Source organism: Hevea brasiliensis, chromosome 6 (assembly GCF_030052815.1).
Source record: "Hevea brasiliensis isolate MT/VB/25A 57/8 chromosome 6, ASM3005281v1, whole genome shotgun sequence".
Lineage (NCBI taxonomy): Eukaryota > Viridiplantae > Streptophyta > Magnoliopsida > Malpighiales > Euphorbiaceae > Hevea > Hevea brasiliensis.
Genome location: NC_079498.1, coordinates 98,052,368 through 98,196,546, shown reverse-complemented (window position 1 = coordinate 98,196,546; position 144,179 = coordinate 98,052,368). Strand labels below are relative to the sequence as shown.

The 144,179-nt window shown below is 32.9% G+C and overlaps 6 protein-coding genes across 25 annotated transcripts; 4 read left to right on the top strand and 2 right to left on the bottom strand.

Moving 5' to 3' along the window:
* The first annotated feature begins 42,705 nt into the window (after positions 1-42,705).
* On the top strand, positions 42,706-47,416 carry LOC110644730 (protein SUPPRESSOR OF GENE SILENCING 3). The gene is made up of 5 exons (XM_021797649.2): positions 42,706-43,245; positions 44,903-45,854; positions 45,967-46,267; positions 46,366-46,610; positions 46,824-47,416. The coding sequence occupies exons 1-5, from the start codon at positions 42,752-42,754 to the stop codon at positions 47,199-47,201; spliced, it is 2,370 nt and encodes a 789-aa protein (XP_021653341.2). The 5' UTR covers positions 42,706-42,751; the 3' UTR covers positions 47,202-47,416.
* A 1,294-nt stretch (positions 47,417-48,710) lies between these two features.
* LOC110644714 (4-coumarate--CoA ligase 1) lies at positions 48,711-52,353 on the top strand. The gene is made up of 5 exons (XM_021797631.2): positions 48,711-49,801; positions 50,660-50,858; positions 51,038-51,251; positions 51,690-51,792; positions 51,931-52,353. Exons 1-5 carry the CDS (start codon positions 48,803-48,805, stop codon positions 52,048-52,050), a joined length of 1,635 nt encoding a protein of 544 aa, XP_021653323.2. The 5' UTR covers positions 48,711-48,802; the 3' UTR covers positions 52,051-52,353.
* An 821-nt stretch (positions 52,354-53,174) lies between these two features.
* LOC110644712 (uncharacterized) lies at positions 53,175-58,585 on the bottom strand. Of its 3 annotated transcripts, none has more exons than XM_021797629.2 (4): positions 58,378-58,585; positions 57,996-58,265; positions 53,571-53,650; positions 53,175-53,448 (listed from the first exon to the last, which is right to left on the bottom strand). In XM_021797629.2, exons 1-3 carry the CDS (start codon positions 58,583-58,585, stop codon positions 53,595-53,597), a joined length of 534 nt encoding a protein of 177 aa, XP_021653321.2. In that variant the 3' UTR covers positions 53,175-53,448; positions 53,571-53,594. The 3 variants fall into 3 exon arrangements, with proteins under 3 accessions (XP_021653321.2, XP_021653322.2, XP_021653320.2); XM_021797630.2 differs by having other exon boundaries at positions 53,175-53,443; XM_021797628.2 differs by lacking the exons at positions 53,175-53,448; positions 53,571-53,650 and adding an exon at positions 57,530-57,822.
* Positions 58,586-59,034: 449 nt separating this feature from the next.
* On the top strand, positions 59,035-81,776 carry LOC110644711 (transportin MOS14). 16 transcript variants are annotated; one of them, XM_058148686.1, is made up of 24 exons: positions 59,035-59,273; positions 61,113-61,211; positions 61,429-61,653; positions 61,777-61,896; positions 62,115-62,198; positions 62,287-62,346; positions 66,701-66,829; positions 66,937-66,998; positions 67,148-67,204; positions 72,289-72,412; positions 73,101-73,235; positions 74,705-74,785; positions 75,385-75,498; positions 75,666-75,745; positions 75,996-76,131; positions 76,569-76,718; positions 77,857-77,942; positions 78,308-78,495; positions 78,600-78,692; positions 78,813-79,000; positions 79,135-79,246; positions 79,623-79,780; positions 80,695-80,811; positions 81,033-81,776. In XM_058148686.1, exons 1-24 carry the CDS (start codon positions 59,046-59,048, stop codon positions 81,255-81,257), a joined length of 3,051 nt encoding a protein of 1,016 aa, XP_058004669.1. In that variant the 5' UTR covers positions 59,035-59,045; the 3' UTR covers positions 81,258-81,776. The 16 variants fall into 16 exon arrangements, 8 of the variants coding, with proteins under 8 accessions (XP_058004669.1, XP_058004667.1, XP_058004666.1 ...); XM_058148684.1 differs by having other exon boundaries at positions 78,765-79,000; positions 81,039-81,776; XM_058148683.1 differs by having other exon boundaries at positions 78,765-79,000.
* Positions 81,777-85,052: 3,276 nt separating this feature from the next.
* On the top strand, positions 85,053-94,262 carry LOC110644725 (eukaryotic peptide chain release factor subunit 1-3). Of its 2 annotated transcripts, none has more exons than XM_058148682.1 (2): positions 85,053-85,287; positions 92,590-94,262. In XM_058148682.1, the coding sequence occupies exon 2, from the start codon at positions 92,625-92,627 to the stop codon at positions 93,936-93,938; it is 1,314 nt and encodes a 437-aa protein (XP_058004665.1). In that variant the 5' UTR covers positions 85,053-85,287; positions 92,590-92,624; the 3' UTR covers positions 93,939-94,262. The 2 variants fall into 2 exon arrangements, with proteins under 2 accessions (XP_058004665.1, XP_021653336.2); XM_021797644.2 differs by having other exon boundaries at positions 92,581-94,262.
* Positions 94,263-95,758: 1,496 nt separating this feature from the next.
* LOC110644729 (probable glucan 1,3-beta-glucosidase A) lies at positions 95,759-98,134 on the bottom strand. Of its 2 annotated transcripts, none has more exons than XM_021797648.2 (8): positions 97,886-98,131; positions 97,626-97,745; positions 97,348-97,539; positions 97,077-97,238; positions 96,827-96,996; positions 96,577-96,726; positions 96,140-96,492; positions 95,759-96,040 (listed from the first exon to the last, which is right to left on the bottom strand). In XM_021797648.2, exons 1-8 carry the CDS (start codon positions 98,033-98,035, stop codon positions 95,859-95,861), a joined length of 1,479 nt encoding a protein of 492 aa, XP_021653340.2. In that variant the 5' UTR covers positions 98,036-98,131; the 3' UTR covers positions 95,759-95,858. The 2 variants fall into 2 exon arrangements, with proteins under 2 accessions (XP_021653340.2, XP_058005292.1); XM_058149309.1 differs by having other exon boundaries at positions 95,834-96,040; positions 96,144-96,492; positions 97,886-98,134.
* Between the last annotated feature and the right edge of the window lie 46,045 nt (positions 98,135-144,179).

Below are 144,179 nucleotides of genomic sequence, written 5' to 3'. Positions count from 1 at the left end.
CTTCTGGTGCCCAAATACTTTAAACTCTTATGATCCGTAGATGTAGCACTTCTCCCCATACAAATAATGTCTCCAGATCTTAAGAGCAAACACAATGGCTGCAAGCTCCAAATCATGTGTCGGATAATTCCTCTCATGCGGTTTTAGCTGGCGTGATGCATAGGCAATAACATTTCGATCTTGCATCAACACACAACCTAACCCATTGTGAGAAGCATCGCTATAAACTGTGTACTCTTTACCCGGAGTAGGTAAAGTTAGGACTGGAGCTTCAGTCAAACATCTCTTCAATTCATAAAAACTCAGGCATTTATCCATCCACCGAAATTTTACATCTTTTCTAAGCAATTGGTCAATGGAGATGCCAACATGGAAAATCCCTTCACAAATCTATCAGAGTATCCAATAAACCTAAAACTACGAATCTCTGTGACATTTTTGGGTGGCCTCCAATTAAGGACAGCTTCAATCTTACTTGGATCTACCTTAATGCCCTCTTCTGATACTATATGCCCCAAAAAAGATATTTCTTTCAGCCAAAATTCACACTTCGACAATTTGGCATATAGTCGCTTTCTCTCTCAAAGTCTGCAGATAATCCGCAGATGTCTATCATGCTCTTCTCGCATTCCTCGAATAGACCAATATATCATCTATGAATACCACAACAAACTGGTCGAGGTATGGTCCAAAATAGTGTTCATCGATCCATAAAAGCAAATGAGCATTAGTTAACCCGAATGGCATGACCAAGAACTCATAATGGCCATAGCGGGTTCTCAAGGCGCTTTAGAAATACTTTGCTCTTGTACCTTCATTGATAATAACTCGATCTCAGTCAATTTTGGAGAACATACCGCACTTCAACCGATCAAACAAGTCATCAATGCGGGCAATGGATATCTATTCTTTATTGTCACCTTATTCAATCGCCGATAATCAATGCATAACCGAGAGTGCCATCCTTCTTCTTTACAAACAATACCGGGCGCTCCCTAAGGTGACACACTAGGGCGGATAAAGCCCTTGTCAAGCAACTCTTGCAATCGCACTTTCAACTCTTTCAATTCTGCAGTGCCATTCTATATGGCGTTATGGAGATTGGGTCCACACTGTGCATAACATCAATTTCAAATCGCACCTCTCTTCTCGAGGTAATCCTGCAATTCATCAGAAATACATCCGAAAGTCACATACCGTAGGGATGTCCCTTAGTGCCGACTCCCCACCGGGTGTCTATCACATGTGCCAAGTATGCTTCACACCCTTTTTAATCATCCTTCCGGCTAGTGCAATAAATGATGTTTGATGGCGTGAAATGCCTCTCCCGTATTACCACATCACCGCATAAAGGGAGACCAAAAGTGATCTTTTCGCCTACTGATAATCATAGCATGATGCTCGCTAACCAATCCATGCCCAAGATAATATCATACTCTCAAGGGCATTTCAATCAAGTCTAACATGAAAACATGTCCTTGGATCACCAAAGGACGCCTCTATAGATTCATTGACCGGACCTCTTGTCCTAACGGACTAGTTACTAGCACTTCAAAACCCATTTGCACACATGGAATGCAAAGAAGTGAACAAACTATGCTAGCACTAACATATGAATGGGTTGAACCCGATCAAACAATACAAATACTTCTTAATCGTAGATAGAGAATGTACTACCACTACATCGTAAGTCTCACCTCTTCTCATTGTTTCATTGCGTAGATTCTCGTTGAAGCACTTCCTTGTCCCGATCGACCAATTGTGCCTCGATCACTCAAAGGCTCTACCGCCTCTTCCTCCGCTAACCGATCGTGAACCTCGGGAGCAGGACTCAATAGATCCTCGGCAGAGTAGGAGCCGACCATATCTCTGAGCACTAGTACGCCTCTTACTAAATAACCCTTGCCTCCGCAGCTTAAAACAGCTCCAGTGGCCCAATAACACTCCCCATGAATCTTGCCACAAGTCTCACAAGGCGGTAGACTGTGAACTCCTCGCTGATGGCCGGACCTAGGGGTTTCGTCCGAAAATCTGCCTCTACTAAATCTTTCCACCCCGACCCTCTGGGTCCACTAAACTTCTTTCTCTTTCCAGAGGTAGCACTGTAACTCGCTCAACCGATTTTTCCCCTTGTCTTTTTCTCGATTTCTCTTGTGAACCCTTCCTCACCGCCTCTTCCGATTCTATCCTTTCTAATTCCAAGGCTTGTGAGATCAATTCGTAAAAATTCGATGTCTAAAACCCACAACTTGCATTCTCGCACTGCCTTAGCCCGACTCAAACCTCTTGCATCTGCTCTGGGTGGAGACTAAGCTTCCAAAGATAGTGGCTTAGCCTTGAGAAATCTCTTTCATACTGCTACGCTCGGTTCCCTTGTTTCAAACTCAAAAATTCTTGCGCTTCGATCAACATATGCATCCGATGTATTTCTCAACTCTCGATGAAGTCATCCTGTGTCAAGATCGTGGTTCAATAAGCCGTGGGGATGGTCTTCCACTAATCATACGCATCCTTGCAGAGCGACACGTAATATTCCAACTTCACTCATCTTGGCGATAGCTTTCTTAAACACTGGCCCATTCTTTCAAGCCATTGCTCGCCTCTAAAGGGTCCATCAGTACTTTAAATTCTCGCAGCCCCATACTTTAGCAATTTATCAAACTGTCTAGCCGAGGCGTGGTTGTGCCACAGTGGTTGGGGTGGAGCTTGAGCAGCATACCTCAACCATTTGTTGAAACATCGCAGCCATCTGCAGGCGAATCAGGCAGGAATCGCGGCATTTGTGGGGTCTGCCGACCCACTAACATTCGTAAAGCCGGGCTTCCTTGTGCCTCGGCTTCAACAAATCGCTCAACTGAGCGATCCCCTTCTTCCATTTCAGTGAAGTTAGGTATCTCTGAACAAGTAACACAAGGAGATTTCTCCGTTAGTTCATATTCATGATGTAATGCACTGTATGTAACAAATATGGACATTGAGCAGTTGTACTTAACAAAGAAAAGACACAAATTCACAATTGAAAACATAATTCAAAAATTTGCTCTGATACCACTAAAACATGTCACACCTTACCCCTCTGTAAGGCATAACATGATCCCGTAGAATACCTAATGAACTACCGAACTTCACCTACCGATAACTCATTAAGTACCCTACAAGGGATTTTAAAACAATTTTCTTATCTTTGACAAGTGGTGAGCATTTCAAATAAGTATTTAAAACATTTAGTTGAAATTAAAACTAATTAATATTTTTGGCCATTTTAGTTTTCCGCAAATTTTATAAAAATTTTGACAGAGTTTCCTCTGTATTTTGAGAAAACCGCTCTTCGAATAATTGTAAAAGCACTTCTAAAAGTTTTTCTCAACCACTACTTCAATTTCAAACTCAATCTCAATCAATTTCTCAAATTCATAAGTTCAATAATTTCTTCAAAATACTGTCCATCAATATCATTTATTCATATTCCATTCAAGATAAACAATTTATATATTCATCATACTAAAATTTACATTCAGGAAGTCCAAACTAAAATTTATTACAACTTTTATACAAACTTTGTACAAGCGCTCAAGACCCATGTACATGTCCATACATTTATGTGCAATATATACATCAAAAGAAATATTTACGCTAGGGTATAAATTATACCCAAGACTTCAAGCCGATGACTTCACACACCTCAAGACTCACCTGCCGCTTCCTCTAATTTCAGATTCTGACAAAGAATAAAGCTATCACGAGTACTAAGACTCAAGGTGCACAATATTCTTATATATTCTTTATGCATAACTTATAGAAGATTCATTCAAAAATTTGACTAAACATGAAAATTAAATACAATCATGCATTGTAAGATTTTACATGTAAACCAAGTTTATTTCAAAGTATCAAAACACATTTCATAAAACCCACAGTTAAATCATGCCATTCGAAACAAATAGAATCTCAATAGCCAAAGGCTAAGAGAAATCACATGAATCTCGATAGCCGAGGCTAAAGAGAAATCATGTCACAAGGCTAGCTAGCTCAAATATATGGATATCCATTCACATCCTCTTCTACTGGCACACCTCAACACTTCTCCGGAGAAGGAATCAAAATTGAACTAATTACCCCCTCTCGTCGTGCTAGTGAGGTTTTCAAACATATGGTATTTATTATGTTGTTTTAAAACTTATCTTAACAATTTGCTAAACATTGTCATTTCAAATATACACAATAAATTTCACAATTTGAATCAAAACATCATAAGTAAGGTCACAATACTTTCAACAATTCAAAGCAACAATAAAATGCATATTTCATTCATTTAATCAATGAATTTTTTTAAAGCATAGTAATATTGTGCACAAACCTCAAACGAGTCGCCCCTTTAACCTCGACTCGGTTCCTCGGTTCCTTCCCGATATTCTTTTCAACTGAAACACACAATTTTACAATGTTTCAGTATTAGAACTTAAAATAAATTCAAAATAAACTTAGCTTCACATTTACCTAACTCTAACGTGTTAAATTCGACGTTCTCGAAATTTTTGTGTTTCGGTTACTATTAACTGCACTATTCAAGTCAATTTATTGACTTTCTAAGGCTTAATAGGTATGGGAACTCCAACTTCACCCACATACCACATTTTGGTCACCAAACTTGTTGGTTTTGGTCATTTGTTTAAAGCTTAGGTCATTTTGGCAAAATTGCCAATTTTCGGTTTTGGTTTTCCGAAGTTGCACTATTCCATTGGTCGATCTACTGTTGGAATTTGACAAAACTTCCTTCATAGAAAATGTTCCTTATTGTCTTAAGTGTATTCTCATTTTTGGATCACCTCAATCGGAGTTTTGTAGCTCAAGTTATGGCCAAAATAAGTTTACTGTTCACATGCAATCGCTCATACTGCAATTTAGGTGCTGGCAGATTTTTGGTCCAACTTTGGTCAATTGTTTGATCAAGTTAAGTTCATAATTTGGTCTCACTTTCTTCATATGAAATGTTGTACTATGTCTTAGGTTTCCATCGGTTCAAGAATCGCCTAAATCCGAGTTTTCTAGAGAGAGTTATAGCCCTCCAAACATTGCTGCTCAACTAAAAATCTGCAGAATTTCAGTACAGAAATTTTAACTTTGCTCAATGATTTGAATGAGTTAATGGCCTAATTTGGGTTGGTGTTCTTCATGAAAGTTTTAGGTCTATATCATATCTAATTGCTGGTAAAATTTCAGGTCAATTTGACCTACCTAGCTCGAGTTATGACCAAATGAACAGTTACTGTTCATTTGGTCAGTTTAGTGCAGTGGCAGCCTGCTATCAACTCACTTTGGTCAATTGTTTCACCAAGTTTTGGTCAGTTTTTGGCAATGGTTCCTTAATGAAAATTGTGCTCTTTTATGTCTATTTTCATCTCCAATTGGTGGCATATCCATTAGGCTTGTAAAATTTGAGTTTTGGTCCTTCAAAATAGGTTTGGTCATGCTGCCAGCAGCATGACCATTGACCTACGAATTTAGCTAAATTTTCCACCATTCCCACACAATTCATTTGGTCATTATTGACCATTTTTCAGTCCACAATTGGTCAAAAATATCATTTATGCATTTCTCCAAATTTTTGGTTTACAAACCCTAATATTCAAACCCTAACTACACTAAAATGTTGCATTTACTCCCATTTATGCATTTCCAACTTACTACCATTCTCATGCAAGCTTACTAACACATTTAATTCATTCAAAATACATCAAACTCTCCCACATCCATGGCTGGCTGAAATTCTAGTTTGTCCTTCCCCCATATTTTTATTTCATTTCCTTAATCCTAAGTTCATTTCAACCATTAATCATGCATTTAAGTGAAGAAATAAGAAGTTTAACATACTAACCTTAACTTTAAATGCCAATTCTTCACTTTCTCTCTTCCTTTCCTCTTTCTTTCTTGTTCCTAGGTTGAGATTGCAAGGTCTAATGAAGTTTCTAGGGGAGTGATGTTGATTGGATGAAGAAATTCAAGCTTAAAGTAAGCTTAAATGAAGAACCATTCATGGAGGATTTTGGGGAAAATGGGGTGGCAAAGAGAGAGGTGAAGAAGAAGAAAACCCTAAATTTTTTTCCTTTGTTTTCCTTTTACACGTTTTTTTGCTTATGGAAGACCCCTAAATCCAAATTAATTAATTCAATTTATTAATTTAGTTATGACATCATGCATGATGTCATAACTTTTGACTTTTCCAACCTCTTTCCTTTTCTCTTTTTTTTTATTTTTTTATTTTTCTATTAGTTCTTTAATTTAATTCTCGATTCCGAAATTTTCTTTTCTCCGATTTTATTCGACAGTTAGGTCAGGAGTCAGCTCTCGGGGTCAATTGACCAAATTGCCCCTCGCCGGTTCATCCCGGTTTGCAAATAATCCAATATTTCTTCCGGCTCCCTGACCTAATTATTTGACTGACTTAACAGTTCTTTTTCATGATTTTCTCTTTTCCACTGTGTTCATAAGGGTCCTAAGGACCGCAGCGTCACTTTTTACGGTTCGAAATTTGAGTTTAAAATGACTTCGCAGCTGTTTCAGGAGGTCACTCATCGCTGTGACTCTCGGCTCGTTTAACCTCTTATGTTCTGTTTTTCTTATTTATAGTTAACTAATTAAACATTACTAATTATTTGTGTTTATGGCTTCTCAAGTTGTCTTAAGTGTGGCTCTAATCTCTTTATTTGTCCGGACCGACACCGGTCACCGGAACAGTGAAATATACCAGGCTATACAACGGGGGTGTTACAACTCAGTCCGGAAAAAGCGTCGAAGACTCCACCATGCGCGCAGCCTTTAGCTCCTCGGTCGAAATCCAGAACCGATTGGCAATGTATTGTGTCAAACACCATCTACACCTCGAGAGCTTTCCATAGACACCAAGAACACCAAAATCCATTTAGCTGTTTGCCTAATTTTTGTCCGAAAAATTTTAATCCATTTTGAATTTTCGGCTAGATTTCTCGCAAATCGTGCACCCCAAGAGAAAACCGAGAGTATCAAAGCACTCCACTCGTCGAGAGCTTCGCGGAAATATAAATTTCAAAATTTTCCTACACCGTTTTTCGATGGGTCTCATGAAACTTCATAGTATTTTTTCGAGCATTAAATGAGCTTAGAAAATTTTGTAAAAATTATATACTAACTCCCGTGTTGTGGGCTTCGTATAGGTACCTTCAATTCGTGAAAATTCGACGGTTGCTAAGTCTGTGAAATTCCGGCCAGACAGACCGGCTATCGAAAAAGTCTTAGAATTGGATCGAGATTTTGGCTACCTCACCATTATCAGATGTCCCGAGCGCATCCCCGAAGTCGGAATCGACATAGGTAAACCCGAACCTCACTTTTTCATAATTTTCTAGTGCTTGAATTGGATTAAAAATTCATAAAATATTCATGGTAGCTCAGAAAATTATAATTCCTTTTGCATTAACTTAGTAATATTGCTAAAGACCACCGGGCAAAGTTTTAGAATTTTTAGAGCTTATTTGGGTAGTTTTTGTAGAAAGAGTCAATTATAAGGACTAAACTGTAATTTTATATATAGTGATTGATGATTGTTTGGATGGGCCCAGGAGGGGCTGTGTGATGTGATTGAGTTATGGGTGTATGGTTTGTGGATATAGAAGCATGTTTTAAGCCCTTTTGCAGGTTGGATAGGTCCTAGGTATAGGGGAGACTCTACCAGATTTTCGGCACAACTTATGACATATTTGGTCTTTTTCTTAGTTTGTATTGTGTCAAATTTATTAAATGATTGTAATAAAATATCAGGTGAGCAGGGACAGCCTTCCTCCTCCGCCCATCCGCCACAGTGAGTTTGATTGAGTCTGTGAGTAAAATATTAATTTTAATTGTAATTTCGATATTATTATATGTTCAAGCATGCCCATGCATCACTTATATGTATATATCTATGTAGTTAAACTCTAGGCACGTTTTATGTTGCATTCATAACTGTTAAAGTGCCATGAATGTTGTTGTGGTAATTTATAGTAGTGTGCATGCATTGGCGTGCATGTGAAGTGGTGTTGGCTATGGACAGGATGGGTAGACACGGTTTGAGATCTTCGCTGGGACCCGGTCCTTTGGGGTAGACACGGCTTGAGTTCTTAGTTGGGACCCCGATTTGGTTTATTAAGCGAAAGTCCGAGCTTGAGTTCTTCACTGGCACAGTTTGGATTAAGAGGGCTGTATAGAGGATCATCTCCCATATATGTATTGTTTGACATTATCGGGTGTGTGAGTGCTCCAAATTACCTTTTTGCTATTATGATGTGAAAATATTGACGATGCTGCATTTCACTTCACAGGGTGCATTAGCTTTAAATAGCTATAGAGATTATGGTTAAAATTGATATTTTACTCTCTGAGTTGAACGCTCACTCCTGTTCATTATTTTTCTAGGCTACAGGAGGATATTTGTTGTGGTTAACTTGCTTTTCTTCTTCGCAGGTCGTTTATTATTATTTGTATAATTTTATTAACTCATAAAATTTCTGCATGTGTTAGAAATATTTATTTGATTTGGGTCTGTAATATAATTACCATGTTAGACTGGATGAGGGAGCTGAGCTCCCATTTATTTTTGTGACATTTGAGTAGGTGGAGGGTGAGCTGAGCTCCCCAATTGATTATATATTGTATTTACAGGTCGAGTGAGTCAAAAACTTCCCATTGAAAGATCCATTTTATGGCCGGACTCTGTCCCGTTGAATTCTTGAAATTAGGCCCAAATGGGCCTTAGAGTTGGGTTGAGGGATAGTTAGGCTTACTACGAGCTTCGGGGGCTTTAGGCTAACCCAGGTCCTAGTGCCGGTCCGGCCCATAGGTTGGGTCGTGACATTCTTGGTCTTCCATTATCTTCTTTGCTCGGGACCTTGTTAAGTATACTCTTTTTGGTTGAACTGCTTGCTCGATCGGGTTTGCTTTGCTTAGAGCAATGTTGATTTCCTATAGAAAGTAAGTCACCAGAATAAATTCAGGTAATTTTGAATTATTCTGCTAGCGTGGCAATATCTATACACCTATCAAAGTAGAAAGGTGTTTAGATCATCCTGACAGTATGATTCAAAATTACCCTCATGTTATTTAAAAAAAATTTAAAAATATAAATAGAGTAGGATGAAAGCAAGTATGTCCCTTTTATCCTAAAATAGGGAGAGTCCTAATACCGGGTAAGTACTACCTAATTGGATAGTTCTATCTTAGGAGGCAGTTTGCTACGGCCTTCAGCTAATGTGATAGTTTAGCTCAAGATCTAATTTTCTAAATCCACAGGTTTCCAAATCATCCCTACTATAAACAGTAGAGCCTCATTCAACCACCATGATACTAACGGGAGAATTCTACGGGTACCACAGTAGATGGAAAAAGTTCCGATCTGAGCAGAAGTCTTCACGGATACTAACGGGGTAAAACCCACGGGTACTGCTACATGACTCCCTCCTATTTCCTAAAAAGGTAAGAAAGCCTGGGTATAGGGTTGAAGTGTGTGAGGACATCGTGTAAGTAGTCAGTGTGTGAAGGGACATATTTACCTCTTTCCTGTATGGGGGGAGTTTTAGACGAAAATTGCTGTAACAAATAAGACAATCAAAGTAAGCAAAATGGTTAGAAAGAATAATAACGATCAATATATCAAGACTTTCGAATTTTGTAGGTTAAATCCCCCAATTATGGTTTTAATTTACATGAGCATAAAATTAAATATGCTTTTGGACCTTTAAACTAGGGTTAAGGTGAAAAAAAGTCCCCAGTGGAGTCGTCAAGTTGATTAAAGAAAACCATTTTTTGAAAATTAAAATCCACTTTGAAAACAGAGATTCTAGGTTCGAGGTCCGGATACGGGTGGTGAAAGTGTTAGGCACCCCACCTCGTCCCTCAACGAGGATAAGCAGATTTAATGTTATGTTGTTTATCAATTAAAATTGATAATTAGGGGGTTGGAATGACGATGTTAATCCTTTATATAGATAAAATGAATATTTGATATTTCACTATTTAGGGTTGCCCAAAAATACGAGTACATGAGATGACCCTTCAGTGAATAGGTGTTGTGTAATGGATTTTTGTTGGGGGTTAATTTGAATATTGAAGTTGCGATATTTTAATTTGGATTTAAGCTAAGAGAATTCGGGTAAGAACTCTTATGACACCCCTCACCCGACTACAGTATAGCTGAGTGAGGCGTGCTACATTCGATGCCGGAGCACCCTATCTTATCTTACTTTATTCCTTTAATAATTTGATCTCGTTATATTTTAATATCAATTATTTTTAGACGAAGAAACCAACAGAGTTTCCCCTATTTTATTATCAGTTGGCGTACTTCACTATGCTTGAAATTTGCAATAATATTTTACAATAAAAATCTCATCAATTATTCTCATAACCATCTCATAATTCACATCTTATTCATATATCTCAATTTTATATTCATTTCCATTCATGCATAATTTATATATATAAATTCTCAAGTTTTATTAATTTACATGACTTACAGACTGATTACATAAATTCATAATTGACATGATCTATAAATTAATTACAGTTCCATAATCTATATTTCAACATACAATTCATAGTTTACATTACAAATAATAACTAATTATAATATACAAAATACATAATATAATCTATATGGGCCCTATCTACATGTATTGCTGAGAAGGTGACAACCTTGAACACTCTATAGATCAGAACTCCAAAATCTCTGTTTGGGATTCGCTGGGCTTTAACTTCAGTACCTGCGCAAGGAAACAAATCCATTGGGCTAAGCATTGCTGCCTAGTGGTGAAATAATATAAAAAGAAATAATGTATACAAATAAAAAATAATTGAAGCATATTTTCTATACTCAAGAATTTTACTGGGTTCATATGAAATTTTCTATACAATATATATTTCGTCATTTATGTTGCTTTCTAGAATCACTTCTTTCATAAGTTTACAATAATCATTTATATAATGTACAAATAAATCTAAAATTTATACTTTTATTCTTATGAAAGTCACATTTGTAATATTATTTAAGTTATAATTCTTCTACTAGTCTTCTTATCACTTCCTTGATACTTTTTAAGTTGTTTACAATCATTTCGTAATATTTAAAATTTTTAGAACTACTTTAATTTACTTCAAATCATTCTACTTCAAATCATTCTAAGGAACAAATTTTTGGAGCTAATCTAATTTATTTCAGAACTTCTTCTCATTTATTTACTTTCTAGCATTTTTAATTGCTAATATTCATAACTTATTTTAATAAATTAGACTACTCAAGTAACCTACGACAGGCTGACTAAACCATCATACCATGGGACGCAGAACGTCAACCACGTATGCAGTCAGTATAACTAAAAAGCCATGATAACACATAATCGGGCATAAAAGCCATGAGTGCGGGCATAAAACTATGAATACAGGTATAAAGCCTTTCGCAGTACTACTAAAACAATACCCTATTAGCATGCCAATTTATCCAATCAGATACACATGTCTAGGTTATACAAGAGCACATAATATCATTAAATATTAATATATTATGTTTTATGACTTCATTATTTCATGACAAATTCTATAATTTATACATTCATCATATTATTCATACTAATTACAATTCACATTCAAAACATCTTTCCTTTATCTCTTGATGGGAACCTAAATCCCAAATGACGCTTTTATCACATTTATTCATTCAACAATCTATTCATGTAAAGTACATTTCATACTTCAAGTTGTATTGCTAATATATTATGAACTCCATTGGTGTTGGGAGTATAAGTCTCAACAATTCATCTAGGTAAATTTCATTTCATATTTAAGTGGTATCACTCATGTTTTATTATACCTACTAGTAAAGAAAATATAAATCTTAATTATATATTCACATAACTTAAATGTTCATTAAGTCATTTAGATAAATTACTATTTCTATTCCAAGTAATCCATGAACATTTCATGGATTCTAAATTTTATATCTTAATTTCCTCTACCAATTTAGTTCTTACACTTTGTGTCTTTATACTACTATTCACATTACTATTCACTCAAATTGTTGAATTTTTAATACATAAGAAATTTATTGAACCTAAGTTCTCCAAGATATCACATTTTGCATTTTATTTTTGTTGGTATTGATTTCCAATACCATTTCAAAGCTTATCTTATGTTATTCAAAATTTTCAGATTTCATACCCTAATTTTACTGTTCCATTGGTCATTTGTACAGTAGGAATTTGATAAAATTGTCTTCATGAAAGTTGTTCCTTATTGTGTCTAGTTATTTTTATTTTTTTGAATCACTCCATTTGGACATTTGTAGCTCAAGTTTTGGTCATTTTACCATAACTGGCCGGATTGACCTATACATAAAATTTCTGAGCAATTTGGTTCTACTAGATTTGGTGACCTAAGTTTGGTTGGCAATTTGACTAGGTTATGGTCAGAATTTGGATTTGTGTGCCTCATGAAAGTTGTAGGGCTATATCTCATATTTCTGTTGGTAAAATTTCAGATCAATTGAACTTTTCTACAGTGAGTTATGACCATTTGAACAAATACTGTTCATTTAGTCATTTTCCAGGGACAGCATGTTGGTCACCCGGATTAGGGTAATTTTTAGGTCAACTTGGTTTGGTTTTCTGGGCAGGGTTTTTTCACCAAATTTGTGCCATTATGTGTCTAGTTTCATGTCCAATTGGCCTTGCACCAATTGAACCTATACAACTCTATTTATGGCTGCCCAAACCTACTGGACTCACAACCAGTCCTGCAGGTCACCAAGGGCAGCATGCCTAAACTCAACTCCATTATCCTTACTTACTTCAATTCCTCCTCACACACATTCAAATGGTCACTAATTGACCATTACAAGGTTAATATACCATTTCATAAGCAAAACTATAATTTTTTCACAAACCCTAATTCCCAAGTGTCCATTTCATGCTTTTCATGTTATCTAACATATCCAATACACATAGTTCAACATCTAACTCAAGTTATCTCATGACAAACCACTTCTAAACAATTCAAGACATACAAATCAACAAATCTCATCCTTCTCCTATGGCTGAAAATTTTCATACACACTTCAATATAATTGTTTTGTTCAATTTTTACAATAAATTCTCATTTAATTTGTCTTCCCAACAAAGATTAAAAGATATGGAAGTGAGTATAGGCACTAACCTTGTTGGAGCTACTCCCAAGCTTGCCAAAACTTTTCTTTTTCCTCTTCAAATTGCTATCTAATGCTTGCTCTAGTGATAGGGACAATTTTTCATGAAGAGAAATTAGGGTTTGGAGGTGATTTGGTGGGTTAGCTCAAGCTTGATCAAGCTTCCATGGAGTTTTCTTTCCTCTCTCTCTCTCTCTACATTTTTTTTAGCTGCCTAAAGGTTGAAGATGCAGATTGTTTGTCAATTTTGTCTAATTTATCTCCTTTTAATTGGCTTGTTGAGTTGTGATTGGTGGAGACCTAACTAATGACATCATGTGATGTCATATTTCTTATTTTCTTTTATTTTCTTTTTTACTCATTTTTTATTTAATTTTTAGCAATATTTATTCATATTTTAGATCATAATAATTATTTACTTAACTGGACAAGTCGGCCAAAAATCATTTCTGAAGACGAAATGATCAAAATGCCCTCTATTTGGCTTAACAGACTAAAATTGTCTGTACCGATTGAAAATTCTTTCTAAGCCTTTTCTTGGCATTCTAATGCCATAGAAACCTCAATGACTCTTCTCTGGAGTTTCAAAAATTATTTCATGAATTTTCTCCCGAGTTTAGGGCTTCTAGTTGCGAAGACCGTAACTTTCCACTGGATTACCCATCGCTAGGGCACCGGCTCATTTAACTTTGTTGTATTTTATTTCTAAAATTTTTCCTTAATTTTTCTTACACTTATTTGAGTTATTTATGACTCCTCACTCTAGTCTAAATATTTTTTCAGGCATTCTAGCTGTCCCGCACGCACGCCACGTAAATGCAGAGAGAATGTGCACTGCTATAGTGAGGGTGTTACAATTCTTCCCCTCTAACAAAAATTTCATCCTCGAAATTTACCTGACATAAGCAATCGATGAACTGCTACCTCCTTACTTCTATACCTTTCTGTGTTATCATACTTCACTTTCTCCTTAGTCTCAGTCCCATCCTCAAATAGTTCTGTACTCATCTTTTTTCATCTTAAATACAGTATCCTTCTCATCTCCATTCGCTATCTCATTGTCTCTTCACTCTCTTATTCCATACCTTAACCTAAAATAAGCGAGAAATACAAATCTGCAACAGCATCACCTCGACTCTTATGAATGCAATGCATGATATGCAGTCTATCTAGGTTTAGAAACGCCTAAACCACGCTTTAATACCAATAAATGTAACACCCCTCACCCAACTACAGTGTAGCTGAGCGAGGCGTGCTACATTCGGTGTCGAAGCACTCTATCTTATCTTACTTTATTCCTTTAATAATTTGATCTCGTTATATTTTAATATCAATTATTTTTAGACGGAGAAACCAGTAGAGTTTCCCCAATTTTATTATCAGTTGGTGTACTTCACTATTTACCTGCTTAAAATTTTCAATAATATTTTATAATAAAAATCTCAACAATTATTTTCATAACTATCTCATAATTCACATCTCATTCATATATCTCAATTTCATATTCATTTCCATGCATTTCCATTCATGCATAATTTATATATATAAATTCTCAAGTTTCATTAATTTACATGATTTACAGACTGATTACATAAATTCATAATTTACATGATCTACAAATTAATTACAATTCCATAATCTATATTTCAAAATACGGTTCATAGTTTACATTACAAATAATAACTAATTATAATGTACAAAATTGTAACACCCCTCACCCGACTACAGTGTAGCCGAGCAAGGCGTGCTACAATCGATGCCGGAGCACCCTAACTTATCTTTATTTCTTTAATAATTTTGAATTCATTTAATTTAATATCAATTATTTTTTTTTGTTTGATGGAGAAACTAGTAGAGTTTCCCCTATTTTATTATCGTTTGGCGTATTTCAATATTCACCTGTTTGAAAGTTCAATTCAACAATATTTCTAAAATAAAATCTTATCCATGCTCAAATCACATAAGTAAAATTTTCAAATTTCCTTAATTTACATAATTTACAAAATAATTACAAAATTTCATAATTTACATCATAATACAATATCTAGCATTTTATACAAAATACCAAATAGGATCTATATGGGCCCTATCTACATGCATTGCTGAGGAGGTGACAACCTTGAATACTTCAGACACTTCTGCAGATCTGGACTCCAAAAATCTTAGTCAAAGTACCTGCGCGAGGAAACAAATCCATCGCGCTAAGCATTGCTGCTTAGTGGTGCAATAATATAACAAGAAAATAAAATATACAAATAAAGAAAGAAAGAAGCATAATTTGAATATTTAAGAATCAATTTAATTTAATACAATGTGTCTAATATTAATTATCTTTTGTTCTAATTTATTCCACTTTGGAAGCGTTTAATTCCTAAATTCACAGAGATAATGTACAATATACAGAATTAATAAAAATACTCAGTTTATATTCATATGGCAATAGAAGGTACATTTAAAACATTTAGTTAAGTTATACCTATTTTTGCAACTCCTTTATCATTTTACTTAACAATTTTTATGTGGTTTGGATCATTTCATAATTCTAACTAATTCTTTTGAAGTCTTATTAACTCACTTATTTCATTTCTAATATTTTTAATTACTAATAGTCTTAATTTATTTCAATAAATTACACTGCCCAAGTAACCTACGACAGACTTACTAAACTGGATAACGGGTCGTTGGCACTGGACACCGCGGTGCCTCGGGCCGTCATACCATGGGACGCAGAACGTCAACCACGTATGCAGTCAGTATGGCTAAAAAGCCATGATATCACATAATTAGACATAAAAGCCATGAATGTTGGCATAAAGCCATGAATACGGGCATAAAGCCATGAATACGGGCATAAAGCCTTAAATACGGGCATAAAGCCTTTCGCAGTACTGCTAAAACAATACCCTATTGGCATGCCAATCTATCCAATCTGACACACGTGTCTAGGCAATACAAGGGCACATAATATCATTAAATATTAATATATTGTGTTTTATGAATTCATTATTTCATGAGAAATTTCAATTATAATTCATACATTCATTTGATCATTTATATGATCACAATTCACATCAATTATCCTTTTATACCATTGTACTCAAAATACTTCTCCTTTCTATAATAATGAGAACTAATGTCTCATTCATTCATTAATATAGTTCATTTATTCATTCATTATGTTATTCATATTCATCACAATTCTAAACAATGGTTCACATGTACCATTGTATTCAAAACATTTTTCCTTTCTTATTTATACATTCAAGAATCTACTTATGTAATTACAAATTTTATATTTCAAGTTGAGTTACTAATATTTTATGAATTCCATTTGTGATGGGCATATAAGCCCTAACTATCTATTCACATCAATTAGGTGACTTATTTTTCATGTTTCAAGTAATCCATGAATATTTCATGGATTTCAAATTTATGGCCTTAATTTCTTTTTAACAATTTTGACTAGGATGCATAGTCCACATTTATCATACAATTCTAAGCATTTAAGCTTAGAATTGGTTCTAGGTCTTCATCTTAATTTACTAATTATTTTGATTACTATTCACCTTACTAGTCAACCAAAATGTTGACTTTTTTATACTTAATGGATATATTAATTCTAATTACACCAAGATCCCACATTTTGAGTTTTACATTTGCTAGTATTAATTGCCAATTGCAATTTAAAGTCCCCTAGATGCATTTCTAAATTTTCAGTTTTTTACTACCTAAGTTTACTATTCTATTGGATAATTTTAGAGTGGAAACTGGGCTAACCTTTCTCTCTTGATGGGAACCTAAATCACAAATGACACTTTTATCACATTTATTCATTCTACAATTTATTCATGTAAATACATTTCATATTTTAAGTTTTGGTGTCACTATTCACTTTATTAGTCAACAAAAATGTTGACTTTTAGATAGAAAATAGGTGCATTGGTTTTAACACTCCCAATGTACCACATTTTGCATTTAAAACTTGTTGGAATAAGTCACCAAATCCATTTCCAAGCTTAGCACTAAGGGGCAGAAATTTCAGATTTTGTACCATAAGTTCACTGTTCCATTAGGGACTGTTACATTGAGAATTTGAGGAAATGGTAAACATGAAAGTTGTTCCTCATTTTGTCTAGTTGAATTTCCTTTTTTGAATCACTCCATTTGGAGTTTTGTAGCTCAAGTTATGGCCAAAATAAGTTTACTGTTCACGTGTACTGTTCCTGCTGAAATTTTGGGTTTTGGCAGATTTTGGTCCAACTTTGGTCAGTAATTTGACCAAGTTAAGTTCATAATTTGGTCTAACTTTCTTCATATGAAATGTTCTACCATGCCTTAGGTTTCCATCGGTTCAAGAATCGCCTAAATCCGAGTTTTCTAGAGAGAGTTATAGCCATCCAAACATTACTGCTCAAGTGAAAATCTGCAGAGTTGCAGGTTTGATAACTTAACTTTGCCCAATAATTTGAATGGGTTAATGGCATAATTTGGGGTAATGTTCTTCATGAAAGTTGTTTGTCTATATCATATCTTGTTGCTGTAAAAATTTCAGGTCAATTGACCATTTCTACAGTGAGTTATGGCCAAATGAACAGTTACTGTTCATTTGGTCATTCTGCAGGGGCTGTTTGCAGGGTATCCGGATTGGGGCCAACTTTTGGTCCTCTTGCTTTGGTCTTTTGGGCATGGTTTCTTCAGCAAAAATGTGCCATTATAAGCCTAGTTTCATGTCCAATTGGCCAAACACCAATTGGACTAACACAGCCAAAGTTATGGCTGTGTAATTGGACTGAAATTTCAGTCCATTGCTGCTGTCCCTAGGCAGCATAGTCATTCACTTCACCATGCTATTTTTCAGTCCATATTATGGTCAAATCTCCTCAAATGGTCACTTATTGACCATTAGAGTGTTCTTAAACAGTTCGATAAGCCAAGTCAATTTTTACTTCTAAAACCCTAGCTTCCAATCCATGAATCATGCAACACATCCCAATTAAGGTCATCAATCATTCATATGTCATTATCTAAGCTTGTATTTAGATTTTAGCCCAATAAAACTCATCAATTCCTCATCCTATAAGTGCTGGCCAAAATTTGCTTCTCAATTTCACACATGATTTTCTTCAATTTCTTAATTATTTATTCATATTCAAACTAAATTTCAATAAGTAAACAAGATTAGGAAGTTAATATGCACTAACCTTATTTGATAAAATTCCCAACTTGTTAAACCTTCACTTCTCCTCTTTTTTTTTTTTGCTACTAAACACTTGATCAAGGTCTAAAATCAACTTTTAATGTTGAGAGCTAGGGTTTTTATGGTGAGAATTGTGGGAAATTTAAGCTTGGGAGAAGAAGAAAAAATGAGGAAGAGAGAGTAGAGAGAGATTCGGCCAACTTGGGATAAATGGAAGAAGATGACCAAATTTTGGTCTCTTTCAATTTCTTTTATCCTTTTTAAATGCATTTGTCTAACTCTAATTGGTTAAGGATTTTTAATTTCATCATCTTTAAATGTGCATGATGTCATTATTTGCATTTTATTGATTTTTCTTTTCTTTTCTTTTCTACTAACTTTGAATTAGTTTTTCATCAACATTAATTCATATTTTATGTCATAATAATTATTTACTCAACTGGACAAGTCAGCCAAAAATCATCTCTGAAGGCGAAATGACCAAAATGCCCTCCGTTTGGCTTAACGGGTCAAAATTGACTGTACCGATTGAAAAATTTTTCTAAATATTTTCTTGGCATTCTAATGCCATAGGAACCTCAATGACCCTTCTCTGGAGTCCCAAAAATTATTTTATGAATTTTTTCCCGGGTCTAGGGCTCCTCGTTGCGAGAACCGCAACATACCTCTGGTTACCCATCGCTTGGGCACCGGCTCATTTGACTTAACTGTATTTTATTTCTAAAATTTTTACTAAATTTTTCTCATTAATATTTGAGGTAATTATGGTTCCTCACTTTAGTTTAAATATTTTTCCAGAAGTTCTAGCTGTCCGGACCGACACCGGTCACCGGAACAGTAGAATGTACGGAGTTGCTACAGGGAGGGTGTTACAAAAATACATAATATAATCTATATGGGCTCTATCTATATGCATTGCCTAGGAGGTGACAACTGTCACACCCTACCCCTCTGTAAGGCATAACATGATCCCGTAGTATACCTAATGAATTACCAACTCCGTCTACTGATAACCCATTAAATACACTACAAGGGATTTTCAAAACTTTTCTTACTTCTTTTACAGTGGTGAGCACTATTTATGTGTGTTAAAAACCTTTTTGAATCAAGTGATAAACTGACACATTTGACTTAATTGGAGTTTCAGAAAATTTTGGCAGAGTGCCATCTGTATTTTGGATAAAACAGCTTCTTGTAAAACCTGTAAAAGCACTTCAAAATGAATTTGCAAATCTCAACTCCAATATATTTCTCAACACAACATATTTCTCAATTCAAATCCATAGTGATTTTTCAAAGACTGAGATACAAGAAATATAATACAAAACTATTTAAGTAAATGAAATCTCAGATTTACATTCACGATAATTTACATTTAATTACATACCAAAATATTTTACAAGAGTTTCTATACAATCGCCAAATAATTTACATACATATTATTACATGCTTACATCAAAACCTATGTACATGGGTATATCTATGATATACCCGAGTCGATCTGAATGTATCCTCAAAGCAACTTAATCATCGCTCTATGCTCGCTTACTGCGATAAAGATACAAGCTATCATTGAGTGGTGAACTGTGGTGCACAACTATAATTTAAAACATAGTACAATATACATTGACAAATTTTACAGTAAATAATTTGAGAATCTGAATACTGATCAAATTTCACAACTCAAAATATTCATTGCCAATAATGTAAATCATTTGTATAAATAACTTGGAGCACAAAATTCAATTTATCAAATCTTGACTATCCATTTAAGTAATTCCAACAAAATCAATTACACACAAACCATAATTGAAATCACCATTCCTTACCATTCAAAAGCCATTCTGTATCTCAAAATCATTTTGTATCTCAAAATCATATCAGTATCTCAAAAGTCATTATGCATCTCAAAACCATGTTGTATCTCAAAATCAATCTTTATCTCACTAACTATGCAAGACTAATCCGAAGGGCCATATTCGATGTGATTCTAACTCCCTATGGTCGGGAGGTCGAATCGATTCTAACTCCCTATGGTCGGGAGGTCGAATCATCGTGCAGTACCATCACAATAATGAATCTTCCGTAAGGGCCATAACGATAAAATAAACTTAGATCTAACCTCAAATCGAGGAGAATCTAAGCTCAGCACGTACCATGGTAATCAAAACACAACTCACTCCATTGTCTTCTCAACAAATGAGAGAGACGGGTAATAACCTAGTCAAGCATCTATAGTGAGATATAAAACAATATCACAATCCTTTTAGCGAGCATAAATCACAATATAATTCGATTCAAAGTCAATTCCAATATCCAATAATTTTTATGCTCATCACAATTCAAATAATAAAGTTTTCATTTTTTCCATGAATATTGCCATCACAATTCAAAACATATTCTATCACAATTTTCCAAAACATAATTTACTTAATCCATAACAATGCTTAATACTTATGGAAATACCATTCCACAAAGCCAAATTCATACATACAATAACAATTTTCAATAATCATGGAATTAAATCCAATGCTTGTTAAACATAATTCATAAGAAAAATATATCATTTAATCATATGAAATATTCAAAACAAAATCAAGAAAACTAGTTGTGCACAAACCTCGATGACTGTCTCCGATCCGACTCGTGTTTCCTTCCCTTTCTTTGAGTCCTTGTTAATCGAGAAACACAATTTGAAGTGTTTCATTGCTAATTTAAACTGTCTCTATCGATGGTGTTTGGTAAATAATGCATCAACTCAATTATTCACTTAATCACCTAATATACCGACCCTCGTGCTTTTAGGTAAATTAGGTTTTAGTGTCGTTAATATGTCACATTTGATAGGGTTTTAGGTTTGGTATGTTTTACCAAAGTCATTTCTTGCTTAGTGCATTTTAATGCAAATTGCCGGATTCCGACACCGTTTGACCTAACCGGACGATCTAGTTCCTCGGTTTTGGGTCTCTACGAAACTACAAACTTGTAGATTTAGGTCTTATGGACATGTGCAACATTTTAGGTCAATCCGAGTTAAGTAGACCAAGTTATGGTCATTACACTCTTGCTGGTCAAATGGTACCATTTTAGGTCAATTTTAGGTCAAATTAGTCAATTCTGGTTCGGCCAGTTTTTGGACCCGAACTTGTGCAAGTTGTTTGACTTGCTTATGGTCATTTCTGGGCTTTGGTGTCTTCATAAGACTTGTAGGTATGGGTCTTAACTATTCTTGGTCAAAATTTCAGGTCAATTGGACCTGGTTTGAGTGAGTTATGGCCTTAACACTCACTGCTGCCCAATTGGTCTTTTTTCAGGTCCTAATTGCACATAATACGAATTGTTCATTTTCTTAGGTCACCTTGCAAGCAGAATTTTGGCATGGTTTCTCAATGAAAGTTGGCACATTTTGTGCCTAGTTTCACCTCAAATTGGTCTCATACCAATTGAGGTTACACATTCAAGGTTATAGGCTAAAATATACACTGCCCTCAATATGCATTTCACACCCCAACTTCAAACACACACTTACCTTTGCCATTTGTTTACTTACCTACCAAACTGTTTTGGCACATTACCAAAAGCATTTTCTAAATTACATTAGCATTATTTTGGGCAGATTCCAATCACCCTCAACACACCAAATATCATTCACAATTACAATTTCTAAGTACCATTACAAACACACCTAAACATTACAAACTTTACATACACTTTACAATGTTAATTTACATACATATCATCAATCCTTCTAGGTCAATATTCTGCCCACACTTCCTTCAATATATACCATTCCTCAAGTGTCCACAAGCTGCCACAAACCATTCTTCAACATCACATTGCCGTCCCATATACCAATTCCCATCAAAGTGCATAATTCACCATATAAACATGCAATAATTCACTAAGTTACTCAATCACCATGATTAACATTATTTCTCATCAATTATATGCACAAATACCTCATCAAAAACGTGACTCATGGCTGTCCAAATTGACAACAACAATAACCCTTCAAACTCAAAATTTTCCTTCACCAAACTAACACCCATAACATGAACATAAACTTTAACAAAGAAATTCTCAAAAATGCAAACTTACCTTTGATTGTAACTTGCTAAACCTTCACCAAACTTCTCAAATTGGGTGTCAATATCTTCCTTGTGATGTGTAGACAAAGTTTAATGAAGAACACTAAGAGGTTGGAGTTGAAAATGGAGGATGGATCAAGCTTGCATGCAAAACGTCAATGGTGGTTTCAAGGGTTCTTCAATTCAGCCATTTTGAGAACACTTGAGGAAGATGGGATTTCAGATGGTTAGTGGACCTACATCAGCCATATTTCATGTTTAATTAATCCTATAGTGGTCCACTAACAAAAATTAAATCATATTATAAGTTAACTTTCACTTATTCCACATTTAACCCATGATTTTTGCTATTTAATTTAGGTACCACTAAACTAATTTTTCATTTTATTTTCTAAGTGTAATACTATTTATTTTTAATGGACATTTAGGTCACAAGACACTTCGGAATGTCAAATGACCATAATGCCCCTGTTCGGGTTGCATTCCCGATTTTTCTGCAGAATAATCGTATTTTGTCTGTTTTTCGATTTCTCACTTTTCTTTGTACCAATTATTTAATTTTTCTTTAATCTTTCTAATGAGATTTATACTTCAATAAGGGTCTATTTATGTCCTAAAAATGTTTTCTAGGGTTCCCCGCAGTCCAGGGTTAGTCAACGGTCCACGCCGTGACTTCTGCAAGGCCACCCATCGCTAGGTTTCCTACGCTTAACTTGATCACATTTCTTTGCTATTATTTTTCCTTTGTTTTTCTTGTATTTTCTTTTCTTGTATTTCATTATTTTATGTCTCCTCCCTCGTGTCAAAGTGTAGTTCTAGGCATCCTAGCTGTCCGGACCGACACCGGTCACCGGAACAGTAGAATGTACGGAGTTGCTACAGGGAGGGTGTTACAAAAATACATAATATAATCTATATGGGCTCTATCTATATGCATTGCCTAGGAGGTGACAACCTTGAACACTCTGCAGATCAGAACTCCAAAATCTCTGTTTGGGATTCGCTGGGCTTTAACTTCAGTACTTGCGCGAGAAAACAAATCCATCGCGCTAAGCATTGCTGCTTAGTGGTGCAATAATATAACAAGAAATAATGTATATAAATAAAAAATAATTGGAGCATATTTTCTATACTCAAGAATTTTACTGGGTTCATATGAAATTTTCCATACAATATATATTTCGTCGTTTATGTTGCTCTCTAGAATCACTTCTTTCATAAGTTTACAATAATCATTTATATAATGTACAAATAAATCTAAAATTTATACTTATATTCTCATGAAAGTCACATTTGTAATGTTATTTAAGTTATAATTCTTCTACTAGTCTTCTTATCACCTCCTTGATACTTTCTAAATTGTTTACAATCATTTCGTAATATTTAAAATTTTTAGAACTACTTTAATTTATTTCAAATCATTCTAAGGAACAAATTTTTGGAGCTAATCTAATTTATTTCAGAACTTTTTCTCATTTATTTACTTTTTAGCATTTTTAATTGCTAATATTCATAACTTATTTTAATAAATTAGACTGCCCAAGTAACTTATGACAGGCTGACTAAACTGGATAACGAGTCGTTGGCACTGGACACAGCGGTGCCTCGGGCCGTCATACCATGGGACATAGAACGTCAACCACGTATGCAGTCAGTATGACTAAAAAGCCATGATAACACATAATCGGGCATAAAAGCCATGAGTACGGGCATAAAGCCATGAATACAGGTATAAAGCCTTTCGCAGTACTGCTAAAACAATATCCTATTGGCATGCCAATCTATCCAATCTGACACACATATCTAGGTATATAAGGGCACATAATATCATTAAATATTAATATATTATGTTTTATGACTTCATTATTTCATGACAAATTCCATAATTTATACATTCATCATATTATTCATACTAATTACAATTCACATTCAAAACATCTTTCCTTTCTCTCTTGATGGAAACCTAAATCCCAAATGACACTTTTATCACATTTATTCATTCAACAATTTATTCATATAAAGTACATTTCATACTTCAAGTTGTATTGCTAATATATTATGAACTCTATTGGTGTTGGGAGTATAAGTCTCAACAATCCATCTAGGTAAATTTCATTTCATATTCAAGTGGTATCACTCATGTTTTATTAGACATACTAGTAAAGGGGATACAAATCTTAATTATATATTCACATAACTTAAATGTTCATTAAGTCATTTAGGTAAATTACTATTTCTATTCCGAGTAATCCATGAACATTTCATAGATTCCAAATTTTATACCTTAATTTCCTCTACCAATTTAGTTCTTATACTTTGTATCTTTGTACTACTATTAATATTACTATTCACTTAAATTGTTAACTTTTTAATACATAATAAATTTATTGAACCTAAGTTCTCTAAGATACCACATTTTGCATTTTATTTTTGTTGGTATTGATTTTCAATACCATTTCAAAGCTTATCTTATGTTATTCGAAATTTTCAGATTTTATACTCTAGGTTTACTGTTCCATTGGTCATTTGTACAGTAGGAATTTGATAAAATTGTCTTCATGAAAGTTGTTCCTTATTGTGTCTAGTTACATTTATTTTTTTGAATCACTCCAATTGGACTTTTGTAACTCAAGTTATGGTCATTTTACCATAACTGGCCGGATTGACCTGTACTCAGAATTTCTAGGCAATTTGGTTCTGCCAGATTTGGTGACCTAAGTTTGGTTGGCAATTTGACTTGGTTATGATCAGAATTTGGATTTGTGTTCTTCATGAAAGTTGTAGGGCTATGTCTCAAATTTCTGCTAGTAAAATTTTAGATTAATTGAACTTTTCTACAGTGAGTTATGACTATTTGAATAAATACTGTTTATTTGGTCATTTTTCAGGGACAGCATGTTGGTCACCCGGATTAGGGTAATTTTTAGGTTAACTTGGTTTGGTTTTCTGAGCAGGGTTTCTTCACCAAAGTTGTGCCATTATATGTCTAGTTTCATGTCCAATTGGTCTTGCACGAATTGAACCTATACAACTCCATTTATGGCTACCCAAACCTGCTAAACTCATAACCAGTCTTGCAGGTCGCTAAGGGCAGCATGCCTAAACTCAGCTCCATTATCCTTACTCACTTCAAATCCTCCTCACACACATTCAAATGGTCACTAATTGATCATTACAAGGTTAATATACCATTTCATAAGCAAAACTCTAATTTTTTCACAAACCCTAATTCTCAAGTGTCCATTTCATGCTTTTCATGTCATCTAACACATCCAATACACATAGTTCAACATCTAACTCAAGTTATCTCATGACAAACCACTTCGAAACAATTCAAGTCATACAAATCAACAAATCTCATCCTTCTCCCATGGCTGCAAATTTTCATACACACTTCAATATAATTGTTTTGTTCAATTTTTACAACAAATTCTCATTTAATTTGTCTTCCTAACAAAGATTAAAAGATATGGAAGTGAGTATAGGCACTAACCTTGTTGGAGCTACTCCTAAGCTTGCCAAAACTTTTCTTTTTCCTCTTCAAATTTCTGTCCAATGCTTGATCTAGTGGTAGGGACAATTTTTTGTGAAGAGAAATTAGGGTTTAGAGGTGATTTAGTGGGTTAGCGCAAGCTTGATCAAGCTTCCATGGAGTTTTCTTTCCTCCCTCTCTCTCTCTCCCTCTCTCTCTCTCTCTACGTTTTTTTTGGCTGCCCAAAGGTTGAAGATGCAGATTGTTTGTCAATTTTGTCTAATTTATCTCCTTTTAATTGGCTTGTTGAGTTGTGATTAGTGGAGACCTAACTAATGACATCATGTGATGTCATATTTCTTATTTTTTTCATTTTCTTTTCTATTCATTTTCAATTTAATTTTTAGCAATATTTATTCATATTTTAGATCATAATAATTATTTACTTAATTGGACAAGTCGGCCAAAAATCATCTCTGAAGAAGAAATGACCAAAATGCCCTCCGTTTGGCTTAACAGACTAAAATTGTCTGTACCGATTGAAAAAAAATTTTAAGCCTTTTCTTGGCATTTTAATGAGTAGAATGTGCAGAATTGCTACAGTAAGGGTGTTACAATTGGCCACCAGAACAGTAGAATGTGCGGAATTGCTACAGTGAGGGTGTTGCAATTCTTCCCTCTAATAAAAATTTCGTCTTCAAAATTTACCTAACATAAGCAATCGATGAACTGCTACCTCCTTACTTCTACACCTTTCCGTATTATCATACTTCACTTTCTCCTTAGTCTCATTCCTATCCTCAAACAGTTCTGTACTCATCCTTTTTCATCTTAAATACAGTCTCCTTCTCATTTCCATTCGCTATCTCATTGTCTCTTCACTCTCTTATTCCATACCTTAACCTAAAATAAGCGGGAAATACAGATCTGCAATAGCATCACCTCAACTCTTATGAATACAATGCATGATATGCAGTCTATCTAGGTCTAGAAATGCTAAACCGTGCTCTGATACCAATAAATGTAACACCCCTCACCCAACTACATTGTAGCCGAGCGAAGCGTGCTACATTCGGTGTCGGAGCACTCTATCTTATCTTACTTTATTCTTTTGATAATTTGATCTCGTTATATTTTAATATCAATTATTTTAAACAGAGAAACCAGCAGAGTTTCCCCTATTTTATTATCAGTTGGCGTACTTCACTATTCACCTGCTTGAAATTTTCAATAATATTTTACAATAAAAATCTCATCAATTATTCTCATAACCATCTCATAATTCACATCTCATTCATATATCTCAATTTCATATTCATTTCCATGCATTTTGTCGCACCTTACCCCTCTGTAAGGCATAACATGATCCCGTAGAATACCTAATGAACTACCGAACTTCACCTACCAATAACTCATTAAGTACCCTACAAGGGATTTTAAAACAATTTTCTTACTTTCATAAGTGGTGAGCATTTTCTACTAGGTATTAAAATATTTTATTAGAGTTTGAAGACTAGTTAAAATTTTTGTTCCATTTTATTTTTTCGCAAATTTTATAAAAATTTCGGCAGAGTGCCGTCTGTATTTTGAGAAAACAGTTCTTCAAATACCTGTAAAAAGCACTTCCAAAGATTTATCTCAACAACTTCAACATCATTTCTCAATTTCCAAAATTCAACATCATCAAATAATATAATTCAATTTCATTCAAATTAAAACAAAATATTTCCATTCATATTTCAATAAAGATAAAACAATTTAGATACATCATTCTAAATATTTACATTAGGAAAAATCCAAACCAAAATTTATTACAAGCTTTATACAACTGCTCATGACCATTTCCTACATTTACATACATTACATACATCAAAATAATTTTTACAATCAAGGTATAAAATATACCCGATAAACTTCAGAGTAGGTAGCTCCACAATCTTCAATAGCTCACTCTGCTACTCCTCTAGTCTTTATATCTGCGATAGCAATAACAACCATCGCTGAGTACTAGGACTCAGTGGTGCACAACATACTAAAATAACCTTTATGAAAAATTTAAATCATACTTATTCAAAAATTAAACTGAACATGAAATATAAATTTAAAACATGATTTATAAGGTTTTAATCTAAACAATTTTATTTCAAAAGTTTCAAAACAAATTCCATAAAAACACAAAGTTATATCATGCCATTCGAAACAAATATCATCTCAATAGCCAGAGGCTAAAGAGAAGTCACATCACAAGGCTAGCTAGCTCAAATATATGGGAACCCATTCTTTTCTTCTTCTACTGGCACACACATTAACTCTTCAGCCAAATAAGGAATCAAAATTCGAAATTGATTTCCCCCACTAGTCATGCTAGTAAGGTATTCAAATATATGGTCATGACACTGTGCTTTCAAAACTATCTTAATAATTTATTAAATATTTGATGCCATTTCAAATATATACAATTAAACTTTCAACAATTTAAATTAAAAGCATAATAAACATTTCAAGACAATGATATCACAATTCAATATTTCAATTCATTCAAAACGATGTGCAGAAGAAAATTTACAGAAATTCTATGTTGTGCACAAACCTTATACGAGTCGCCTCTTGGCCTTGACTCGATCCCTCAGGATTCTTTCTTGGTATTCTTTTCAACTGAAACACACAGTTTCACAGTGTTTCAGTATCATAACTTATCATAAATCCAAAAATAAATTCAAATTTACTTTTACCTAGCTTAAATATGCTAAAATTGACGTTCTTTAAAATTTGTGTTTCGGGGTTACTATTCACTATACTATTTAAGTCAATTTGTTGACTTTCTAAGGCTTAATAGGTATGGGCATTCCAATTTCACCCACATACCACATTTTGGTTACTAAATTTATTGGTTTTGGTTGTTTACTCAAATTTTAAGTCTTTTAGGCAAATTTGCAAATTTTCAGTTTTGGTGTCCTATGTTGCACTGTTCCATTGGTCATGTTGCTGTTAGAATTTAGCTAAGTTTTCTTCATATAAATTGTTCCTTATTGTCTTAACTTTATTCTCCTTTTTGAATCACTCCAATTGGAGTTTTGTAGCTCAAGTTATAGCCATTTGAATCATGGCTGCCGGATTGGCCTAACCCAGATTTTCTGGGCACCAAAACTGGTTCTGGCAGTTTTAGGTCACCAACTTTGGGTGGCTAAATGACTTGGTTAAGGGCATAATTTGGGTTTGTATTCTTCATGAAAGTTTTAGGTCTATATTTCAGCTTTCTACTGGTAAAATTTCAAGTCATTTAGACCTGCCAAGCCCAAGTTATAGCCAAATGAACAAACACTATTCATTTTATCATTTTTGTACAAGGCAGAATACCTATTTCTGGGTTTGGTCAATTTGTTCACTAGGTTTTAGTCACTTTTTGGGCATGATTCCTAAATGCAAAATGTGTCATTATATGTCTAGTTTCATTCTTAATTGATCTCACACCAATTGGGTTGGTAAATTTTTAATTTTGGTCCTTGAAAGGGACCTTGGTCATGCTGCCAGAAAACTGACCCCATCCAATCCGAATTTCCATTCAATTCCAACACTTCCAACATACCACAATTGGTCACAAATGACCATTTTTCAGCTCAAACTAGGTCAAACACACCATTTGACCAATTCTCCAATTTTTGTCTTTCAAAACCCTAGGTCCAAACCCTAATTCACATAATTTGTTATATTTAACCAATTCAACACATATACACATACTTCCTCAACTCAATCAAGCTTAGATACACTTTTAATTCAATCAAAACACATGCATACTCATATCAAACCCTAGCTGGCCGAAATTACCCTAGTCCTCCAACACTTGTTTTCATTTCATTTTATGTTAATTTCTAAGTTCATTAAGCTAAAAACACAAGAATTAAACCAAAAGTTTCAAGTTTGGATCACTAACCTTAGTGCAGAATTTTCTTTCCTCTTCAACTTCCTCCTTTCTTCTTTCTTTCTCTTGAATCTTCTTTTCTAATTGCCCAAATAAAAGTTTAGTTATGGTAGGACAATTTTCTATGGTGGGATTTTCTTATCTTCAAGCTCAAAGATGAGCTTTAATAGAGTTTTAGTGAGGGAGAGGGTGAGAGAGAAGTGGGGCGGTAACAAGATGAAGAAGATGACTTTTTATTTGTTTTTTTTCTTTTCTTTCTCTTATGAATTTTTATCCTTATGGAAGATCACAATTATCTAAAATTCATTTTTTTTAATTATAATATTTATTGCATGATGTCATGTATGATGTCATGCATGATGTCATCACTTTTCACTTTATCTTTTTCCTTTTTTTTTTCTATTTACTTTTTCATTAGTTCTTTAATTTAATTCTTGATCTCAAATTTTTCTTTTCTCTGATTTTATTTGACAATAAAGTCAAAAGTCAGCTCCATGGGTCAATTGACCAAATTGTCCCTCGCCAGTTCGAACCGGTTTGTAAATAATTTAATTTTTCTTCCAAATCCCTGACCTAATTATTTGATTGGCTTAACAATTCTTTTTTGTGATTTTCTCTTTTCCACTGTGTTTGCAATAGTCCTAAGGACCGCAGCGTCACATTTTACGGTTCGAAATTTGAGTTTAAATCGACTTCACAGTCCTTCCCGAGAAGGTCACCCATCACTGTGACTCTCAGCTCATTTAACTTCTTGTGTTCTTTTTTTCTTATTTATACTTAACGAATTGACAATTACTAATTATTTGTGTTTAGGGCTTATCTAGTTGTCTTAGATGTGGTTCTAAGCCCCTTAATTTTCCGGTCCGACACCGATTACCAGAATAGTGAAATATACCAGGCTATACAAATAGGGGTCTTACACATTTCCATTCATGTATAATTTACGTTAAAAATTAGGCTGAGTTCGAGTAAAAACTCTCCCCCGAACTCTTAATGTATTTACATTAAAAATTAAACTAAGTTCGGGTAAAAACTCTCCCCCGATCTCTTAGTGTGTTTATTAGAATGGCATTTTGTAAGAACTTGGAACTAAGGATTTTGGTAAAGGGTCCTTCTTGACCCCTTTTTGTGGGAATGAAGTACCAAGGATACAAGAGACTCGTGTACAGCTTTTCCTAGCCTACGAGACTTTATAACTAGATAGTGGATGAAAGACCGAACTCGTTGCCAATCTTCCGCATGATCGCTTTATTAGAACTCTTTGATTAGCGATATCCGATCTCTTTTTAGTTGCTCGTCAGGGATCCAATCTTATCTTGATTCCCGATCTATTATAGCATCACTTGGGCTCATTCCAAGGCTCGACCTCATAACTTATTTGTTAATTTTGCTTCCGATCTATTCGACCTTTGCAACACCTATCTTCCTTTATCATTTTTCATTTATTCAGACCAAAACTCTCATGTTAAAGTACCCCTGCATATATTCTTTAGAGTATTTTCAAGTCACCTATGACTTGAATGTATACTCTCAAAGGAAATGAAAACTAAGTGACGATAAATAGACTTTGCAAGTGAATAGAAAAAAAGAGGCACAGGAAATAACTTCCGGCCTATTTTGAGACTTAATATGACTAGATGTAAAAGAAACTTTAAAAGAAAACTTGAGAAAACAAACCAAGGGTATTTAATAAAACGACAGTGTAGACGCTTACCTGTGGAAAGTTAAGGAGACAGACGAGCTAACTCCGATATCCACAAATCTTGCAGAAGTGAAAGCTGACGGTCGAAGGACTCAAACTTACCTGAAATAATGGGAATAGATCGAAACGAATTTGAACTCGGGAGATAATGCACAGATATTAGAGTGTAGGAATGAGGCGGAATGAAAATGGTTTCAGAGGGTGGTGCACAGGCACTGAAAATAAAAATCTCAGGGTTTAGAGCTCCTTCTAGTGAAATACTTTAGAAAACTAGTTTCTAAAGTTTCTCAATACTTTGAAAGCTCAAAATGGCAAGACTGAATCAAAATCCAGATTCTTTCCACGATAATCACCACCTTCTTTTTTTTTCGTCCCTTCTACAATGTTGCATGTAGGTATTTATAGGGAACGGGTGCCTAAAATGAGGGGTCAAGATCTTATTAGGGGGAGACGGAAGGCTCATATTCAAAAGGATATAATCTGATGTCTGAGAATTAAAGAGAATCAAAATGGAGGGTCGGGATTCCATTCAGAATATCCATCCTTTCTCCTCTTAATCCAATGATCAAGGATCTTACCTTACGAAATGGATCCAAAGGCTAGGAATAAAAAGCGTCGAATCTGTCATTTGCTTTTGATCCGAGGGCTCCAGATCCATCCTTACAATTATAATCAACGGTAGAGATCGGAATGTACGGGGCTGCTTTAACTGTTTTGGCATCTGGCCGCTAGGAGGGCGTCCTTGCAAATGAGATGTGTGGTGAGGATTTGATCATGCCTGCGATGCTTTAACTAACTCGGATCTGACGGTGGGGAAAGCTAATTTAAGGCTATGATTGGTAGTTGTTCAACTCCCTGAGTTCTCCGATCTCACGGGTCGTTCCTGGCTTTTCCGATCTTCCCATTGTGACCATTCCCTTTTAAGGGTTATTATTTCGATTAGATCACCTAACTGATGTAATCTGATCTTTTGGAAATGAAATGAAATTTTTGTTTGAATGTTTTTGTTTTGTTATTGCATTGGTTATTTTTTCGATCTCTGATGAGTGTACCCGATCTGATCCCTAGACGAATCTCTATTCGTCGATCTGTAGGTTTGGAAATTTGTACAATCCGATGACCTTAATTAACCGATCTCATTTATCCAATTTTTATTATGTTTCTGGAACCTTCTTGCGACGTGTCAAGGTGGAAGCCCGATTGACCAACCGATGCATCGCTTGGGACTTCGTGAGCATTTAATGCTCAGACGGGTATAAATAGGGGAAAGGTGAGTCATTTGTTTCCTTATGTCATTTTCAGACCTTCCCCTAGCGATTTCAGCACTTCCTCTCGCTTTCTAAAGTTTTCAGGCACTGATTTACACTCCGGTAAGGGTTTTGATCTTTTCTTGGTTATTTTTCCTTTTTGTTTTCTGAAAATGAGTGGCACCGACGGTCAGAGAGCTGCTAGTCCTCCCTCCGTCCATATCTCATGGACATCGGACAAAGTTGAGGTGGTCAGGCCGAGCAGGCGACCCGAACCTTCTACGACCTCTGTCTCAGCCCACGATCGGGCGGCCCAATCAACAAGCATCTTCTTCAGGGAAAGAAAACTTACCCGTGGATGAGTTGCCATCGGTCCTCCAGGAAACCGATCTTCAGTCCATTAATCAAGAATACAACCTTCAGACTGACTCCTATGAGCTCATCCGATGTCATGGCGATCACCGAGCTGATCATTTCTTTGAAGAAAATGACATGATCATGGTATATGAAAAATAATTGAAGGCCGAGCTTCGGTTCCCCCTGGACGAATTCTTTAAAGCTGTTCTGAAGTTCCATCAAGTATGCGTAGCCCAAGTGCACCCGAACTCTTGGTGGATCCTGGTGGCTTTCAGAGGCTTATGCCGAGCTAAAAAGCTCGAGCCTACAGCAAAGGTCTTTGCTGAGTTGCATAGGCTCACTCGACGAAAGGATGACGAGTATTGGTTTTTCCAAGCCAAGCTGCACTGTGGGCTTTTTACCGATCTCCCTTCTTCATTGAAGAATTGGAAGAATATATTGACGAGTAAGATTCCGAACGGCTTCAAGGGTATCCCACGCAGTTGGCAGTACCTGGTCCCTTCAGTTCCAAAGAAGATCACCTTAAATAGAGACGAGGACGTCATGGTAAAGAAATTGAAGGACCAGGCAGCTATTCACAAGTATTATGTCTAGATGCGGTAATGGCTGAATTTAAGTGGTGGCTAATGCAGATGATCGCCAATGAGGGTCGGCTCTTCTTTCTGAAGGCGGTCCAGGGTGCGGCTTCCGCTAGATCCCAGCTTTTGTCTGCTCAGGACTACATCGCCGAGATTGAGGGTCGGACGAAATCTTATCAGGACAGGATAGCCGAACTAGAGCGTGAACTCGAAGAAGCTCAGGTCTGCCAAACTGTCGATGTCACTCGCCTTACCGAGGAGATCAGAGTGAAAGAAGAAGAGGCCGTGATGAGGGAAGCTGATGCTTATGTGAATGCTCATGGCGATCTTCTGGCCGAGCTTGTAAAGCGCTATCCCGAGGAAGACTTCTCCTGGATGGTGGATCTTGCCCCTAGAGATGAAGAGGAGAGCGAGGAGGAGCCTGAGAGAGAGAGGGAGGATGAAAGAACTGACAATGTACCCGGAGAGCAGGTTGGGGGAGACCCTCCTGTCAAATGACTTGTACATTTTTATTTTGAAATGAATCGAAGTTTTTTGTTCAATTTCTTGATGAGATCGGAAAGCATTCAAACCAAATTGTCTGAGTACTTAATTGATTGAATGTAGTTGAACATTAAACCTGAGTGTGGCTATTAATCAAAAGATAAGAGATTGGAAAAACATTACACGCGAACATGAGATCGGACTGAGTCATGACCAAATACCGGATGGAGCCTTAGAATATTAGAATTGCAAAGATTCGACACTGGCTTGACCTTGTTAAGGTCGGAACCATTATTAGATCGGATAAAAACCTTAACTTCATTTTGAGGAATATCTAGGGCATTCAAACGAGAAGCCCGATCACAACATTAGTCAAATGAAGTTCTGTAATATTTGTACACAGAGAGATCGGAGAACATCAGTAGGCAAGATTGGATGGTCCGGAGACCCGATATTGACTCGAACTCATTTGATAAAGACCAAGAGATCGGAAAACAATCTAACTTGAGTGTGAGATCGATTTGTTCCAGGGACGAGCGATCGGCAAGTTCGGAAAAGCTTCCTTGTGATTGGGATATCGGTCGAAAACGAATAATAAAGTTTCAATTTTAAAAGTTTATTGACTTCGAAGATTGGCCAAAATATGATGTCTACACATATTTCAAATCAAACCTAAAAATTTAAAATATACTAATTAACTTAAAAATTTATAAAAATTATTGTGTACCTTATTTGATAATGGTCTAAGAATTAAAGATTCTCAAAATTATCCACATAAAAGAAAAATGTTATAGAAAATGAAATTTTAAAAATTTCAAATCGAACCTAAAAATTTAAAATATGCTAATTAACTTAAAAAAATTCATAGAAATTATTGTGTATCTATTTTAAGCATAATCCAATAATTAAAAATACTCAAAGTCATCCACGTAATCTAGGAAAAATATTTATTAAAAAATATAATTTTAAAAAATTTAAATCAGGCTGGTTCCGATTTAGGGGAGAGGGAATTGTAATTGGCCCCTTAGATTTATTTCGGTGCAATTTCAATTCAAAAACCGGAATCATTAATCCTATCTAGTCTCGAATTTGATCCAAACCGATCTCGATCCAATTCATAGTCGGAACTTAACTGTGGCCAGGTCTAGGTTAACCTTTTCGGCTTTCAAAACTAAGGGTTCCTTTAACTTCTTTTTTTCATGACTTGACTTTTCTCTTTTTTTTTTTTTTAAAAAAAAAATATTATTAATATACTAAATCAATTAAAATCTAAAAAATTTACACAAGTATAATCTCTAAATCTGCAAGTGTGGAAATCAAATCCTAATCAAAATCAATTATATAAAAAAAATTAAGTTAATATATATACTTTAATGTAGATAAAATATTCTCTTATTAATAACTTAAAAATTACATTTATCCCTTTTGATAATTTAAATATTCTTTAAAAATTATTATTTAGTGTGATGGCTCAGTGGTAAGTTTTGAGAGTTGGAAATGTTCGATCCTTGTTCGACTCCTCACACTGGCATTGATGGCTTAATATTGTTTTCGCTTGCAGTAAAAGAGTGAATCGACCGCGGATAGTCCATTATTCCGACTCTTTAGGGACCCACTATGGTTTGGTGGTAGGTCCCCCTATGAAAAAGTTAATAAGGGATTAAAAGAAATCATTTAATCATAGACATTGACCTAAAGGACAATGACTGTCGCACACAGAAATCATTGGAATGTTGAAAAAAGAAATTGTAGAGACAGAAACATATAACTAGTAGACAAAAAATAAAATTCACACACTTGATATTCATGTAACATTTTATTATAATTATTAATTATAATGAGACCCATTAAATAAATAATTATGATGAAACTAATATATGTAGATATTTTATGGTGTAATTTTGTCTTATGTTAGACTTAAATTTTAATATTCAGATTTCAAAATTTATATGGTTAATATATTAATTTTTAAATATACATAATATTCAAAAAAGTTTTCATTCACTTACCCTATGTATCTAAAGAAATCTCATAATGTATAAAGTAAATGATTCAATAACAGTAATGATTCTCCCTTCACATTTGAAATTATCCAATTTTAGGCAATGATTTTTTACCAAATTGTATTTTGTTGATTTTTAATGATTTTTTAGTGAAAGATAAATGTGAAGAAGTTGTGAAATATATTTTGAATCCTAATTGTGTCACTTTCTCTTGAGGGTAAATTTTGTTTTTCTTAGTTCTTTTAAGTTCTTGAGGGTAAATATTATTTTATGTTAGTATTTGACATGAATTGATAATTTAATAATAATTTTTTTTTAAATTGTAAATCGATTATATATATATATATATATATATATATATATATATATATATATATATATATATATATATATATATATATAAGCAGACTTACTCATGTATATATGTTCATTTACTATTATATTGTTATTTTATATAGAATATCCTATATAGAATAACCGCTTCGTATAATTACTTCAAAAATGGACTCATAGTGGCTTATCATTTCATTTAAAATGTCATATTAAAGATTATCGTTGGACTTAATTTGATAATAATAATGTCATTATAAGATTATCGTTACTAATAAAACAAAATTCCTCACTAATACAACTTTTTAAAAATAATAAAGTTAAAATCTAAATAGTGTCTTAGGTTATTTTTTATATGCATCCAACAAGAAAATATCTTATTTGTTATCTATTATCCATAACATATGTCTATATATTCATTACTAGCATAATGCTCATGAATAATTTATAATTTTTATTTTTTAATTATATTTTATATAAGATAAATTATTATTATTATTAAATTAATTTTAAATTAAAATTTCTTTTTTATTTAATTTAATTTGAATAAATTTTTACTTGTTATAATAATAAATTTTTAATTAATTTATGATATAATTAATTAAAAAATATATTTAATTCTTTTTATATATAAATTAATAGTAGTTCCATGATTACTTATTCAAAAAATAATTTAAATTTTATGAAATTTTAATATTTTATCTCATAATTTATGTAAATCAATATTTAACTTTTATAAATTACAAAAATACATTAAATTAATAAAAAAAATCATATTATTTTAAAAATATATAAATATAATATTTTTTATTATTAATATAATAAAAAATTAAATTACTAATAATGAATTGAATTATTTAATTTTAATAATAATGAAAATATATAACATTATTATTAATTAAAAATATCATTCTATTATATTATTTTTTAAAAATACCATATCTAAGTATAATTTTTTTTTCTATGAATCTGATATATATTTTATAAAATAATTCTTTGATAAAAAAAGTTATCACTTTACATAAATTTATAATATAAAATAAATATATTTCATAAAACTTAAAAATTTAAGATATTTCCTATTAATATAATAAATATTAAAAGTACATACTATTTGTGACACCCCTTACCCGTCTATAGTGTAGCCGAACAAGTTATGCCACTCAGTGTGCCGGAGCACCAATTTATGTTTCTATTATAATTTATCCCTTTATAATTCATTTATTTTCAATTTTGATAAATCTGAATTTATCCGCAAATTTTATAAAAAATCCGGCAGAGAGGTCCCTTAGGCAAATCCTACATCGGCAAAGCACGGAGATGGTCTTGGGCTCAAAAAGTAATGATATATAAGATGAGGAAACTAATTACTAGAGGCGCCTTTTGGTGGAATGGCCTGGAGAGTCGGAAGAACTCCAAGGTTAAGCGTGCTCGCTTGAGAGAAATCCTAGGATGGGTGACTTCTTGGGAAGTTCTCCATTCCACCTATGGGACAAAACTGTGAGGCTTATGGCCAAAGCGGACAATTCCTCTAGTGGTTGGAGCCCCACCGTTACAATTGGTATCAGAGCCGCTCGCGTGTCCTCTTAGGCGATGGTGGGACAAACCTCAGCGAGGACGCTGAGTCCCGAAAGGGGGGGAGAAATGTTCCTTAGGCAAATCCTACATCGGTAAAGCACGGAGATGGTCTTAGGCTCAAAAAGTAATGATATATAAGATGGGAGAACTAATTACTAGAGGCGCCTTTTGGTGGAATGGCCTGGAGAGTCGGAAGAACTCCAAGGTTAAGCGTACTCGCTTGAGAGAAATCCTAGGATGGGTGACCTCCTGGAAAGTTCTCCATTCCACCTATGGGACAAAACCGTGAGGCTTATGGCCAAAGCGGACAATTCCTCTAGTGGTTGGAGCTCGACCGTTACACTATTTTTAAAAAAATAGATTTTATAATTTTGATACTATAATTTTAATTATTTTTAATCATTTTTATTTGTAGTTAAATTTTTTATACAATAATATTTGTAATTTATCTTTGAAATTCTACTTCTATATAAAAATATAGTTAAAAGATAATTTATGTATAAAAATATAGATATTTAATTAAAATTTAAAAATAATTATATTAAAAATTAATGATAATAAAATATGGATAATTAAAATATTAGTTATCATTACATTTGATATATAATTATAATAAAATAAAATATTCAAAGTTTAAGAAATATTAAATAACAAAATTTATAAAAAATTAATAATTAAATAAATATTAGTTAAATATATTTAAATAAATAATTTTTGAGAATGATAACTAATAAATTTTAAAAAATAATAATAAAAAAGTATAAATCAAAAAAAGATTTAAGAGTATTTAGGTAAAATAACAATACTTATGAGAAGAGAGTGTTTGATGTATATTAAATATGTCATATAACATATTATATATAGATAAAAAATGAAAGCCATTTAATTAAAAAATTAATTTATAATTAAATATTATTTAATTGAAAAACAGTAACAAATATTTAAATTTAATTTTTATAACAATAAAATACTTACTTGATTATTTCAATTAAATCGTCATAAGTTGATTATAATGATAATAATAATAATAATAATAATAAGTATTAATTAATCTGGAAAAAAGTGAAATAAAAAGAATATTAAATTATTTACATAAAAAATAATACATACTAATTATAAATAAGTCAGATATCTATATTTTATTTTTATAACTTTTTATGTAAACTACACTTTTTGTCTCTCAAATTTTTTAATAAAGATTTTATAATAAAAATAATAAAAAATATAACAATGTGATAAAAATATTTATTAAATATATAAAATAATTTAATGTTGATCAAATTATAAGATAGTTGATTATAAGATCATAAATTAATGGTTAATTTTTTTTAAACTAATGACCATCAATGACTTATTATTATTATTATTATGAAAGGTCAAATATGGCAAATAATGTTATTGTATAAATGAATTTATAAAAAATAAACAATTTCTAAATATTACATTTAATTATAAAAAGTCTTCATTTTTAAAAAATTAAATTTTAAAGAAAATAATAATTTAAATCATAAATGTTAAGGTAGTATTATAAATAATAATGATAATTAAAAGAGAAATAAAAAATTAAATAATAATTAGAATTTATAAAATAATATAAATAATTTTTAAATATTATATTTAATTACAAAATGTTTTAATTTTAAAAATTAAAATTTAAATAAAATAATAATTTAAATCATAAATATTAAGGTAATATTATAAATAATAATGATAATTAAAAGAGAAATAAAATAATAATTAGTATAAATAAGAATATTTATGATTGATTATGAGATCACAAATTAATGGTCAATTTTTTTTTAAATTAATGATCTTCAATGACTTTTTATTTTTATTATTATTATTAAAATAGTAACAAGTAGCAAATAATATTTTTGTATAAATAAATTTATAAAAAAATAATACAAATAATTTTTAAATATTACATTTAATTATAATAGATTTTAATTTTTTTAAAAATTAAAATTTTTAAAAAATAATAATTTAATTTACAAATATTAAGATACTATTATAAATAATAATGATAATTAAAAGAAAAATAAAAAATTAAATAATAATTGGTATTTATAAAATAATATAAATAATTTTTAAATATTATATTTAATTATAAAAAATTTTAATTTTTAAAAATTAAATTTTAACAATAAATATTAAGATAATGTTATAAATAATAATGATAATTAAAAGATAAATAAAAAAATTAAATAATAATTAATATAAAAAAGTATTTATTAAAGGTAAAACGTGATCAATTTTTCAAATAAAATAAAATGTTACATATCTTTTTTTAGAAATATCTCTTTGGTTAAGACCAGTGTAATGAAGGGCTTTGTGCTATTCTTAAGATACAAATTTGCAAAATGAATTCATGGGTAAATAATTTTATTTAAAAAAAAAAATTAAATTCAATATGATATATTATTAAATTTTTTTAATTAATTTTGTAGATAGATAATGTTGATTTATTGCAAAATTATCTATATAAAGAGATGGAAAAGTTTATATAATAAAAATTCATTTATGTGAGTTTTGATAAAAAAAAAATTAAAATAAAATAATAAGTCAAAATACTTGGTTCCATTTATTTGCTTTAAAAAATGTATATAATTATTTTAACACAACAAAATTTAAAACAAATTAAATGTATCCTTAAAATTATATAAAAATAGTTTTTATGCACGCTTAAATCGGGTAAAATAGGTGTGACAATTATTTTTAAACTCGATTCAACCTATATTTATCAATTTTTCTTAATTTTATTCTAATTTTAATATTATTAGGGGTGGAGATGGGGAAAATTTCCTAATCTTGAATTCCCATAATCCACCAGATGATCATATATTATTATTATTATTATTATTATTATTATTATTATTATTTAAAGAGATAAACTTATGCTATATTATAATAAATTAAAACAAAAAAGAAAAAGAAAAATTTTCGCAGGAAAATCTGCTCCACATCTGATCTGGCCTGTTGCTGTTCCTAGAATAAAAGCGTAGTTGTTCACCTAGTTTTCCTTCCAGGAAAGACAGCCACAAAAAGCTTAACCGCGTACCCTACACGACGTTGCTTGCTCGATTGTCGAAAAGCGGAACCCATGCTGGAAAAAACAATTCTTTGCTTATTATTTTTTTTATTTTTTTAAATTTATTTTTATCTACTTATTAATAATAAAAATATAAAAAATATATTTACTTATTAACAATAAAACTATATTTTTAAAATAATTATTCAGTTTAAGTTATATAAAATAATATAATTTTTTGTAATAAAAATGGCATCATTTTTTAATTAAAAAATAAATAAATTAAGAGATTAAAGTGAAATTAACCGTCCAATCATAAAACTTTGGAAAGAGACGAAAGGTGAATCCAGAACGCGTAATGGAGTCCACGACCCTACGCTGCACCGCTTGCTTGACTTGTGGAAAAGCAAGGTCTATGCGCTTTTCACTTGAAGAAGGGAGATTATGAAATTGTTAGTGACGGAATCAAAAATTAATATTAAGGTGTGAATATTTTATATATATATATATTTTATAATTAATTAGAGTTAAAAAAATTAATTTTTAAATTTTAAAAATATTTTTTATAAAATATATATTGATAAATTTATTTTTAATTATGATATTAATTATTCAATTTGATTTATAAATAAATTATAATATAATTTTTGTTAAAAATGACATTATTTTTTATTAAACCATAATTGAAAGCCAAAACTTTAGTAAAATGTAATTTAAAATTATTTTCTAAATTTAAAAAAAAAAAATTTCAATTCACCCTTTAAAAATTGACATTGTAAACGAAAAAATTATATTTTTTTAGTTTTCTTATAAATTTTTTCTATAAATTATCCTAATTTTTTTCGTAGTGAACAAGTCTTAGCCCAAAACGCTTAACCCCTCAATGAAGTCGTCCAAAGAAGAGAGGAGGCAATTGCCATGATAATAAGACGAGAGAGAGTTGATCTCTAATAAGTGTCCAGGTGTGTCAATTCTTATAAATCTTTTTTTTTTTTTTAAAGTAAAAATGAATACACGTTAATGGACCATACTTTAAAATTATGATATTTTTAAAGGAATTTTTTTGATCATATAAGTTTAAAGACAAACATTTTATTAAAATTATGAAAATTTTATTTATATGCACTAGCACTTATGAGCCACATACGCATTTATCCACAAGTAATATGGGTCATCTTAGTGATTGTTCACGTAGATTCCAGAATTTTCCTTATTGTTTCGAGTAGATTCCAGAATTTTTCCTGATTAACATAAAATAAAATATAGGAAAGAGACAAAACGCTAACCACCTAACAGAAGGAACCTGACCCTACAGGTCTACACAACACTGGTTGACTGGAAAAGCAGAACCTGTAAGTACAAAAGAAATAACTCCTCAACGAAGTTGTCCAATTAGAGACAACTGAGATGGCAACTTCCATGATGAGAGGAAGAAGAGAGAACTGATATGAGAGGGCAACTTCCATGACAAGTTCTTGGTTAGTCTTTAAATACAGGTTAAATGGACTAGTGTCTTTACTCAGAAAAGAGATCAGACTAAAACAACCCACAAAGATTGATTTTGAAAAATGGAAATAGCCCAAGCCTTTGATCTTTTTCCTCTAAATGATGCCCACTTCCGACCTTTCTTGGGCAAAAATGAAGAAGATGAGACTATGCTACTCTTAGATGCTGCATTTGCAGAAGAATTGCAGTTCCAGGAGGCTTTGAAGGCCTCTCTGATCACTTGTCAAATGCCAACTTCTGGGACAAGTGCCAAGCCATCGGTTCATGTGGAAGTAAGAGGAGAATCCTCTATGGGTTTCTGCGAAAATTGCCTGGGGAAAAAAGAAAATGATCAGCTGATCAAGAATGGGAACTGTCGTCACCCAATTTGCTTGGAATGTATAAGCAAGCATGTGGAGGCAAAGATCAAATTGGGCATGAAGACTTTTACATGTCCAGGCTTAAACTGTGAATGTGTCTTACAATTGGAGACATTTAAGAATGTTCTCTCGAAGGATGTGCTCAACCTGTGGGAAAAGGCACTGTCTAGGCAGCTGGTTCCAAAACTTACTTGCAGGTCAGTGCATTTTATAGTTGAAAATGCAGCATTTACTTGGGTTGGTTTTTGGTGTTGGTAGTGATGTTAATTAGTATCGTTTTATTCGGATGAGCTAGATCTTGTTGATGATGATTCTTAATTAAGTTGTTCTAACTTCATTAGCCACTAAAATGATAATGCTTCAACTTTTACTAACAATTTGAAACATTAGATGAATATGTTGGATTTTTGTGACGTGAAATTGTTTGTAAATATGTGAAAGAGAAAATGAAGTGAAAGAAATTCTCAATGATGGAGAGAATGCATCGAAACCATATTTGACGTATGGCATTTTGCTTGGTCAATATTGGTGGCATTATTTTGCTGGCAGCCACTGGCTGCCAACATGTATTCACATCAAATAACAGTCTGTTCTTTTAATTGTATATCTTGGCTATAAGTAGATATTCACTTCATGGCATGGAGGAAATGGAGTGATTTTAGTAGAGCCATTAGGCTCTCCCTTCCATGTTTGAGTGAAAGCGTTTTTTTTTTGTATTCCCTTTGTGGGTGGATAGACTTAGGGAACTCCTGCTGAACATTGGGTTAAGGGTAGGTAACTATGAGTGTGATCTCTTAAACTCTTACCCTTAGTATCTTGGTGTTGAGAATAGTTATTTAGTGCCTGTTTGACATTGAGTTTAGAGAGTCAAAATTATATTTCTGAATAAAAGCACCGTTTTAAATGTTGTAGAAAAAAATAATTTAAAAAAAAACTGTTTTGTAATTTTAGTATTTCTATAGATAAAACTTATCAAATTTAATTTTAAATTATTTTTAATACTCTTTAACTAATATTTTTAAAAAAGTAATTTTCTCAACAGCAATTTTAAAAGCAATGCCAATAGGCCCTTAGGATTTTCTACTCTCAATTGGGGTGGACGCAAGTGTGGGAAAAATATCTTGTACCCTGTAATCTCCATGTTTATAGTGATATACTATCGTCTTAACCTCGTGAACATCGACTAAATGTATGAAGCAAGTAAAAATCTGTTTTCATAAGAGATTCCACCACAACTATTACAAATTTATGCTTCTTTTGTTACAAGAAAGTAGTGCTAGAAGGGCGACTTTGTCATAACAAATTGAAATTTAAATAACTTGCTTCAAGTAATTTTGGAAGTGATCAAATAAATTCTGTTGTTAGGTGTTCAAATGTAAATATTTTCTTGTGTTTGGAACTGAATAGATGTGGAATTCATTCCAGTTTGCAAATGAATTTTATGTAGAATTCATTTATAAATAAATTCTCATGTTTGCTGTGTTATATATTATTACAGAGGATTTATTTCAAAGTAGATAGAACATACATCTAGCTTAGAAATCAATTGCAAAATTAGCAAAATTTAGTTTAAATGAAATCATTTTCAAAAAATTGAAGATATAGCATCCAACAACATTATCAAATATGGATTTACGAATGTATTTCATAAAGTTTATAATAACTCATTCATTCCTAAACATCAAGAGTAAAGAAAATCTAGTACCACTCATAGTTCTTGAACCAACAAGTTCATATTATTTCTTTTGCTTTCACAATGTTAAGTTGAACAGATTGTTCTGCATTCTTTTGTTCTGTTTCATTGGCTATTATATATCTAAATTTGACTCAATTTCATTCTAAACAATGGTACAGAAAAGGATTGTATGCGAAGACAGGTTCAGAAAATGGCAATGGAAAGCATTTCACTGCTGGAACCAGTAAAATCCTATCACCACCAGAGGTGAAAAAAATTGTGCAGTTTAGTCACCACATAGCAGGTACTAATGATTCTGCAGAGGCTGATAACGAGCAGATAGTTCCTAAAAGGAAGTATGAGGAGACAACTTCAAGCAATGTGCCAAATAAATTTCTTTTGCCGCTCAGAGAGGTTCGACCAGTGCTTCACCACAAATATAATTCTCATTCTGTATTATCAGTCAGCAGAGAAAACGAAGGGACCAAATCAGCTTCTAGCAGTCTCAAGGACATGCCTGCAATATTTGATGATATCCCTCCTATGGGACAAAGATTGAATAGGCAACATAGTAATGGTTCTAGTCCATGGAAGGGTTCAGGAGAAGGCCAAGAAAAAGTTGCAGACGATGTAGAGAAATTTGAAACTGCTTTTTCTGGTGCTGCTACTGCTGCAGACACTGATCATGGTAGTGACTCTGATACATTGCCTGATACTGATGACTATGATTCCGAAGCAAGTCCAAGGAGCCCTGAGAGTTGCAAGAAGAGCAAGTGGTTCAAGAAATTTCTTGAGGGATTGGAATATTTGAGTGTAGAGGAGACCAATGACCCAGCTAGACAGTGGCACTGTCCAGCATGTCAATATGGTGCAGGTGCCATCAAACAGTACTTAGGCCTGCAGAACCTGATCAAGCATGCCAAAACCAAAGGGTCGACAAGAGTGAGGCTCCACCAAGAGCTTGCACAACTGTTGGAAGAGAAGCTGCATCAGGCAACTTCTGCTGCTCTAGGAGGTGAAGCATGTGGTAAATGGAAAGGTCTGAAAGAAGAAAAGAAGGATCATGAGATAGTTTGGCCTCCTATGGTTATCATTACAAATACATCGCACAAAAAGAACGAGTACAATAAGGTGAGATTTGTACTTTTCTCATTCACAAGTAGATATTTAAGTTCTTTGTGAAGATATAATGATCCAGTTACTAATTAGCTGTTGGTTGAATCGATGGAATCGTGAATTTCAGTGGATTGGTATGACAACTCAACAGCTGCTGGACATGTTCAGCACAGACGATGCTGTTGTCAAGGTTCAACACTTCTACAATTCAAATGGACATTGTGGGAGGAGTATTTTGATTTTTGAGAGCTCACTGAGGGGTTATTTAGAAGCAGAGTTGCTGCATATGTATTTTGCAGAGGAAGGAACAGGTAGAAATGCTTGGAATAGTCGGCCAGTCTACTTCCTACCCAGTGGGGAGCGCCAACTTTATGGTTACATGGCAGTGAAAGAAGATGTGGACACCTTCAACCAGTACTATTCGAAAGGTATATATTGATATATGCTCGAATGGATATTAATCAATATTATTTTAGAGGACAAAGAACATGTAAGAGAGATATAATTCTGCTGCAAAATTAATCAGGAAAGCCTAAGCTAAAATATGAGATGAGATCCTACCAAGAAATGGTGGTGAACAGAATCAGGCAAATGAGTAAAGACAACCTTCAGCTTCCCTGGTTGCAGAACAGAGTCGTTGAGCAACAAAATCATGCAAAAGACCTTGAAGAATCCAATGGCATGTTGAAGGTGAAGCTAAACAACGTAACCAGGGATATGGAGATCTTGAGACGAAAAGCCAAACAGCAGCATGAGCAGGACACGGAAGAGGTAACTCTTTCCAAATGCAAATGAACTTATGCCTTTCTAATTAAGAAAGCTAAAGCTGAACTCTAAGCCTTTTTAAAAAAAAAAAAACTCCTTATATTGCTTCTAATTTTGCTCTATTACAGTCTACCAAAAGTATTGTTTCTTGAAGTGATATTTGCTATTTTATCATGAATCATCTCTATTTTGACTGAACATAACAATCCATTTGCTTAGATGGAATCTCTAGAGCAATTTTACAAGGACCAAATCAAAACCATTCTTGAAGCAAGAAAAGAGAACGATGGGGACTTTGAGAATACACAGCAGAAGGAAGTGCAAGAAAATGCAGAGCAATCAAATGCAAATTCTTCAAACAGAAATGATTTCATAAAGAACCCGGAGAAAGAAAAAGGAGGGGTGGCAGAGAGCCATAAGCCAATAATACCAGAAGAGGTCGGTAGAGCTCCCATTGCAAGGGAGGAGACAATGTTCCCGGCAGTGATGAGAAGGAGACTCCAACCCATGCCAGTTCCTAGAGATGAAAAACGCCTAGCGCACTTGGCAAAGGCAAGAGCCTCAATTTTAAGGAGAGAGCTCATCATGGCAGACTAATAATGTCAAGTCTTAAACCATTAGGTGTTCAACTGATGATTTGTGTAGTTTGCAAATTGTATTTGCGGTCGTGTTCTTATTTAAAACCAAAAGATAATATTAATCTCTATATAATTATATGTATATGTGAATTTGTATTGTGCTGCACCTGCAGTTGTATCTCCCAAGTTTTGGAGTCCCTTCCCCCTTTTAAAGAAGCATTGGATTTGTTTTAATGTGTCCTAGTTTATTCATGTTTTATCCTTTTTTATTTAATTTGAGAAGATCCATAAATTGTTACTGAAATCTCAATAAGTTTATCGCAGGGTGGTTTAAGACTTTGTAAAATATACTTGGAAAGAAAGGCCATATGTGTTTCCTTCTAAAAAGATATGACATGTAATGATTGATTGTTCGGTACGCCTGTGCTCGGTATACATGAATTCTCACTCTACATTTACGTGGAGTTTATTCTTCTTAATTCATAAAGAGCTCATATTTTTATGAGTAATAAAGCATTACACTCAATGTATGCAATAATCTTTCAATTCTCATTCCTCATTCTTTCAACATGGCATCTTGCTTCTACTCAACGTGCAAATTATAATGAGATTCTTTAAAAGGATAACTTTGGAAAAAGAAGATTAAACTCCTGACTCTAAAGTTTGGAGGCACATGTTTATAGGAATCACATATATTTATAATTCATACACATTTGGACTAGGCCAGTTGATTCTCTTTTTTTATTTATTATTTTTTCTTTTATTGAATTTTCATACTTGGTGTGTTTGAAAGTGCAGCCGCCCACTAGATCAAATCATATACAATTAGAAACTCATAAAGAATTCAACTATATTTATCCAAGAAACAGATTCATGCAGGCCAAACACTAAGTTCACCAACCACAGGTCCACAGCCCCATCTATAGTGTAGTTTAGTGTCGTACCCACATGGATACAGCTATTTCCTCCATTAAGAAAAGCCGATCTTCCCATCCCAAGAATCAAAATTTGGTAAATTTTGTAAATTTCCAATCCATTCCATCTCTAATGACTTGGGCTGGGCTCTATGCTGAATCTATCAAGTATCAAGAATTGGGATAAACAGGAAAAGAAAAACCCAGATTGCCGTTGGTGCAGTAGTAGGTGAAGGGCAATAGTCCAAAATGGCTGACAAATTTTGCCCAACAAAAAATGGACTGATGTTTGGCGGTAGGTAAAATAAAAAGACAAATTTCAGAAAAATAAAAGAAAAATAGAGGCCATTAAGCCACCTCACTCTGTCTTTCAGGTCAACCTCCCAATCTTCTCTCAACCAAAACTATGGACCCCACCAATAATAATCCTTTCTCACCAACCCAGCTCCACAATATTGTCTTCCTCATTCACCAAACCCAACCTTTTCTTTTTTTTAATCTCTTTTTCTTTTTCCAATTTACTCTACAACATTTCCATAATCCCCATCTTCTCCTTTCACCAACCCTCCTCAACATCTTTGCCCACCAAGCGTCTCTCTATATCAGCATCAGCAATTTCCCCCTTCTTTCTCAGGGGGAACTCCAGCCTTCCAAAACAGAGTCAGAGCTCCCTCATTCCTTTCATCATCTCTTGCAACTTCTCACAATGGAAACCAAAGTCACAAAGCAACAAGAGGAGACCATATTTCGCTCCAAGCTTCCTGACATCTACATCCCCAAGCACCTTCCTTTACATTCCTACATATTTGAGAATATTTCTAATCACTCTTCGCGGCCCTGTTTGATTAATGGCGTCACTGGTGATGTCTACACCTACGCTGAGGTCGAGCTCACCGCACGCAGAGTCGCCTCCGGGCTAAACAAGCTCGGGGTTAAACAAGGCGAAGTTATAATGCTTTTGTTACATAACTCTCCGCAGTTTGTTCTTTCCTTTCTTGGAGCTTCCTATCGTGGAGCCATTGCCACCGCTGCCAATCCTTTCTTTACTCCTGCTGAGATAGCCAAGCAAGCTAAGGCCTCTAACTCGAAACTCATAATCACACAGGCTGCTTATGCTGATAAAGTCAAGGATTTAGCCAGTGATCATGGTATTAAAATCTTGTGTATAGACTCTGCTCCTGACGGTTGCTTGCACTTCTCGGGGCTGTCAGAGGCCAATGAGATAGACATGCCTGACGTCGACATCAGTCCTGAGGACGTGGTGGCGCTGCCTTATTCATCGGGGACGACCGGATTGCCAAAAGGAGTGATGTTAACCCACAAGGGACTGGTCACCAGCGTGGCTCAACAAGTTGATGGAGATAATCCCAACTTGTATTTTCGTAGCGAAGATGTGATCTTATGTGTGCTTCCCATGTTCCATATCTATGCTCTGAACTCGATCATGCTTTGCGGGTTGCGAGTTGGGGCGGCCATTTTGATTATGCCAAAGTTTGATATTGGTGCCCTGTTGCAGCTGATACAGAAGTATAAGATTACAATTGCTCCGATTGTGCCACCCATAGTTTTGTCCATCGCTAAGTCCCCGGATACCGATAAGTATGATTTGTCGTCGATAAGGATGCTCAAGTCAGGAGCAGCACCGCTAGGGAAGGAGCTTGAAGATTCTGTAAGAGCAAAGTTTCCTCAAGCTACACTTGGTCAGGTATGTCCCCTCTTCATTTTTGCTTACCATTGGAGAATTTATTCATTACAAACCTTATATATATATATATATATATATATATATATATATATATATATATATATATATATATATATTATTATTATTATTATTATTATAGTAACATTTATATATGATGGATTATAAATTTAAGACATAAATAATAATAATATAGTATAAGGATTATATATATATATATATATATATATATATATATATATATATATATATATATATATATATATATATATCAAATCGAGACAATCAGAGAATTTCTACCATAACTTTGTCTTCTAGAAAGTAAAATTTACTTTGTTAATTACTAACATGAAATGAATTGATAAATTCTAATGTAACGGTGAAAAAAATAAAGCACACAAAGTAATCATAGAAAACATTAATAAAAAAAAATATTGTAGAAAATGGAGCATTTATATGAATCCTTAATTAATTAATTAATAATTATTGTATGCGAAAATATTTAGGTGAAGATCCAGATCCACCTAAGTAATATAGCATTTATCTTTTAATTATATCCTTAGCTTGGTCCCCTATCATGATGCCTAGCTACCCATTTGTGCCTTTGAAGAGAAAAAAAAATTATTTTAATTTTACCTTGTACTCCGTTTATTTCACAATATTTTCTAATATTTTTTTTAATAAAAATAATAATGAAACAATTAATTAATATAATAGTATTAATAGAATATCAACAAAAATATTAATAGACGGTCTTAAATATTCGTACAAAATTATTTTTTTATTATGGTTTAATTTGAAATGGTTAATATAATGATGTGATCAGTGGGAAATTAATAATTAATTGTTTAATTTACACAGGGATATGGGATGACAGAGGCAGGGCCTGTGCTAGCCATGTGCTTGGCGTTTGCCAAGGAGCCCTTCGATATAAAACCAGGGGCTTGCGGGACTGTGGTCAGGAATGCTGAAATGAAGATCGTTGACCCTGAAACCGGAGAGTCCCTGCCAAGGAATCAGCCTGGAGAGATTTGCATTAGAGGAGATCAAATCATGAAAGGTATAATAATTAATATCTTAATTATGAACTTGAACCTGATCAACAAATTGAAAAGAAAATTCACTTACCAATAGAACTAATCCTGGAATTATTGCAGAAATTAATGTAATAGACAAAAGATAATTTTGAAAATTAATGATGAAATGAACTAAAATGGATACTTTTGTCTATGTTTTCAGGATATCTTAATGATCCCGAGGCCACAGCAAGAACCATAGACAAACAAGGATGGTTGCACACAGGCGATATTGGATTTATTGATGATGATGATGAGCTCTTTATTGTGGATAGATTGAAGGAAATAATCAAGTACAAAGGATTTCAAGTCGCCCCTGCCGAAATCGAAGCCTTGCTGCTAGCCCATCCTGAAATATCTGATGCTGCTGTTGTTGGGTATGTGCAAAACTCCCTATAATATTAATTTTATTATCAATAGTCGCGTAGTGGACTGCATAATTTGTAATATTAGAAATCAGGGGTTCTAGCCAAGGATTCGTTCGGTTCCTGAATTGGACCAGGTCAAACTTGAAATTATATCCGCATTTCAGTCCATTTCATATCATTTAAATAAATTTGGCAGCTTTAGATAGTGTTATATGAATCAAATCATTTTCAAATCGAAATTGAATCGAATCAAAACTGAACTGAAATCAATTAGAAATTGAAATTGATTGGAACGGTGACCAACTGGTCCAATTCCAGTTCATCCCTTTTTCATACTTTAAACCACTGGTTCCGGATTAGAATCGGCCTAGACTGAGTTCAACCCATCATGTTCTGATTTACAGAAAAAATTGATATGATCCCAATTTCTTTTTTTTCGATTTTCAGAACGAAAGATGAGGGTGCTGGAGAAGTCCCAGTTGCATTTGTAGTAAGATCAGACAAGTCCCAGATCACTGAAGATGATGTTAAGCAGTACATATACAAACAGGTAAATTTTACTTCTCTCTCGTGGGTCCATTGAATTATTATATCAATGACCATTTTTTTCAGGGACACTTTATTTTTTATTATTTTTTTAATCATGTTTGCTAATTGGTGACGGATGGATTGCTACATGATGATGCAGGTGGTGTTTTACAAAAGAATAAGTCGTGTATTCTTCGTAGAAGCCATTCCAAAGGCACCATCAGGCAAGATCTTAAGGAAAATCCTGAGGGAAAAATTGGCAACTGATTTTCCAAAATAAACTTGCAGACAATGCTTGAGAACGTCCCTCTGTTTTAAAATTGGAAGGGAACGTCTACGGATGATGCCTGGGTGAAAACAAGATAGTGAAACATATAGATTTGTTCTAAACAGAAATGTTTATGTAATCAAATACAAGATGTCAAGCTCTTCCATGTATGTTCATTTATATCTTGTAAAAAAATAAAAAAAAGACTCTCTTGCTAACTACCTCATGATGTTATATTGTTTTCTTTCTTTTATTAAAAGCTTTGTTTAAATTGTTGAATGAGAAAATTTTAAGTTCCATGACTCAGTTTGCTTCTCTTGCTTTTTGCTACTGACAAAAGGAAAATCTAAGCCAGATAACCTCACAATGCTTTACTTGAAGAAGGCAATACTTAAGCAACTTTGCTCAACCATTGCTCTGGTGTTGGCCCTATACATGCTGCTTTTAAGTGATTATTTGGCATTGAGATTTTAAGGTTAAAATTGTTTTTTTGAAAAAAAAAAATTACTATTAAAAAAAATTATTTTACTATTTTAATATTTTAATTATTAGAACTTATTAAAATTTAATTTTAAATATTTTTAATTAATATATTAAAAAATATATTTTTTTAATAATAATTTCAATAATAATACCAAATAGACCCCCAAAACGTGCTCTTGTGTTTTATCCTCAAGCCTAGCGCTAGCTCGGCTTACTTCAACTGGTTGGGCTTTAGTGCTAAGTTTGGCTCAAGCCCACTTCAGTTTTCTACATTTATTTTAAATTTTTCCCATAAAAAATTATACAAAATTACAGGAATTGCACAAAAAATTCCTTAAAATTCACAATTTTATTTTCATAGAAATTTAAAATTTTTAGAATATTACAGAGACTTTCATTTTCAAGTCATGTATGCCCTGAAACATAAAATTTATACCACATCAATCCCTTCTTAACACAATATGAGTTCGACGATTCTTATTTGACGTCCACATTATAATACTAACTAAAATTCACGATTCAAACTCATAAAATTTAAAGAAAAAAAAGTCAATGCAATTACATAAATTGTAAAATGCATGAAGACTTGTGATTTTCTTTTGTCATGCCAAGAAAGAACTTGTGTACTAAATATCTTCACACTGCGACGCAAGTGATAATACTAGCAAATATAAAAATTAAGTTGATTCTCATTCACATGCAGATATAATTTCAAAGAGATGTACCAAAGTGTTAATTGTTTTATTAATGTACCTTTGAAATGAAATTTTAAGCGCCTTTGGATAGAGTTCCCCCTTGCACATTAAGAGCCATTTGTTTCAGCATATTATTTTGGGGGATTCTCAGCAGTAGGCAAGGCAAACCCCTATAACACAGGCAGTTGAAGTCCGCTGCTACAAATGCAAATCCAACTATAAACCAGCTATCCTGAAAATGTGGTGAATAATTTAGGTTCCATAGTCAATATGAACATGCTTAAGTTGACATACAACAAATTATCCCATCACAACCAAATTATCAAGCAAGTCAATGAGTAGAACAACGGCTACCTTCCAATCTTCCACAACTGAGATTCACGGGCACTTAGCTTTCTCCAATAATTCTTGCAATTCTCCACTCTTGTATGCATCTAGAGGGGGAAAAAAAAAAACACTTTAGTGAAAAGTCAAATTTTGATATTAAATACAAATAATTGTAAATATAGTAACATTTGTGTACGCAGATCAAGCAGGCATACTATGCCAATTATTTTCAATGTAAACTGTAATAAACTGTAAGATTGTAGTAAAAACACAATTCAAACTCAATTAAATAAGCTTCCAAAGATTGTCATCAAGCAATAATTATATGAAGACAAACAAAGATAGGATGGCATGTGAGTCAGCACCTTTATCCTAGACACCATGTAAATAAATAGCATAAACTTCTCAGAATATAACCAACTTAATAAATGTTGAAAATTTGATTTTAAATAATTAGAACTTAATAAATTAGATCTATTTATTTATTTATTTATATTTATAGGTTTTAATTTAATTAATCTATATATATATTTAATTAATTTTTTAATTGTCCACTAGTTGAATCATTAACTCAGTGGTGGGACTATTGACCTATTAAACTAGTCCTTCTACAGGATCAACATTCGGACTAGGTTTAATAACACTAAAAGTTAGCATTGTTCACACTTCACATGATATGCCACCATTGACTTCAATCTTAGATTTAATGCCATGAGATGCTTCATACCAACAATACAAAGCCCCACTTCTATAAATGAGGAGAAACATTATTGAGATGTGACGGATATTTTATATCCCCTGAGAAATGAAAAGGCCAGGCAAAACTCTGCTAAATTCCTTACATGGAACAATTTGCCTTCATCCCACAAACTTAATAGCCATGAGGCTACGAATAAAACAGTATTTCCCAATATCAAAATTCAAAAGGTTTCAACATGTGATGAATAGGAATGTTTATCAAATTAGGTTCTTAAGATGAGGTAGTAGTTATGGTATTACAGCAAGACAGAGGATTATATACATGTTTTAGGTCATGCATTCAGGTATCTTGTATGGTAAGGAATGAACAAGCTAAGTCCATATTTTGTGTATCCTCTCAACTCCCAAAAGATTTCAGGAGCTGGGCTTAATTATAAGACCTCTCTAATTTCATGCCACAGATATTTTCACATTAGGTACAAGTTCATAAGCATACTGAGGGAACAGGGGTTACTGTATGCTCTCCCTCTCTACACACGCACACATGCACATGTACTTGCATACAAATTATTTACACATTTTTAATACCTTAAAGGCAGATACAAATACACATGTAGCGGATATAACCAACATAATTTAATTTGTTTAAATCTTGAAACTTGGATTACGGCATAGATTGATTTCATCATACAAAGGAGACATTAAAAAGAACACAATTACTTATTAGATATGAATAAAACAGGGGAACAATATTCAATATAAGGCATTATCAGGTGTAATATGTATCTTGCCTCTTTAACGGCAGTTAGACTCATCAGGAACCTGTAGGGGAAGTACCTAGCTGATTGGGCGAAATTACAATCACAGACATCACTGTCCACATTTCTTCTTCAGGTTCTTTCCTTTGGAAGCCACTTTGATACACCCAGAGTATTGCAACAAATGAATGAATGACAGCCACGTACCATGAGTGTTTTATGCTTGACTAACGAATGAATGACACATATCCCTAAATGTTTTACACTTGTGGTATGTGGCAGTCATTTATTTGTTTGGTGCAATGCTCTGGGCGTAGTAAAGAATTTTCCCTTTCCTGAACCATCATTCTAAATAGGATATGTAAAATTTCACATGCCACTCAAATTTTTTAACACAGCATCTTGAATTCACTTAATATTCAATTATTCATTGTACACCTAAACAAATTGATTCTGCTGTCTAAGATTATGTCAGGATTACAGTTTGTACCTCAAATACAACAACAACAACAATAATTAAGTTTTAATTAACTAGAGGGTCAATTTCAGTTTTGTTGGGCACCAAATGCACATCAATATTCAGGAAATAATGTGAAGTCAAAGATGAAGGAGTGGAAGCGTGATTATTAGACATTAGAACCTTGAATTTCAAAAATTATTTCTAAGGTTACATGCACCATACCAAGTTTCTTATGAACCTAATAAATTTTCAATGCCCAATTGCATACCAAAACATATTTTAGCATGCATTAAAATTTCATTTATCATTAAAGATTATGAATTAACATTTAATTCAATTAAACCCTAACTAAAAGAGGGATTTTTAGGTACTAACCTCTTGATGCACAATTGATGCAATCTTAGGATGTTCTTAGGACCTCAAATGTTGTCCCTCTAGTTTGTCCACCACAAGCACACACCAAAGTAGCAATGACAGCCCCTAGATTGGCTTCTCAAGCCTTGTCAACCAATTATAAGATGGGGTTTATGCTTTGTGAAGGTTGTATGAATGTATTGGGTGTTATAAACACTTTCTAATAATTTAATTCAAGAGGAAATCTAAGTTTTTCCCTTTGAATCAATTGAGAAATAGAAGAAGAGATGAAGACACCATGTTGCCGTCCCATATGAGAGAAAAGAGAGAGTGTGGCTGATTTTTCTTTATAACCTCTCTTTATATACTTAGGTCAAACCCTAACTCCCTTGCCACATGTCATCTCAAGTTCCATTTAAATCATAATATGTGGTCTTCCATCATAGGAAGACAAGTGGCAAGATCATATAGTGCCACGTGTCACCATCTCATGGTGCCACGTGTCACCATGTGAAAAGACCAATTTGCCATTACTTTTTAATTTGAGTTCTCAACTCAAAATTATAATTTCTTCTCTTTCAATTAATTTATATCAAATATAAATTAATTAATTAATTAATCTCTATTAATTAATTTCTCATAATTAAATTCATATTTAATCAATTTAAATATAAATTTAATTTATACTATACATCCAATAATCTAGATTTGATTTCAAGTCATGCTAGAGACTTTGCAATCTTATTGCAAGGCAAACCTCTTTAATTAATTAATTAAACTCTTTAATTAATCAATTAAATCACATTTTATTTGTGTAGATGTGTGACTTACTAGGCTCATTACTTATTAGCAATGAGAAATGATATTAACTCTTAATATCATTAAAACTCTTTCTTACAGTAAATGATTTCTCTAAATCATTTCAGGCATCTCATAGACCATGGTTGACATCTAGTATAGTATGCCATGGCCACCCAATCAGTAATAAGAAATACCTTAAATGAACCTTCAATCATATGTTACCATGCACTAGAATCTCTCCATTACAAAATCCCAATTCGAGCTGGAGTCATGGTCAATGTCAAACTCCATTTGCTATGATCATTATGTTCTCTTTTAATTCCAGTTCTTGATTAATTAGATTTTCTTGTCAGAAACTTTTTCTAACTAAATCTGTCTGTCCTGAACATCAAGAATAATTAAATGAATATAGGATTTTATTCCTATTTATTTAGAGTAACGGATTCCATCTTGATCAACAGCTATAACTAGTAGGAGCCAACACATGCCCATATACCCATACACAGTACAAGTATGAAAACAGTATCAAACTCAAATCACCTATATACAAGATAACTGTGTTATCTCAGGTCTAAAGATTATATGCACTGATATAATATATGACAATGCATTGACAAGAGTAAACTCCATGTGCTTGTCATAAGCGTCACTGGTTCGACCTACTTATCATGTATAAGTACCTATCATGTTTGTTATGTGGCAGAGACTCACTACTCCATCTTATTTATATCTCATATAAATACCTTGAGAACAAACATGATTACAATCTTTCTGGATAAGTCATGTATTTTGTGAAGTATCATCGATTGTGAACCAATTTATGATACTTTGTGCTAGAAATAATTTCACTCATATTCTTAACAACTTAAGAATAGAATTTCTAACAAAATATTAATAGAACTTTTCTATTACTATTTATGTAAATGGAGAAGTGAAATTGCCTTTTATTAATAAGATATGTACAATATACATACAAAATGATATGCTCTAGTGCATACTACTAACAAAAGAATGAACAAAAAATAATGCATCTCTCAGTGCAGGCTATTCTACACTGAACAACCATATAATAGATTCAAAATAGTCCCTATTGACATGTCAGTAACACACACTGAAATTCTCCATGAACGCACAAACTTCTGTGCAAGAATGGAGTCTTTGTTGGCCAAAAAGTAGCAATTGACTCTTTTTGATGGCCAGCAATGATCTAAATAGCCAAAAAAATTAACAGCAATTAAAATCTACTCATATAAAACCTTCAAGTATTTTGACTGCATAAAGGAAGCAAACCACATTAACACAAAACTCACAAGCAACATTCCAAATGGGGCAGTAACCATTTTCCAGCATGATTAAAATTGCAACTAAATCTGAACTTACCAACAGTGATATCACAGCCACCGAAAAACTCTCCATCTATATAAAGTTGAGGAAAGGTTGGCCAATTAGAGTACTCCTTCAATCCTTGACGCAGAACTTCATTCTCCAGAATGTTAATTGTTTCATAAGGGACACTCAACGAATTCAATATTTGCACTACAGTGTTTGAAAATCCACACTGAGGAAAATCCTTAGTACCCTTCATAAAAAGAACAACTTTCTGCGACGTAACAACTTTATCCAGCGTAGTCTTCAGCTCAGGAGACAACGCTGCAGCCACAAATCGTCAAATCAAGAAGCAGAAAATAAAAATCCAGAAAGGAACCTACTATACTCTATAGCTGAGGGAAGAAGAAAAACTAGAAGAGATGTAGAGGAATACCGCAGCGGACGGAGGCTATCCTAGAGGGGCTGGAGTTGAATCTGAAAGCCAGGTTACCAGGTACAGTGGAGCGGCGAGGGAAGGAGAGAGAGAGGGAGTGAGAGCAAGAGTTCAGAAGTGGAGGAGCAGCCGATGTGATTTTGGTCGGCGAGGAAGAATATGGTGTTGTGATTCTCGGTGATAGCGAGAACAGAGATTGCGGCGCCATGGTAGCTGAGCTCACCAGTCACCACACAGCTTCCGCCATCCCTACTCTCTCTTCAGATTTGTTTTTGGGCCTTGAGACCCAAAGCACAATGGTCCGTAAGTGGAGGGATTTTTAGGCCCAGTTTACTAGCTGAACAGAAACACCACCAGTAGCGAAACAGCAACTGGGGAGTGGAGCGAAAATCCGAAAAAGGATATCCACCGGCTGATCTCATTCATGTTTCATCCAAAGCCTAAGGCCACACTCACACTACCCACTGCCCACTCAAGAATGGTCATCCGTCGGAACCATGTCTCTCTAACGGCTGTTTGATGAAAGCTCAATCAGCATCGTCAGGCCCAAGCTTCGCTGGGGGAATTACAGGGCTCCGTCTCTGGATGATTGTTATTATTATTATTATTATTATTATTATTATTATTCCTTTTTAAAAGGAAGTGAAAAAAAAATAAAATTGAAAATTATGGACTTGCAAATCAAGGTAGCCCAAGCCGTTCATGTCCTCAATCACGATACTCAGTCGTGTAACCGCGTGGCTGCCAATCAATGGCTGGTTCAGTTCCAGCAAACCGACGCTGCTTGGGAGGTCGCCACTTCTATTCTTACCTCCGATCAGCTTCATCTCCATATCCAGCCTTTCTTATCCCATTTTGAAATCGAGTTCTTTGCTGCCCAGATTCTCAAGCGAAAGGTTCTTCTTCTATCCTTTTTCAATTGCTGTGCACTGTAATTTTTTTTCTTTATTTAGATACCATTTCTGTTCCTAAGTAATGAGAGAGGGTTTAAGGGTTGGAAATAGCCCAAGTGACTAATGATTCTCATTTCAATTAGATGCTTCACTTTATTCTGTTATGATCTTTTGACACTACTTATATACTGTAGTTTTGTTCTGGTAAATTATCTTGGTAATAGGTTAGTAATTGCTTCCATTGGTATCAATTGGCTATTGTAAAATTTGTAATGAATAAATGAAATTTTGGTCTGGAGATCACTTTTTGACTGTCTGTCTTTTGGAAAGATCAATCCATATTTTGCCCTTTTTGAATTTGAGATTTTCATGGATAAACTCACAAAATGGGGATGGATGGGGCAATGCAACTGTTATGCCAAGTTACTTGTCTGAAACTCAGAGGTCAGCACCTAGGTCCCGTTTGAGGTTGAGGTTGGAAGGCCTTTTTTTTTTTTGGGAAAGCAAAATTTTAGGTGGCGTTGAGAAAAGCTTTTTGGGAAAAAGTTATTTAGTTGTTATGGAGTTCCCATGATTAAAATATGTTAAATTTAATTTTATACTAACTTTTAATATTCTCAAGCTAACATACGTAAGCAAGTGTAAGTGTGTGTGTGTGTGTTGGGGGGGGGGGGGGGGGGGGGGGGGGGGGGGGGTGGGGGGGGTGGGAGGGGGGAAACACTAGATTGCGTTTGGCTATATGAATCAATTTTTGCATTCAGCTTTATTTGAGGCCAGTTTTGCATCAATATTTAAAAATTGTAAATTTTTTAATACTACTTCTCTCGATGTGTTTTCATCCCTTTAGTTTTGTTAGAATAAAAACGGATGGCATGGTGTGCTCAGTTTGGTTAGAATTCAAAGGTAAACTGATGGTTTGCATAAAATAGATGCTTGGTGTGTGATAGATGCAAAGGATGAATAACTTAAATCAATGTGGATAACTTGGATAGATAAGAGGTGGGATGGTTTGTTGATTAGAGCTTGGTTTTCACTGATGGGAGGAAGAGGGATGATGTAGCTAGCTAACCCTAACCCTAAACAGGATGTAGATAAATTAGAGAATGTTAGGGAAGAGATAACAAAATGGTCTATAAACGAGCCAAATAGACTGAATTTCTGGTTACACAACCAGGAAAATAGATACCAATAAATTGGTTCTATTAATTTATGAGCTTTGCCTTTAAATTGAGTATTCCAATCCTGTTTATAGCATAAAATCCTAATTGAAATAGGTCTTGAGCATAAAATCCTAATAAAATTGTGACTTAACTAAAATAACATAACAAAAGATTACGAAAAGGCATAAATAACCCTAATTTGAGAATCACCATAGTAGCATGAATAGTAACGTTAACAATAACTTTAAAATTTCTAAAATCTATTCCTTCGGTGTGGAAAGAACATGGTTTTGATGAGAAACTTGGATATGTTGGTCATAATGCTTGAGAAATCCAATTGCTTTTGTTTTGGTTTCCATTCTGCTAATATGGAATATATTTAGTTGATTCTCAACAAATGTTAATGGCCAATACGAACAACTGAAGTGAAGCTGAATTCTTTGGTCCACCGCTTAGGTGCTCATCTTAACTCTGATGTTGGGCTTGTATGGGAAGTGCCAGGATGGGAATAGAAGATGCTTTGCTTGGATTTTGTATTTTATATGTGCTTGAATCAGCATGACCATTTATTTGTTCAGAAGTTTCATATTCAACTCTCGCCAAGTCTTTTTGCTTCCTCATTCAACTTCCTTCATATTTAAACTACTGCATTATGATTTTTGTATATTGTTTCACACTGCAGATCCAGAGTGAAGGATATTACTTGAAGTTAGGAGTTAAAGATGCTTTGTTAAATGCTCTTCTTGTGGCTGCCAAAAGATTTAGTTCGGGCCCTCCCCAGGTGCTTCAATTTTGTTCCTTCCAAATAGGTCACTGCTGGTGCTCCATAAATTGGAACAAATGCTGCAGGGCTATAAGAATAATTGGACTGGGTGTTAGAAATCCAATGTTTTTTTTTTCCCTCTCATTAGTGCCGCTTTTATGAAGTGAATCGGAGTTCCTTTTTCTTTTTTTCCCCTTTCTTTGCTTTCTGAGTTCTTGTGCTATCTTAATGACAGCTTTTGACACAAATATGTCTTGCACTTGCTGCGCTTATACTTCGTGCTGTTGAGCATGGAAAACCTATTGAGCAGCTCTTTTACAGCCTTCAGACTCTGCAGAACCAGGATGATGGTAATGTTGCTGTTCTAGAGATGCTTACTGTTCTCCCAGAAGAAGTTGTTGACACTCAAAATACTGATAGTCATATTAGTCCAGCCCATAGAAGCCAGTACGGCCAAGAGGTTTACTTTCGTTCTTTTTTACATTAGCACATATGTATCATTCTACCATCCACTGTTTTATTTTTGTTTTGCTTTGAAGCTTTGTATCTCCCTACTCATTTGTCCTTTGGTAACTTAATGCAGCTTCTCTCACATACTCCTACGGTGCTTGAATTCCTGCTGGAGCAATCTCAAAAAACATATGATGGTGGTGTTCAACTGCATGAAAATAATAGAAAAGTTCTCCGCTGCTTACTCAGTTGGGTAAGACGATGGTTGAAAATTGTGTCAAATTGCCATTTTCATAGATGCAGTGTTGTAGGTGCTATTTTTAATGTCATGAAATGATTGATTATTGCTGTCCATTGTAGTGAATTTTTACTAAAATAATTTCAATTTGCATAAAAGCAAGGATTTCTGAAGAATTTGTCTTTCACCTCAATAGTTCATTATAATTCTTATTTTCTTGTTCTTGAATGCAGGTACGAGCTGGGTGCTTCTCAGAAATTCCACGAGGCTCACTGCCAACACATCCACTTCTAAATTTTGTATTCAACTCTTTGCAGGTATACATAATTGCCTCTTGAGTTAACTTAAATTGTTTGAGATTGATAGCGTTCATGCAGGAAAACTTTTTGGCCATGGCGGTTATAGGTTTTAGCTTCATTTGACCTGGCAATTGAAGTGCTTGTTGAACTTGCAAGTCGACATGAGGTATGTTTATGCCATATAATAGATCATCATCCATACATTTTATCATTCAAAAGAAGACATTTATGTTATTGTTTGTTTATGTGCTTAGTATAATGATCAGTTGGCATTTGAAGAGGGCTTTATATTTTAAATATTTTAGGTTAAGTAGGACTAGAGTATATCACTATATGTTATGACATGCAATACCATTAAATCTGGAGATGTGGATAATGGTAGTCAAATTTGAAGGTCAAGAAATATCCAAGTAAATCTGGGTACCGTGTATCCATTATCAATAGAGAAAAGAGGTTTGGTATGATCTTGTCTATATAACTAGAGTGGGATAGAAAAAATTTAGTGATGGCACTGGTATTTTGTGTGATCATCATAATAGAACAGAAAGGTGGCTGCAAGATTTAAGGTTTGTTTTAGTTAATATGAATCTTATGAAGTAATGGTCTATTGGTATAGGCAGCAAGCAACTCAAGAAAAATCAGTTTCAAATATTTTCTAGCTTTTGGAGTACCTTGGAAAAAAAGAATTTTCTTTCAATAAAGAAACTATTAAAGTGTTTGCACTTATAAGAATGTCATATGTTGTTCATTTGTAGTTGAATATAACTAAAAATTATACAAAAAAGAGTAAATTTGGACTTTCATTGGTTGGTGGAGGTGGCCACCGATGCTATTGATGATTGGAGATGATTGGCAGTGGTTGGTGTACTAATTAGTATGTGGCTATTGAAAAATGACTGTGTTTCACTCGTTTGAAAACATGGAATCATTTTCTTTAAAAATGCCTTAGCTTTTCTTTTGGTAACCAAAACAATTTCCTAAATGCTCCAAAAGTAGGAATTTGTTTTCCTTAAAATATTTTCTATGAAACAAAAGGAGCCTTAGTTTTTAATGGAGTCCAAACTCCGAATTCTTAAAGGCTTTGGGGTAAGCTTTTTATACTTTAAAGTTTAGCACACTACTTTAAGTCTATAAATAACTTTTCTTGTAATGCTTATTAATTGGTTTTCTGTTGAATATAACTGTAGCAACTGCACTTTGTTGGATTTTGTGATGCCAACAGGAAAATTAGATGCAACGCCTAATTTAGTTTAGGCGTGTTTCAAGTCTAAACTCTTCTATTTTACTGTTCACAATGTTTTGCACTTTAGACTGCGCCACAATCTTCTATTTCTTGTTTAATTTGCTACTCAATATCCCAATCCTATCTATTTCTTGTTTAATTTGCTAATCAATGTCTCAATCCTAACCGGATATGAATCTCACCTTATATAGGTTGATTGTTAAATAGGGAGAATTGCCTTCGTTTTGTTGATAGCTTTTGGATAAAAAAAGAAAAAAAATCAATTGTGTTAATGTGAAGATCATTTTTATTAGTTTTCTGAAGTTAGCTTGTTGAATAATATTTGATTGAAGCGATATATTGTATGCTTGCATGTTCATACTGCGTTTTCAATCTGATATTGATTTCTAATTTACTAATTGTTGGTAAAAACATTTAGCATAGTTGGAAATTGTTAAGGACTTTGAGAATTATGATTTATTTAGTAGTTATGGCTTGATATATCATGCATGCAAGTAGGGTGTGCGCGTTTCCTAATTCTCCCTAGCCGGACTGAAAAGAATCAAAACCAAAAAAGAACCAACTCTGTAGGAACTGAACCAAACTGTACCATCCCAAAATGAACTTATTTTACTATTTTGGTACAATTCTTTTTCTTTATCAATACCGAAAGGAGAATCGTATCGAACCTGTACCGAACCATATTGAACCGAAGAACTGAAATCATAACCAATTTTGTACATATGTTTGTCAATATAATTAATTATATATTTATATGCAATTAAAAATCTAATATGTAATATATATATAATTACACTTATATTTGTATGTAATCTATAATAAATCTATTCAAACCTTATACCATTTGTTATGCTCTTCAATTTTCTTAATTATAATTATAATTATAAATGTATTAAATCAAATAAATTGAAATTATCTTTAGTTATGCTTCATTCATAGTTAAATATTCTAATTATTTTATCATGATAAGATACAGAACATTATGAAACAATAATTGTAAATCTTGAACACATATTAAATTACATAATTAAATGATTTATTAAAATTAATTAAGTGATTAAATCCATCATGTGATAAAATTTAGTAAATTACCATTGAGAATAAAACAATAAATTGAATGAATATATTTTATAAGTTTTATTATAATTTAATGAAAAATATGGAAAATATTGCATTACTACAATTAGTAATTAGATATATTTTATAAATGATTATTAAAATAAATCCAGTTAAATTTCAATATATAAAATTATTTTGTAAAAAAACAAATTTTAAATTTTAATTGGAATTTTAGATTTTAAACAATAATATTTTTTAATAAAAAATAATTAAAATAAAATTTTCATAATAATAAATTTATGGACTATTGGATAAAAAAATCCAAAACTTTTAGGGTATTCACAATTGTAAAAAAAAAAAAAAAAAAATTGTGTGTATTATAGTTGAATCTTGGTTAGTTATCACAATTGTAGCTAAAGAGACTAAATTGAATTTGAGAAATTTAATGGTGAATTGCAATATAGTGCTTAAAATTTTATTTGATTAATAAAATAGTCCATTGATTTAAGTTGTACATTTAAATATTTTTTATTTGTTATATAAAATATATTTATAATATAAAATATATTTATATATTTATTTTTAATTGAAATTTTATGCTAAAAATTTATTTTTATTAGTTAAAATATATTTTAATATAATAAACATTTAAAAAATAACACAATAATAAAGTTATCACAAAATAATTATACTGTAAGATTTTTTTTCCAGTTATTAATTACGTAAAGTAATCACATTATAATAAAACAACCATTAAAGTTACAGACTATACATATGTCATACAATCAATCATCCAAATAGTCTGTAATTTTGCAAATTAAAATAGCAATTAATTTTTCTAAAATTATATTAATTGCTCATCAGTTTAAAAAGATTAATATACCTGACAATAAACGAATGATACAAAAAAAATTTGCGTAATTACTTTGTGTAATTGACAACTGGAAAAAAATTTACAGTTTAAATCAATGGACTTTAGTATTATGTAAAAAGTTGTTGTTTTATTACAATATGATTACTTTGCTTAATCGACAAATGAAAAAAAATTTTACATTGATTATTTTGTTATTACTTTATTATTATGTAATTTTTAAATTGTTTATTACATTAAAATATATTTAAATCAATAACAATAATTTTTTAGTGTGAAATTTCAATTAAAATTAATATTAAATTTATTTTATATTATAAATATATTTTATATAATAAATAAAAAAATATTTAAATATAAATTTTAAATCAATATACTATTTTGTTAGTCAAATAGAACTTTAGGGACTATGTTGTAATTTGTTGTTAATTTTCTCAAAATTCAATTTAGTCCCTTTGGCTACAATTGTTACAACTAACTAAGATTCGACTATTATACGCAAAATTTAAAGTTTTGGCTACAATTGTGAATACTCCTAAAGTTTTGAATTTTTTTGCCCGATGAGCCTAAATTTATTTATATCAACAAAAAAAAAATTTGATATATTAAAATTTTATAGCACAATAAATAGAGAAAATTTTATATACTTTTTGCAACATAAAAGATAATAAGATCAGAAATAATTAAACAGTGCAAGTTAACAAACTCATAATATAAATTATTGGCACTATTTGTTACTCAAATTACGAGTTAGGGAAGTGGGGAAACATTCATCTTTCTTTGCAATTGTCACAGGTTTGACTCTCAGTGCAAAGTCAAGTTCCCAGCTAATAGTTATTAATTATTTTATATTTAAAATATAATTTATATTTTTTACATAATAATATGATAAATGTAATTCAGTTTAGTGGAAGAAAAATATGTAAAATTCTGGTATAGTTCGCATGGCAGGTAGCTTTGAAGCCTGCCATCTGCCGTGCTGATGCAGTTTCGACTCTATAAAAATTTTCAGGAACTGAGGCTCGAACTGGAACCGAAGTTTTGGTTCAATTCTAATTAGCTTTCATTTAGTTCTAAGTACCTTTGGTTCTGGTTTTGAGGGGGAGGAAAAAAAAAAGAACCAAGGTTTGGTTCGGTTCTGGGGTTTCCCAAACCCCTAACCAAACCAAGCCCACTCCTATATGTAAGTCCTTGAGTAGGCATGTGTTTAAATATGTATAAGGTATGCCATCATAAAAGAAAAATAATCATGGCCTCTGTTATTTGTAGGGTTTAAGTTATCTAGGGATTTTTCACTGATTTTTATTAATCATTTTAATCTACTTTTAATTGTGCAATCTTTTGTAGGGGCTACCTCAGGTTTTGTTATGCAGAGTGCATTTTCTTAAAGACACACTCCTTCTACCAGCTCTCAGTAATGGAGATGAGAAAGTAATCAGTGGTCTTGCATGCTTGATGTCAGAAATTGGGCAGGCCGTAGGTTTTTTTTTTAATATATTATTATTAGTTTTTGTTTCCTGACATCTTTACCGTATGCTTTTCCTTATTAGCTTTATGACTTTTTTCTTTTTAATTTACACTAGGCACCGTCTCTGTTTGTGGAGGCAAGTGTTGAGGCACTTGCATTGGCAGATGCACTGTTGAGGTGATATTTTAATCTTTAAAATTTTTTCATTTAAGCTTCTGAGGTGCATAGGATTAAGCTCCACAAAAATTTTTGGTTGCGACTACATCAGTGGCTCTCTTTGCCATGTACTTTTTCTGTGTATGCCTAATTAGTTCCCATTGTAGCAGCTGTGTGGCATTTCCAAGTGAGGATTGGGACATTGCAGACTCAACATTGCAATTTTGGTATTGTTATTCATTTATTTATCTATTAGTTTATGTCAATATAGCAAGCAAACAACACACCAATACAAGTAATTAGCAAGCAAACAATACAAGTAATTAGTGATATTACATTTATTCTCATGTATGTTGCTGTGTGAAGTCATTTAGTTAAAATATCTAAAGGTCATTAGGATGCATTATAATTTCAGAATCAATTAAGCTTGTTTTAGGGGCTGCTCAAGAATTATAGAACCAGTTTAATTCAGCATTGGACCAACTTTGAATTGTGCCCATAATCAATTCATTGACTGATAATTAATTATGGTCCAATTGTACATGCATTAAAATATTAATCTGTTGGATCAATCTGTTGATTTTGATCTGATTTGTAAAGAAATACAAATTATAGTAGTCTTGGGCCCATGATTGCAAATTTTTTATAAGGATCATAAACAAATTGTATTAGATTGGTGAAGCCTATAGGCCAAGGATTTGGATAATTCTTGTAATTTCTGGATGAAGAATGGTTCAAGCTTGTCTTTATTAGGCATCAATTGTGGACCTCACACGAGAATTATCTAAATTATTAGAATAAGAATAGCTCCGAAAGTTCTTTCTCACAGTAACACATATACATACACACATGAAGAGAGAAAAATGAATAACAAATAGTTTTCTATGGTTAGGCAAGTGTGCTTACATCCATGGACAATTGGCTGTTTTTCTACTATATATATATATACTCAACTCAACTCAACTAAGCCTTTATCCCAAAAATTTGGGGTCGGCTATATGGATTCGTTTTTTCCACTCTGAACGATTTTGGGTTAAATCCTCAGAAATGTGTAATGCTTCTAAATCATGTTGTACTACTCTCCTCCAAGTCAATTTAGGTCTACCCCTTTTTTTCTTTCTATCCTCTAACCTAATGTGCTCTACTTGTCTACATGACCAAACCACCTCAATCTCCCTTTTCTCAACTTATCTTCAATTGGCACCACTCCTACCTTTTCTCTAATACTCTCATTACGGACTTTATCTAGTCTAGTATGGCCACTCATCCACCTTAACATTATCATCTCTGCAACTCTTATCTTAGATGCATACACTCACTACCATATAACATAAAATTTCCTTTTAATTTATTGGGAATCTTACGATCACATAAAACACTTCAACCATCTTAATCCTATGACTAACGTCCTCCTCACATTCCCCATCTACTTGAAGGACTGAGCCTAGATATTTAAAGTGATTACATTGGAAAAGTACCACTCCATTCAAACTAACTCCTTCCCTATTACCAGTTTGGCCTTCATTGAACTTGCAATGCATGTATTCTGTTTTCGTTCTACTTAACTTAAAACTTTTTGACTCTAGAGTACTTCTTCAAAGTTCTAGCTTCCTATTAACTCCTTCTCGTGTCTCATCTATCAGAACAATATCATCCGCAAACATCATGCACCAAAGAATACTCTCTTGTATATGTTTCGTCAGTTCATCTAAACTAATGTAAAAAGGTAAGAGCTTATGGTATCCTTGGTGTAATCCAATTGAGATCGGAAAATCTAGTAGTTGCTCCTTCATACATATCTTTCAATACTTGTATGTACCTAATAGATACCCTCTTTTGTTCTAACACATTCCATAAGACCTTTCTTGGAACACTATCATAAGCCTTCTCCAAATCAATAAAAACCATGTGTAGATCTTTCTTCACATCTCTATATTTCTCCATCAAGCTTCTAATGAGAAAGATCGCTTCCATAGTTGACATGAAACCAAATTGATTGAGAGAGATAGAAGTATCATGGCGTGTCGATGCTCCACAACTCTCTCCCACAACTTCATAGTATGGCTCATGAGTTTAATTCCCTATAGTTTGAACAACTCATGTCTCCTTATTTTTAAAAATAGATACTAAAATACTCTTCCTACATTCATCAGGCATTTTCTTTGAGTTTAGAATCTTATTAAATAATTTAGTTAACCATGCCACTCCCACATCTCCCAAATACTTCCACACTTCAATTGGTATTTCATTTTACCACTTTCATTCTCTTAAGTGCTTCCTTTACTTCTAAAGATCGAATCCTTCTAGTATAATTTACATTTTTTTCTATTGTTCTATAATCTATATTCACGCTATTATCATTTTGACTATTATTAAAGAGATTACTAAAATAATTTCTCCATCTTTCTTTAATATCCTCATCTTTCACCAACATTTTTCCTTCTTTATCCCTAATGCACCTAACTTGATTGAGATCTTGACATTTCCTTTCTCTACTCCTTGCTAATCTATAAATATCTTTCTCCCCTTCTTTAGTTCCAAGTTTCTCATATAACTTTTCAAAGGCTTTTGCCTCTTTCTTTGCTATCTTGTACTGTTCATATGCCTCATTATTATCACATTTAGGTAATTTCTTATATCATTCCCTTTTTCTCTTCACTGTCTTTTGTACTTCCTCATTTCACCACCATCTCTCTTTTGAGGGTTGTCCATGTCCTTTAGACTCTCCAAGTATTTTTCTAGCTACTTCTCTAATCTTTGATGCCATCTGTATCCACATATCATTGGCCTCCATATCTAGCTTCCATACTTGCTCATTTTGAACTTCACTTGCTTTAATCCTTTGAACTCCGCCACTTTGTTACTATTTCTTGACCTTACTTGAATTGTTCCTAAACTTGACATCCAAGACCACCACTCTATGTTGACTTGTTAAAGCCTCTCCTGGAATGACCTTGCAATCCTTGCATAGAGCTCTATTTGTCTTCCTGGTTAAGAGGAAGTCGATTTGGCTTCTATGTTGCCCACTTTTGAAAGTCACTAAATGTGACTCTTTTTTATAAAGTAAGTATTTGTTAGTATTAGGTCGTATGCCATAGCAAAATCCAGGATGTTTTTTTCCTCCTCATTTTGGCCACAAAAACCAAAACCTCCATGAACATTATCATAACCTTGCCTATCACTTCTTACATGTCCATTAAAATCTCCACCGATGAAAATATTCTCTTCATTCGGTATGCTTTGCATTAAATCATCCATATCTTCCCAAAACCTTTGTTTACTCTCAGTCCTATTTGTGGGGCATAAGCACTAACTATATTTATTGTTTCTCCTTCTAGTACTAGCTTTACTAGTATAATTCTATCTCCTACTCTTTTCCTTGTTTCTCTCCATTATCCACTTCCTTACTTTTCTCTCCTACCCAGTTAGTCTCCTGAATGCAAGCAATATTCACCAGTCTCCTTTCCAAGGTATCCACCAGCGCTAGAAGTGATCCAACATTCCAAGTACCAAATCCTCCTCCTATCCTTCCTAATTGGTCTCCTTCTATGATATCTTCTATTGTTTTCTATGTCTATCTTGTGCTATTTGTTCTACTATGCATATTTATCACTTATATCATTTGAATCCATATCATCCTCCTCCTTTATCAGTTACTATATATATATATATATATATATATATATATATATATATACTCTGGAGTTGTCTCTATATACAACTAGGATTAGGAAAACTCGTAATTACAAATAAGCCCCCATGATAAAACTGCTTTTGACTTCGAGTGGAAAATGCATTCAATTTCGCCTCCTATTTGAGTAAGGCTGGAAAGGGCAGGTTTATTTCATAGGATGTAAAAAGTGAAGGTCTCTCCAGTCTTGCTCTTCCTCTTGCTAGGCGAGGCGCCAGTCTTCTTCATCTAGCTGCATTGCATCAATATGGATCAAATAATCCATTGGGTGTACATTCAGAGATGGATAAAATTGCTTTTTACCCATCTAGGTTTTTTTCTCAGTTGGTTAGCTGGTTCAATTTGTTATGTAATTTTGCTAGTCATGGGTTAGCCCACTGGTGGATTGAGCTTGACGCTTCCATTCCTTCAATTCATGCCGATTGATGTTCCCATAGTAATCTAATCAATTCTTAAAAAATATATTATATTACCTTCATAATAATAACTAGGTTACGGTTAGACCTTGAAAAATTCATTACATTGATATATATCAAACTTAATAAACCACTTTTTACCTATATTCACAAGTTTAGCCTTTCCTCACTGGGGCATGAGGCAACTCTCTCTAAGGAACTCAGCAAAATAGCTCTGTAACTTCGGGAGAAGGGGTGCCTCCTCACAAAGGGGACCCTATAGCTTACTTAAGGTGGAATTGGCGAGTGAAGCGGAAGATTAAGGCTAGGAAAGAACTCTTCCAAAAGATATTCTAAACTGCTTTCTGGTCAATCCATGAGATCAAGCATGTAGGGATTTTAGGAAAGAGCAAGCCTTTCTACAGTGAAGGCAAGCAAATGATCTGACTTTTGCTGATTAGGATAGGATTTAATGGCAGGGATTGGTCCTAAAGGTGGGGCAATTTGGATGAAAGTTCACAAGTTTGTGCAATAAATAAAAATGAGGCTTAGGGAGAATTAGTCTCATCCAAGTGTTAAGTGCAGGAGTTGTGATAGGCAGCACTATTATTCTTTTTATTCGTCTTTGGAGACCACCTTCATTAGATGGAAAACTAACAGAAAGTAGGAACTTTTAGCAAAATATGTATTTGGTTGGGAGAGGAAATACTTTTTAAATATGCAACAATAATAATACCAAAAACTTCTTATTGTTGATCTCCAGCACCATGATTTGCCTTTTCCAGCACTAGTGATGGGTAGTGGAATACTTTGAACTTTTTGGTATGTTGGATTTGACTTTTTTGGGAAGGGCAAGAAGTTGTATATATTTGTGGCTTAAAAAGACCACAATGGAGGATGATACTTGCTTTCTTGAAAGAAATAAAACAAATACAAATATAAATACAAATACAAATAAAACCTTCATCAAAATGAAAGGATCTACAATCTCATTTTGTATGTGGTAAAAGATCCAAAAATAAAGCACAACAAAGAAGCCATGAACACTATTCTACCTGGAGGAAGCATGCTGCCAGTGGTCTTTAAAAGTTCTAGCATCATGGCATTCTTGTGTTAGAGTTAGTACTGATTTGGTTTGGAGGCTTCCATATGTGTTTATTACCGATTGTGCATTTGGCTCTTGATGAAAGCATGATAACAACAGATTCTTGAATGTCTTTTCCAGGTCTACTCTTGCAAGCTATATACTTGGTCCTGATTCAGAGACTGCAAAAAATGGGAAACATGCAGAAGACATGTTGTTTTCTGTTTTTTCAGCATTACTTGATGCTCTTTTATTGCGTGCTCAGGTTTTCTCCACTTTATCCATTATTTTCATTTTATCTTTTCTCCTGGGATCTGGATAGGTAGTTTGTGTTATCTATCAATTTAATGTCTCATTTGCTGTCAATGATTGTCTGGTAGATTTGTGACCTCCAAACCAGTAGTTTGATGTGTATGTTCTTTTGGGGGTACGGGGCATAGAAAACAGTATTCTCTTGCTACCATTGATATTGGAGACAATTTTGTAGAGTTTAGTTTCATTAAAGGAATCATGCTTACTAGTTCTGTCTGAACATTTAAAAATCTTAGTTCTGAAATGTTTACTTCAAAGAAACATTGATTATGTGCATCTGCGTTCTCGGGGGTAAAAGAGAGAGAGTTGGAAGTTGCTATTTTACTAGATTTATGTGTCAACGTATCTTAGTTTCATATGCAGTTGTTATATGTTTGATATAATACCTCATTTCCTGTTTTGTATTTTTCAGATAGGTAGCTTGAATTTCAATTAGGGGTTAGAGAGGCATTTAGAAAGAGGGCCTAATATCTTGGCATTTAATCTTTATGATCTAACAATGTGCACAAGCATGTATAGTTGAAGTGAAGGCCAGTGCACTAATGTATAAGATATGATCAGTTGTGTATCATTAGAGATTGCTTTCTATTTTTATATTCTTTCCCACAATCATATCTGTAATGAAACTTTGCTGCTGACAGGTTGATGAATCTATATTGAATGATGACAGTGGAATGCTTGACCTGCCTGATGGTCTTGTTCAATTCAGGATGAATCTTGCTGAACTTTTGGTGGATATTTGTCAGCTATTAAGACCTGTGACATTTGTGCAAAAGGTGCTTGTTTTAGAGAGTGTGCCACACGCAGACACAAATAACAACTTGTTCTGTGATGTGAAAAATGTGCACGTGTAGTTTTTGAGTATTGTAGTTCTTTGCTATGTATGGAATATTGACAATGCATAGTTTTGTTGTGTTCTTGTGGCCATGGATAATGTTGTGGGAAAATACTGCGGCTGACAACTGCTGGTTGAATGATTTTTGTGATTGCTGCATGGATGTTTTGTCGTTCCTGGCACATGGAAATATTTTTTCTTTCATCACTTTTTTGGCATTTATAACTCATGCTTATCATATAATGATCTGGTGAAGCAAGCCCAGCAAATATATTTTGTATTTGGAGACACAATTTTTGTTGGGATCATTTTGCTTATTTAATTTAATTTTTTCTGCCTAAATACTTATTTTCTTTGCCTTTTTGTTAAATAAGTAGCACCCATTTGGCGCCTTTCTCATTATAACTTTCATTTACTCAATAAGGAGAAAAGGTGGTGAGGCCGTGAGTGTCTGTGTGGGTATTCATCAGATACTAAGGGACACTTTAAAAGTTAAGTGCAAATCACTTTTATTTATTTATTTATTTTGATGTAGCTGGGGGTTAATAGGGTGAAGTGTAACTTTATGTCATGGTGGAAGTAGGAGGCAAATGTTAATCCAGAGAAATTGGTTTGGAGTATACAACAAGAATATAAGATGGATTGGTTCACCTTTTTTTCTACTTTCTTGTGTCTCTCTTTTCCCTCTCTTGTAAAGTTTTATTGCTTTTAATTTATTTTTGCACATAACTTGTGAGGTTTTCCAGAGCTTCTTGTTCTATTTTCTCATGACTCTTATTGATACTTGAAACTTTAGGTTTTCATTATTAGGTGCTTCTTTGGTATAATTCTTGTGTACGTAGGATAGTGTTTTCCTTCAATTCTTTTGGCCTTTCCATATTCAATCCAGTCTTCTCTGGTTAATTTAATCCAGTCTTATCTATACACTAGGGGGGGAAATGGAAACTGTGGCATGGATTGCAATCTAATGTTTATCACCTTGACCCAACCTATGTAAAGGATCACCTTTTTTTTAAGTAATATTTCACTGGGGATGCTGTGCTATTATTCTAGGTGTACACAATCCGTAAGTATTAGTGTGGATTAAAGACGAGAGTCATTTTGATGAACATTAATTAAGTACTCAATTCTTTGTATGTGAGTGTGTATTAGCAGAACAAAAGGCTAATCTTGGTTATTTTAGAGGATTGGTGATCCCATTTTAGGTTGTATGCTTTGAAAATCTCTCATTTCTTTCTTTCTACTGCTCCGGAAGAAGTTGCACATGAGATCTAAAAATCAATACAATGATCTAAAATATTAAAGTAGATGTTTCTTATTTGTTTTTCCTTGAATCCTTTTTGATGTTCATAGTTTTAGTTTATAATTGTCTATATGATAGATTATGATGTTTTAACTTTTCTGTTGTAGCTTTTCTTTGGTGACTGGGCATCTGCAAGTGTACCAGTACCTTGGAAGGAGGTGGAAGCCAAATTGTTTGCTCTTAATGTGGTCAGTGCAACACACTGCTATGGTCTTGCTATCATCTTCTTTGCGGTTGTTTTGCATACATCCATATTGATACCTGTCTTCCAAATTTTTTATGTGGGGTCATGTTGCATCCTTTTGATATTTTTCAATTAGGCTTTGTTCTACTTTGTAAACCTGGTTATTTATTTTTGTGGATTTCTTCACTCACACATTTTGGATACTGAAATGTGCCTATATTGATTAATAGATGTTAATATAAATTGATACATGAATGGATTTATTATCAGTCAATAGTAATTTCTAAGGAAGTTTAAATTTAGTGAAAAACTTGAATGAAACTTCATGTAAGTCTTAGGAGACATAATTCGTTTTCTCCAGGCATTCTTAAGACACAAGCTTTACGTATACTTATTTCTCTCATTTTGGATATTGAAATGTGCCCTATCCACTGCCAATTGCTTACCTGTGATGTGATATTGACTTGCAGTTGATTGCTTGCCTTACCCCTTATAAGAGCTTTGTTAGTCATTCAAATGTGTTTTTCTATGAGCTTACTAAATCACTGCATGTTGGCAATTCACAATTGTTCATATCATGATAGTGTACAAGTTGTGTTCCAGGTTTCTGAAATTGTTCTCCGGGAGGGCCAGACCTTTGACTTTTCAGTGATCATGCAGTTGGCAGCTATGTTGTCTAGCGGGCCTTCTGACAAGCTCAAGGGGTTTACGTGCATTGTATGTGAGATATTTCCCTTAAAAAATTTTGTTTTTCAAATTTAGACTTTCAGAGTAAACATCTGTTATACCATACTCCTGCTTTACTTAAAGAAATTTTGTATCCACTGGGAGATCCATTCATATCTAGTTCATTCTTATGTCTAAGAGACTCTTTTTCATTTTAGGTATACAGATCGCTTGCAGATGTTGTTGGCTCCTATTCCAAGTGGATATCTACTTTTCAAACTAATGCTAGGCCCCTACTGTAAGGATACTCTTTCACCGTGATTTATGATGTATGTTTATATTATCACATAAGCATGAATCTATATTTATTCTACTTCCTATCGTACAATTTTAAGCATCAGCTGTATGACATTCCCCTGTGGCACTTTTTTCATTATTTTCGTTTGTGCTTACCTTCTTAAGAAAGAGGTCCTTGTATGCATCGTATGACATCATTATGCCTGACATTCAATTCAAGTTTCCATCTTGTGCTGACTTGCTACTTTCAGATTATTTCTTGCAGCAGGGATTTCAGAGCCTCAGTCTTCAAATGCTTGTGCCTCTGCCCTGCGTAAGTTTTGTGAAGATGCTTCTGCTGTGATTTGTGAACCCTCAAGTCTGGAAATTTTGATGTGGATTGGTGAGGTAAAAGATTTTTTTTTTTAACATGTCACTTTTTTTTCTATCTTCTACATAATTTTTTTGGTGCTGAAAATAGTGAACGCACTACTTCATTAACTTGTTTCTAGTTACCTATTTTCTTTTTTGAAATTGATGTATTTGAGAAATTTATCACTATTGTTTGGAAATATTTTAGTGTTTCTGCTTCCTGATCGGGATATGAAGTTAACCATGATTCATTAACATGAATTAGTAAGACAAAAGTTCTAAGCGCTTGAGATCCTGGGCCTGAAGTGAACATGTCTGCATGCTATCTCTCAATACAATGTGAACACTAATTGTTTCGGGGCCCATATTAAATTTTTTTCATGTCTTTGTTAATGTGAACACTCATCTTTCTCATTGTGAAAAGGAAAAGGAAGAGTAAAGGAATATTATTTTCTTGTCTTCTGATTTCTCAGGCTTTGGAGAAGAGGCATTTGCCTTTGGAAGATGAGGAAGAAGTAGTTAGTGCAATTAGCATCATCCTTGGCTCTGTTCCAAATAAAGAGCTAAAGAACAACTTGTTGGCTAGATTGCTTTCTTCTAGCTATGATGCTATAGGAAAACTTGTAAGAGTTAAAATATTTTTTGTGGCCAATTATTATATTTATGTATCTGTTTTCTTCCAATTTCACACTTGCTGGCCTCTAGTTATTGGCTTTATCAACTGTTCTACTTTGCAAACATTTTCATGCTTACCTGTACATGCGGTGTTTATTCTTATTGAACAAAGCTTTACAAAGAGATATAGGGAAAGCATTTTCTTGTTTTATTCTTTCAAATATAGGCTTTTGAAACGGTAGATATCTAAACTGACTTTTTTTCCCTTTTTGGTTAAGTAACATGAATATTGCAAAATCATGCAAGTGAATTCTTGTATTTTGAAACTTTCTTCAATCATATGGTGTAACTATGTTTACCTTCATTATTAACTTCTTTGTTAATCAGTCAAACCTAACTACTATTGTTGTTCAGAAGTGGAGGTGATTTATGCAGCTTGGCAGGAGATATTTAGAATGAGGCATAAGCTTTCAATCTGTAGATGTGAATGTTTGCTTGGTTACAACAATCCTTTAAACACAAACTGAAATATTTCCTTTAGTATAAAGCCCTAAACAAAGCTGTATGAATAACAATCAATCTGGCTGAACCTAACTTGTTTGGAATTAAGGCTAGTTGAGTAGAGCTGCTTTGTACTCTACTATATGAAGTAATGATAGTTCATTTATTCTAGGAAAGGAAACATAAAAATTTGTTGATACCTCCTACATTTCATGACCTGGAGGGGGAAAATTTGACCATCAGTCATCTCCTATTTATATTGCTTAGTTTCTACTGAAATCTAGTTGATGTTTACCTGCTTGTTTAGCATTAAATTGCTAATAATATTTGTAATATTGGTAGAAGCGTTTGCAAATTGTTGAGGGATGGTAAATTGCGTTGGAAACATGTTGTAAAGACTAAAGAGAGTGATGACTTCTTGAATCCAGTTTGTGGAAGGTTTCTGAGTTAATTTCACCCTGTTATTGGAACACCTGCTTGGGGATTTTTTCCTGTCCTCCTCTTTCCCCTGTATTGTGACAATTAGGGGAGCTGTTTGCTGTTTTGTTGTTGATTTTGACATTGAAAATCTATATGTCCTTCATTTTCATTCATGTGTCACTATTCATTTTTCATACTACCATCAACCACTTGTTGTCTGTCCAGATTGAAGAAGATAATGATCATTCTTTTAGACAAAATCCAGCTACTTACACACAAATTTTGAGCTCTGCAGCAAGAGGATTGTACAGGTATGTGATTGAAACTATTGGGTTGGGTCGCTAGTGTGTATTTGCATAATTTACCACCTGTGCAAGCATGTCCTTTTATCTTATTTCTTCTTTGTGGGAAAAGAATGAAAATTCAATGTTATTGAAACTTGAGTAAAAGTAGTTGTGTTTCCTTTGTAAAGCATTGTGAACTTTCCAAACTATAAAAATAACTAGGAGATTACCACAGGAAAAAGACTTTGAACTGAAAGCACAATGAATTCAGGGATGAATTTTTTTTTATTATTATTAGTTTCAATAGAAACTGATCTTTTCATTGAGTTTGCAGTTGCACTCCATACTTGGTGACATTGTTTTGCTCTAACTCTAATCCTGTTTGGTTACAGGGTAGGAACTGTAATTAGTCATCTTGCTACACCTCTGCCATGTGTGCCTGGTGCAGATGATCCTATATTTGGACTGCTAACGGCTTTTTGGCCCATTTTAGAGAAACTATTTAGGTCTGAACATATGGAGAGTAGCAATTTATCTACTGCAGCTTGCCAGGCTCTTTCACTAGCGATTCAGTCCTCTGGTAATTGGAGTGTACTTTCATGTTTTTCTTAAGCACTCTGAAGTTCCATTAGTCTCCATGCAGTTTATATTGCTTTTATCCATAATTAAAGTTTCTTATTGCAGGGCAGCACTTTGTAATGCTATTGCCTAATGTACTAGATTGCCTATCAAGTAATTTTCTATCATTCCAAAGTCATGATTGTTACATTAGAACAGGTAATATAATCCCCTTTTTTTATTATGTGCTTTTTTGTAGAGCCCAGTTTACCATGTGTTTGTTTACTTTAGATTATTTATTTATTTTGGGGGATGGTGGGGGTGATGCGGGATCATCAGCTTCTGTTGTTATTGAAGAATTCAGCAATAGAGAGGAGTATGGACCCTTATTTGTCAAAATTTTTGAAAGATTTACGCAAGCATCTTCAGTAATGGGTCTTAATTCTTCATACATATGTGACCAAGAGCCAGATTTAGTGGAGGCCTATACAAATCTTGCATCCACATTTGTTCGAAGCTCTCGTAAGGTTTAGTATTCCTTTTTTGTTAGTACTGATAATTGTCTTTCTTCTCTTGCTTTTTAATAGAATTGGATAAATGAGTTTTAATGATACCCAAGGTAACAGATTTAACTAACTTGTCCAGCTATCTGGTATCTCAGGAAGTATTAGCTGCATCTGGTTCCCTTCTTGAAGTTTCCTTTCAAAAGGCTGCTATATGCTGTATGGCGATGCATCGTGGAGCAGCACTGGGAGCAATGTCATATTTGTCATGTAAGTCCAAGGAATTCTGCAAAGGATGCTGTCCTCTAAAATAAATTAGTTGAGCAATAAACCAAATTTGGCATTAATATGAACTGATGTTTTGTGACTTACATTCTCATTGTAATGAGGTTAATTTGGAAAATGTGGGACAAAAAATGCACTCCTGCTCTTGATAGACAATTTTTTGAGGAAGATGAGAATAAAATGAGATACTTTATGCAGGGTGGAAAATATATTTTTATTGTGTACGGCTTTCACAACACATCCTTAAACATGTAGCCTTTGTTGGTTTCGTTTGGAATTTGTGTTGATCTTATTTATATCTAGTTGAGGAATATGAATCTTCTTTGTTATTGACCCTTTTAGATGAATGTACATTTGTTAGGTTTTTTGGAGTTGAGCCTGACATCTTTATTGGAATCCATGAATTCTATTCCTGAAGGATCATATGGTGCCGTAACAATTCAGGTCATATCTCACAGTGGTGAGGGACTAGTATCAAGTGTGGTGTATGCTTTGCTTGGTGTTTCAGCAATGTCACGGGTATGCCTTCCTTCGCTAGTTTGTGTTGGCAATGAGCCTTTTTTTTAAAAAAAAAAAAAAGAAAGAAAGAAAACTCTTTATCTTCTATTTATTCTTGATTAAGGCACTTCATGATGTTATCATGGGCAAAATTACTTCCAGATTAGCCATATTTTACTTTAGGACATATGCAATGCAATAATTGAGTGCAACTCAAGGTGTATTTCTCTGAACTGTGAGAAAATATTTGCATGATTGGCAGTTTTAATAGCAGAAATGCATTGGAGTATAAATTTAACAAGGAGTTGGAACAAGACCGAACTTTCACTCTTGTTTATTTGTCCTGTTGGAAATAAATCCAATTTTAATCGATATGTTTCCACAGTGCACTAAAATATCTTTTTAGCTGTGAAAATATCACAGCATATGTTATCTTATTGCTATTGGTCATATAATCAGCTTTGGCTTGATATTTATTGGCAACTTTTTCTTCTCTAGTTTAATTTGCACAAATAAATATAACTTGTAAGCAAAAGATTTGTCCATTACCAAAGGTTATTGGTCACACCCAGAAATGAAGGTGGTGGCGTGTGATTCTTACAAATACAATCATGATCATAAAGAGAAGTAACCCAGATTTTCTCATGGATTTCATCAAATGTGCTACTGTGAAAATTCAACTTAGTTGGCTCGATATCCTAACTAGGCTACCCATCTTCCTTCGTAAATGAAAAGAGATTAAGCATGTAAAGAAAATATAAAAGAAGATTTTAGGGCTCACAAACATGGATTCGTCTCGTTCCATTTTAAAACACAGTGGATCTTCTATTTTTCTATGGTACATCAGAGGACCCCAATTGATGATTGGCTCTCACGTTGTTGTTTATCTTAAAGAGTACAGCGAATAATTATTATTTGGCCTCTTTTCCTGATAGGTTCACAAGTGTGCAACAATCTTGCAACAATTGGCCGCCATTTGCAGTTTTAGTGAGAGAACAACTTGGAAGACTGTTATCTGTTGGGAATCTTTGCATGGTTGGCTACATGCAGCGGTGTCTCTCTCTCTCTCTCTCTCTCTCTCTCTCTCTAACTTTTAAATCTGTTTGAGCTGGAAAAGTTTTGGAGTTGTCTGAAAGAAATATGCAAAATCCATTACGATCTTGAGCTCTTTTAAATGCATCATTGTCTAGCTGCCTTCAAATCTGTTTTGGGCTAAATTCCTACGTGTTTGTTCTTCAGTCTTCACAACATCTAACTATAGTCGTTACACCAGGTGCAGGCTCTTCCAGTCGAGTATCTAAAGCAAGGGGAAGCCGAAACTCTTGTGCCAATTTGGTTGGATGCTCTTGTTGGTGCTGCCTCAGACTATCTCGAGAGTAAGAGTTGCAATGGAGTAAAAAACAATTATGGGCATATGCAAGGGAAAGGTGGAAGGGTTTGGAAGCGATTAGTTCGAGAATTTGCTGATAGTCACCGTAATGTCCCATCCCAAATTTAACATAACTCGCATCAAACATAAGCTAATCCAGTCCACAGCTTCAAGAGCTGCTGAGCCTGTTGCTGCTAGTACTATCACAGTTGTAATTTGTTGGCTTGCTTTCAAGCTTGGAAAATCCTGGGGTCTATCTTTTGAGCAAAAGTCCCCACATTGTAATTACTCCCGTGGCCATATTTTTGTTTTCTGTACAGTTTTCTCCCAATCCCAATTTTTGTTAAACATCTCAAAAACCATGGTAGGAATATATATATATATATATATATATATATATATATACATTGTATGTTATCATCTCTAGCCGCATCTGTTGCAGATTTATACTTTCAAGTGAGAGTGAGAGTGAGAGTATAATTCTGCAACAACGGCGGCTAGAGATGATGACATTCAGTATACCTGGTAATAAATCAAAACTGTTTGTCATTGCAATCATTCATAGAACATTTTTTTGAGCTCTATGGATATTGGATAGCCACTCTTTGTAGATTATATCTCTATTTAATTAGCGTTGGAGATTATGCATTTGCTTTGTTCTTTATGATTTGATTCAAATGCCATTTATGCCTTGGGGGTAGGCAAATGCTATTGACCTGTTATGCAAAAGCTTGCAATTTAAAAAAAAAAATTGAAAAAAAAAATGAGAAGGGAAGTGAAGGAAGTAATATTAAAAAATTTAGGAATAATTGTAAAAAAAAATTTACTTTTTAAATTTTTACAAATTTACTTTATATTATAAAAATTGACTTTTTAACTCTTAATAATTATATCAATGTTTAGAAAATTGTTATCTTGTTAAGACGCAGTATAAGCACTATGTAAGCATAATTTAATTGCAGTCAATATAGGAGAGTAAGGTATACTTTTGAATGGAAAGAAAAAAAATATGTTTTATTAAATATGAGTGCCTTATATTAATATATATTTGATAAATATGCATTTAATCAATTCTTTAAAATAAAAATATGGATTAGAATATTTGAAGAGACTTAAGAATATATATTTTAAGGTAAAAATATATTATTTTAATATGTTAATATGAAAAGTAATATATATTATTAAAGTTGTATTTTTGTATGACGCTTACATAGCGTATCTGTTTATTGAGATAACAGTTTTCTTATTAGTGAGCTAAAATTGACGAGGGTTTAAAAATTTAAGATTTAATTGTTAATTTTCATAGTATAAGTATAATTGAAAAAATTTGAAAGTATGGAGTTTTTCCAATAATTATTCCAAAAATTTATAATTTTTAGATATTAATATAAAATTATTTAAATAACAAAAAAAATTATATAATCAATCCTAATTAATTTAAAATTAAAATTAAGTTTAACACCTATATGATGTTTAAATCTTTGATTTGGTAATGAAATTAGTATCACCTTTCACTCTCTTGTTCATCTATGCATGATAAGTTCAGTCTGCTTTGAGTTTTACTTTATTTTTAAGTCCAAAATGAAAACTTCGATCATTTATATTAGGGTAAAAATAAATGAATAAACCTTTCTATGAAAATTATACATGACTTGTAGAATATAAATTTATTTGTTGAAAATATAATTTATTATTGAAATAAAGGCTTAAAATGCCTGTATTATTTGACGTGTATATTAAATAAAAAAAAATATTTATACTTTTTTTAAATTATAAAATTAACAATTCAAAAACAAGAAAAAAAATTGATTTAAAACTCAATTATATTCTTGTCTTTATTAGAGAAGTTCAATTTAATCCTTTTAACTTTTTATCTAATTTAATTTAAAATTTTCAATTTAACTAGTCCAAAAATTAAAAAAGTCAAAAAATTAAATTTCTTAGGTTTAAATCAAGAAATTTAATTTTAAAATTAATAAATTGAGCTTCTTGATTTTTTATTTAAATCAATAAATTTAACTCATAAATTTTAATTTTTAAGTTAAATTAAGCTTAAATTAAAACTTTTGGATTAATTTAGACAAAATAAAAAATAAACTAAATTAAACTTTCTCGATAAGTATAAGTGCAAAATTGAACATTTTATAAAAAAAAAATAAATAAATAAAACAGCTAATCCAAATGTTTAGTTTATATCATGATTAATTTTTTTTTTTAATGTGTCATATGTATATAACATAAAATTGTGTCAATTATATCCTTAAAAAAATGGTCAATTATAATATATTTAAATAATATATTGATATAAAAGAAATCTCCGTCACACACACATGTGTGTGTGCGCACACACGCACACACATGTGTGTGTGACGGAGATTTCTTTTATATATATATATATATATATATATTATAGGTGTCTCAGTTTAACAAGATTAATTTTATTTGCATTGAGTTGACTCATTAAAAAGTAAAATGCTCTCAATGAATATAGTTGAATCTTGTTTAAAAAGATAAAAATACCGAGCCACTCATATCAAACACGCCACCATCTCTTGCTTTAAATATATTTATATATCGAATAAATCATATGCTACGACAACACCTTGGGAGTATTGGGATGTAATTTTTTTTAAAGAAAGTAATGAGATGTAATTAATTTTTCAACTTTAACTACCATAATTAACAGTTTGGTAAAAAATAAAATAAAATTATCTTTTAATCATGAATTTAAACATCGATTTAATTTTTTTGATTATTAACTTTTTTTTTTAAAATATAGTTATGATTACTTTTATTATTGACTATTCATTTATTTACTTTCAAGGAATGTTATTTTTGTATAATTATTATAGGAAAGGAGAATGAAAATTTTGAAAAATTTATTTCTCTTACACTTTCTCTTATATAGCGTTTGATTCAATTTTATTTTATAAAATTTTATGTAATTTAATTGAATTTTAATTAAAATTTATTTAAAATAAAATTTATTATTTGATATAATACAATTTAAAATGTATAATTCAATTTTTTTTATCAGAAATACATAATACAATTGAGTTTCATATAATTTATATTTAATATAATTTCATAATTGAAATTCATTTGCTCTCATTTCTTAAAATGCACTGAAGAACACAATTAAAAAATTATGATTTCTACTTTATCAAAAGAAAATTTTATACCTAACAAATTTATAACAATTAACTATATATTAATAATACAAAATAAATTCATGTGTATTATAATATAATAAATTTATTATGAAAGATTTTACGTGAACATTTTCTTTTTACAAGGTAGAAAGCAATTTAGATGGTTTTTTGAAATGTCACGTTGAATGTAAAGTGTGTGTATACGAATTATATAGAAATAAGAACTCTGTTAAAATTATTATGAATTTAATAATAATTCATTATCATAAAAAAGAAGCGTTTGATTAAAAATAAGAGAGTATTAAGTATTTTAGTGTGCCTTATCTCTATGTGAGTTGGGCATGTCAAGGTTGATATCTTGAGATCTCATTTTAAATGTGAAGTATATATATGTGATAATTATATAAGAATAAAAATTTTGTTAAAATTATTATAATTTTAATAATTGTCCATTCTTATTACTAATTTACGAATGAAGTGGTTGGATATGAAAAAATTAATAAGAATAAATCTCTCTTTTTTTAATTAATTAATGATACTTAATAAATTTTTTAATTAATAAATATATTAAAATGAATGATCGAATGAAATTTTTTTATAATGAATTTTTTAAAAGAAATATTATTTATGTTTCGTAATGTTTATTTCAAATTTTATTAAATTTAAAAGAAATTAATTTTATTTACAGTTTATTTTAGAAAATCAAAATTTTAATTTATATTCAGACGAAATATATAAAACATAAAATTCATTTGTGAATCAATTTTTTTTTAGTGTTGAAAAAAAAAAAAGACACATGTAAAAAAAAAAAAATTATGAATGTTTGTGCGGAAAAGGACAGGTGAAGTAGCTGCACAGCAGCGGCAACTGGAAACCCTAAAGATGCTCATTCACTTGTCTGACTGTTTTGTGAGACGAGGGAAAGAGAGGGAGAGCAAACAGGAGTCTTCAATCCAGTCAAATCCAATCCAATCCAATCCATCGTCACCTTCAATCTTATTCTCCAGGTATTACTCTTTAATTTCACTTCTTACTGTTCTTTATTTTTTTGGTGGGTTTTTGTAATTCTTTTCCATCTATTCTTCGCTACTTTGATTCATCATGTCCTTCTTTCGGGTCTTGATTTTTCTCTCTACTTAGCTTGCTTCTTTAGAGGGTTATCTGTCTTTCTTTCTTTCTTTCTGTTCTGCTAGTAGAAACTGATATTTCTAATTTATGCGCTTTGTTAAGTTTCTTAGTGAATTCAATTTGATTAGAAGGATCAAAGTACGATTTGCTTTGAGATCTTATTAGAAATTACTTTATTTGCAGATTTTGAAATGTTCCATGAGAAGGGTATATATAACTAATTTCATTTATGAAAGTCCTGATATATAACTAGATCTCTAGTTAAGTGAGAGTCAGAACTTAGGCTTAATCTAGAGTCTGGAGCTTCCTGATATATAACAAGATCTCTAGTTAAGTGAGAGTCTGAACTTAGGCTGAATCTAGAGTCTGGAGCTTCTAACTTTTGTAATTGTCCTGGATTCCTAGTCCCAATTTATGAATACTACGCTTAGAATCTTCTAACCAACAGATATTTTATATTCAACATTATTACTACTACACTACTTTCAACATTGGGAAGTATACTGATGGGATTTGGGTTTTTTTTAATGTAATAGATGATACCACTTGCCCTTGTGAAATGAAATTTCGCTGAGTTTTAAAATGCTGCAAACTTAGCTGGACTAGAATACAGGTTTTGAGGTATATAACAAGATCTCTAGTTAAGTGAGAGTCAGAACTTAGGCTTAATCTAGAGTCTGGAGCTTCCTGATATATAACAAGATCTCTAGTTAAGTGAGAGTAAGAACTGAATCTAGAGTCTGGAGCTTCTAACTTTTGTAATTGTCCAGGATTCCTAGTCCCAATTTATGAATACTGTTATGGAAAGTCAATCATTATATTATTTCTGTGTATATTCTGTATTCTGTATTCCTATTTAGGATTTCTTATTTAGGATTTCTTCCTAATTAGTATAACACAATTATAGGAATCAATTGTATATAAATACCCATGTACAGATTAATTGAAATCAATGAGAATCATCTCTTTCTACATCTCTTTCTACATGGTATCGAGCAGCCATCTAGGGTGACTATTTGTTCTCACCACCCACCAGAGAGACCTTGGCGACCTACTGCTTCGATTCGATCAACATTGCCGCGTCGCCTCAATCCCCTCATTCCACCACTGTGTCTTTGTTCGATCCAAGACACCATTAAAGGACTTCGAGGTTTGGCTCTCGATCCTATTTCGTATTTACTTGATTTGTGATTTTGGATTATTTTGTTGTCACAAGACTTTGGATTAGCGTTTTGGTTAGTTTCTTTGTCTCAACAAATGGCGGACAATAAGAATGTTATTTACGATGTGATTCGATGATGACTAAGATCACGAACACAAACTTAATGGTTCAAATTACCCGGAGTGGAGTAAGATCGTTAGGGTCTATTTGCGTAGCATTGATAAGGATGATCACCTTACTAAAGATCCACCTCATCGATGATACACAACAAACTTGGCTAAGGGAGGACGCTCGGTTGTTTTTGCGGCTTGAACTCGATTCACGGTGAGGTAATTAGTTTAATTAATCACGTGGAATTTGTTAAAGAATTGATGGATTACTTAGATTTTACAGATTCGTAAAGGGAATATCTCCCGTATTTATGATGTTTGTAAGGCATTCTACCGTCTTTGAGAAAGAGAATAAGTCTCTCACGGCTTATTTTATGGATTTTAAACGGGTATATGAGGAACTTAATGTATTGTTGCCTTTTAGTTACGATGTGAAAGTTCAAGAGCCCAACGGAGCAATCGTTATGAGTTTTCTTGTGCCTTCCTTCGAGTATGAGATCGCTAAATCTCGATTCTTTCCGCTCGAGATTTCCTCTTTGCATGAAACATTCACACGGGTCCTTCGTGCAGAGTACCCAATCTTCACACGCCAAGAGTGCTCTTATTAGCCGTAATCCAAATGGACAACAGGTAATAGAAGAGGAAGTAGAGGAGGAATTACAGCAATGTAAATAATCAGCGTAATGGAGAGGCTAGTTCTAATCAGACTCAAGAGGAGTCATTTGTTATTATTGTCATGAGCACAGCCATACAAAATATAATTGTCCGCAGACTTCAGAGGAAAAATCACGATCACAGATGGCAAATATGGCGTGAGAGGATTCTACGGTATCTTCCTCCGAGAAAACTGCTTTGGTATCTCAGAAGATTTTGCACGCTTTTCCCAAGATCGTGCATCTCTAAAGCCTACCAGTTCCCCTATCATCGCGATCACGAGTCGTAAATCCACTACATGCCTTGTGTCTTCCTCATCCAAATGGGTTATTGATTCTCGTGCAACAGATCACATGACAGTAATTCTAGTCTTCTATCCGCTTTTGTCTAATCCCACTTCCTCATCATACTTTAGCCGATGGTTCTACTTCTTGTGTCATGGGTTACGAATCGAATCCGACTTCGTCAATTTCTTTGTCATCTGCTTTGTGTCTACCAAATTTCTCTTTTAATCTACTTTCATTAGTAAACTTACTCGTACCTTAAATTGTTCTATTTCCTTTTTTCGATCGGTGTTTGTTTGAGGATCTTACGACAAGCGATTATTGGTAGAGGACGCGTGAGTCGTGGTCTCTACATTCGAAAATCATGTACCGCGGTCGCTTGTTTGCTCCGATCAGTAACACCTCTTGAAGCTCATTGTAGATTGGGTCATCCTTCTTTGTCTACCATGAAGAAGTTGTGTCCTCGATTTGATCTTTATCAAGACTAGAATGTGAGTCGTGTCGGTTTGCAAAACATCATCGCTTGCCTTCGTGTCTAGAGTCAATAAACGGGCTTCATCCCCTTTTGAGTTAGTTCATTACGATGTTTGGGGTCCTTGTTCTTACTTCTAAACTGGATTTCGTTATTTTGTTACTTTTGTTGATGATTACTCGTGTTACTTGGTTATATTTAATGAAGAATCGCTCGAGTTGTTTTCTATCTTTTGTGCCTTTTGTAATGAAATCAAAACTCAATTTAATATTTCATGCGCATATTAAGAAGTGACAATGCTAAAGAATATTTTTCAAAGACAATTTAGTCTTACATGACACAAAATGGCATTCTTCATCGATCTTCCGTGTGGATACCCCATCCCAAAATGGCGTGGCGAAAGAAAAATCGGCATCTTCTTGAGGTAACTCGTGCTCTTCTTTTCGGATGAAAGTTCCTAAACACTTTTGGGCGGATGCGCTTTCTACGGCATGTTTTTGATCAATCGTATGCCGTCATCCTTAATGGGGATATTCCTTATACCGCTTTGTTCCCTACAAAATCTTTGTTTCTGTTGAACCCCGTATTTTTGGTTGTACTTGTTTTGTACGTGATGTTCGGTCATGATTACTAAATTGGATCCAAAGTCTCTCAAATGTGTCTTCCTTGGGTACTCCGATTCAAAAAGGGTACATTGCTTTCTCCTACTCTTAATCGTTATCTTGTTTCTGCAGATGTCACATTTTTGAGTCCACTCCATTTTTTTCTCAATCATCCGTGTATGAGAGTCGGGGAGGAGGATGATATCTTAATATATCTTGCCCAATCAATGTCTAGTCCTCTCTCACACTGCTTTCTTACGTCTCTAGACCTACTCGGCCTCCGTTGTTCATGTTTATTCAGAGATTGGAGATTACCGACTCGGATCCTCCACTAGCTACTTCGTTGGGAGATCCTCAGACCTCATACCGATCATGATTCTCGATCTAGATTTACCCATTGCTCTTCGTAAAGGTAAACGCGTTCATGTACTTACCCTATCTCTTCTTTTGTTTCTTATAATCAATTGTCTTCTTGTTCTCGGTGTTTTGTTACTTCTTTAGACTCGCTCCTATCCCTAATATCATTGGTGAGGCCTTTGTCTCATCCCGTGGTGTCTTTGCTATGAAAGAAGAAATGGAGGCTTTAGATGCTAATGGTACATGGGAATCAAGCTTTGCCCACTGGTAAGAAAACTGTTGGTTGAAAATGGGTATTTACAGTAAAGGTAAATCCGGAGGGTTCTGTGGATGGGTTAAAAGCACACATTGTGGCACAAGGATAGGCTCAGGCAGATGGGGTTGATTACTCGACACTTTTTCTCCGTAGCTAAACTTACTGCTCGCTTGTTTATCTCTTTAGCACTACATATGATTGGCCCTGCACCAATTGGATATCAAGAATGCTTTCCTTCATGGTGATCTTCGGAGGAGGTGTAGATGGAGCAACCACCTGGGTTTGTTGCTCAGGGGGAGTTGGATAAAGTTTGTAGGCTTCAGAAGTCTCTTTAGGGCTTGAAACAAAGTCCTAGGTCCTGGTTTGGGAGATTCAGTGAAACAAGACAGAATTTGGTATGCAAAAGAGTAAGTGTGATCACTCAAGATTTTATAAGCAATGAGGTGGTCTAATTCTCCAGTAGTCTATGTGGATGACATTATCATCACCGGGAGTGACTCTGCAGTATTTCATCTCTTAAAACCTTCCTCCAAACCAGTTTGCACCAAAGACTTGGGATTATTAAAGTATTTTTTGGGTATTGAAGTTATGAGAAGTAAGAAGGGTATTTTCTTGTCTCAAAGAAAATATGTCATCGATCTATTGACAGAGACAGGAAAATTAGGTGCTAAGCCTTGTAGTGCACCAATGACTCCAAATTTACAATCAAGTGTGGGATAGTGAGTTGTTTGAAGATCCAGATATATACATGAGATTGGTAGGAAAATTGAACTACCTTACTGTCACTCGTCCTGACATTGCTTATGCCGTTAGTGTGGTAAGTCAGTTTATGTCTTCCCCAACTGTTGCTCATTGGGAAGCCTTGGGACAAATCTTGTGCTATCTGAAGGGAGCTCCAGGAAGAGGTTTGTTATATGGTAATCATGGGCATTTGAATGTTGAATGTTTTTCAGATGCCGACTGGGCTGGATCTAAGGTTGATAGGAGGTCAACTACTGGATATTGCGTTTTTGTTGGAGGAAATTTGGTGTCTTGGAAAAGCAAGAAGCAGAGTGTAGTTTCTCGATCTAGTGCTGAATCCGAATACAGAGCCATGGCACAATCAGTATGTGAGGTAATGTGGATATTTCAATTACTAGATGAGACAGGTTTTAAGACCCCCCAACCTGCGAAATTGTGGTGTGATAATCAAGCTGCTCTCCATATTGCTTCTAATCCGGTATTTCATGAGCGGACCAAACATATTGAGATTGATTGTCACTTTGTTCGTGAAAAGATTCAACAACAGATCATCTCAACAGGACATATCAAAACTGGAGAGCAGTTAGGAGATATTTTCACAAAAGCTCTGAATGGAGCTAGGATTGACTACATTTGTAACAAGTTGGGCATGATTAACATCTATGCTCCAACTTGAGGGGGAGTGTTATGGAAAGTCAATCATTATATTATTTCTGTGTATATTCTGTATTCTGTATTCCTATTTAGGATTTCTTATTTAGGATTTCTTCCTAATTAGTATAACACAATTATAGGAATCAATTGTATATAAATACCCATGTACAGATTAATTGAAATCAATGAGAATCATCTCTTTCTACATCTCTTTCTACAAATACTATGCTTGGAATCTTCTAACCAACAGATATTTTATATTCAACATTATTACTACTACACTACTTTCAACATTGGGAAGTATACTGATGGGATTTGGTTTTTTTTTTTTTTTTTTTTTTGGGGGGGGGGGGCGTGGGGTGGGCGTGGGGGGTGGGGTGGGGTGTGGGGGCAAGCTTTAATGTAATAGATGATACCACTTGCCCTTGTGAAATGGAATTTCACTGAGTTTTAAAATGCTGCAAACTTAGCTGGACTAGAATACAGGTTTTGAGGTATATAACAAGATCTCTAGTTAAGTGAGAGTCAGAACTTAGGCTCAATCTAGAGTCTGGAGCTTCCTGATAGATAACAAGATCTCTAGTTAAGTGAGAGTCAGAACTTAGGCTCAATCTAGAGTCTGGAGCTTCCTGATAGATAACAAGATCTCTAGTTAAGTGAGAGTCAGAACTTAGGCTGAATCTAGAGTCTGGAGCTTCTAACTTTTGTAATTGTCCTGGATTCCTAGTCCCAATTTATGAATACTACGCTTGGAATCTTCTAACCAACAGATATTTTATATTCAACATTATTACTACTACACTACTTTCAACATTGGGAAGTATACTGATGGGATTTGGGTTTTTTTTAATGTAATAGATGATACCACTTGCCCTTGTGAAATGGAATTTCACTGAGTTTTAAAATGCTGCAAACTTAGCTGGACTAGAATACAGGTTTTGAGGCATTGGTGTTACTAATAGTTACCACTTGATTAATATAATTTCTTATCGTAGTCGGGTGGCTAAGGCGTATAATGATGTTAATGATCATAGTGTTGTGATGCCATTTGAATTTAAAATGGTGTTAAAATGCCATCTAGCTTATTTGTGCACAGCTCAAATGATTAAAGATAAGGCCTGTGCTTTCTTGGACAGGTCTTATTTCTATCTTTAGGGATTTGCTACATGCATTGACATCCATGTGAAAGTTTTACATGTCCCTTTGATGTGCTGTCTTAATATTTTGAGAGTTTGACTTTGGCTATTGTATTACTGAAAAATTGCCATAACACGCCTTTTCTAGATATCAGATTAGACTTTGTTCCTTTAATAGATTTATGATCGCTCCACCTGTATTTCTATTTGATATGCTCCTGAGGCAGAATGTTTGTAAGCGATAGCATTGCTAGAATTAGGTAGGTTTCAGCTTTGCCTGTGCCAGGAACAATTTGTTGATTTGTATGATATGCTGATTTTGTTGCCCACTTTTTCTTGTCAAAACTTCTCAAGTACTCGAGGACAAACTTAATGAACATCCTCAATAATCAAAATGTTTTTACACCAATATTTGTCCATAATTTTTTTGTATGAAGTACATATCATTGCAGCATGAGAATATGTAGATTAGATTGGTAAATGAGAATGCCTAGTTCTCCCTATTACTTGCTTGGATTTTTACCTAAATGCAAGTGTACACATTACATTGATTGTAACTTTGTGTGCAAAGTTCTCTCAGTTTTGGAAAAGAAATAATGATTCATAATATGAATTCCAGCAATGATGTTAAAAGTTGTTGTTGTGTACTTTTTATTTTCTACTTAATTGATTATTCAGAAACTCATTTTAATTCCTTTTTCTGTTGGATTGCTTACCGTCCTGACTATTTATTGTTGGCACAAGCCTGTGTAGGGTATATATCTATCTGGTGTCTTTCTTTGCTCAGAATGGCAGATGGTCATGAATCAGATAAGAATATTGAAATATGGAAAATCAAAAAGTTAATCAAGGCATTGGAGTCAGCAAGGGGTAATGGTACAAGCATGATATCTCTTATAATGCCTCCTCGTGATCAGATATCTCGGGTCACAAAGATGCTGGGTGATGAATTTGGAACTGCTTCAAACATTAAAAGTAGGGTCAACCGCCAGTCTGTCTTGGCTGCCATTACATCTGCTCAACAGAGGCTGAAACTTTATAACAAGGTTCCTCCCAATGGGCTGGTGCTTTATACTGGAACAGTTGTTACTGAAGATGGGAAGGAAAAGAAGGTGACAATTGATTTTGAGCCTTTCAAACCTATAAATGCATCACTTTACCTTTGTGACAACAAGTTTCACACAGAAGCACTCAATGAACTCTTAGAATCTGACGACAAGTTTGGTTTTATTGTCATGGATGGGAACGGCACCCTGTTTGGGACATTAAGTGGTAACACACGAGAAGTGCTTCATAAATTTACTGTTGATTTACCAAAGAAGCATGGAAGAGGAGGGCAGTCTGCCCTTCGTTTTGCTCGACTTCGGATGGAAAAACGACACAACTATGTTAGGAAAACTGCCGAGCTTGCCACGCAGTTCTTCATCAATCCTGCCACCAGTCAGCCAAATGTTTCTGGGCTGATACTGGCAGGTTCAGCAGACTTCAAAACTGAGCTGAGCCAGTCAGATATGTTTGATCCTCGTTTGCAAGCCAAGATATTGAATGTGGTTGATGTTTCTTATGGGGGAGAGAACGGTTTCAACCAAGCTATTGAACTTTCAGCTGAGATTCTATCAAATGTAAAGTTCATACAGGAAAAACGGTTGATTGGGAAATACTTTGAGGAGATCAGCCAGGATACTGGAAAGTATGTCTTTGGTGTTGATGATACATTGAAGGCTCTGGAAATGGGTGCTGTTGAAACCCTTATTGTGTGGGAAAATCTAGATATTAATCGATATGTTCTGAAAAACAGTGTTACAGGTGAAATGATTATAAAGCACTTGAACAAGGAGCAAGAGGCTGATCAGAGTAACTTCAGGGATGCAGCTAACTCTGCAGAGTTGGAGGTTCAGGAAAAAATGCCTTTGCTTGAGTGGTTTGCCAATGAATACAAGCGATTTGGTTGCACGCTTGAATTTGTTACAAACAAATCTCAAGAGGGATCACAATTTTGCAGAGGGTTTGGCGGAATTGGGGGTATTCTTCGCTACCAGCTTGACATTAGATCTTTTGACGAGTTGTCTGATGATGGAGAAATTTATGAGGATTCGGATTAAGAATTCAAAGGATGATGCAAAAGCCCATACCAGGTTGATGGACCTTTGTTACTGCTGTTGCCTGGGACTTCACACAAAAAAAAAATTTCTTATTTTGCTGCTTTTCATTTGGATATTTAGAATGTTTCCATGATTCCCCATTTCATTTTCTTATTTTTCCTTTTTGTTTTTCACCCTTTAGTGATTGGGAATTTGTGATTTTGTGCAATATGCCAAACTATCATGGTTTTTTTTTTTTTTTTAACTCCTCATTCCTTAATTGTGGTGGTTGTATTGGGTATTATAAAAATTACTAAATTTTAATTTAAATTCCATTAAAATTTCTATGCAATGTTATTATTCATTTATAAATTAATTTATGACACAAATAATAACAATAGGAAAATGTCAAATTTAGAGATATTGACTCTCCTCCTGTTTAGAAAACCTCCTCCCCTTTTCTTCCTCTGCTCTTTTCTTCTTTTCTTCTGATGTCTTTAAGGTGGTAATTGGTGATTTTTTTTTTTAAATAGTTTTTAGATCTGTATTCTTTTAAAACAAATTTTAAATATATGTTGTTGGATTTATTTCTTGCTTTATTTACTTTTTATATATATATATATATATAGTCAGAATTTATTTTGTTTATCTTTATTTTTATAGAGTTATTTTTCCTAGTTGGTGATTTGTTTTGTCTCTATTTTATAAAGTGGTTGAATGTTTTTTTATTTTTTTTTATTTGAATAGAATTACAGCATGAGGTGTAAATATTTTCTAGAGTAAGAGGTTAATAATTTAAAGGTTGATAGATTTGACTCATAGAAAGACTATAAAATCAAACAGTTATTATAAATCATTATTAAGTGAGATGTGCTTGAAAAGTTAAATGTTTTTTCAACACGATTAGATTCGATAATTTTTTTTTTTCATTGTGAAAAATATAATAGTAAAATGATTTGAACTTTTAAGTTGGTATTTATTTTTATTTAATAAAATATATTTTTCTCTAAAAAAAACTTAATTTTTTTAATTTGGCAACAACAAGAATATTACAAATAAATAACAAAATTATAAATTTTCTCAATAGCATAAACAAAATCAAAATTTTCTTCACTTTCCCATCACCTCATTCCCAATTTCTCTCAAACAAATCATAATGCAAACTCAAACCATACAATTCACCCCGCCTCTAGAAAGGGAAAAAAAAAAAATCTAAAGGCTTTATTTATAGGATTTTAGGTTTTATTAAATTAATAAAACTCAAAATTACATAGCTTTGAGCTATTAAAGTTTATTTTCTTAAATATAAATACTATTTAAATTTTAATATAATGTAATTTAATTATTATAATTTATAATATAATTTAATTATTTTCTACTACATATATAATAAATATAAATTAATTTTAGCAAATCATTTAATTATATAATTTAACATGTATTAAAAAATTAAAATATTTATTTCAAAATATATAATTTAACATGTATTAAGACTTCGTTTATTTCACAGAAAATGACTTATATATTAAAAATATTTTCAAATCCATGAAAATATTTTCCATTATTTGGTTAAAATGTTAAATTAATGATATTTATTTATTTCATGTATATATAATTTTGCTCATATTTTAATAAAATTTTTAAAGTTTAGAAAATAGAAATGATTAAAAAAAAAAATGAAAGTCATTTTTCTTAAAAATAACTTAGTTTTCTTTGAATCAAGAAAATATTTTTCAGTGGATCAATTTTTTTAAATGCCCTTAAACACTAAAAAATATAAAAATATTTTTCAGAAAAATATTTTTTGTGAAACAAACAGAGACTAAGATTTGAAAGTATCAATGATATCCATTTATTGATTAATTGCTTGCATCCAAATCTTAATTAATAGTTATACAGCTACATATAATGTTATAGGCGATAGCATCCCATGTTGGAAAGCTAGAGATGTATAATATTGTTCTCGATATTCCACCTCAGGCTCCAGTGGGGAACTACACACCTATAAGCCCAATATGCCCATCCAAAAGTGGCTCGCCCAAAAACTTCTAGTTGAGCTTTAGCAAAGTTTTGGTAATCTTCCGTTGATGCTCCCTGTACATACCATTCTGCAGTCCATTCCCCTGCAAAAAAATTCCATTACAATCGATCACAAAACTAGCTTAATGGCTTCTTGCTGGAATTTGCTGGGTATAGAAACATATATATGAGTTTGGAGTTACCAACATAACTGAGGGGACCATTTTCAATGGTCACTTTCCTGAGATCATTAGAACGCGAATTATAGATGAAATCAATATTCTGTTGTGCAGTCATTTTCGTGAAACCATCCCAAAACAGGTTGTAGTAATGCACATCAATGACTACACGATTAAGGGTGCTTGCAAATGAGAGCAGTTCCGTTGGATCAGCAGGTCCTAGCCTGTTTGAAAGGATCACATAAGCAGTTTGAGTGTACTTCCTGACAGCTTCATAACCTGCTTGATAATACTTTGTAAGAGTGTCTAGAGTGATGCCTGGGGCCATTGGCTCATTCAACAACGCAATTGCCGTAAAACCTTTCCTGTTTGCATATCTGTTTAATATATAGCAATGGCTTTCTGTGTTAGAATCATCCTGACATAGTTAAATTGAATAAACTAGAAAATAGCGTTAAAACCTTGCTGCTAGGAAGTCTATTACAGCTACTGTATCTGGTGTGTAGGAATCTCCCCATTCCTGAAAGCCATCCCTTGTTGCACTGTGTTCATTCCCATTTTGTGAACCTTGAGCTGCATGCAAATCAACAATTACCTTCATTCCATATTGCCTGTATAAGATAGGAGAATTTATAATCCATGTGTTCTCATTCTTAAACAGAAAGAAAAATAAATAATTGCCATGAAATGAAATGGTGGGCTTGTACGTACTCTGCCCAAGTGAAAGCATTATCTAAGGCTTGCAAGGATCCCCCAACAAAAGGTTTTGGTGGTGTTGGATCATGTACTATCCACCACCCAACTGGAATTCTCACACCGTCTATATTATTTGATGACAGGAATTTGAAATCCTCGCTTGTGATGTAAGTGTTCCAGTGCTCCTGGGAATCATGGATTCTTAATTAGAAGGTTCCTCACTTGAAAAATTCAGATTAATGAGCATATTTTGTTCAATACTTACCCGTAGGACTTGAGGTGCTTTATCTGGGCCATAACCATTTGTGATTTGGTATTCACCTTGTAAAGTTCCGACAATCGTTATTATAAAGACAGATGGATCGCTGTCTTCCCAAACAGTAGCATTGCCTGCATAATCTGCAGTCACCGATGTCTCTGACTGTGCCTGATTACAATTTACAAATACACGCCAATTTATCCTTCACTCTCTAGCATTTGTGTCTCAAATTCTTTGATAACAAATTAAAGATGAAGTGTATATATGTACACACGACCTGAAGGAATAGCCCATTTAATGCTTGAAAGCGAACTCGATTAGGATCATCAGTATTCCTTATAATGTGAAATGTTTCAGGGCCTCCAGCAGCGTTTGAAACTGCTACTAGTTTGTTTCCTTGAGTTTCCAATCCCACAAACTGCTTGTTGAGCACCCTCAAATTGAAATATGTGTCGTTGATCCTCCACAACTGCATATATATAATAAAACAAATACCACAATCAATGGACCTGAGTTTGACGTACTGTATATATATTAATTGCTTAAAGAATTTACTCTGAAAGTTTCCCAGTCAGAAGGAATGGAGCTATCGCCTAGAAGAGAGGTTCCACCTCCATTTTCTGCGCGAAGATACTTCTGCAGCTTCGTAGACTTCAACTGGACACGAGTTCCATCCTACCAAATGGCGAAAAAAATCACACGCCAAATTGAAACTTCAACAGAAAATTTCAGCACTAAGAGATTACAAACATACCCAAAAAAGAAAAAAAATAATAAACATAGTTCAAGGTAAATATAAAACTGGATTTAGATACCAGAAGATCTTTGTTGGTGATTCCATCAAAGCGAGAAGGGTCCATCCAACCTTCTGTGACGAGCCAATTTCCTAAGTTCACAGTTTTAAATGGCTGTGCCAGGGAAACAGTGAAGCAAAAAGCTAGGAGAAGGTAAGGGTAAGAAACCATATTCCCTTTTTTGTTTTATTTATTTATTTTTGGTAGTCAGAAATTGAAAAAGTTTAGGCATGAATTTATAGGAAAATTTATACAGTATGCATAACGTTTACTTGTAAAATGGGTAGGACTTAAATATTTTAGTTTCAGAAACTGAGAAATTTTTTTCTGAATTTACAAGGCAAGTGACAGATTTTCATCGTATTCTCTAAGGACTTTGATATGGTTGAATATGTCAAACACAAGTCAATGCGTATGCACTACGTGTAATTTAAGTGGTTGGATAGGATAGGATGATGTGTTATGTGTTGGAAAAAGAGATAAATTAAGCATTATTTGAGTACAATTTAAGATATAATTATAATTAATAATTTAATCTAAATTAAAATAAAATTGATATAATTTAAAATAAAATTAGAATAAATATGATTATTAATATATAATATAAGAATGTAAAACAGGAAGATAGAATTAAATTAAATATGATAAGGAAGGAAAGGTGAAGAAAAATGTCATAAATTTTATATTTTTAAGTATTTTATAAATATAAAAAAAAATAGGATTAGGGTTATTATAGAATTATAAAATTGAATTTTTTTTGTATAAGTAGAATTATTTTTAAAATAAGATTAAAATTTTAATTTGAATTAATTATATTTGTTAATATTTTTAATATGAATAATATAAATATAAAAGGACATTTCTATCCATTTATAAGTTCACCCACCATTCATAAGTGATGAATATAAAAAAAAAATTCTAAATTATTATGCAATTAACACAATTGATGAAAATAATTAAAATAAAACTTTACCTTGCATAATGTATTGTTGATAGAACTTGATTTTTGATATTATAATTTCTTAAATATAAAAATAAAAATTAATCATAAAAAATAATAAAAGAGCTATTTTTATGGACATATTATTTGAATACAAATTAAAATATGATTATAATTAATAGTTTAATACAAAATAAAATAGAAGTAGAATTAATTTTTTTAATAAACACATTAATAGAATACATAATAAAATAAAATTATAACAAATGTGATAATTAAAATATAATATAAGAATACAACATAAATAGAAAATATGAATAAGAAAGAAAACTTGAAAATACAATAAAATTAAAAATAATAAAAAAAGGAAAAATGAAGAAAACAAAAGTAACAAATTTTATAATTTTAAATATTTTTATAAATATAAAAAAAAGTAATATTGTTGGATTAGAGAATTATAAACTTCTAAAATTTTAATTTATATTAATTATATTACTTGCAAAACTTGTTCATTTGTAAGGCATTATTTTCTGTTTTGACAAACTGCCATTTTCTATTTTTGCAAATGATTTTTTACGACATTAAAGTTCATCTTCTTGTGAGTAAGCAAAACAAATAAATTTTTGTATTCTAGTTCAGTATGATTTTTGGTTATTTTATTTTATTTTATTTTATTCTCAATTTTTTAAATAATTTTACAAATTATTTTTTTAAAAATTATATTTAAATTAATATTTAAATTTAAATTTTAATTATTAATACATTATATATCATATAATATGTCTTTTAGTTATTTTTAAATTACATAATCTTTAACTCTAATTAAGTATATTATATAATAGGATGGTATAAATATATCATATAATATATATTTTAATTATTTATTAATTGTATAATATTTAACAATAAAATATAAATATAATTATGAATTAAGTATATATATAATATAATAGTACACTTATAATTAAAAAAATATAAAGTAATTTAATATATTTATGATAAATTATTAAAAAATTATAAAAAAATAAAATATAATATTGAATTGTATTTAGTTCATAATTATATATATATATATAATTATATTAAAAATATATAATACATCTACAAAATTATAAATATATATATATAAATTTGGTTCTATTTTAGTTCATAATAATTGTGATCCGATTTAGATATTAAAAAACTAAAATTAAATTAAAGTATCAAAATAATTTTGATTTAGCACGATTCTTATGATTAAGTACAATTTTTTAATTCAGCTCGAGACCTGAAAAAGTGCATTAGCCTAATAATAACAATCCAATTTCCTTCAATATTTCACAACCTTCCTCTTTTTTTAATTTATTTATTTAAAATCAAGTTATTGAATTTTGAGAGCATATTTATTCCATACTAGTATATTATAGTACATGCATGATATATTATGACTTTTTTTATAATAAAGAATATATCAATTTTTATATTTTTAATTAACTATAAATATGATAAAATTTTTTCATATAAATTATTATCGAATTTAATAATAACGTAAGTATACTTAAATAATATAATATATTGTAACACCCCTGTTTGTATACCTGGTATATTTCACTGTTTCGGTGACCGGTGTCGATCCGGACAATTAAGGGGATTAGAACCACACTTAAGACAACTAGATAAGCCATAAACACAAATAATTAGTAATTGTCAATTAGTTAAGTATAAATAAGAAAAACAGAACATAAAAATTTAAACGAGCCGAGAGTCACAGCGATGGATGACCGTCTCGGGAAGGACTGCGAAGTCATTTTAAACTCAAATTTCGAATCGTAAAATGTGACGTTGCGGTCCTTAGGACCCTTATGAACACAATGGAAAAGAGAAAATCATGGAAAAAAAAAACTATTAAGTTAGTCAAATAATTAGGTCAGAGAGCCGGAAGAAATATTGAATTATTTACAAACCGAGAAGAACCGGCGATGGGCAATTTGGTCAATTAACCTCGAGAGCTGACTCCTGACCTAACTGTTAAATAAAATCAGAAAAAAAAATTTCGGAATCGAGAATTAAATTAAAGAACTAATAGAAAAATAAATAGAAAAAAAAGGAAAATGAAAAAGTTAAAAAGGTGATGACATCATGCATGATGCCATAAAAATAATAATTAATATATTTAATTAAATTGATTTTTGGTCTTTCATAAGACATAAAAGAAGCATAAAAAAAAAAAAGAAAAAAAAAGGAGAAAACTTATCTCTCAACCCGTCACTCACCTCTCTCTTTCCCTCACCCTCACTTTCCTCCATTAACAAGCTTTTAAAGCTTGAAAATTTTAGTTCTTCCCCCACAAATTTCAACCCTAACTCTTAAAAAGCTTCTAAGTTACCCTAGAAAAGAAGATTGAAGAAGAATAGGAAGGAAGAAAGTGAAGAGTGGGTTAGCTAGGAAATCTCACAAGAAAGGTAAGTTAATTTAATCTTTTTCTTTAGTTTAATTAAGTGAAGTTAAATTTATTTTTGGATTTATGCTAAGTTATGGTATTAAAACACTGTAAAATTATGTGTTTCAGTTGAAAAGAATATCGGGAAAGAACCCGAGGAACCGAGTCAAGGCCAAGAGGCGACTCGCTTGAGGTTTGTGCACAACATCACTATGTTTTAAAATTCATTAATTAAGTGATTGAAATATGCATTTTACTTTTGCTTTGAATTGTTGAAAGTATTATAACCTTATTTATGATGTTTTAATTTAAATTGTGAAAGTTACTGTATATATTTGAAATGACAATGTTTAGCAAATTGTTAAGATAAATTTTGAAACCACAGTGTCATGACCATATATTTGAACACATCACTAGCACGACTAGTGGGGATAATTAGTTTCGAATTTTAATTCCTTCTCTGGAGAAGTGTTGAGGTGTGCCAGTAGAAGAGGATGTGAATGGATATCCATATATTTGAGCTAGCTAGCCTTGTGATGTAATTTCTCTTTAGCCTCTGGCTATTGAGATTCTATTTGTTTCGAATGGCATGATCTAACTGTGGATTTTATGAAATGTGATTTGATACTTCAAAATGAAAGTGTTTGGGATTAAAATCTCATAACGCATGATTTGTATTTAATTTTCATGTTCAGTCAAATTTTTGAATAAATGTGATTTAAGTTCTGCATAAAGATTATTTTAGTATGTTGTGCACCACTGAGTCCTAGTACTCAGCGATGGCTTTTATTGCTGTCGCAGATATAGAGACTAGAGGAGCGTGATCGAGTCCGAGGATTGAGGATCTATCAGCTTGAAGTTATCGGGTATAATTTATACCCTGACTGTAAATATTTCTTTTGATGTATGTATTGTACATAAATATATGGACATGTAAATTCGATCTTGAGCAGCTTATATAAAGCTTGTGTAAAGTTTGTAATAAATTTTAGTTGAATTTCTCTTAATGTAAATTTTGTAAGGATGTTTATAAATTATTTTGTCCTTAATGAATTATGAATGGAACTATTTTATTTAATTTGAATGAACTGGATTGCTGGTATTTTGATGATCATTGGATAGTGGATTTGAAATTTGAAAGTTGATAAATGTGTTGAGAAATTGGTTGGGATTGAGTATGATTTTAAAGCAGTGGTTGAAAAATTATTGGAAGTGCCTTTTTTTTTTAGGTATTTGAAGAACTGTTTTCTCAAAATACAGACGTAACTCTGGCAAAATTTTTATAAAATTTGCAGAGAAATAAAATGGACCAAAAATATTAATTAGTTTTAATTTTAATTAAATGTTTTAAATACTTATTAGAAAATGCTCACCACTTATCAAAAATAAGAAAATTGTTTTAAAATCCCTCGTAGGGTACTTAATGAGTTATCGGTAGGTGAAGTTCGGTAGTTAATTAGGTATTCTACGGGATCATGTTATGCCTTACAGAGGGGTAAGGTGTGACATATATAGCTAGGTCCAATAGAAAAAATACATGAAAACTCTAAGAAATAATTTGATGATAAAAATTTAAAATCTAATTAAAAAATAGTTAGCAATATAATATTCGTTAAATAATTTCTTTATAAATTTTTTAGCTAAGATCGTAGTATAAGACCTCTATAATTAACTTACCTTTTAAATTTAATTTTGTGTTAAGTTTTCTCATTTTTTAAGGGTAAACAAGGAAAAATAAAAATTAAAATAAAAGCTTACAAACCATTTAAGACACTTTCAATATAGTGTATAGAAATTTAGTATAATTAGTTTTTTTTTAAATATGTGACACGTTATTGTTCTCATTGTTATATATATTTGTGAAATTTAATTATTTATATATAATTTTTTCTTAATTTTTATATATGATATTATCATGGTATTATAAATATTATATTTAATTATTTAAATTAAAATATTAATTTTAATGTTATTTTAATTAATTATATAAATAAATATTTATTAATTTAAAATTATTATATTTTTATTGAATCACATTTTTTGTGTTATATATAATAATAACATAATTATAAACTTAAATGTAATATAGTAAAAAATAATATAATAATAAGTTTTAAAAATATAAATGGGTGAAAGTGTTTAAAAATTAAAATAAATTAATAAAAAATACAAGTTAACTCATTGAATTAAATTTATTCAAACTTTATATTTACTTTTTCTTTTAAAGTTTGAATTGCCTATATTATATTTTTTATAATTTAAAATAATATTAATTTACAAAATAAGGCTATATAGCTAGATTAATGTAAAAAAATTATTTATGCAAATAAAAAATAGGATAACTTTTAAATTGTATTTTATAGTTTAATGCATTATCATCATAAAATTTTTATTTTCATTTTGTTGATATCTTGAAATTTTATATTATAATATTGTTTAATACAAATAATTTTAAAATTTATTTAATATATTATTTAAAAAAACAATTATTGTGCTTATAATAGAAAAAAGGATAAAATTGAAATAATTAATTAATGTAGTTTAATTTTCTCATATTGATAAATAATTTTTAAAAAAATAACTTTTAAAAAATGAGAAATAAAAGTGAACAACAAAAGGAATATATATTTTATGAGATGGAGAAAATATAGTTCATGAGTAGTTAAAGGTAAACATAAAAATGGAATTAGGTACCAAAAGATTATTGTTGATGATTCCATCAAAGATAGAAGGATTCATCCAGCCTTCTGTGACAAAGCCAATTTCCTAAATTCATAGCTTTAAATGGCTTGTGCAAGGGAAACAGTGAAGTCAAAAGCAAAGAGAAGGTAAAGGTAAGGAGCTTTTTTTTTTTTTTTTTTGAGAAATGAAAAAGGTTTGGATGAATTTATAAGGCAAGTGAGTACTAATTTATTATAATTCAATTGTTTTCCAAGTATTTTGGCATTGTTGAATGTCACATGGAAGTCAATGCTTAACGACTACGTTTAACATAAGTCCTTGCATGGGACGGCAATTTTTTTTTTTTAATAAATAGGACAGCAAATTAAATAATAATTTTTTTTTGTCAAATAAAAATGACACATGCACTTAAACTAGTGATAAAAATAGATCACACATCAAAATTATAATAATTTTAAGGGATCTTTATTTTTATATAACCCAACACATATTTAGTGACGGAGCCAGAAATTTTATATAATTATGTAAAAATAAATACATATATTTCCTCTTATGAAAATTAAAATTACAATCTTTCTAAAAAATTGATAAATTTTTTTATTTTTTATATTGATAAATTTTTTACCAGCTTTAAAATTTTTGAACATTAACTATTTCTTTCAATTACCTCAACTTTTATATTAGGAAAAAAAATTAAGAAATTATAGAGAATTTTGCATAAAACTAAATATTCATATCTCTAAATTTTTTACTAACTCATTAAATTTTATTATTAAAAAAAATTCACCAAACTCAATAGAATGTTATAATGATTAAATGAGAGAAATAGAAAGGATGTGCTAAAATTAATATTTCGTTATTAATTTATCAAAAAATTTAAGCATTAAATTGAAATTTCTAACTTTGTTATTCTATAACATATTTCGTATTATAACAGCTCTAAAAATCCCCGACATTAGAAATTTTCATTGATTTTTAGCATAGATTTTTTTTTAATTTTTATCTAAAACTCTAAGCACATCGTTTACCTAAAGAGAAATTAGTTGAATTTTCTTCTATTGGATAAATTATTAAATTTATTAATAATTAGTGAAATTTGAACTTATATACTTAATTTTTAAGAATTGAAATAAATTATTCTTATTCTTAAAAAATATATATAAAACTTAATCTTTTTATTACATTTTAATCCCTCATTTATGTTAAATAACTTTTATTGTCTATTTTTTAGATAAAATAACATTTTAGTCTCTTATCTTTGATTTTCTTAGAAATTAAAAATTAATTTTACCTAAAAATTCAAGGACTAAAATGTTATTTAAAGCAAATTCATAAAGATTAATTATATAATATTTTAATTGTATAAGTAGATTGTTATAAAATTAAAAAAATTGAGTACTACATTTCTTAAAAAAAAAAAAAAGATATAAATGTTATTTTTATTAAAAATAAGAGAGTTTAAGGTAATTTAACTTTTATTTTTGTACAAAGCACTATTACACCCCTAATATTTTTTGAAAATCCTAGGGGGTTCCAATGGGCCCCTTGGACCCTTAATGCCTCCATCAGTGAGCACACTCATCCATAATTAATGTGGGATATCAAAAGACGACTCAAAATTTTTTATAAAAATATATGTTAAATTTTGTTTATATTTTATAAAAAAGCTTCCTTAGCATAAAAGACACACTCGGTGGAAAAAAAAAATCTGACTCAAGATGTATGTAAATAATAATTTTTCAAATAGCAAGAGGGAGATTTAAAATTTTATTTTTAAAGATAAAAATATAGAGAATTAAATAAAATATAAAAAATTAAAAAATTAAAATTAAATAATATAAAAAATATAAATAAAATTTACATTGAAAAAAAAATAATTAAAGCGGCAAACAGTAAATTTTTTAAATATACTAAACTTATAAATAAATTTTTAATTTTTAAAGAGGTAAATAGTAACATTCTAGAAAAATATATTTAAATTTATGAATAAAATTTTAATTTTAAAAATTTTGGGGAAGGGTAGTTTCACCCTTGTTGAATAGGACGATGTAAATATATTGTTCTCAGTATGATAGTGGGATATAAAAATTATTGCTCGTTATTCTTTTGATAATTTTTATTTAATCGCTCACTATGTTTAATTTAATTATTTTTTAAATAATTAAAGTTTATCTTTTTAAAAAAATATTTTCGAATTATATAACAATAATTGTAATGCACCGCATGAAATCAATGAAAAAGAATTATCATCATATATTATTAAGATTCCATTTATTTCATAAAAATTAATTTATATATAAAAAATATTTTTTTAGTATTTAATTTTAATGTTAAATTAGTATTATAATATATGTGTAAGTGTTTTTATATCTTCACAAGATTATCAAAATTTAAAAAATAAAAATAATTTATTTTTTAAAAAAAATTATTTCTTTTAAAAATGATTTAATTTTTTCTTTAATCACTAATTTTTCATTGTCTCATTTTTTTAAATATCCTAATATTTTTCAGTATTTAATTTTAATGTTAAATTAGTATTATAATATATGTGTTAGTGTTTTTATATCTTCGTAAGATTATCAAAATTTAAAAAATAAAAATAATTTGTTTTTTTAAAAAAAGTTATTTTCTTTAAAAATGATTTAATTTTTTCTTTAATCACTGATTTTTCATTGCCTATTTTTTTAAATGTCCTAAATACTAAAATATATATATAAAAAAAATTTCATTAAATGAACCGAGTTTAAAATTAGGGATGACAACAGGCAGGGTGCCGCAAAATCAATAGAAAATACCAATCAATTTCACCAACAGCCGCTGTCTCCGCTCAATGGTCTTTCTTTAACTCTGTTTATTAATTAGAAAAAGAGATAAATTAAGGCTCTTATAGTTATTCTTTTAGAAATTAGAAAGCGTGCAAAACGTTTGAAATAAAATTTAAAATTATTTATAAATTATTATAATTAAATTATGTAAAATATTTTAATTATAAATTATTTAATAATGACAACAATATAAAATAAACATTCTCGATCGGTTTATTTCAAAATTTGAAAGTAGCACAAATGAACCACTGATCTCATCTACCCCAAACAACACTCAAAACAATATCTGATTAAATTTTGCAAAAGATTTCTCTAAGTAGATATTAATTTTACGTGCTTTAAAATTAAAGAAATATATAAAGAAATTAAAGGCTTGCTCTGATTGGTTCATTTACCTTGTTTGGCCTTACATTAATGAAAGGAAAATGGCACAATATTTCATACTTTACATATTTTTACAATGATACCCTGAATTTTTTTTTTTAATAATTACATAGTAAATTATTAATAAAAATGTAATTATATCTGTTATTTCAACAGTGCCTTAATTTATTAAAAGTTTCTTAAAATGCTACCATTGAATTATAATTGAGATGACCATTTTGTTAATTTTTAATAGTATGGTTAACGACAGTATTTTATAATTACATTATTATTAATAATTGAGAGTGTAATTATTAAAAAAAAAATTAAGTACAATTATAAAAATTAGTAAAGTTTGAGCCTTTGAGATATCCATTATCCCATTAAACACTACATTCATTTACATTTATCTACCGTTTTGAAAAGATTAAAAAAAAATTAATCATTTTTTTATAAATTTACCCTTATCTCTACTAAATAGGGATGACAACAGGTTAAATTTTTGAAGATATTTGATTCGACCAAATCCTAATGAGATGAATTTGGATAACATATAATTGGGTTCAGGACGGATTCGAATTTGAATTTTAATACCCATGGTGGGTTCGGATCAGAGTCCGATTTTACATATTGGATATTCGTTACCTGAGCATGTTTATATAAATATTTAATTAAATATAAAATATATATTTTTAATAATAATATTTATAAATTTTTACATAAAATTGAAATATTTTATGAAATTATTAAATTTTTAAAATATAAATTATTAATAAAAATTTTTTATATAAATTATTAATTAAAATATATAAAATTAAACAGGTTCGGATATTTACCGAGTAATAATAATCGGGTTTGGAATAGGTTTGAATAATTAAGAATAAATTTTAATCGGATTTATGACGGATTTGGATTTTGAGAATATTAATCAGGTTCGTGTTCGAGTATGGTGATTTTCACGGATACTCTATCCGTTATCATCTCTACTACTAAACACAATCTCTCTCTTAATTATATGAGATAAATGGTAATATAATCAAATTGAAAAGTATTTTATTATATAGTAGTTTATTATTATTATTATTATTATTATGATAAATTTTTTCATATAAATTATTATCAAATTTTAATAATAAAATAATAATAATTTATGTACACATCATTAATATATATATATATACACTAAGTCAAATAAAAAAAAATACATGAAAACTGTAAAAAAATAATTTGATGAGATAAAAAATTAAAAATTCATTTTCACCATTCAATTTATTATTTGGAATTAACTTTAAATTAGTATTTAAATTTGTAAATTTTTTAATATTATTTCCTTGCAAGTGATTTTAAATCTCTTTTTCTAAGGATAAATAAGAGAAGATAAAATCTAAAAGTTTGCAAATCATTTAAGGCACTTTTATTATATTTATGGAAATTTAGAATAATTTTGTTTCCAAAAATTTTCATATTTTATTATAATAGAATGAAATATATTTGCTTCGATGAATAGATATATAATTAATTTAATTTTTTATATTTTTTTATTTAAATTGAGAGTTAAATTAATATTATCATAATAGATTTTAAAGTTATTTTTCATTATATATTCAAATTTAAATTTTATTTATTAATTTATTGTGAATAAAAATATTAAAATTATATATTTTATTAATTTAAATCATATTATATATGTTAACAAAAACATAATTAATAACTATTAATTAGGACTTCTACTTGCACTATAAATCAAATCTGTAATAATTGCAAAAAAAAATATATTTTCATATTAATTTATTATAAAATATTCACAAATACTAATTTTTAAAAGAATGTTTAGATTCAATTAGAGTATGAAACTCCACTCAAACTTTAATAACTACTAATTTAACCAGCTTGAAAGATGAAGATAAAGCTTGATTTAAGCTTAAATCGAGGAATGATCACTACTAATTTAACAATTTTGTATTTATTTGCAAAAACAAAAAATTAAAACTTAGGCTTGGATTAACCAAATTTAAATATTAAACGTGGAGACTTGAAAAAATAAAGAGTTCATATATGTTGGTCCTGAATCTGTCTCTCTTAAAAATTATTATGGTTTTATCAAGTAATGTGTCCTATTTTTAAGTCTTGGATGTGTATTTTAACATATTTAAAAGAAAAAGATAAAAATATTACTTTCAAATCGAGTGGGTGTTTTCTTATTTCTTAGATTGTCCATCTCACATCAATAATGTATACGTGCTTGCGTGGGCTTATATAAGTTAGTACAGCTTGATAAAATTATTATAATTTTATTAGATAGTATAATTTATCCTTGAGTCTAGGTATGTGTGTTTGCATATTTAAAAGAAAAAAGAAAAAAAGTCTTAGTTCTAAGTGGAGTAATTATCATGATTTTATAATGCATGTTTTTTGCACAATTACATTGTATAGTATTGCTAATTAAAAAGTCATTTTTCTCAAATATGGATTTAGGTAATTTAATAATTTAAATATAACTTTTTTTTTTATCTAATTCATTTACATTGAGAAAAAAAAAAAGCTATTGATGTGGAATTTATCGTGAATGAATTCCATGTTCTAAAAGAACTTCGTGTTTGTCTTTGTTAGATTTTCATTCTTCATTTTTATTGGATAATTTTTTATTTTTTTTTGTTTTAAAAATAAATTTACTTTGACAATGAAATTTGTTTATTTTGATATTAATGAATGATCAATAAATATTTTTTAATTTATTTTTAATAACAATAACACCCCCCAAAAAAAAAAAAAAACGAAGGGAGCTAGCTCCGTCCACACACACACACATTTGCCCCCTTAACAAAGGGCATTAGCTCCATCCATATACACACATATCAAATGGCTCTACTAGGGATAGCAATTGGTAGAATACCAACGAAAATCACCATATTCTAATCCAAATCCGAATCGGATTAATATTTCTAAAATCTGAACTCATGCCGAACCCAATTAAAAGTTATTATCAGTTAGTCGATGTCCTAAACTCAATTTATTATTACCTTAAAAAATACCTGAATCTATTTAATCTATATATTTTAATTAATAACCTACATAAAATTGTATTTTTTTATTAATAATTTATATTTTAAAATTTTAATAATTTCATAAAATATTTAAATTCTATTTTATTTAAATTAAAACATAAATTTTATAAATATTATTATAAAAAAACATATATTTTATATTTAATTAAGTATTTATATAAACAGGTTCGGGTAACAGATATCTTATATATAAAACTCGAACTCGATTCGAACCCATCACGGGTACTATTTTTCAAACCCAAACTTGTCTTAAACCCGACTATATATTGCCCAAACTCATCATATTAGGGTTCGGTCAGATCGTGTGTAACACCCCTGATTTTTTATATATTATTATTGGGCTTCGTGTAGGTATCCTCAATTCGCGGAAATTCGACAGTTGTCCGGATCTGTGAATTCCGGCGAACAGACGATTCTGGAAAAGTCTCCGAATTGGACCGAGGTTTTGGCTAGCCCCCCCATTGTCAGACGTCTCGAGCGCGTTCCCGAAGTCGGAATCGGCAAAGGTAAACCCGAACCTTGCTTTTTCATAATTTTCTAGTGCTTAAATAGGATTAAAAATCCATAAAATATTCGTGGTAGCTTAGAAAATTATGATTCTTCTTGCAATAGCTTAGTAATATTGCTAACGACCGCGAGGCAAAGTTTTGGAATTTTTAGAGCTGATTTGGGCAGTTTTTGCAAAAATGATCAATAATAAGGACTAAATTGAAATTTTGCGTATTGTGATGGATGACTGATTTGATGGGCCCACGAGGGGCTGTGTGATGTGATTGAGTTGTGGATATATGGATTGTGGATATAGAAGTGTGTTTTGAGCCCTTTTGCAGGTTGGGTAGGTCCTAGGTATAGGGAAGATTCTGTCGGATTTTCGGCACGACTTAGGACGTATTGGTCTTTTTCTTTGTTTGTATTGAGTCAGATTTATTAAATGATTGTAATAAAATTGTCAGGTGAGCCGGGACAGCCTTCTTCCTCCGCCCAGCCGCCTCAGTGACCATCGTCAAGTCTGTGAGTAGAATATTAATTTTAATTGTAATTTCGATATTATTATATGTTCAAGCATGCCCATGCATCACTTATATGCATATATTTATATAGTTAAACTCTAGGCACGATTTATGTTGCATTCATAACTGTTGATGTGCCATGGATGTTGTTGTGGTAATTTGGAGCAGTGTGCGTGCGTTGGCGTGCGTGTGATGTGGTGTGGACTATGGATAGGACGGGGTAGTCACGGCTTGAGTAATTCGCTGGGACCCGATCCTTCGAGGGGTAGTCACGGCTTGAGTAATTCGCTGGGACCCTCGATTTGGTTATTAAGTGGAAGTCCGAGCTTGAGTAATTCGCTGGCACCAGGTTGGATTTAAGAGAGCTGTATAGGGGATCAGCTCCCATATGTTATGATTGATACTACAGGGTGTGTGAGTGCTCCAAATTACCTTTCTGATGCTATGATGTGAATTTATTGCTGATGTTGCACTTCATTCCACAGGTTGCATTAGTTTTAGATAGTTATAGAGATTATGGTTAAAATTGATATTTTACTCTCTGAGTCGAACGCTCACTCCTGTTCAATATTTTTTCTCAGGCTACAGGAGGATTTTATTGTGGTTAACCTGCTTTTCTCCTTCGCAGGTTGTTTATCAATAGTTTTGTAATTTTATTTACTCCTAGAATTTCCGCATGTGTTAGAAATATTTAAATGATTCGGGTCTGTAATATAAATTGTCATGTGGACCTGTAAAATTATATGCATGTTTGATGGATTGGATTGTTAGTAGTATGCCCTAGAGCATATCATTTAGTATGTATCTTGTACATATTTTTAATAATAAAAGGCATTTCCACTTTTCCGTTTACATAATATATTTATGTGTAATAGAAAAGGTCCATTGATATTTTGTTAGAAATATTATTCTTAAGTTGTTAAGAATATGAGTGACAATATTTCTAGCACAAAGTATCATAAATAGGTTCACAATCGAGGATACTTCATAATAAGGACATGACTTATCCAGAAAGATTGTATTCTTGTTTGTTCCCAAGTTATTTATATGAGATATAAATAAGATGGAATGGTGAGTCTCATGCCATATAACAAACATGATAGGCACTTATAAATGATAAGTAGGCCAACCAGTGACACTTATGATAAGCACATGGAGTTTACTCTTGTCAATGTTTTGTCATAAATCATATCGGTGCATATAATCTTTAGACTGAGATAGCACGATTATCTTGTATATAGGTAGTTTGAGTTTGATCTCGCTTTCATACTTGTACTATGTATGGGTATATGGGCATGTGTTGGCTCCTACTAGTTATATATGGAGGTAGGTGTTGATCAAGATGGAATCTGTTCCTCTAAGTAAATAGAGTTAAAATCCTATGTTCATTTAATTGTTCTTGATGTTTCAAGTTCTGGCCAGACAGATAGATTTATTGAAAAGAGTTTACGATGAGAAAATCTTTTAATCAAGAACTGGAATTAAAAGAGAACATAATATTCATAGCAAATGGAGTTTGACATAAACCATGACTCGGCTTGAGTTGGGATTTTGTAACAGAGAGATTCTAGTGCATGGTAACATATGATTATAGGTTCATTTAAGGTAAACCTTATTACTAATTGGGTGGCCATGGCATGCTATGCTAGGTGTTAACCATGGTCTATGAGGTTCATAAAATGATTTAGAGAAATCATTTATGGTAAGAAAGAGTTCTGATGATATTAAGAGTTGATATCATGTCTCATTGCCAATTAGTGATGAGCCTAGTAAGTCACACACATACACAAGTTATCACCTATTTAAATATGATTTAATTAATTAATTAAAGAGTTTAATTGATTAATTAAATAGGTTTGGTTTGCAATTAGATTGCAAAGTCCCTAGCATAACTTGAAACCAAATCTAGATTATTGGATGTATAATATAAGTTAAATTTATATTTAAAGTGTTTAAATATGAATTTAATTAATGAGAAATTAATTAATAGAGATTAATTAATTAATTTATATTTGATATAAATTAATTATAAGAAGAAAATAATTATTTTGGGTTAAGAACTCAATATTAATACACGAGGCATTTTGGTCATTTCACGATTGTGACACGTGGCACCATGAGATGGTGACACATGGCATAACACATAAGCTTGCCAAATATTTTTAATCATGTAAGATGATTAAAATCAAGATTAAATATAGGTTTGACACTTGGCACAATGTGATTGGGTCACTTAAACCTAGAGCTAATCAAAAGGTGACATGTGGCTAGGGTTTAATGTGTTAACCTAGCTATTTAAGTGTGGTTATGAAAAAAAAACATAACCAGCAGCCTCTCCTCTCAATTGTCACGCCACTTTGAGCCTCTCCAGCCATTCTTCTTCATCTCTCATCAATTCAAAGAGATTAGCCATCAATCTCTTGAATTAAGAACGCTAGAAATTGTTTCTAGTGTCCTGTTTACATCTCTAATCGCTTAAAAGGCAGAACTTGAATTTCTAATTAATAGAAAAGGCTTTAGAAGCTGTTCAAGGGCTGCCATAGGTGTTCTTGGTGTGGACAAGCTAGAGGGACAACATCTGGTGTCCTGAAGACGAATTTCAAAGGCGCAGACACGCTGCAGCACATCAAGAGGTTAGTGTAATCGTTCTTGATTTAATCTAGTGTTCTAAAATTAATCTGATTAATTTTAAAATCTTAAATGGCAAATACAGATCCAAAAACATATTAAAAGAGTTTTAATATGTTGTTTATCATTGAAATCAAATAGATAAAAATAAATCTTGCATGGTGCATGTGACCCTAGGTGAAAATTTTTGAATTCAATGGTATAATCTTGTGTTTTTCACGCCTGTTCCTTCAATTGGTATCAGAGCCACTATATTTGCCATTTAGATTGTTGATTATATAATTTAATTGTGTGTTTGATCATGAGATCAAGAGATTCATTGCTGGTTGGATCATGAGGTGTGGCGTCACACATGGTGAAGCCACCAATGGTGGCGGCAACAATGGTTCCATGGGTGATTCAAGGTTTGGCTTTTAATTCTGCAATTGTTGTATGATCTAAGGCTATTCTTTGACTAATTAAAGTGTTTAATTAGTTGTTTTAATCACACAATTAAATTATGATTCAAATCAGAATTTTAAAAAATATTTGAATGTGATTCAAATCTGAATTTTAAAAGTTGTTTGAATGTGATTCAAATCTGAATTTTTAAAGTTGTTTGAATCATATTTAAATCTGATTTTTTAAAATTGATTCAATAAAATTCAGATCTGATTTTTTAAAAAATATTTGAATGTGATTCAAATATGATTTTTTAAAAAATGTTTGAATGTGATTCAAATCTGAATTTTTGAAGTTGTTTGAATGTGATTCAAATCTGAATTTTTAAATTTGTTTGAATGAGATTCAAATCTGAATTTTTAAATTTATTTGAATCATATTCAAATCTCGATTTTTAAGTTGAATATGAGATATTCAATTTAATTTAAGTATGTATGTTTTATTTAATTGTTAAATAGTGATATGCATGATGGATGATCATGGACTATAAAAGACCAATGTGATTGGATTTATTTCTTTTATGTTTCTTTGGGATTGTAAATTAATTAATTTATTTTAATTTATTTTGGGCATGTATTATTAAGTTTGTAATATTTTTGGGTTGTAATTTCATTTATTTAAGTTCTTGTAAATTCGCCTTGGTATGCCAAGGATTACTATGTAATATTGGATTGCAAGAAGTTCAAGGAGGTCAAGAGCATTGGTGTGACCAGTGGGAGGAATTCAATATCAAGTGTTGATTATGTACTCCTTCAGCAACTCTTGTAAAATGAATGAATGAAATGCACCTAGGAATGCCCTGATTCAATTCTTGGTGGCTCAATTGAATCCCTTAGAAAGTCCATGATCATACCATATTTATGCTTATCCATGAATGCATGAGATGTATGGGAATGTATGCAATTATATGATATATGCATGCTAAATGGATAATGTGCAAAGTGAGACCTTAATAGTAATTAGGATGGCTATAAAATCTTCCAAACAAATGATTAAGTTGGAAATGCTATAATTAAAGTAATTATAACATAAGCCCTCCATTGGGGCAATTATTTTAAGAAATTTTAAATAGTTGCATGAGATGCAATTAATTTAAGAGATTTTCTTAAGAATAATTGTTAAGCATGAGATGTTGTAAATATGTAAATGGTTTGGTTTCCAATAGTGGATGTACTGAGGACATTAAAATTATTTGCATAATTACTGGCTCAATGGGATCAACTTAACTAATGCAAGATAAGTCAATAATGGATGTACACAGATTATGAGCATTAGCGGCTAGGTAAAGGATTGAACCTCACATGAGATGTGATGGGCAAGGAGTTGCTCACTTATAGTTTATTGTAATTCCAATAATGGATGTACCTGAGGATGATCAATAGAATTATAAGAATTCAATCACCCACTAGAAATCCATCCAACTAGGATTTCCGTTTTCTACTTTGGAAGTGTAGGATTCGCTAAGTTAGTGGGAGGACCAATTTGATTAAAAGACCATAATCATATTTGGTTAATTACATGATACATTTGCTAATTAATCTGGTTATTTCTGCAATTAATTTTCTGATAATAATGAGCACAGAACAACCACCACCATCCAATATCCTTGCAAGCATACTTGATCACAACAGGTTGACAGGACCTAATCATGCGATTGGCTAAGAAATTGAAACTTGTCTGAACCTTGAACATATAGGATATGTTCTAGATTCAAATGTTCCTGGTCCCTTACCTCCAGAGGCCACTTAAGAGGAACATGAAACTTTGGACAAGTGGAAGGAGCATGATATGAGAGCTAAGTGTTACATGTTTGCTTCCATGAGTAATGAGTTACAGAAGCAGCATGAAAACTTGCAGAGTGCAAGTGAGATCCTCCTTCACCTACAAGAGTTGTATGGTGAGCACAGTAGGAATGCTAGGTATGAGATATCTAGGCAGCTGGTCCGCATGAAGATCTCTGAGGGACAGAATGTTGGGGATCATGTCCACAAGATGATTCTGGTTGAGCGGTTGGAATATCTTGACTTCAACATGGATTTCCAACTACAACGGATTTGATCCTTTAGTCCCTTCACGAGTCTTTTGGGAATTTTGTGACAAATTTCCATATGACTAAACAGAATGCACCTTATGAATTACTCAACATAAGTTATTGCCCAAAAGAATATGCCAGGCAATAAAGGAAAAGAGGTAGCTTTGGTTGCATTTTCATCTGTTGGAAAGTCCAATAAGAAGAAGGGCAATAAGAAAAAGAAACCTCAGATTCCTGGTCCTTCCAAGAAAATAGCTAAACAGAAAAGGAAGACTAAAGCTGATGAAGGCAAAGGAAAGTGTTTCCATTGCCAACAGAAAGTGTTTCCCGCCAACAGGAAAGTGTTTCCATTGCCAATAGGAAAGTGTTTCCATTGCCGAAGAAAGTGTTTCCACTGGCCAGAGTATAGCAATCTAAAAGAATACAATGCCATGGTGAAAACCAACTCAAGTTCAAAATATATTTGGCACTTAAGGTTATGTCATGTTGCAGAAGATAGGATTGCAAAATTGGAGAAAATTGGGATTTTATCCTCATTGGCTCTGAGCCTACTCCAACTTGTGAATCTTGCCTTCAAGGCAAAATGACTAGATCACCCTTTGTTGGACAAGGTCTAAGAGTGAAAATATTTTGGAGCTAATACATAGTGATGTATGTGGTCCATTTAAAGAAATGGCTAGAGGGCTTTCATTATTTTATTACCTTTATCGATGATAAATCAAGGTTTGGGTATTTGTATTTGCTGAAATACAAACATAAATCTTTGAAAAGTTCAAAGAATTTAAATCAAGTAGAAAATCAAGCAGAAAGAGTATTAAAGCTCTTCGATCGGATCGTGGAGGTAAATATTTGAGTCTTGAATTTGATGAATACTTGAGAGAGCATGGCATTGTTTCTCGGTGACTCCTCCGAGCATACAATTTGAATGGTGTATCTGAAAGGAGAAATCGTACCCTATTGGATACGGTACGTAGTATGATGAGTTATACTGATATGCCAATCTCCTTTGGGGATTTGCATTAGAATCAGCTTTGTATATTCTGAATAGCATTCTATCAAAATCAGTATCTTCCACACCTTATGAGATATGGCATGGAAGAAAACCAAGTCTTAAGGATGTTAAGATTTGGGGTTGTCCGACTTATATCAAAAGTGAACAACGATAAATTGGAGACCGGATCGAGAAAAGGGTCGATTTGTTGGATATCCAAAAGATAGTTTTGGATATTATTTTTATTTGCCTACTTCACAAAAGGTTGTGATAAGTAGAGATGCCACATTTCTTGAACAACAGTTTGTTCAATAAGGAGGCAAAGGAAGGCAAATAGAGTTAGAATTGGAGAATTCGACCAACCAACATATCAGGATGGATATAGATCCATCTAGTCAACCAATACCCGTTGATGAAACATCTACACTGTTCCTCGTAGAACAACCGGGTATCTCACCCACTAGTGAGATATGGTTTTCTTCATGAAGAAGAACAAGAGTTGTCTACTCATGAAGAAGTAGATCATGGAGATGATCCACTTACCTATGAAGAAGCTATATCGGATATAGACTCTTCAAAATGGATTGATGCTATGAAATCGAGATTGATTCCATGTATAAGAATCAAGTTTGGGATCTTGTTGACCCACCAAGGTATTGTACCTATAGGGAACAAATGGGTTTTCAAGAAGAAAATTGGTTCGATGGAAAGGTAGAGACCTATAAGGCAAGGCTAGTAGCGAAAGGGTTTCACCAAAGGCAAGGAATAGACTATGAGGAGACTTTCTTGTTGCCATGCTTAAATCAATTAGGATTTTATTAGCAATGCATACTATGATTATGAGATTTGGCGGATGGATGTCAAAGCGACTTTTCTCAATGGATACATTGAAGAAAACATTTTCATGGAATAACCTAGGGATTTGAATCCCAAGATGGTTCCAAGGTATGCAAGCTAAAGCGATCCATTTATGGGTTGAAACAAGCTTGAGGAGTTGGAACATCCGTTTGATGAAGTCATTAAATCCTTTGGTTTTATCAAAAATGAGGATGAGCCATGTGTATATAAGAAGGTTAGTGATGCTATCACTTTCCTTGTCTTATATGTGGATGACATCGTTGATGGGTAATGATACTGGTATGTTGACGACTATAAAGGTATGGTTGTCAAATACATTCTCCATGAAAGACTTAGGGGAGGCAACCTATATTCTTGGGATTCGCATCTATAGAGATAGAGCGAAAAGAATAATTGGTTTATCCCAAAGTCTATACTTGGAAAAGGTGTTAAAGAGGTTTAACATGCTTGATTCCAAGAGAGGATTGTTACCAGTGAGACATGGTATCCACCTTTCTAAAGAGATGTCTCCAAAGACACCTGAAGAAAGAGATAAGATGGCCAGGATTCCATATGCTTCAGCTATTGGAAGTTTAATGTATGCAATGTTGTGTACTAGGCCGGATATCGCATATCTTTGTTAGTTTGACTAGCGGTATCAATCCAATCCAGTTTGGAACATGGATAGTCGAAGAATATCCTTAAGTACTTGAGAATAACTAAGGATTTATTCTTGATTTATGGAGGTGGAGACTTGCAATTGAATGGTTATCCGATTCGATTTCCAATCGGATATCGATGATAGAAAGTCTACCTGGATATGTGTTCATTTGTAATGGAGGTGCGATCGGTTGGAAGAGTTCCAAACAGAGCACGCATTGCAGATTCCACTCACGAGGTCGAGTATATTCTTTGCATCGATGCGCAAAGGAAGCCGCTTTGGATAAAGAAGTTCGTGATGAACTTACAGTAGTTCCTTCCATTGAGTCAGCAGTTCCATTACACTGTGACAACAATGGAGCAGTCATTACAGGCTAAGGAACTAAGGTCTCACCAAAATCCAAACACATAGAAAGGCACTACTACATTATCAGAGATATAGTTGGGCAAGGCGATATAGCCATGCAGAAAAATAACATTAGCTGAAAAATCTAGCTGATCCATTCACTAAGCTTTTGTCACAAGTTCAGTTAGACCGGCATCTTGAGAAGATGGGTCTAAGGTATTGTAATGAATGGCTCTAGTGCTAGTGGGAGATTGTTAGTAGTATGCCCTAGAGCATATCATTTAGTATGTATCTTGTACATATTTTTAATAATAAAAGGCATTTCCACTTTTCCGTTTACATAATATATTTATGTGTAATAGAAAAGGTCCATTGATATTTTATTAGAAATATTATTCTTAAGTTGTTAAGAATATGAGTGACAATATTTCTAGCACAAAGTATCATAAATAGGTTCACAATCGAGGATACTTCATAATAAGGACATGGCTTATCCGTAAAGATTGTATTCTTGTTTGTTCCCAAGTTATTTATATGAGATATAAATAAGATGGAATGGTGAGTCTCATGCCATATAACAAACATGATAGGCACTTATAAATGATAAGTAGGCCGAACCAGTGACACTTATGATAAGCACATGGAGTTTACTCTTGTCAATGTTTTGTCATAAATCATATCAGTGCATATAATCTTTAGACTGAGATAGCACAGTTATCTTGTATATAGGTAGTTTGAGTTTGATACTGCTTTCATACTTGTACTATGTATGGGTATATGGGCATGTGTTGGCTCCTACTAGTTATATATGGAGGTAGGTATTGATCAAGATGGAATCTGTTCCTCTAAGTAAATAGAGTTAAAATCCTATGTTCATTTAATTGTTCTTGATGTTTCAAGTTCCTGGCCAGGACAGATAGATTTATTCAGAAAAGAGTTTCTGATGAGAAAAATCTTTTAATCAAGAACTGGAATTAAAAGAGAACATAATATTCATAGCAAATGGAGTTTGACATAAACCATGACTCCAGCTTGAGTTGGGATTTTGTAACAGAGAGATTCTAGTGCATGGTAACATATGATTATAGGTTCATTTAAGGTAAACCTTATTACTAATAGGGTGGCCATGGCATGCTATGCTAGGTGTTAACCATGGTCTATGAGGTTCATAAAATGATTTAGAGAAATCATTTATGGTAAGAAAGAGTTCTGATGATATTAAGAGTTGATATCATGTCTCATTGCCAATTAGTGATGAGCCTAGTAAGTCACACACATACACAAGTTATCACCTATTTAAATATGATTTAATTAATTAATTAAAGAGTTTAATTGATTAATTAAATAGGTTTGGTTTGCAATTAGATTGCAAAGTCCCTAGCATGACTTGAAACCAAATCTAGATTATTGGATGTATAATATAAGTTAAATTTATATTTAAAGTGTTTAAATATGAATTTAATTAATGAGAAATTAATTAATAGAGATTAATTAATTAATTTATATTTGATATAAATTAATTAGAAGAAGAAAATAATTATTTTGGGTTAAGAACTCAAAATTAAGACACAGGGGCATTTTGGTCATTTCACAGTGTGACACGTGGCACCATGAGATGGTGACACATGGCTTAACACATAAGCTTGCCAAATATTTTTTAATCATGTAAGATGATTAAAATCAAGATTAAATATAGGTTTGACACTTGGCACAATGTGATTGGGTCACTTAAACCTAGAGCTAATCAAAGGTGACATGTGGCTAGGGTTTAATGTGTTAACCTAGCTATTTAAGTGTGGTTATGAAAAAAACATAACCAGCAGCCTCTCCTCTCAATTGTCACGCCACTTTGAGCCTCTCAGCCATTCTTCTTCATCTCTCATCAATTCAAAGAGATTAGCCATCAATCTCTTGAATTAAGAACGCTAGAAATTGTTTCTAGTGTCTGTTTACATCTCTAATCGCTTAAAAGCGAACTTGAATTTCTAATTAATAGAAAAGGCTTTAGAAGCTGTTCAAGGGCTGCCATAGGTGTTCTTGGTGTGGACAAGCTAGAGGGACAACATCCGTGTCCTCAAGACGAATTTCAAAGGCGCAGACACGCTGCGACATCAAGAGGTTAGTGGAATCGTTCTTGATTTAATCTTGGGTTCTATAATTAATCTGATTAATTTTAAAATCTTAAATGGCAAATACAGATCCAAAAACATATTAAAAGAGTTTTAATATGTTGTTTATCATTGAAATCAAATAGATAAAAATAAATCTTGCATGGTGCATGTGACCCTAGGTGAAAATTTTTGAATTCAATGGTATAATCTTGTGTTTTTCACGCTTCCGTTCCTTCATGGATGAGGGAGCTGAGCTTCCATTTATTTTTATGCCGATATGAGTATGTGGAGGGTGAGCTGAGCTCCCCAATTGATGATATATTTTGTTTACAGGTCGGGTGAGTCAAAAACTCCCCGTTGAAAGGTCCACTTTATGGCCGGATTCTGTCCGGTTGGTTTCTTGAAATTGGGCCCAAATGGGCCTTAGAGTTGGGTTAATGAACAGTTAGGCTTACTACGGGTCTCGGAGGCTTTAGGCTGGCCCAGGTCCTAGTGCCTGTCCGGCCCATAGGTTGGGTCGTGACAAATGTGGTATCAGAGCTTAGGCTCCAGATTCATAGGGAAAAATTATCTAAGTGTTGGGAAGAGTCTACTAGGAGTCACATGCGGAGTATAGGATTTTGTTTCGTCTTTTCCTGTAATTCTTTGTTTCTAGATTCTACGTTATACCTCGGGAAATATAAGATTACCTCAGTTAGTGTCTTGATTTTCGTGGAGTACATAGAAATGTGAAATAGAGTTAGTAGACATGTGAGGTCTATCATGAGGATACGTACTCCAAGAAATGTTATATTTTTGTCAGTATGGGTTTAAATGGTGTGCCCATTTCGTGTAAGGCACGAGTACATAAAAGTGAGTCTTAAAAGTACAGTTGCCCTGGATAAGGATGAGGATACCACTCGGCGGTCATCGAGATGACCAGTCATAATAAGTTTGTGATAATAGAAGATTCGGAGAGATAAGAAATTAGGAGACCTAGTCGGTCAGGAACGTATCGTAGTAACTATACAATGTTCTCGATGTCTGCTCTGTAAGCTGCAGATTACAGTACCGACATGAGATTATTGTGTAGAGCTGCGTACTTCCCTGTAGTGCTTATGATGAGGATGTTTGCGGTCTGTTTGGTACGATTATGCGAGCGAGTTCTATATTTGCAGAGGAGCTGGGAACTCCTGGTTAAGAGTCTAGAGTTAGAATATTGAAAGGTCACAGTTGGGTGATAACTAGAGTCAGTGACTCAGTTACCCCAGCATGAGCTAGAGTTACAGTAAAAGTTGCCATCAGACCAGAGGTTTCGGACTAGTTGCAAAGTAAAGGTGACACCTATAGAGTGAGACCGTCTAGTCTTCGGTATGGAATTTTGGATGGTTTTTGCAGAACGATAGACGTTTTGCTTAGAACTTAGTGAGAATAGTATACCTTGTGTGTATCAGTATGGAATAAAGTATAACCCTACTACCTAGAGAAGGTCGAAACTATGAATTGATGATTTACAGAGCTATGATATGATAAAGGAGACATTAATTTGACATGGTTTTGGGCAAGGTGGTAAATGTAGTACCTTTGTTGCAGCAAGTTAGGGTATAGTCCTATCTTTTCAGAAGGGATCGAAAGTTATTACTAATAATGGTGACCAACAAAATAGTGCCCCAGATAGGACTGTAGAGTGTGGTAGAGAATAGTTGGCTCGGGTATCCTGCAGAGGATACAAGTTTCATTATAGGAATCATATATAATCAGATCACAATGGATGTAAATCCTTTGAATTGGATGACAGGTTTGGGTGCCCGGAATCTTAAGTTTTGGCTAGTTGAGTAAACATGGAAAATAATAATAATAATAATAATAATAATAATAATAATAATAATAATAATAATAAAATTACTGCAAAATTAGTTCTCGAGGTAGTAAGGGTATTATGTAAGCTAAAGGATAAGAATAGAGATCATACAATAAAAGTATGACTGTAATTTGCTGAGTTCCTTTCTAATTTCAAATTATTCAAAACAATAGTATAATCTAATTATAATAGTGTTAAGAGTAATAAATTAGCGAAGATAAATCACAGAAGGCCAATGGATAAAGAAAGTGCAGAATGAAAGTTTGGACAATTGATTGCAGATGCAATATAATCTAAATGCTAGTGGAAGTACTAGCTAGAGTGGTCAAAGGACCAAATCTGAGTAGCACAGACATATGATAACGCGATAGAGACTCTGAAAGATATAGTTAGCAAGTACAGCTATTATGTTAGGAAAAAGAATGGAACCAGAGATAGAATAGTCAAGTTCTATTTTGGGTAAGACAAAGGAAATAAATGAAAGGACAACCTAAAGAGCGCATAATAAAAGGAACAAAGTTAAGATATAGGATAGGCTAAGTGTTATTCTTGGCAAGGAGAATGACAAGGATGGAAAACCCAAAATGGGACCACATTAGTGAGAAAAGTGATGGAGGTATGGAATACAATAATAATGAGTAAATGTTAGAAGGTGTGCGATGGTATTGCGGACTACCTAAATAGGTAGAGAAAGAGAAGTTAGTTAGCGATAAGTTGAATAAAAGTCGGTCTAAGGGATCAAATAGGTATGATGAGAGGAAAAGAATGATAGATAATGACACATAGGTTTTAGGTTAGACTTTTGAGATAGTGAGAAGGTAGTTAGAGGTTAGTTATGAATGTCAGCAAACATTTTTAGTGTGATCACTGAATCACTTTGCCGCAATAATATGAGCAACAATGAGGGTAGAATAAAAAGTGACAAGTATGGATGGTAATAAATAACTAGAAAATTTAAAGATCAAATTAATGACCATAGATAAGGGTGGAATTAGTGTTTGAAGAATCTATTAGAGAGAAATCTTTCAGATTCAACGAGGTTAAGGGCACAATATAAACGATGATAGATATGAATCATAGGTCGAGTATAAGTAAAGTTAATAAATTATAAAATATTATGTCAGGAAGGACGATGGTATAGTAAAGGGTTCATGCAGATGATACCTTATAGGTAGAGCACAATTGTGCTAGGAGATGATGAAATTTGAAGAGAAAAACTAAGAAACATAGGTTAAACATTATTATATGGACAATCGGGCGTAGTTGAATATAGAGGATATTTTTCTTTCTTTTCAAGTTTAGCTCGTGTTTTTTATTCCAGAGCGTTATATAAGGAGCAGAGCGAGGCAAGGAGACCTAGTTATTTGAGATTTTGATAGGCACCAATTCATATACAATTTCTGATATGAGAATGAGTAAGTACATACCTAGTGTTAAGTATGAAAGGACGATCAGAGTAATGACAGGAGTTAAATTGAGTTAGCTACTAAGGCTTGCAACTGTTTTAAACTATGAGCTAGAGGAAATACTAATTGTGGATGAGTTTCAATAGATGAAATTATTGCTAATGGGTAATTTGAGGTTGAAGTTTGGAAAGTTGTGGGCAGTATATGTGATTATATTAAAGAGAATAAACACGTGAAGTATCTTATTTAGAATTAAGGCATGATACACATTTCCCACAACCGTGTTAGTTCAGGTGGAATTTATAGTTTCTGGAGCTCCTATCCATCCAGGATGAGCAATTTTCTACTAAGGCTGGTAGGGAATGATAATGTTCTGATAGTTAAGTTGGAAAAGGGGTTACAAAAATGAATTTTCTATGGTTAATTATAAGTGTTACAAAAGGTGAAGAATGTGCTGGCAGGAGTAAGCCGTAAGGTTAGAATTTTCGAAGTAATGGAACTAGTAATCAAGATAAGACTAAGAAATAAAAAGAAAGTTAAAGTTGATGATGGGATAGACATCTTTGAAGGAAAAGGTGTAAGGATGAGATAGGACTAAAATTAAGGAATAAGTACAGCAGGTTGAAAAGATACCAACAATACCAAAAATAGGAAAAGGGAAGTGGATAAGATCCAAAGGACAGGAAGAGAGCTCGATAAAGTCAGTTATAATGATGAGGATAAGGAGTGTCTAACCACTGCCCCTGTGTTAACACTACCTATGAGCGGTGAAGGATACACCGTGTACTGTGACGCCTTGAGTTGGCCTAGGGTGTGTTTTGATGCGGAATGGAAAAGTAGTGGCTTATGCTTCAAGGCACGAAGAGGCATGAGCGAACTATCCCACCCATGATTTGGAAATAGCATGTAGTCTTTGCACTAAAAATGGAGACACTACTGTATGGTGAAGTGTGCGGGATATACACCGACTATAAGAGTTTGAAGTACATCTTCCAACATAGGGATTTAAACTTGAGACAGAGGAGATGGATAGAGCTTACGAAGACTATGATTGCACCATCGGTACAACCACAGGAAGGCCAATGTAGTAGCAGATGCTTTAGCGAGAAAATCTTCTGGCAGTTTGGCGCACATTTCAGCAGAGAAGAGACCGTTGATTCAGAAAGTACATGAGTTGATGGATCAAGGTTTAATCCTAGATCTTTCAGATGAGGGGGTCTGGTTGGCTCATTTTTCAGTGAGGCCAGACTTGCGAGATAGAGTTAGAGTTTCCCAACACAGAGACCAACAATTAATGAAGATCATAGAAAGAGTACAGCAGGGTGAATGTGGTGAGTTTGGATTTGCCAATGATGGCGCCCTAGTGCAAGGTTCTAGGATATGTGTGCCCAATGTGGACAACCTCAGGAATGAAATCATGCGAGAGGCACACTATACACTGTACAGTGTCCACCCAGGTTCCACCAAGATGTACCATGATGTGAAAGATAGCTATTGGTGGAATGGCATAAAGAGAGACATAACAGACTTTGTGTCCAAGTGCTTGACTTGTCAGAAGGTGAAGTTTGAACACCAGAGACCGTCAGGGAAGCTGCAAGAGCTCCCTATCCCAGAATGGAAGTGGAAAATGATCACTATGGATTTTGTGACTGGGTTGCCTCGTACCACGCGAGGATATGATTCGATATGGGTAATTGTAGACCGCTTGACCAAATCAGCTCACTTCTTACCTGTAAAGACTACATACTCTGTGGCACAGTATGCCCGGCTCTACATTCGAGAAATAGTCAGATTGCATGGAGTTCCGGCTTCCATAATATCTGACAGAGGGCCCCAGTTCACTTCTCGGTTTTGGAGAAAGTTGCAGGAGGCACTTGGCACAGTTGAACTTCTTTCCACCCTCGCAGACGGATGCGAAAGGACAATCCAAACACTGGAAGACATGCTTCGCATGAGTGTCTTGGATTTTGGAGGTCAATGGGATGAGCAGCTAGCTTTGGTGGAGTTTGCCTACAACAACAGTTATCACTCCAGCATAGGGATGGCACCCTATGAGGCACTATATGGAAGAAAGTGTAGGTCTCCTCTGTGTTGGACAGAAATGGGGGAAGCAAGGGTGCATGATGTAGACCTAGTGCAGTACACTTCAGAGGTAGTTCCTTTAATCAGGGAACGACTGAGGACAGCTTTCGATGAAGCGAGAAGAGTTATGCGGACCCAGACGGAGGGATGTGGAGTTTGCGATGGCGACTATGTATTCTGAAGGTATCTCCAATGAAGGGAGTCATGAGATTCGGAAAGAAGGGCAAGTTGGCACCTCGGTATATCGGACCTTTTGAGGTTACTGATAGAGTTAGAGCAGTTGCCTACCGGTTGGAGCTACCACCCAACCTTTCTCACGTTCATCCCGTGTTTCACATCTCCATGCTCAGGAAATACATTCCAGATCCTTCTCATGTATTACAACCAGATGTAATAGAGCTAAAAGAGAACTTGACATTTGATGAGCAACCTGTAGCCATAGTGGACTACCAAGTGAGACAGCTAAGATCAAAACAGATCCCTATGGTTAAGGTTTTGTGGAGGAGCCATCGGTGGAAGAGTGCACACAGGAGTCGAGCGGGACATGCGTAGCAAGTACCCTTATCTGCTCAATGTGTAATCATGTACTTTATTACGCCTTGTGTAAAATTCGAGGACGAATTTTTACGTAAGGGGAAGAATGTAACACCCGATTTTTATATATTATTATTGGGCTTCGTGTAGGTATCCTCAATTCGCGGAAATTCGACAGTTGTCCGGATCTGTGAATTTCCGGCCAGACAGACCAGTTACCGGAAAAGTCTCCGAATTGGACCGAGGTTTTGGCTAGCCCCCCATTGTCAGATGTCTCGAGCGCGTTCCCGAAGTTGGAATCGGCAAAGGTAAACCCGAACCTTGCTTTTTCATAATTTTCTAGTGCTTAAATAGGATTAAAAATCCATAAAATATTCGTGGTAGCTTAGAAAATTATGATTCTTCTTGCAATAGCTTAGTAATATTGCTAAGGACCGCGAGGCAAAGTTTTGGAATTTTTAGAGCTGATTTGGGCAGTTTTTGCAAAAATGATCAATAATAAGGACTAAATTGAAATTTTGCGTATTGTGATGGATGACTGATTTGATGGGCCCACGAGGGGCTGTGTGATGTGATTGAGTTGTGGATATATGGATTGTGGATATAGAAGTGTGTTTTGAGCCCTTTTGCAGGTTGGGTAGGTCCTAGGTATAGGGAAGATTCTGCCGGATTTTCGGCACGACTTAGGACGTATTGGTCTTTTTCTTTGTTTGTATTGAGTCAGATTTATTAAATGATTGTAATAAAATTGTCAGGTGAGCCGATGACCTTCTTCCTCCGCCGCCTCAGTGACCATCGTCAAGTCTGTGAGTAGAATATTAATTTTAATTGTAATTTCGATATTATTATATGTTCAAGCATGCCCATGCATCACTTATATGCATATATTTATATAGTTAAACTCTAGGCACGATTTATGTTGCATTCATAACTGTTGATGTGCCATGGATGTTGTTGTGGTAATTTGGAGCAGTGTGCGTGCGTTGGCGTGCGTGTGATGTGGTGTGGACTATGGATAGGACGGGGTAGTCACGGCTTGAGTAATTCGCTGGGACCCGATCCTTCGAGGGGTAGTCACGGCTTGAGTAATTCGCTGGGACCCTCGATTTGGTTATTAAGTGGAAGTCCGAGCTTGAGTAATTCGGCACTGTTGGATTTGAGAGAGCGTATAGGGATCAGCTCCCATATGTTATGATTGATACTACAGGGTGTGTGAGTGCTCCAAATTACCTTTCTGATGCTATGATGTGAATTTATTGCTGATGTTGCACTTCATTCCACAGGTTGCATTAGTTTTAGATAGTTATAGAGATTATGGTTAAAATTGATATTTTACTCTCTGAGTCGAACGCTCACTCCTGTTCAATATTTTTTCTCAGGCTACAGGAGGATTTTATTGTGGTTAACCTGCTTTTCTCCTTCGCAGGTTGTTTATCAATAGTTTTGTAATTTTATTTACTCCTAGAATTTCCGCATGTGTTAGAAATATTTAAATGATTCGAATATAAATTGTCATGTGGACCTGTAAAATTATATGCATGTTTGATGGATTGGATGAGGGAGCTGAGCTCCCATTTATTTTTATGCCGATATGAGTATGTGGAGGGTGAGCTGAGCTCCCCAATTGATGATATATTTTGTTTACAGGTCGGGTGAGTCAAAAACTCCCCGTTGAAAGGTCCACTTTATGGCCGGATTCTGTCCGGTTGGTTTCTTGAAATTGGGCCCAAATGGGCCTTAGAGTTGGGTTAATGAATAGTTAGGCTTACTACGGGTCTCGGGGGCTTTAGGCTGGCCCAGGTCCTAGTGCCGGTCCGGCCCATAGGTTGGGTCGTGACATCGTGTACCCGTAAAAACTTGACTCATTACCATCCCTTGATTCTGCAACTCAACTTAATAAAAAGGCCTAAAAAATTGCCATGTATACATATCAAATGGTTTTGTCACTTAACTTAATAAAAAGGCCTAAAAAATTGCCACGTACACATATTAAATGGTTTTGCCACTTAACTTAATATAAAGGCCAAAAAAGGGTTAATTATTTAAATAATGTATTTTTAAAAACTTCTTATCAAAATAATGTGAATCTAGAACTATTTACAAGTGTAATGTGTGTTTATAAAAACGCTAACTGAAAAAGCAATTTCAATGGTTAACTAATAATCACAAAATCGTCAATTCAAGAAGTAATTTCACCGACAAACTTAGTCAATTTCAAGGGCAAAATCAGTAAATTCAGTGTGTCAGTGTCAGCGTCAGCGTGTCAGTGTGTCAGCATTAGGTATATACAAAATCATTAGTCAAATTGATGTTTTCATATTGTGTCAAACAACTTATGAAAACACCATTTCAATTAGTGTTTTCTTAAGTATGCGTTAGAATTTATTAGAACTTTGGAATGCGTATATGCAGAGATTACTTCTTGCAAATTTAAATTTAATAAACATAGCACATAAATTCTAATTAAATTTTGTATTTATAATTTTTATGTCCCAACAATTAAAATGAAATATTAAACTTAATAAATTAATTTCTATATTTTTTAAAAAAATTTGCATGTATAACACTAAAATTTTCAAGTCTTTATTTTAATAAAATTATATATATATATATTTTAAAAAATTTATTAAAACTTTACATGCAAAAATATATATTAATAAAAATATTAATTTCGTACCTTCCTAATTTTATTTTGCAAAATTTTTTAAAAATTGACATTTTTATCACTAAAATTACAAAAAGTTATCATATATATTATAAAAATTTATACACTACATTAACATATTAGCAAAACAAATTTTTTTTTCCAATTATCACAAACTTAATAGCATAAAAAGTAAAATCACAATATTTCACATCATATAAACATATAAATTTAAATTTTAACTAATTACAATTGTTTAAATACATAATACTAAATTTATCACAGAATTTGACATGTATATTAACAAAATTAACATAATTAAAATATTAAATAGATATATCGTATCAATTATCCCAATAACATTATACATTAAAGCTGAAAATGTATCCTAATTGGTATTTTTGCTTGCTAATGTGAAAATCCATGTAACACCCCTATTTGTATAATCTGGTACTGTTCCGGTGACCGAAGTCGGTCCGGACAATTAAGGAGATTAGAACCACACTTAAGACAACTAGAGAAGTCATAAATACAAATAATTAGTAATTATCAATTAGTTAAGTATAAATAAGAAAAACAGAACATAAGAAGTTAAACGAGCTGAGAGTCACAGCGATGGGTGACCTTCTCGGGAAGGGTTGCGAAGTCAATTTAAACTCAACTTTCGAACTGTAAAATGTGACGCTGCGGTCCTTAGGACCATTACAAACACAGTGAAAAAGAGAAAATCAAGAAAAAGAACTGTTAAGCCAGTCAAATAATTAGGTCAGGGAGCCGGAAGAAATATTGAATTATTTGCAAACCGGGTAGAACCAGCGAGGGGCAATTTGGTCAATTGACCCCGAGAACTGACTCCTGACCTAATTGTCAAATAAAATCAAAGAAAAGAAATTTTTGGAGTCGGGAATTAAATTAAAGACTAATAGAAAAATAAATAAATAAATAAAAGAAAATAAAAAAGTGAAGGGAGATGACATCATGCATGATGCCATAAAGATTATAATTAATAAATAAAATTAAATTAATTTATGGTTTTCCTAAAACATAAAAAAAGGAAAAGAAAAGAAAAGAAAAAAAACATAAAAGTCTTCTTCCTCATCCATGTTGCCGCCCTCACTCTCCCTCACTTCTCCATGGATGTCCTCCATTGAAGCTTGCACTCAAGCTTGAATTCCCTCACTTAACCTTAATATTTTCCATAAACACCTCATCAACGCTTGTTATCTTAACCTAAGAAGAAGATTGAAAGAGGAAAGAAAGGACAAAAGATAGAGAATTGAAGGATTTGAAGTTCTAAGAAAGCTTAGTAAGCAAACTTAACAATTTTAGTTTGATTTTTACATTTTTAAGTTATTAAACTTGTAAATAAACTTTAAATAAAAAGAAAATTTTTGTTGAGGGACCATGAGTGAATTTCGGCCAGCATGTGTGTGGAGGTATTATTGCATGGTTTGATTGAATTAGAAGGGGATATGAACATCTAGGAGTTAAGTGATTATAGTTAAAGGCATTGAATTAGCTAAATGCAAAGAATTTGTGAACTGGGGTTTTGGACACTGAGGGTTTAGAGACAAAAATGTGAGAAATTGGTAAATGATGTCTTTGACCTAGTTTAAGATGAGAAATGGTCATTTGTGACCAAATGAAGTGTGTTAGAAGTGTTCGAACCAAAAGCAAATTCGAATTCAATGTGGTCATGCTGCTGGCAGCAGGACCAAGTTTCCTTTGAGGGACCAAAAATGAAAATTTACAAGTCCAATTGGTATGAGACCAATTGAGAATGAAAATAGATACTAAATGACACAATTTTCATTCAGGAACTATGCCCAAAAAGTGACCAAAATCTAGTGAATAAATTGACCCAATCTGGAAAATCTCAGTCTGCCCTGTACAAACTGACCAAATGAACAGTATTTGTTCATTTGGCCATAACTTGAGCTAGGCAGGTCTAAATGACCTGAAATTTTACCAGTGGACAGATGAGATATAGACCTAAAACTTTTATGAAGAACACAAATACAAATTATGTCATTAACCAAGTCATTTGGCCACCCAAAATTGGTGACCTAAAACTGCCAGAACCAAAATTTGCCCAGAATTCTGGGTTAAGTCCAATCCGGCAGCCATGGTTCAAATGGCTATAACTTGAGCTACAAAACTCCAAATGGAGTTATTCAAAAAGGAGAATTTAGTTAAGACAATAGGGAACATTTTCTATGAAGGAAGTTTTGCCAAATTCTAACAGAAAAATAACCAATGGAACAGTGCAACTTAAGACACCAAAACTAAAAATTTGCAAATTTGCTTAAAAGACTTAGAATTTGAGTAAACAACCAAAACCAACAAATTTAGTGACCAAAATGTGGTATGTGGGTGAAGTTGGAATTCCCATACCTATTAAGCCTTAGAAAGTCAACAAATTGACTTGAATAGTATAGTGAATAGTAACCCCGAAACACAAAATTTAAAGAATGTCAAGTTTAGCACATTAGAGCTAGATAAAAGTGAAATTTAATTTTTTTTTGGATTTATGTTAAGTTATGATACTGAAACACTGTGAAACTGTGTGTTTCAGTGGAAAAGAATACTTGGAAGGAACCCGAAGAACCGAGTCAAGGCCAAGAGGCGACTCGCTTAAGGTTTGTGCATAACATCACCATGCTTTAAAATTCATTGATAAAGTGAATGAAATATGTATTTTACTTGTGCTTTGAATTGTTAAAAGTTTATTTGTGTATATTTAAATTGGCAATGTTTAGTAAATTGTTAAGATAAGTTTTGAAACCACAGTGTCATGACCATATATTTGAACACCTCATTAGCATGACTAGTGGGGATAATCAGTTTCGAATTTTGATTTCTTATCTGGCTGAAGTGTTGAGGTGTGTGCCAGTAGAAGAAGAAATTGAATGGATATCCATATATTTGAGCTAGCTAGCCTTGTGATGTGACTTCTCCTTAGCCTCTGACTATTGAGATTATATTTATTTCGAATGGCATGATATAACTGTGGGTTTTATGAAATGTGTTTTGATACTTTGAAATAAACTTGTTTGAATTAAAATCTCATAATTTATGTTTTGTATTTAATTTTCATGTTTAGTCCAATTTTTGAATAAATGTGATTTAAATTCTGCATAAAGATTATTTTAGTATATTGTGCACCACTGAGTCATAGTACTCAGTGATAGCTATTATTGCTGTCGCAGATTTAGAGACTAGAGGAGTAGCAGAGTGAGCTGCTGAGGATTGTGAAGCTACTTACCCTGAAGTTATATCGGGTATAATTTATACCCCAATTGTAAATATTTATTTTGATGTTTGTGATGCACATAAATGTATGGATATGTAAAATGGGTCTTGAGCAGCTTGTACAAAGTTTGTAATAAAATTTAGTTTGAATTTCTTTTAATGTAAATTTTTGCAATGATGTATATAAATTACTTTGTCATTAATGAAATATGAATGGTAGCATTTTATTTTGAATTAAATGAAATTCTTTAATAGTATTTGATGATTGTTGGGTATTGGAAATGGTGGATTTGAATTTTGGAAGTTGATATATGTGTTGGAATTGATTGAGATGATTGTGAATTTGGAGAAGTTGTTGAGAAAAATTATTGAAAGTATTTTTTTTCAGGTATTTGAAGAACTGTTTTCTCAAAATACAGACGGCACTCTACTGAAATTTTTATAAAATTTGCGAAAAAATAAAATGGGCCAAAAATTTCAAATAGCTTTCAATTTTAAATAAATGATTTTAATACCTATTAGAAAATGCTCACCACTTATAAAAGTAAGAAAATTATTTTAAAATCCCTTGTAGGGTACTTAATGAGTTATCGGTAGGTGAAGTTCGGTAGTTCATTAGGTATTCTACGAGATCATGTTATGCCTTACAGAGGGGTCAGGTGTGACATGTTTTAGTGGTATCAGAGCAAATTTTTGAAGTATGTTTTAACTTGAGAATTTGTGTCTTTCCTTGTTAAGTACAACTGCTCAATGTCCATATTTGTTACATACAGTGCATTACATCATAAATATGAACTAACGGAGGGAAATCTGCATGTGTTACTTGTTCAGGAGATACCCTAATTTCAGACTGAAATGGAAGAAGGATCGCTCAGTCGAGCAATCTGTTGAAGTTGAGGCACAAGGAAAAGCCCCAACTTTATAGAATATCAGTGGGTCAGTAGCACCAGCCCCACAAATGCCGCAGTTTCCTGGACAGTTTGCACAGCAGATGGCTGCGATGTTTCAACAAATGGCTGGGGGTATGCTTGCTCAAGCTCCACCCCAGACACCTGTGGCACAACCACTGCCTTCAGCCAGACAGTATGATAAGTTGTTGAAGTATAGAGCTACTGAATTTAAGGGTACAGTGGACCCTTTAGAGGCAAAGCAATGGCTTGAAAGGATGGATAGAGTATTTAAGAAACTGCACTGCCCAGATGAACTAAAGTTTGAATATTTTGTGTCGCTAGTGCGAGGGGATGTGTATAATTGGTGGAAGACCATCCCCCACAGCTTAGCTGAACCACCAGTACTGACCTGGGAAACTTCATCAAAGAATTCAGACAAAAATACATCCTAGATGCATATGTTGATCAGAAATTGCAAGAATTTTTAAGTTTGAAACAAGGGAACCGATCAGTGGCAGAGTATGAGAGGGAGTTCTCCCGCTTAAGTCATTATGCTGGGAGTCTCCTTTCTACCAGCAAGGCAAGATGCAAGAGATTTGAGACTGGTTTGAAGCCCAGTTTGAGAATGCAAGTAGTGGGATTCAGACACAGTAATTTTTCAGAACTCATGTCTCAAGCACTCGAGTTAGAAAGGATTGAATCAGAAGCGACCCTAACAAAAGAAAAATCAGAAAAAGTTGAAAAATTAGAGAAAGATAAGGGGGAAAAATCAGTTGAACAAAGTTCTGGTGGTACTTCTGGGAAGAGAAAGAAATTTGGTGGACCTAGCAGAGGTCGAGGTGGAAGATTTGGAAGGGGCAGATTCTCTGGACAGAGACCCCCTAGGTTTGGTCAGCAGTTGAGCAGGGGTTCATATCCTGCCCACCCCTGTTAGACTTGTGGCAAGATTCATGGGAGGAAATACTATTGGGCCACTGGAGCCTGTTTTAACTGTGGAGGCAAGGGCCATCTTGCTAAAGATTGCACTAGTGCTCCTAGATACAGTCCAGCTCCTATGACGGCAGAAGGATTTATTCACAGTCCTGCTTCCAGAAGTTCACAACCTATTGGCAGAGGAAGAGGCAGAGGTAGAGGCACTGCTTCTGCAGTTAGGGTACGGTTGGTTAGTTAGCACAAGGAAGTGCTTCAGCCAGAGTCTACACAATGAGATAGTGAGAAGTGGCTGAGACTTTTGATGTTGTAGCTGGTACATTCTCTATATCTGATCAAGAAGTATTTGTGTTGTTTGATCCGGGTTCAACCCATTCATATGTTAGTGCTAGCATAGTTAGTTCACTTGTTGTTCCATGTGTCCAAATGGGTTTTGAAGTGCTAGTAACTAGTCCGTTAGGACAAGAGGTTCGGGTAAATAGAATCTATAGAGACTGTCCTTTAGTAATCTAAGGACATGTTTTTCTATCAGATTTGCTTGAAATGCCCTTCAAAGAGTATGATATCATCTTGGGCGTGGATTGGTTAGCTAGGCATCACGCCATGATTAACTATAGACTGAAGACAGTCACTTTTGGTCTTCCTCTGTACGGTGATGTGGTAATACATGGGGAGAGGCATTTACTGCCATCAAATATCATTTTGGCTACACTAGCCAGAAGGATGATCAGAAAAGGGTATGAAGCATACTTGGCACATGTGATAGACACCCAAGTGGGGAGTCCAAAGACCGAGGACATCCCTATCAGATGTGACTTCCTGGATGTATTTCCTGATGAATTGCCAGGATTACCTCCAGAAAGAGAGGTGCAGTTTGAAATTAATGTTATGCCTGGTATGGACCCAATCTCTATAACACCATATAGAATGGCACCTGCAGAATTTAAATAGTTGAAAGTGCAGTTGCAAGAATTGCTTGACAAGGGCTTTATCCACCCTAGTGTGTCACCTTGGGGAGCGCCAGTGTTGTTTGTTAAGAAGAAGGATGGCACTCTCCGGTTATGCATTAACTATCGGCAGTTGAATAAGGTGATAATAAAGAACAGATACCCATTGCCCCGCATTGATGACCTATTTGATCAGTTGAGGGGTGCAGCTGTGTTCTCCAAAATTGACCTTAGATCAGGTTATTATCAGCTGAAAGTACAAGAGCAGAGTATTCCTAAAATTGCCTTTAAAACCCACTATGGCCATTATGAGTTCTTGGTTATGCCATTCGGGTTAACTAATGCTCCGACTGCTTTTATGGATCTGATGAACACTATCTTCAGACCATACCTAGATCAGTTTGTTGTGGTATTTATTGATGATGTATTGGTCTATTCGAGGAATGCAGAAGAGCATGATAGACATCTGCGGATTGTACTACAGACTTTGAGGGAGAAACAGCTATACGCCAAATTATCGAAGTGTGAATTTTGGCTGAAGGAAATATCTTTCTTGGGGCATGTAGTATCAGAAGAGGGCATCAAGGTAGATCCAAGTAAGATTGAAGCTGTCCTTAATTGGAGGCCACCCAGAAATATCACAGAGATTCGTAGTTTTCTGGGTTTAGCTGGATACTACCATAGATTTATGAAGGGATTTTCCATATTAGCATCTCCATTGACCAAGCTGCTTAGAAAAGATGTGAAATTTCAGTGGACGGATAAATGCCAGTAGAGTTTTGATGAATTGAAGAAATATATGACTGAAGCTCCAGTCCTGACTTTACCTACTCCAGGTAAAGAATACACAGTTTATAGTGATGCTTCTCACAATGGGTTAGGCTGTGTGTTGATGCAAGATCGAAATATCATTGCTTATGCATCACGTTAGTTAAAACCGCATGAGAGGAATTATCCGACACATGATTTGGAGCTTGCAGCTATAGTGTTTGCTCTTAAGATCTGGAGGCACTATTTGTATGGGGAAAAGTGTTACATCTACACAGATCATAAGAGTTTGAAGTATTTGGGCACCCAGAAAGAGTTGAATTTGAGATAGAGGAGATGGTTAGAGTTGATAAAAGACTATGATTGTCTGATAGACTATCAGCCAGGGAAGGCTAATGTTGTGGCTGACGCCTTAAGTCGCAAGACTATGGCAAGTCTACGGGTTACTCCTTTGTCTATGGTACATGAATTAAGATCATTACATGCCAGCTTAGAGATTAATGATGATGGGCAGACAGCAGTTGCATGGCATGTACAGCCAGTGTTGATTGATCGATCGTAATGGTCGCCGTAATGATGAAAGGTATTAGAAGCTGTTGGAAGAAGTCAGGCAGGGCAAGAAACCAGAATTCTCAATAAGAGATGATAGTCTATTGCTACACCAGGGCAGAATATGTGTTCCTAGTGATATTGATCTGAGAAAGATCATTTTGAAGGAAGCATATGAGTCTCCTTTTGCCATGCACCCTGGTGGCACAAAAATATATAGAGGGCTAAAGAAGCATTACTGGTAGATGGGTATGAAAAGAGATGTGGCAGAGTTTGTTTCCAAATGCCTAACTTGTCAGCAAGTAAAGGCAGAGCATCAAGTACCCGCTGGGTTATTACATCCACTACCAGTACCAGAATAGAAATGGAAGAGAATAACGATGGATTTTGTGATGGGACTTCCGAGAACACAAAAAAGTCATGATGCAGTTTGGGTCATTATTGACAGACTGACTAAGTCTACTCATTTTCTGCCAGTTCGAATGGACTACAGTTTAGAAAGATTGGCCAAGTTGTATATAAATGAGATTGTGAGACTGCATGGAGTGCCAGTATCTATCATATCAGACAGAGATCCTAGGTTCACTTCTAGATTTTGGGGTAGTCTTCAGAGAGCCATAGGAACTAGATTAAACTTCAATACTGCATTCCACCCATAGACAGATGGCCAATCTGAGAGGGTAATTCAGATCTTGGAGGACATGCTACGAGTTTGTGTGATTGAGTTTGAGGGCAGTTGGGATACACACTTGCCTTTGATTGAGTTTGCTTACAACAACAGCTACCAATCAAGCATTGGGATGCCTCCATATGAAGCTTTGTATGGTAGAAAATGTAGAACCCTGTTGTATTGGGATGACGTGGGTGAAAGAAAGATGATTGGACCCGAAATTGTTCAGCAAATTGAGGAGAAGATCAAGATGATCAGAGATCGACTTAAGACTGCATCAGACCGTCAGAAGTCCTACATTGATTTAAAGAGAAGAGATATTGAGTATGCAGTGGGTGAGAAAGTATTCCTTAAGTTTTATTCTTGGAAGAGAATTATGAGATTCGACAGAAAGAGGAAACTAAGTCCTTATTTTATCGGGCCATATGAGGTTCTGGAAAGAGTGGGTCCTTTGGCATATCGATTGGCACTACCTCCAGAGTTGGAGAAGATACATAACATCTTCCATGTATCAATGTTGAGGAGGTATCGATCAGACCCATCTCATGTACTACCAGTAGAGGAAATTGAAGTGAGTCCAGACCTCACATATGAGGAAGAACCCATAGAGATTCTGGCTTATGAGGTGAAGCAGCTACGGAGCAAGCAAATACCATTAGTGAAAGTGCTGTGGAACCATCATTCGGGCCAGGAGGCTACTTGGGAACGAGAGGAGGACATGAGGAGACAGCACCCACAGCTGTTCAGAGATTGATACCAGATAAAATTTCGAGACGAAATTTATTTTAAGGGGGGGAGAATTGTAACACCCCTATTTGTATAACCTGGTATATTTCACTGTTCCGGTGATCGGAGTCGGTCCGAACAATTAAGGGGATTAGAACCACACTTAAGACAACTAGAGAAGCCATAAATACAAATAATTAGTAATTGTCAATTAGTTAAGTATAAATAAGAAAAACAGAACATAAAAAGTTAAACGAGCCAAGAGTCAAAGCGATGGGTGACCTTCTTGGGAAGGGTTGCGAAGTCAATTTAAACTCAAATTTCGAACCGTAAAATATGACGTTGTGGTTCTTAGGACCATTACAAACATAGTGGAAAAGAGAAAATCACAAAAAAGAACTGTTAAGCCAGTCAAACAATTAGGTTATGGAGCCAGAAGAAATATTGAATTATTTGCAAACTGGGTTGAACCGGCGAGGGGCAATTTGGTCAATTGATCCCGAGAGCTGACTCCTGACCTAACTGTCAAATAAAATCAGAGAACAGAAAATTTCAAAGTCGGGAATTAAATTAAAGAACTAATAGAAAAATAAATAAATTAAAAAAAAAAGAAAAAGAAAAAGTGAAGGGAGATGACATCATGCATGATGCCATAAAGATTATAATTAATAAATTAAATTAAATTGATTTATGGTCTTCCTAAGACATAAAAAAAGGAAAAGAAAAGAAAAGAAAAAAAAACATAAAAGTCTTCTTCCTCATCCATGTTGCCGCCCTCACTCTCCCTCACTTCTCCATGATTGTCCTCCATTGAAGCTTGCACTCAAGCTTGAATTCTCTCACTTAACCTTAATATTTTCCATAAACACCTCATCAAAGCTTGTTATCTCAACCTAAGAAGAAGATTGAAAGAGGAAAGAAAGGACAAAAGATAGAGAATTGAAGGATTTGAAGTTCTAAGAAAGGTTAGTAAGCAAACTTGACAATTTTAGTTTGATTTCTATATTTTTAACTTATTGAACTTGTAAATAAACTTTAAATAAAAAGAAAATTTTTGTTGAGGGACCATGAGTGAATTTCGGCCAGCATGTGTGTGGAGGTATTATTGCATGGTTTGATTGAATTAGAAGGGGATATGAACATCTAGGAGTTAAGTGATTATAGTTAAAGGCATTGAATTAGCTAAATACAAAGAATTTGTGAACTAGGGTTTTGGACACTTAGGGTTTAGAGAAAAAAATGTGAGAAATTGATAAATGATATCTTTGACCTAGTTTAAGGTGAGAAATGGTCATTTGTGACTAAATGAAGTGTGTTAGAAGTGTTTGAACCAAAAGCAAATTCGGATTCAATGTGGTCATGCTACTGGTAGCAGGACCAAGTTTCCTTTGAGGAACCAAAAATAAAAATTTACAAGTCCAATTGGTATGAGACCAATTGGGAATGAAAATAGACACTAAATGACACAATTTTCATTCAGGAACCATGCCCAAAAAGTGACCAAAATCTAGTGAATAAATTTACCTAATCCGGAAAATCTCAGTCTGCCCTGTACAAACTGACCAAATGAACAGTGTTTGTTCATTTGGCCATAACTTGAGCTAGGCAGGTCTACATGACCTAAAATTTTACCAGTAGATAGATGAGATATAGACCTAAAACTTTCATTGAAAAACACAAACACAAATTATGTCATTAACCAAGTCATTTGGCCACCCAAATTTGGTGACCTAAAACTGCCAGAACCAAAATTTGCCCAGAATTTTGGGTTAAGTCCAATCCGGCAGCCATGGTTCAAATGGCTATAACTTGAGCTAAAAAACTCCAAATGGAGTGATTCAAAAAGGAGAATTTAGTTAAGACAATAGGGAACATTTTCTATGAAGGAAGTTTTGCCAAATTCTAACAGAAAAATAACCAATGGAATAGTGCAACTTAAGACACCAAAACTAAAAATTTGCAAATTTGCTTAAAAGACTTAGAATTTGAGTAAACAACCAAAACCAACAAATTTAGTGACCAAAATGTGGTATGTGGATGAAGTTGGAATTCTCATACCTATTAAGCCTTGGAAAGTCAACAAATTGACTTGAATAGTGTAGTGAATAGTAACCCCAAAACACAAAATTTAAAGAACGTCAAGTTTAGCACATTAGAACTAGGTAAAAGTGAAATTTAATTTATTTTTAGATTTATGTTAAGTTATGATACTGAAACACTGTGAAACTATGTGTTTCAGTGAAAAAGAATACCAGGAAGGAACCCGAAGAATCGAGTCAAGGCCAAGAGGCGACTCACTTAAGGTTTGTGCACAACATCACCATGCTTTAAAATTCATTGACAAAGTGAATGAAATATGTATTTTACTTTTGCTTTGAATTGTTGAAAGTTTATTTGTGCATATTTGAATTGGCAAAGTTTAGTAAATTGTTAAGATAAGTTTTGAAACCACAGTGTCATGACCATATATTTGAACACCTCACTAGCATGACTAGTGGGGGTAATCAGTTTTGAATTTTGATTCCTTCTGTGGCTAAAGAGTTGAGGTGTGTGCCAGTAGAAAAAGAAATTGAATGGATATCCATATATTTGAGCTAGCTAGCCTTATGATGTGACTTCTCCTTAGCCTCTGGCTATTGAGATTATATTTGTTTCGAATGGCATGATATAACTGTGGGTTTTATGAAATGTGTTTTGATACTTCGAAATGAACTTGTTTGAATTAAAATCTTATAATTTATGTTTTGTATTTAATTTTCATGTTTAGTCCAATTTTTGAATAAATGTGATTTAAATTCTGCATAAAGATTATTTTAGTATGTTGTGCACCACTGAGTCCTAGTACTCAGCGATAGCTGTTATTGCTGTCGCAGATTTAGAGACTGGAGGAGCAGCAGAGTGAGCTGCTGAGGATTGTGGAGCGACTTACCCTGAAGTTATATCGGGTATAATTTATACCCTGATTGTAAATATTTATTTTGATGTTTGTGATGCACATAAATATATGGACATATAAAATGGGTCTTGAGCAGCTTGTACAAAGTTTGTAATAAAATTTAGTTTGAATTTCTTTTAATGTAAATTTTTGCAATGATGTATATAAATTACTTTGTCATTAATGAAATATGAATGGTAACATTTTATTTTGAATTAAATGAAATTCATTAATAGTATTTGATGATTGTTGGGTATTGGAAATGGTGGATTTGAATTTTGAAAGTTGATAAATGTGTTGAAATTGATTGAGATGATTGTGAATTTGGAGAAGTTGTTGAGAAAAATTATTGGAAGTGTTTTTTTTCAGGTATTTGAAGAACTGTTTTCTCAAAATACAGACGGCACTCTGCCGAAATTTTTATAAAATTTGCAGAAAAATAAAATGGGCCAAAAATTTTAAATAGCTTTCAATTTTAAATAAATGATTTTAATACCTATTAGAAAATGCTCACCACTTATAAAAGTAAGAAAATTATTTTAAAATCCTTTGTAGGGTACTTAATGAATTATCGGTAGGTGAAGTTCGGTAGTTCATTAGGTATTCTACGGGATCATGTTATGCCTTATAGAGGGGTAAGGTGTGACAATCCAAGGAAAAACACAATTTGAAAATATTGTATATAATATGTATAAAAAAAAAATTATGTTGAATACCAAAAAAAAAATACTAGCTACAAATAAAAGAAAAAAAGAAAGAAAGAAAGAAATCAAGAAGATGAGGAAAATGAGAGAGCACTTGATGTTTAAAGGGTGGAAAGTCTTCAATTTTAAAGACTTGTTTTTGGCTTTTAATGCCAGCAACAACTCATAGGCAACAAAAACTCACGCATGAACAAAGGGAATAAACTCCCTACATCCCTTAAATATTTCTTTCCCAATGCACTGTTAGAGGGTTGTAATTTGCTCTTGAAACTGCCAAATGGAATGGCAATTTTAATTTAAAAAATCGACACAATTGTTGATGTGTCAATACATACAGGTGATGGGATAATACATAAAACTGTCAGTTTGATTAGGGATTTTGAGAGCAATTTTGCTCTGCTTGTACTATAATAACCTGAATTTTAAAAAATAAATTTTATATTTTTATATAGTGTTTAAATATTATTTTAATATTATCTAACTAATTTATAATATTTGAAAAACTTTCATTTATATATTTTTAATGTTATTTTTGAACATATTTTATAAATTGTTTAATAGTCCAATTTTAATTGAAATGATTAGTTTTATAAATTAATATTAAATCAATTAATAAAATATATTATTTCATTATTGTTAACCTTGGTTATAAGATTTTATTAATTGTTATTAATTTGATTATTATTATTATTATTATTGTTGTTGTTGTTGTTGTTGTTGTTGTTGTTGTTGTTGTTGTTGTTGCTGCTGCTGCTGTTGTTACTGCTGTTGTGTTGCTGCTGCTTTTGTTGTTGTATTTTACTTAAAAATCTAATTTTAACTAGTTAAGGTAATATTGAATCCTATTGAAAAACAAGTTTGGACGTAATTGAAAAACTTAAAAAACTTTAAAGATTATTAGGTAATTAAAAGTAAAAAAAAAAAAAAAACTATGTCACACCTTATCCTTACATAAGGCATAACATGATCCCGCAATATGCCTAATGAATTATCGAATTTCGCCTACTGATAACTCATTAAATATACCATAAGGGATTTTAAATCAATTTCCAATCATTTTAAAATGGTGGGTAAGATTTAATGATTATTAAAACCCTTTGATTGGAATTTAGATCATAAATCACATTTTTAATTAATTTGAAATCTCCAATAATTTTAAAAAAATTTTGGTAGGTTGCCGGCTATAATTTGAGAAAACAGCTTTTCAAAAACTTATAAAAACACTCCCAATATACATTTAAATCTCAAACTCCAATATTCTCATCACAATCCAGTCTCAATTCAACACCATTTCAAGCAATTCATAAAAAAAATTATTTCAAAAATAAAAGGAAGCATTTCATTAAGTAAAATAATAGATTTGCATTCCAAACATTTACACAGATCAAAAATAAACTCTAAAATTTATTACATAACTGCTCAGAGTTAATGTACATACATACAGTGACATATACATCAAAATAAAAATTTACAAGGGTATAATCTATATATACCCGGTGATGTCTCCAAAATAAGGATCAATGCACGTCACTAGCAGCCTACTCTGCTGCTTTATCTGTCTCATTATCTGCGACAGTAATAAGAAGCTATCGCTGAGCTAAAGACTCAGTGGTGCACAACTTAAAGCAAATAGTAAATTACGCAACAATCAATTTGTCCTTTTTCCAAACTAAATCAATTTAATTTTTTTACACATAATAAATCATGCTTTATTTCTAAGGCCAGAAAATCACTTAATAAAAACATATTTTATTCCATTAATCATAGAATAAATTCAATAAAAGATACATAGTGTTGATCATGACATGATTTCCAATTCATCCCAATAACCATAGGCTAATGGGGAATACCAAGGCTAGCTAGCACAATTATATGAGTACTCATTCAATTCATCCTCAACTGGCACACACCTCAACACTTCATCCAGAGAGGGAATACAAATCCAATTCATCCCACTAGGCATACTAGTGAGGAATTCAAACATATAATCATGACACTGTGGTTTCAAACCACTTCAATAATTTTCCAAGTATCAAATATTAAACAATTCACATTCAAATTAGTTTTCTAAAATTTGGGCTAACAACA

Bases quoted from the DNA above. Each gene is read 5' to 3' on its own strand.
- LOC110644711 (XM_058148683.1), top strand. From the start codon at position 59,046: ATGGACTTGCAAATCAAGGTAGCCCAAGCCGTTCATGTCCTCAATCAC. The intron at 76,132-76,568 runs GTAAAAGATTTT...CTGATTTCTCAG, and splicing joins TTTTGATGTGGATTGGTGAG to GCTTTGGAGAAGAGGCATTT. The intron at 79,781-80,694 runs GTATGCCTTCCT...TTTTCCTGATAG, and splicing joins GTGTTTCAGCAATGTCACGG to GTTCACAAGTGTGCAACAAT.
- LOC110644712 (XM_021797628.2), bottom strand. From the start codon at position 58,585: ATGGCGCCGCAATCTCTGTTCTCGCTATCACCGAGAATCACAACACCA. The intron at 58,266-58,377 runs GTATTCCTCTAC...TTGTGGCTGCAG, and splicing joins GATAGCCTCCGTCCGCTGCG to CGTTGTCTCCTGAGCTGAAG. The intron at 57,823-57,995 runs GTAAGTTCAGAT...TTGGCTATTTAG, and splicing joins TGGCTGTGATATCACTGTTG to ATCATTGCTGGCCATCAAAA.
- LOC110644714 (XM_021797631.2), top strand. From the start codon at position 48,803: ATGGAAACCAAAGTCACAAAGCAACAAGAGGAGACCATATTTCGCTCC. The intron at 49,802-50,659 runs GTATGTCCCCTC...TAATTTACACAG, and splicing joins CTCAAGCTACACTTGGTCAG to GGATATGGGATGACAGAGGC. The intron at 51,252-51,689 runs GTATGTGCAAAA...TTCGATTTTCAG, and splicing joins TCTGATGCTGCTGTTGTTGG to AACGAAAGATGAGGGTGCTG.
- LOC110644730 (XM_021797649.2), top strand. From the start codon at position 42,752: ATGGAAATAGCCCAAGCCTTTGATCTTTTTCCTCTAAATGATGCCCAC. The intron at 46,268-46,365 runs GTATATATTGAT...AAAATTAATCAG, and splicing joins CAACCAGTACTATTCGAAAG to GAAAGCCTAAGCTAAAATAT. The intron at 46,611-46,823 runs GTAACTCTTTCC...CCATTTGCTTAG, and splicing joins ATGAGCAGGACACGGAAGAG to ATGGAATCTCTAGAGCAATT.
- LOC110644725 (XM_058148682.1), top strand. From the start codon at position 92,625: ATGGCAGATGGTCATGAATCAGATAAGAATATTGAAATATGGAAAATC.
- LOC110644729 (XM_021797648.2), bottom strand. From the start codon at position 98,035: ATGGTTTCTTACCCTTACCTTCTCCTAGCTTTTTGCTTCACTGTTTCC. The intron at 96,727-96,826 runs GTACGTACAAGC...TATCTTATACAG, and splicing joins AATGCTTTCACTTGGGCAGA to GCAATATGGAATGAAGGTAA. The intron at 96,493-96,576 runs GTTTTAACGCTA...TATATTAAACAG, and splicing joins ATAGACTTCCTAGCAGCAAG to ATATGCAAACAGGAAAGGTT.